Source organism: Sorghum bicolor, chromosome 1 (genome assembly GCF_000003195.3).
Source record: "Sorghum bicolor cultivar BTx623 chromosome 1, Sorghum_bicolor_NCBIv3, whole genome shotgun sequence".
In the NCBI taxonomy this organism is placed as follows: Eukaryota; Viridiplantae; Streptophyta; class Magnoliopsida; order Poales; family Poaceae; genus Sorghum; species Sorghum bicolor.
Window position 1 is genome coordinate 59399292 of NC_012870.2, and position 132855 is coordinate 59532146.

A 132855-nucleotide genomic window follows, 5' to 3' on the forward strand; every position below is an offset into this window, starting at 1 on the left:
CTAGGCTCTGCGTTCTCAGGCTGCTGTAACGACCCAGAAATTTTCGCAAATTACCAAAATTACCATCTGAAATTTTTTTTTCTAAAAATAACCCTTGTTTGGTGAATTCATACTAGAAAAATCCCTTGTAGATGCACAAGTAGAACCTATTTAATTTTTGAGCATATGCATATTTAATTCAACATGTGATTTGGCTTTTATCGATTTTATGTGGTGAGTAATAAAATCAATAACCTTTATTTAACTAGTGATTTCTCTTCAAAAGCTGACCCTTGGCTTGTGCTCAAGTTGGAAACTAAGTTAGGCAATTAGGGAATCAAGGGGTTGGAGAATAGACTTAGCAGAAATTAGAAAACGGTTGAAGCTAGGGCTGGAAAAATGAAAAGCAAATTTGGCCCGAGAGCAGCTCGCGGCCCAGCACGCGCACCCCACCCGCGCTCGCGTTCGCCGCGGCCCAGCATCGCGCGCGGCCCAGCACGCGCACCCTACCCGCGCATACCCAGCAGCCCAGGCGCCGTCGCGGCCCAGCGGGGCACTCTGCCGCGGCCCAGCGCCAGCCCGCACCGCGCGCGCGGCCCAGCACGCGCTCCACACCGCGCGCGGACGCCCAGCAACCACCCCGCGCGGATGACAGGTGGCCCCCGCCTGTCATCCCCCACCTTGCTCCCCCTCCTCTGCTTTTTCCTGCCCGATTCCTCTGCCATGGTGACGCCACCGGCTTCCCTTTTGACCGGGCGATTTTCGAACGGGAGATCACCCTCGCGCTCGCAACCACCCCGCACCCCCCAAACCCTAGCCTCGCGAACACAGGCGCCCTACACGTGTCCGGATAACACCCCGGCCGTCCACCGCAAGCCATGATCAGGGCGGCTATTTAAGCCGAATTCCGAGCCCTAGCGCGTCCCATCCACACCGCCGCCGCGCCGCGGCCCAGCCACCACTCTCCGAGCACTGCAAGCCGAGGAAGGAGCGAGGAGGCGGGGCGACCACGCCGCGGGAACCGTCCAGGGCACCGGAGCAGGGGAGATCGCCGCCGCCGTCCCTCCCCCATCCACGCGGCGGGCTTCACGGCACGGCACAGCGAACCATCTGCACGGCGTCAGCTCTCCACAGCGACACTAGCCACCAACCTCGCCACCCCCGGTATGCCCACGTTTCCGTCTTCGTGCACCACCAAGCCGAACGCTTGCGCCATGGCCGCCGCAACCGCACCCAAGGCGTTGCCTTTCTGCACCTCTCGCGTCCGTCGCACATCTGCACGCGCACGCGTACACGCAGCACACACCCGGGGCCGGAGAGCGAGTCCCGGCCATGCGGGGTCGCCGCGAGCCTAGAGCCGAGGTACCGCTCGCGACCGCCATGGGCGCGCCCTGCCGCACCGAGGTCACGGCACGAGCCCGCCTGGGAAGTACCCAAGGCGCCACCTTGAGCACCCTTCGCACCCGCCAAAGCGCCACGCCACCCACGCGCGCAGTCCGGCGCGTCGTGCGCACCCGAGTGAGCGCCCCCGCGGTCGCGGGCGCCACGGGCACGAAAGCCCCGACACGCGCGACGTCCGGCCGACACGCACCAGCAGTGAGCCCCGAACCGCTCCAAGCACCTTCGCCACGTCCGAGAACGCACCATGCGCTGTTTAAAGTAGAGGAGCAAGGGGAAGAGCACCGGAGCACCGCCGGAGCGCCGCCGGGACACTGGGCGGCTCTGGGCGCCGTCGGATAGGAAGAACAGGGGAGAGAAGAGGAGGAGAGCTACCTGGGTGCGCCCGGTGTGCCGTGGACCGAAGAGAAGGGAGAGGGGAGTGGGCCAGGTTCGCCAGCCCGCCGTGAGCCGCAGCCGGCCGCGCCCCGCGCCTCCACCCCGCACCCTGGCCGCTGGGCCGAGCCCAGCGCGAAGCCAAGGCCCAAGAGCACCAGCCCAGCAGCAGACCAGCAGCCGCGCCAGGCCGTTCTGGGCCGAGCCACCAAGCCGCCGCGGCCTTCCACCCCCTGGCCGCCGCCTGGGCTGGATTGAGGCCCAAACCGCAGATCTGTCTCCCTGCCCTTTTTCTTTTTTTTTCTCTTTTCTTTTTCCAAGTTTATATCTTGCATAAATCTTTTAAATCCCCAAATGGATTTCGAAAAATACAAACCAAGCATCTAAATTTTTATAAAAAGAAGCTCTACGTCTTAGGCTCATTTATGAGTGCATTTGGTTCTTTCGATTCTTCTATTGGATTTTTGTGATATCTATAGGAGTCGCTTATTGCGACCATATGTCTCGTTTGACAGACCCGGAGGAGCCGACGACTGAGGAGTACGACCCCGACTACACTGAGGAGCTCGAGGACGACTTGCCAGGTGCCACGTCCCACCCAACCTCGTAGAATCCTATTAGTCATGCCATGAATGTAGAAGCTAGCGCTTTACTTTTATGCAATAATCCGAGATAGGATGCATGGTAGAAATGCTTGTGAGCCGTTACCTTGTCGCAACCTACTACCCTTGCTTACCCGCAGTTAGGTTAGAAGCTTGCATCTTACTACTGGTACTCTACTCTGCATTATATCTGTGATGTGATGCTTGGTGGACAGTTGTTGGGTTGGTTAAGGCATGGAATGCCGATATCGGAATTTGGGGAGATCTTGGCGTGTGTTTTGGGTGTGTAGTGAGGGTTGAGTCGACCGAGCAGGAATGTACGACGAGTCTTGGGGCGAGTCATGCCGGGAGATGCTACCTGGGCGTTTCCCAAGAGAGATGCCTGTGGCGGGCACATGTGACAGGGTGAGGTCCCGGAGTGGAGTGTCTTCGTGGGACGAAGCGCCGGGATGGGAGGTGCTGTTTAGCACGGGGTGACCGGATGTCCCGTTGAGCGGGGCATCGGCCGACCCCACGTGAAGATGTCTTGCTTGGTCACTTAAGGACTGATATGTTCTGGGAACCGGTTCGTAGGAAGCCTTGCATTCCCACTCGCCTTAGCCATGGAACGGGACGGATGTACGACCAGCTAGGGCGGTGCCACTACTACTAGGTTGTTAGCGGAAAGTGTAGGGAGGTACGGGCATGGGACCCACACCCTCCTAAGACAGCGTAGTGACCTTGGGGGCCCGGTACTACGTCTCACAGTCTCAGCATGCCGGTGGTACTCCGGCATGGCCCCAGTCCTGAGTGGTAGGGTGGCATCGTGTTTAGTTGGAAGGCAGCCCGGTATCAGCCTAGACGATGTACAGCGTCGATGATGGTGATCTTGTGGGTAGTGCAAACCTCTGCAGAGTTTCTGGTTGATCGATCGATACATATGCCGTTTACGGCTATGGACCTTTCCTATGTTTCCGCTTCACTTGACTAGAGAGAGGAGTCCTTTCTACCTTCCCCTGGGTTTGTGTTGGATCCGGCGTTGGCCGCTGAGGCAAGGCACGAGCGGGAGTCGTCTTTGTCGCCTAGAGAGTGAGAGTGTGGTGAGATGTGTGTGCTGGGATGGGAGAATGTGTGTGAAAGGTGTTGGAATAAAAGTTGACTTATTATTATTATAAAACTTGACGTATTCGCATAGGAAACTACAGCCATATATTAGGTCTTTTGATTCAAACCCTTGCATTCCACCTACCACAAAGCTTCGCAAAAAGCATAGGGTCGGAGCCAGTGGCCAGTACAAATCGTACTAATACTTTGGCAGCAGGTTCTGAACCTGAGTACGACTACGCGGGCGACGATTGGGAGGAGTAGGCGTCTCATCCTACGCTCAAGTTTGGAGGATCCGGAGTTCGCGCCTTCGCTATCTACCCGATGCTGTTCCGTATGCTGTGTGTGTGAGTGTGATTCCGCCAAGTGGCGATGTAATAATGAGTAAACCCCTCTTGTACTCTCTTTTGTTCGTGTATGACTTGTATAACAGCTGAAATTCGGGTAATTCGAATTAACTCCTTCGCGCGTTAATTCGTTTTACAATTCGAATCTGGGGATTTCCCTTCGTGGAAATCTAGATCGTTTCAGTTGGTATCAGAGCCATACTTGACCCTAGGATGAGACCCTTAGGATTGGACGACAAAAATCAGGAATGAGACTTGTCTTTTCGGCCTATATTCGCCGACCTTGCATCTTTTGTGCATGGCTTAACCTTACATCTATTCTTTCACCACCTGAACCTCACTAAGTTCCCTTCTAACCTCATTCTTTGGTAAATGCAGAGCACCATGTTGGTCGTTGAGATGGCTGTGGACGCCCAGCAGTACGGTGGCTTTGTGCCCCTGCTGTACGACGTGCTGGCTGAGCTTGGAGTCCCTACCGAGCCGATCCGCTACGTCTGTCGTGGAGAGGCGGGACCGGACGGACAGCTTCAGGGTCACATTGTGATCAACCTCACCGTCCCCGCCAGCACTACGCTTCCTGGAGTGGCAGCTTTCCAGGAGCTGGCGATCGAGACTTCGGTCGCCAACTGCGTCCAGGCTGCGACTCGCCAGGCCCTCCGCCACGTCGTTCAGGACACGTGGGAGCACCTCCAGGGCGGTAGATTCCGTCTACTTCCTCGTGTCCTGGACCTCACCTACGTCGAGAGAGCCACCGTCCGAGTGTTGGCTGCAGACCAGCTCGCTCAGGAGGAGACAGACCCCTGTCTTCAGTTCTCGGGCCGCTACATGTTGGCCCAGGATCGCTACATCACGGCGGTCGAGACCGAGAACAAGCGCTACCGAGACTTGGTGTTCACAGCCGACCACGTCATCGAGATGGAGCAGGTGAAGAAGAGGATACTGAGGGACGCTATCCTGACAGAGCGCCACAGCCGTGACCGTCTGGAGGACTTCAGCCGAGCTCGCGAGGTCGCCTTCAGGCAGGAGATTCAGGAGTGGCAGAATAAGGCCAGGGACTACGAGCTCCGGGGCGACCACTTGGACGCCAAGGTGCTTGAGCTGGAGGACCGACTTGAGCGCCAGCGCGTGCTCTTGGGTGAGTTCCGTCAGAGGGAGAAGGAGAAGATCTTCAGCAAGCTGTGCCTGGAGACCCGCTACGAGCGTCTGTCACAGGAGAACGAGATGCTGAAGGTCGAGTCCACCCACAACACTCGTCACCTAGCTGAGCTCATCAAGACCACAGAGTACTTCAGGGACAAGGCCCAGAGGACCCGTCAGGCTTGGATCGCTTCTGACAACAAGCGTGTCCAGGAGATCGCCCGTGTCCAGGAGCCCCTTCCTCCCAAGATGCGCAAGGAGGCGCGCAAGCACTCTTTCCGTCCTGCACCCACCACCCTCAACCTCACAGCTTGCCCTTCTGAGCACTACCCTGAGGTACCGAGGACCATACAGCTCAAGGCCGCGGAGGAGTACGCCGGCCGACTTCACCGCACTGACGCCGAGCTCGAGGCTATGGACAGGGACTCTGAGGAGCAGCTCCCTAGCTCTCGCCCCACCACACCACCTTACGTCCCTACCCAGTAGAGTAGAGTAGTCGTCCTGATGATGTGCCCTGCGTGGCGAATAATGCGACATGTAACTCACTATCTGTAGTAGAGCAGAATGTCCTGTCTTTTTGGAGCCTACCTGCGTGTAGAGCGATTCCCGCGAGCCCTCTGGTGTAGTTGCCCAAGGCATCGCTGTGTAATGAACTCATGTAATGAATGTTTGGGTCTTAATGGATTTTATCGATGTTATTGCTTCTTTGTATGAGTGTTGGATAGAATGTTTTATGAATTAAATTGCCTAATTATCTAAACACTGTTTTAACACATTAAATCATGACCTAATCCATGCAGAGAGATGGCGTGCCGCCGTTCTGAACGCCTCAACGTTCGTTCCCCTTCACCCGAGGTGGAGTACCGCGGTCGTGGACGTGGGCGTGGTCGAGGAGCTGCCTCTCCTGCCCCCAGACTCGAGCGGGAGGTGGAGGAGCCCGCCCCAGGAGAGCCTGCCCTAGAGGAGCCCCACAGGAGAGCTAGGTCCCCTCAGCTCGGGGACAATGATGCACCACCACCGCCGCCGCCGTCTCTGTCTGAGGTGATGGATCGCCAGACCCGCCTTCTGGAGGCACTGGCGGATGGCATACTGCGTCGTCCTGGAGGAGGTCCGCCCAATGACTTCCAAAGGAAGCTAGAAGGCTTCCTCAAGCTGAGGCCTCCTACGTTTGACTGTGCTGATGATGATCCCATCGCCGCCGAGGACTGGCTGCGTGAGATCGAGAAGAAGCTGGACCTCACCACTTGCACTGATGAGGAGTGTGTGGGAGTCGCCGCTCACCAGCTCACTGGCGCTGCACGCGCGTGGTGGGACAGCTACAGTGACACCCATGAAAGGCCCGGGAGCATAACCTGGGCTGAGTTCACTGAGGCATTCCGTGAGCAGCATGTACCTGAGGGTGTCATGGACGCCAAGGTGGAGGAGTTCCGCAACATCTCCCAGGGCACTCAGAAGGTACAGGAGTATGCCACTCGTTTCACCCGCACCATGAGGTATGCTCCAGATGAGTCCAACACTGAGAAGAAGAAGATGTACTTCTTCAAGAAGGGTCTGAGTACGCGCCTCAAGGTGGCCCTCTCGGGTCACACCTGCTACACCCTCCGGGAGATGATCAACAAGGCCCTGGAGATGGAAAGGGACCGCCTGGAGGCCGATGCTCAGTACAAGGAGAAGAAGCGCCGGTCCGAGAGTTCTTCTCGTGGCCCGGCACCCCAGAGGCCACGTGCTCACGTGCCCCCTCCGTCGCGCCCCCGCTCTGCCCAGGGCGCTGCACCGGCTCCGAGTCGAGGAGGTGGTACCCACACCGCCAACTACCACCGCCCCACTCAGAGCCGCCCCGTGCAGAGTACCAGCACGTGGAAGGCCACTGCACCCACCTCCACTGGCAGTGTGCCTTTCGCTTGCTTCAACTGTGGTCAGCCAGGCCACAAGGTGGCCTACTGCCCTGCGAAGGCTGCTCCACCACCTACCCCGGCTGCGACCAGGCAGGCACCTGCTCAGGGTACACTCCGCAAGCCAGCTGTGGGAGCCACCCGCGGCCGTCTCACCCACCTGACAGCACAGGACGCTCAGGACGCCCCCGACGCGGTGTACGGTATGTTTTTGGTACAGGGAGTTATGGCATCAGTTCTATTTGACTCTGGTGCAACTTGCTCATATGTATCCTCTAGTTTTGCACGAGAGCACAACCTACCCGTGACACCACGGAAGGTACCTATAGACACCATATCTCCTTTAGGCAACCTCAGATGCACCCAGAAATGTCAGGGAGTGAACATCACCATCGAGGGTTACCCTTTTCTAGCCGATCTCACCTTACTTCCGTCAGATGGACTGGATGTCATCTTGGGAATGGATTGGCTGACCCGACACAAGGGAGTGATATCTTGTTCACCGAGGTATGTGGAGATAACGCACCCGAGTGGTCATGTGCTTCGATGTGAGCCTAACCATGAGAAGAAGGCACCCATGATATGCGCCTTAGAAGCCAAGTCAGTTGAGGAGGTGCCCGTAGTGAGTCAGTACCCTGACGTGTTTCCAGAGGAGTTGCCGGGTATGCCACCTGACAGAGATGTGGAGTTCGTGATTGACCTTCTGCCGGGTACGGGCCCCATTGCTAAGAGGCCCTACCGCATGTCAGTCGATGAGCTGGAAGAGCTCAAGAAGCAACTCAAGGAGTTGGCAGATAAGGGGTACATTAGACCCAGTGCTTCACCATGGGGTTCCCCTGTCTTGTTCGTAAAGAAGAAGGATGGTTCCATGAGGATGTGTATTGACTACCGGAACTTAAATGCCGTGACTGTCAAGAACAAGTACCCTCTTCCAAGGATCGATGACCTTTTAGACCAGTTGAAAGATGCCAAGTTCTTCTCAAAAATCGATCTCCGATCCGGGTACCATCAGATGAAGATCAGACCGGAGGATATACCTAAGACAGCCTTTGTCACGAGGTATGGGCAATATGAGTTCACTGTTGTGTCCTTCGGACTCACGAATGCCCCGGCTTACTTCATGAATATGATGAACAAGGTGTTCATGGAAGAGCTAGACAAGTTCGTTGTGGTGTTCATTGATGATATTCTTGTCTATTCAGCCTCTGCCGAAGAACATGAGCAACACTTGAGAGTAGTTCTAGAGAAGTTGAGGCAGAACCAACTCTATGCCAAGTTCAGTAAGTGCGAGTTCTGGCTTGAAGAAGTCGCCTTCCTTGGGCATGTTCTCACAGCTGAGGGAGTTGCAGTTGACCCAGCCAAAATAGAAGCCGTGAAGGAATGGGAGCAACCCCGTAATGCGACGGATATCCGCAGTTTTCTGGGTTTGGCCGGGTACTATCGTCGATTCATTGAGAATTTCTCTAAGATCGCCAAGCCAATGACTAACCTTCTCAAGAAGACCAACGAGTTTGAGTGGACACCTGAGTGTGAACAGAGCTTCCAGACCTTGAAACAGAAGCTTACCACCACTCCTGTGCTAGCCTTGCCCGACATTCAGAAAGATTTCGTAGTCTACTGTGATGCTTCGAGACAGGGACTCGGATGTGTTCTGATGCAAAGTGGGAAAGTCATAGCATATGCGTCGCGACAGTTGAAAGACCATGAGCAACGCTACCCCACGCATGACCTTGAGCTGGCAGCTGTTGTGCATGCCTTAAAGATCTGGAGGCACTACCTGATCGGCAACAAGTGTGACATTTACACTGATCATAAGAGCTTGAAGTACTTTTTCACTCAAGAAGATCTGAACATGAGACAACGTAGGTGGTTAGAACTCATAAAGGACTACAACCTGGAGATCCACTACCACCCGGGAAAGGCAAATGTAGTTGCTGACGCCTTGAGCCGCAAGAGCTATTGCCACAGTTTGTCCATGAAGACCGTACCATTGGAGTTGTGTCAGGAAATGGGAGATCTACAACTGGAGATCATACCAAAGGGCTTGCTCAGTGAATTGCGAATACGCTATGATCTAGAGGAACGGATTCGGGAGGCCCAAAAGAGTTGTCTAGTGATCCAAAAACTCCGTAGGATCATGGAAAGGGGTACGTCTCCTTGGTTTCACGAGGACGAACAAGGGACCTGCTGGTGCAAAAGCAGAATCTGCGTGCCTCACGATAAAATCTTGCGAGATGAAATCTTGACTGAGGCGCACGATTCCAAATATAGCATACACCCTGGCAGCACTAAGATGTACGCTGACCTGAGGAAGAACTTCTGGTGGAAGAACATGAAGAAAGACATCGCCGAGCATGTCGCCCGATGCGACACATGCAATAGAGTCAAAGCCGAGCATCAAAGGCCGGCTGGGTTGTTAAAGCCACTAGACGTACCAGAGTGGAAATGGGAAGGCATATCCATGGACTTTATCGTGGGCTTACCCCGATCCCCGAAAGGCCACGACTCAATCTGGGTGATAGTTGACCGACTGACCAAGGTAGCACATTTCATACCAGTCAAGACAGTCTATCGTACCGAGCAACTGGCAGATCTATATGTGGACCACATTCTTAGACTCCATGGCGCACCTACCAGCATCATATCAGACCGAGGGCCACAATGGGTATCCAGATTCTGGCAGAGTCTGCACAAGGCCATTGGCACCCGTCTAGATTACAGTACCGCATATCACCCGCAGACAGATGGGCAGACTGAGAGAGTGAATCAGATCCTTGAGGACATGCTCAGAGCTTGTGTACTGAAGTATGGGTCAGATTGGGAGAAGAGTTTGTCTCATGCAGAGTTCTCCTACAACAACAGTTATCAGGCCAGCATCCAGATGTCACCCTTCGAAGCCCTATACGGAAGGAAGTGTAGAACCCCGCTGATGTGGTCATAGGTGGGAGAGAGAGCGTTCTTTGGCCCTGATAAAATTAAAGAGGCCGAAGAAGGAGTCGCCCATGTGCGAGAGAACTTGAAGATCGCTCAGAGCCGACAGAAAAGTTACGCAGATAACCGTCGGAGGGATCTCGAGTTCAAAGTGGGGGACCATGTTTACCTCAAGGTCTCCCCGCTACGTGGGACTTTCAGATTTCATGTGAAAGGGAAGTTGGCACCACGGTTCGTGGGTCCATACCGAATCAGCAAGAGAATTGGGAAGTTGGCTTACAGGCTGGAACTACCCGAAGAAATGTCGGGAGTGCACCCGGTCTTCCATGTCTCCCAGTTGCGTAAGTGTCTAAAATTGCCCGAGGAAGAGGTACCTATCGAGACACTGGACTTACAGGAGACCCTAGAGTATCGGGAGTACCCAGTCAAGATTCTGGACAGAGCCACCAAGGAAACTAGGAGCTCTACCATTCCCATGTGCAAGGTTCTATGGAGCAACCACACAGAAAGAGAAGCCACATGGGAGAAAGAGTCTGAGGTGCAGTTACGATACCCCTACCTCTTCGAAAGGTACGTCACACCTTAAATCTCGGGACGAGATTCCAATGAGGGGGAAGGACTGTAACGACCCAGAAATTTTCGCAAATTACCAAAATTACCACCTGAAATTTTTTTTTCTAAAAATAACCCTTGTTTGGTGAATTCATACTAGAAAAATCCCTTGTAGATGCACAAGTAGAACCTATTTAATTTTTGAGCATATGCATATTTAATTCAACATGTGATTTGGCTTTTATCGATTTTATGTGGTGAGTAATAAAATCAATAACCTTTATTTAACTAGTGATTTCTCTTCAAAAGCTGACCCTTGGCTTGTGCTCAAGTTGGAAACTAAGTTAGGCAATTAGAGAATCAAGGGGTTGGAGAATAGACTTAGCAGAAATTAGAAAACGGTTGAAGCTAGGGCTGGAAAAATGAAAAGCAAATTTGGCCCGAGAGCAGCTCGCGGCCCAGCACGCGCACCCCACCCGCGCTCGCGTTCGCCGCGGCCCAGCATCGCGCGCGGCCCAGCACGCGCACCCTACCCGCGCATACCCAGCAGCCCAGGCGCCGTCGCGGCCCAGCGGGGCACTCTGCCGCGGCCCAGCGCCAGCCCGCACCGCGCGCGCGGCCCAGCACGCGCTCCACACCGCGCGCGGACGCCCAGCAACCACCCCGCGCGGATGACAGGTGGCCCCCGCCTGTCATCCCCCACCTTGCTCCCCCTCCTCTGCTTTTTCCTGCCCGATTCCTCTGCCATGGTGACGCCACCGGCTTCCCTTTTGACCGGGCGATTTTCGAACGGGAGATCACCCTCGCGCTCGCAACCACCCCGCACCCCCCAAACCCTAGCCTCGCGAACACAGGCGCCCTACACGTGTCCGGATAACACCCCGGCCGTCCACCGCAAGCCATGATCAGGGCGGCTATTTAAGCCGAATTCCGAGCCCTAGCGCGTCCCATCCACACCGCCGCCGCGCCGCGGCCCAGCCACCACTCTCCGAGCACTGCAAGCCGAGGAAGGAGCGAGGAGGCGGGGCGACCACGCCGCGGGAACCGTCCAGGGCACCGGAGCAGGGGAGATCGCCGCCGCCGTCCCTCCCCCATCCACGCGGCGGGCTTCACGGCACGGCACAGCGAACCATCTGCACGGCGTCAGCTCTCCACAGCGACACTAGCCACCAACCTCGCCACCCCCGGTATGCCCACGTTTCCGTCTTCGTGCACCACCAAGCCGAACGCTTGCGCCATGGCCGCCGCAACCGCACCCAAGGCGTTGCCTTTCTGCACCTCTCGCGTCCGTCGCACATCTGCACGCGCACGCGTACACGCAGCACACACCCGGGGCCGGAGAGCGAGTCCCGGCCATGCGGGGTCGCCGCGAGCCTAGAGCCGAGGTACCGCTCGCGACCGCCATGGGCGCGCCCTGCCGCACCGAGGTCACGGCACGAGCCCGCCTGGGAAGTACCCAAGGCGCCACCTTGAGCACCCTTCGCACCCGCCAAAGCGCCACGCCACCCACGCGCGCAGTCCGGCGCGTCGTGCGCACCCGAGTGAGCGCCCCCGCGGTCGCGGGCGCCACGGGCACGAAAGCCCCGACACGCGCGACGTCCGGCCGACACGCACCAGCAGTGAGCCCCGAACCGCTCCAAGCACCTTCGCCACGTCCGAGAACGCACCATGCGCTGTTTAAAGTAGAGGAGCAAGGGGAAGAGCACCGGAGCACCGCCGGAGCGCCGCCGGGACACTGGGCGGCTCTGGGCGCCGTCGGATAGGAAGAACAGGGGAGAGAAGAGGAGGAGAGCTACCTGGGTGCGCCCGGTGTGCCGTGGACCGAAGAGAAGGGAGAGGGGAGTGGGCCAGGTTCGCCAGCCCGCCGTGAGCCGCAGCCGGCCGCGCCCCGCGCCTCCACCCCGCACCCTGGCCGCTGGGCCGAGCCCAGCGCGAAGCCAAGGCCCAAGAGCACCAGCCCAGCAGCAGACCAGCAGCCGCGCCAGGCCGTTCTGGGCCGAGCCACCAAGCCGCCGCGGCCTTCCACCCCCTGGCCGCCGCCTGGGCTGGATTGAGGCCCAAACCGCAGATCTGTCTCCCTGCCCTTTTTCTTTTTTTTTTCTCTTTTCTTTTTCCAAGTTTATATCTTGCATAAATCTTTTAAATCCCCAAATGGATTTCGAAAAATACAAACCAAGCATCTAAATTTTTATAAAAAGAAGCTCTACGTCTTAGGCTCATTTATGAGTGCATTTGGTTCTTTCGATTCTTCTATTGGATTTTTGTGATATCTATAGGAGTCGCTTATTGCGACCATATGTCTCGTTTGACAGACCCGGAGGAGCCGACGACTGAGGAGTACGACCCCGACTACACTGAGGAGCTCGAGGACGACTTGCCAGGTGCCACGTCCCACCCAACCTCGTAGAATCCTATTAGTCATGCCATGAATGTAGAAGCTAGCGCTTTACTTTTATGCAATAATCCGAGATAGGATGCATGGTAGAAATGCTTGTGAGCCGTTACCTTGTCGCAACCTACTACCCTTGCTTACCCGCAGTTAGGTTAGAAGCTTGCATCTTACTACTGGTACTCTACTCTGCATTATATCTGTGATGTGATGCTTGGTGGACAGTTGTTGGGTTGGTTAAGGCATGGAATGCCGATATCGGAATTTGGGGAGATCTTGGCGTGTGTTTTGGGTGTGTAGTGAGGGTTGAGTCGACCGAGCAGGAATGTACGACGAGTCTTGGGGCGAGTCATGCCGGGAGATGCTACCTGGGCGTTTCCCAAGAGAGATGCCTGTGGCGGGCACATGTGACAGGGTGAGGTCCCGGAGTGGAGTGTCTTCGTGGGACGAAGCGCCGGGATGGGAGGTGCTGTTTAGCACGGGGTGACCGGATGTCCCGTTGAGCGGGGCATCGGCCGACCCCACGTGAAGATGTCTTGCTTGGTCACTTAAGGACTGATATGTTCTGGGAACCGGTTCGTAGGAAGCCTTGCATTCCCACTCGCCTTAGCCATGGAACGGGACGGATGTACGACCAGCTAGGGCGGTGCCACTACTACTAGGTTGTTAGCGGAAAGTGTAGGGAGGTACGGGCATGGGACCCACACCCTCCTAAGACAGCGTAGTGACCTTGGGGGCCCGGTACTACGTCTCACAGTGAGAGTGTGGTGAGATGTGTGTGCTGGGATGGGAGAATGTGTGTGAAAGGTGTTGGAATAAAAGTTGACTTATTATTATTATAAAACTTGACGTATTCGCATAGGAAACTACAGCCATATATTAGGTCTTTTGATTCAAACCCTTGCATTCCACCTACCACAAAGCTTCGCAAAAAGCATAGGGTCGGAGCCAGTGGCCAGTACAAATCGTACTAATACTTTGGCAGCAGGTTCTGAACCTGAGTACGACTACGCGGGCGACGATTGGGAGGAGTAGGCGTCTCATCCTACGCTCAAGTTTGGAGGATCCGGAGTTCGCGCCTTCGCTATCTACCCGATGCTGTTCCGTATGCTGTGTGTGTGAGTGTGATTCCGCCAAGTGGCGATGTAATAATGAGTAAACCCCTCTTGTACTCTCTTTTGTTCGTGTATGACTTGTATAACAGCTGAAATTCGGGTAATTCGAATTAACTCCTTCGCGCGTTAATTCGTTTTACAATTCGAATCTGGGGATTTCCCTTCGTGGAAATCTAGATCGTTTCAGCTGCGAATGCATGTGTTTGCACATTTGGCTTAGCGCGTAGCCCAGCCCCCCATAGCCAAAACAGCCCTTTCAATATGGCTCTAGAGATACGCTGGGGATGGATGTTGTTTTGGAGCCAGACTCCTTGCGGTGCACAGTGGGGACAAGTGGTGTGGGGGGGAGGGGGGCGAAATAGTTGTATTTGGTGGTTTAGTCCGGTCCTAACATAGTTCACAAACACAATCTCCTCTGAACCGGACCGTTTACATGCTGGAAGACAAACATGGACTGTTGCAGCACTTGGGGCTGGTCTAGCGTGGCCTGGGCCTAGCAAGCAAGCCAGGCTAACCACGGCCACCCTCACAAACACCCTCTTAAAGACTACTCCCTTCATCCACAAATAAATGCACATCTCGTCTCCCCAAAAGTCAAACCTTTTAAAATTTAATCAATACATACAAAAATATACTAATATTTATCATATGCAATATGTATTGTTAGATTGAGCATGAAATATACTTTCATAATATACTTATTCGTAGGTACAAATATTGATATTATTTAATATATTTTTAGTCAGACTTGAAAAAAAATTCTCGAAAAACGAGATGTGCATTTATTTATGGATGGAGGGAATAAACATAATTTGTTTTCCATGTGTAGATACTCTATATGACCAATTGCTTGAGTAGCCATGGTAGCTATCAACGCCTATGATAATTCTTGAGATGATCATGGCTTACAATGCATCAACCTGGGCAGAGAAGTGGTTTTCTTATCCAAAGGTAAATAAAAGAATAATTAGACCTCACTTCAGGATGGTCTTTAAACAAAGTCGCTTCATTTAGTCCCTGTTTGGTTGATGCCGGTAAAGTTTAATTCTCGTCACATTGAATGTTTAAACACATAAATGGAGTACTATATATAAACTATTTATGAAACAAAAAAACAACTAGAGAGTAATTTGCGAGACGAATCTTTTAAACCTAATTAGTCCATGATTGGACACTAATTGACAAATAAGACGAAAATGCTACAATACATGTTAAACTTTAACACCCCCAACCAGACACCCCTTTATTAGGCTACGTTCGATTTCAACCATTCCTACTAGGAAGACTCACGTGGAATACATGAATAAGCCCTAACCTAATGAGCCCTCAGGTGCTTATGATGGTAAGATTTTACTTGCCTCCACAAAAAAGTGAACTTGGATCTATATTGGGTTAGCAATGTTAACTTGCTCATGCAGACAAGGTGAGCCAAACCTAGGACAAAGAATACAGAAGTGAGTACAAGAGACAAAGAAAAATATAGTATCCTAAAATGTGTGAGTCCTATATATACGACAGGGAGTGAAAACTGATAAAAGTTAAATCTATGTTGGAAATATTGTCGGTGACTAGCAACCATGCACTACTATATATATCTAGCTAAGATTGAGGTAGAGGTGCACGCTAGGCGGAGATCACCTTTCAGGCTTTCACCTTTCTTAACTTTAAAATAGGGAAACACAATATCTAACTATTCAAGATAAGCCAATCTGCGGTCAATTTCCCATATGACATTACTATTTTATCGTGCACTTCATTTGTTGTGGGTCTTAAAATTCATTTGATTTAATTGAAATAAGGTTGGACTAATACAATTAATTCAAACAAAGATATCTAGCCCATTATAATTTGCATTGCATGGATCCAAGTGTCTACACATGTAGTAGTATATCTCGTTGCAGTCCACACACATATTTGCTAGTTTATACCTTAAGAGTATTTAAACAAGTTGAAGCGACCATGGTGATATCTACGAAAAGGGTGAATTAGGTAGCTTAAAAACTAATTACCTCTAAAACCTACTTATCAAAACCTAAGCAAGATATATATCTAGATGTGCATTATATTATTTGCTAAGTGTTTCTATGTCTAGCGCAAAAAAATTTGTGCATCCTAGATTCCAATCAAATCAACTAACCTAGCAAACTAGATTAGAAAAGGTAAAGCACACAGCTTATAAAAGCAAATAAATGTGAAGGCTTAAATGAGATAAGAGTAGAACCTCCCGTTGATGGTATTTTCCCTAAGGTGTCAGGAAACTTCTCTTTCCTTAGTCCTTGTTGAAGCCACTCACACGGATGCCATCGCATGGACCAAACTCAAAGTCAGGTAACTCCATGTATAGACTTTAAGGCTTCCCCATGCACAAGTAGGTACATCTTATCCATTTCAACCCTGAGATCATTGCTTTAGAACCATTTCAGTAGGGCTACTTAATATCCTGGTCTTTATTGAGAGTTAACCCATTTTGTATTTGAGCGCTCTTGCTCGAATTTCTTCGAGATGAACTCTTTGGACCTCTTAATAGTACAACTAAAGGAAAAACAAAACCCTAATACACATTACAACAGATGTTTCCAAGTCAAAACTGATATTCACTCTAATGCATCTTTAGTCTTCACAGATATTCTTTCCACCGCACACCAAATAGTGATGACTCATGTCTTCAGGCTAAGACCCTTGTGGCCATCCAACTTAAGACCGACTCTAATAATATGAATACCATTACAAAAACACATGTTAGTCATAGTACCTGTGCTAATTAATCACAACCTCAAATTATTAAACTAAACTAGATGTGTTCAAACTTATGAATATCTATGGTGTATTTTGAGTTATTTTTCCATATCTAGATGGTGGTATGTAATTTTCCTTCTATTATCTTTGTAATTTTATAAGTCTTGCGAGTGAACATAAAAGCTTCTTTTTGTTGATAAATATTGAGATATACCTAATAGACATATAGATATATTTAATAAAAGCCTTGGCGTAACCTCCCATCAAAGCTATTAGGACTGGGTAACAAGTCAACTCGACTCATTGTGGCTTAGTTTATTAGGATAACAAGTTGGCTCAACTTGGTTTTTAGGACAACAAGCTTGGCTCATTTAGTTCACAAGCCAACTACTTAGGCTCATGAGCCGGCTTATTAACAATTTCAACCAATTAATAAACCAATAGCTAGTAACTAGTGTATGCAACCATCTAGCTAAAAAAATAAATAAGCTTGGTTCTAGACTTCAATCTCTTGCGTACAACATAGCACAAAAAAGTTAATTATTACTGGTTTAAATTATTTGACATTGTTTTGTTTAACTCACGAGTTGTCTTTTGAGACAGCTCATTAATCTATATCTATATCAGTATACGTATATGTATCTATATATCCTAAATCTCAGTAGTCATTCTGCTCGATATGTAAACAGTTCACCTCAACAGTCCACTATCACATGCATTTAATTATTGTCATTAGTGTGTCACACCATCTACTACCATTAATTTGTAATTGTTTATTTCTTTATATAAGTAATTTAGTCTAATTTTATTCTAATTCATCCATAATTCTACAACAACGCACAAGGTATGTTTCTAGTTTAAAGAGATGCTAAAATACACCTTTCATTCTTAAAAAATGTCCCTAGGATACTATACAAGTCAAACTTTCTTAAATTTAAGTAGATTTATAGAAAAATATTAGCAACAATTGTATCTCGACATAATTTATCATGAAAATATATTCATTGATTAATCTCATCATACTTAGTCCCCCCATCCTAAAACGAATGCAACTATGAGATTTATTAGTCAAACTAGGCTTAAATGTGGTAAAAAATATAGTGATGTCTCTAACTAGATTTATTATGAAAATATTAATATTTATTTATCAAATATTAGTATTTTTTTATAACTTTGGTCAAATTTCAAACTATTTGACTCATTGAGAATTGTATCTTTTTATTAGGGACATAGGAGCATTATGCACCATAAACATATTAATAATTTCTTATAAATATGATTTCTGAGAAAGTGAAAATGACACTCTTTTATGGCCCGATGAGTGGGTGGTACAGATGCAAAGCAAGTTACCGTAAACCTGCAAATAGGCTAATTTTTTATGGGTTAGCCATAAATCAGTCCAAAAAAAAAAGCCTATTTATGGGTTTGCCACCTTGGATGCCTCGTCGGTGGGAGTGTACTCTTTTTTTTTTGGAAGAAGTCCACTTTAGGTCCCTCAACTTTCGCAAAAGTCTGTTTTTCATCCCTGAACTTTAAAACCGGGTAAAATACATCCCTCAATTTTTGAAACCATGCATATTACGTCCCTGACATGGTTATGAGCGGTTTTGAAGGCAGTTTTGTTTTTTTCATTTTTATTTATTTTGGCTGAATATTTGTAAAATTATAGTAAATCATATAAAATTTATAAAATAATAAATCTGATTTTGTTGGACTCCAGATAAGTAGATCTACATAGTGAATATATAATATAGTATGCTTTAGTACAAAATTTTTATTGTAGCTTTAGAACTGTTTTTTCTATAATTAATTAGAATAATTTATAGCTATAGTTTGTATGGTTCAATTGTGGTGAATTTTTTATGTTAGACTAATTATTATATGTTTAAACTATGGTAAAAAATTCATACTCATTAGATCATGTATAACTTAGTTATAGATTTATTATAATTTAACAAGCATAAACCTAAATAAATCTATAACTAAGTAATACATGATTCAATGAGTATAAAATTTTTACTATAACTCAAACATAGAATAATTAGCTCACCATATAAATTTCATCACAATTAGACCATAGAAAATGTAGCTATAATTAGTCTAATTAATTACAGAAAAACATAGATCTAAAGATGCATAAAAAAATTTGTACTAGAACATACTATATTATATATTCAGTGTGTAGATCTACTGATCTGAAGTCTAACAAAATTGAGTTTTCTATTTTATGATTTTTATGTGATTTACTGTGTTTTTTCAAAAAAATTTAGCCAACATAAATAAAAAGAAAAAGGTAAAACCGCTTTCAAAACCAGGTCAAGGATGTAATGTGCACGGTTTAAAAGTTGAGGGATGTATTTTATCCGGTTTTAGAGTTTAAGGATGAAAATCAGACTTTCGCGAAAGTTAAGGGACCTAAAGTAGACTTTTTCCCTTTTTTTTTAATGAAGGCCTTGTTTGGTTCCCAAAAAATTTTGCAAAATTTTTCAGATTCCCCGTCATATCGAATCTTTAGACACATGCATGGAGTATTAAATATAGATGAAAATAAAAACTAATTGCACAGTTTGGTCGAAATTGACGAGACGAATCTTTTAAGCCTAGTTAGTCCATGATTGGATAATTTTTGTCAAATACAAACGAAAGTGCTACAGTGTCGATTTTGCAAAAAATTTTGGAACTAAACAAGGCCTGAGTCGAGGGAGCCAAACCATCACGAGCTTTTTATCCAGGCCTACGAGCCACCCAAATTAAAGACTCCTTTGATAGTACCTCCACTACTCCCCAATTCCGGTATTTCAACTGCCTGCGCGGCTCCGCTCGCCTACGCAAGGCATCGAGAGCAGCAGGAAGGACTTGAAACCACATGACAGCAACAGTAGTGAAGACCCGCGGAGTCAATCAACATGACATCTCATGAAACATGATTATTACTTCCGTGGCGGTGCCTCTTTACATGTACAACGATGGTTAGTATGATCCTACCAAAATTTTGCTCCTCATCCAGCTGCCCTTTCATGGCAGGTGGGGAAGACAAGTAAAGAAAAGAATCAGTTTCAACTATATGGAGAATTATAAGACCTGTCTATATGAACAGGAAAAAGTGGTGCTTCCCCATCCTGACAATATCCTCCAGCTTCACCAATCTCCTTCGAAGAGGGAGATCAAGGAGGCGTAAAAAGAATCCGTATTCACAACAACGGTGCCTTTTTGTGCTCCAACTATTCTTCCATGTAAACATGTTGAACTGCTGCAATCAGAAAACAGAATGCAAGAGCACTGGCACCCAACGTGGTTCGGAAAAATCTTGAATTGTTAGCTTCAGTCATGGTCATTGTCCCAAGGGCTTCTGCTTGTAACCAGACTTCTGCCTTTCAAGTAATTTCACCTTGTTCTTGAGCTTTTTGTCTAGCTTTTTAATATATTTCTCCTCCCTTTCCCGGTCAGCAATGCCAGGCCAGAACACCTGACCAGTTAATGGCCACAGCCATTGATCATTTCCAGGATGCATGCCATCATCAGCTTCTTCTGCCAGATCCTCATCCATGCTCTTCAGAAGGGTGAAATCGAAGAACTTTACCCACATCCTATTTCTTTTATCAAGCAGATGCTGCTCTCTGGTATCCCCAGTGAAAGGGTTAAGGTACACCATCTTCCTTCCACTGTGATAAGCCCAGACATTTACAAGGACTTCAAGGATTCGACAATAGCAGTGCCTTCTCTGAGATAAAATAGGAGTATCAAGTTTAGTTGACATTTGCACCAAAATATATCAACAATTGTCAAAAGAAAAATGAAAAGATATGGTCACCTCAGGTTCTGATGCCCCAAGGAAGCAAGAGGTTGGCTCAGTACTATTCACATTCAAGCTATGAAGGGAATCGACAAATATTCTGCAAAATACAACCCAAACCAATGTTATGAATGAACACATAAGTGACTTGCCTCTTAGAAATAATAAGCAAAAAGTGAGAGATCAGAAGTACCTTGAGAACATGATGAATTTCAAAAATGATGGGGTGGGCATGACCCAGCTATGAAGAGTAGACCAATGATCGCCATCACTGGGCATTGGTGGAAGGGCCATGACATTCTCTGGCAATCCATACATAGTCCTAAATGCATCTTCAAAAAGAGATCTGTGACAAGAAAACACTGTTGAAGATAATGTTCCAAACAATTAAGATGGAATAGTGACCTCGTGCAGTGCACAATATGAGTTACACAAAGTACAGCAAGGAGTTATTGAAAAGGTCCAGACCATGTGTGTGACAGTGGTTGAGTTGTCCTAGTAGCCTGTTTACTAGAAACATAGTTTAAGGAAGAAAACAGAAAAATAAAAAGGAACATGCTGGGGCATTCGAAAAGCACCTGCAATTGCCAGCATTTAGAGAATCACACGTCAACCAAAAGTCAGAAGTTTGGTCCATATCCATTGGTGACCAGTAGTATACGACATCCTCGTTACTTTCTCCAGACGTAATTTCCTCTAAGGTTTTTTCAGCACTTTCAGACAAGGATACCTGATAAGAGGATATGAAGATGACACATATTCATATCATTCTCAACAAAAAACAACCTCATTATTTCAAGGCTCAGCAGATCCAATACACGGAGGAAAATGTAAACATGTTTTGGAAAAAGTCTACATAACCCCCCAAACTATCAAGGGTGGACTACTTCACCTCCCGAACTATAAAACCGGATATTCTACCCCCTGAACTTTCAAAACCGGTCAAATAACCCCCTAGAGTGGTTTTGGATGGTGGTTTTGTCTTTTTCTTTTTTATTTATTTCCGCTAAATCTTTGAAAAATTATAATAAATCATAGAAAAATCATAAAATGTAAATTTTAATTTTGTTAGACTTCTGATGAGTAGATCTACACAGTGAATATATAATATGGTATACTTTAGTATAAATTTTTTGTTGTAGCTTTAAATCTATATTTTTCTATAATTAAATCGAATAATTAATATATGCAGTCCCTATGATCCAATTATGGTGAAATTTTTATGGTGGGCTCATTATTGTATGCTTGAACTATGGTAAAAGTTTCATACCCAGTGAATCACGTATAACTTAGTTATCAATTTATTTAGCTTTATTCTTGTTAAATCTATGCTTTATTTATAACTAAGTTATACATGATCCAATGAGTATGAAATTTTTACCACAGTTCAGGCATACAATAATGAGCCCACCATAAAAATTTTACCACAATTGGACCACAGGAACTGCATATATGAATTATTCAAATTAATTACAGAAAAACATAGATTTAAAGCTACAACAAAAATTTTGTACTAAAGTATACCATATTATATATTCATTGTGTAGATAAACTCATCAGGAGTCCAACAAAATTAAAATTTTCATTTTATGATTTTTTATGATTTTTCAAAGATTTAACAAAAATAAATAAAAAAGAAAAAGACAAAACCACCATTCAAAACCACTCGAGGGGGTTATTTGACCAGTTTTGAAAGTTTAGGGGGTAGAATATCCGGTTTCATAGTTCGGGGAGTGAAGTAGTCCACCCTAGATAGTTTGGGGGGTTATGTAGACTTTCCGACATATATAAGCCAACAGTAGTATCCCATTTTGTATTCTCACTGTTACATCATGTGCTAGCCTAACAGGTCAACATAATTACAGATATATAAATCAATTTTTAGAATTGATAATCCACACCAAGATAAACGGAAATACTGAATGTTTTGAGATTTGAGATGTTCTCAGTTTAGAATGCAGCAATATGCTATAGCACAAAGTAAATTATTACCAAACACATGCAGCAAACAAGAATTATAGTTCAAATTCCGTTTCAAAAGATGTATATCCTAATCTAGTCTCATAAAAACAATTTTGAGCCTGATCATCCAAATTGCCCTTCACACATCAACCATTATATGGTGCAAATAACATCTTATTAGTTTTTAGGGTAGTTTTGCTATATGATCTGGTTTTGTATATATGATTCTGGAGTAGTTGATATGATCAGAAGATTTGCTGACAAGATTTGCTATATGATTCTGGAGTAACTTGGTTGCAGGACGAGTAGTTGATATGATCAGAAGAGCATAGCAGGACTCTAGATGGATTGGTTTGATCTAAACCTGACAAAGATCTAGGAACTGTCAAGAACAGACATCTGGTTTTAATTGTGACACATCTCTCTATTCTCGTCAAGTTCAAAGTCTCCAAAGCAAGGTTCATATAGATCATTTTCTACATCGACATTGTTCAAGAGTTGCACGCTTAGACGGCATCTTCTACTTTGGTTTTTGGATGTAATCCGTCTCTTTTATTTTTCAAGTCTAGTGCATAGTGCCAACTCTCCAAATGCAACGCCATTGCATTCACGTTGCATTTGAGAGGGGGTGTTAAGGTATAATAGTCAAGGGTATTAGTGTAATCTCCTAGTCTAGGGTTTCCCTCCTGTGTCCCTCATGTACTCTATACATAATCCCCATTGGGCCTCAATATTATAATCTAGTTGAGTTTGTAACAATATCAAGTAACGGCTTGGGAAGTCAGTGTGACAGGTTTGAAGTGGGTGACATGTACCATGTCCTTTTTCTCAAAAGAGAAAAACTTTAGTATAAGAAAGCTGGTATGACCAATATGGCCAAAAGTCCAAAACAGGCATAAAGTTCTATGAAAAAGGAAAAACTGGTACCTTTCTTCCAGCAGCCCGCCATGACTGGAAACCTATCCATGGTAACTTATGTACATTATCAACTCTGTTCGCAATGGCAAACATAGCACCAAATTCACAAAGAAGATCTCGATAGTATGGGTTGTCTAGAACTGAAAGCCTGGTAACGGCATCAACATCATCTGATCTCGGTCGCCTTCCAACTTTTGACTTGAGATAATATGCAAAAATAGGCATAAGCTTTGAATGAACATGTGCACCAACATACATTGACTCAGAACTTAACTGCTGCGGAGGATATTCCTATATGTATTAATAAACGGAAAAATGCTACTAACTATCGATCATTCAGTGTATCAGTTCAAACAAAACTCAGGCTGGATCATGGTGATGGCGACAATGAAATATCCATAGAGACACCAGTATATGCTCAACAATGCAGACAGACTGAACTGGGTCGATGCTTCCCCAGTACATAGTGTAATTATCTCAAATTTTATATATAGTGGTAAAGATGATGCAAACTAAGTAACATAATATTATTGAGCACCTCATGGAAAGTGGGAAATGATATGAGCTTCTGGGTAAGACATGCAGTGAAGTAAATTTACCAAGACTTACAAGTGTAACACCACGATACAAAGACCCATGGTGTAAAAATGGCCATGCCCCCTCTCCACTATAGATCTCATATATACACACAGGTTGCCCAGTCCTTTCTAGTTCACCTTCGTCACGTTCATTTCCTTCTGGCTTTAGCCTTTCTGATTTACGAGCGTTTTTGTACACTTCATCCCATGATAACAAAGGTCTTTCCACTCTTTCATCAATCTACATTGCAAAACAGCATACTTGATTTAGTTTGCCAATTTAGAAAACAATTAGTCTCATTGGACAAGATAGGATAGATCATGCCAAAAAAAAAGGGGGGGGGGGGGGGAGGGGGACTTGCCTCCTCCATTTCTCTCCTCTCAATGTCTTCAAAGATTTCAATTTCACTTAAGTCATACCAATCGGACAAACGAGGGTAATCATATGAAGTATCATTGGTATCAGCATAAGTTGTTTGGGTACTTTGAGGGAATTCTCTAAGAATATCAACAGCCTTTGTGCTGATATGGCTTTCATCTTCCAACAAATTATTTTCTAGTACAACTTTCATCTCAAAAGGATCCCACAGCCATGTTCGTTCTTGAACTTTAGAAACAGAAGATGGCAATTTTGCATATGAAGGAAAATGAATAACACTTTCAAGAAGCTTAACATGAGCTTTAATACAATCATGTGCTAACATGTTCTTGGAAAGTAGCTTCCCTTCCAGAGCAACAGAATAGGCAGTATCCAAAAGCTTTTTTTCTCCTAAAATTTGTATGAAAGCTGAAGAAATCGTGCTTGGGTCGGCAGAATCGAAAAGGAAGCCATGGACACCATCACTGACCTGGAACAACACATTGTCAAAAGCAGTGGTAAAGATTTACAGGTGAGTAGCATATTATGAACGATCGAGGGGCATACATATTTTGTTATAACAGTAAGATTTGGTGCAACAACTGGAGTTTCAGAGGACATGGACCGCAATAACAAAGGAGGGAAGCCAGGCTCTTGTCTTAAAGATCCATAGAGAACAACATCCACAAACATTAACAGGTTTCTAATATCATGAGTCATGGAAAATTGCTTTATGGAGACATCAGGTAAACCCATGTGCGAGGTAAGTTCCTGTACAACAGAAAATTAGGATGATATTAGCACGTGACCTTGTAAACAAACAATGAATTACTAAACAGACGTGCAAGTGCCCATTCTAAAATGTTTTTGAAGAAAAGAACAGTAGAGAGAGAGAGGGAGGGAGGACAAGAAAGGTGTTTATATGTGTGTTTACTCCTTGGTACAAGCTTTCTGCATCGTTTGAAGAAAAAAACCATATGAGGTTAGCGCAAAGTACCCAAGTAACTAACTAGAGGATGGATAGTCATTAGAGATAAATAGGTTAGCCAGCTAAAAAGCATGTCCAACTAAAAATACAAGCTTGAAGGCTTAAGAAATCCAAGATCTTGCTTTAGTGAAGTTCACAAATGCGATGCATATAGTTACTTTAAATGCCAAAAAATTGTGAAGTAGAAAAGCAAAAATAAGAAGGTCTGGTCAAGTTCTACCAGTTAATTTTGACTTTAAAAGGATGCTTCCATGGGCACAATATGGTAACAATATTGGCTCAGAAAACCAGCTTAAGCAGATGACAAAAAAACCATCACTGAGGAAGAAATGGTATTTCTTGGAAGTTTCAATAGCAAGGTATTTCTTCCAAAGGTCACTGTCTAATTTGTGGAATATTCATTACCTGGAAAGCAGAGTTGTAGGCATCAGAGCCATTTCCACAGAAAAAAATAAACTGCACTTTCAGTTTTTTAGTTTTTGCTATATCCAAAATTTGTGGAGCTGATGCACGCATGACTGTGACATAATCCCATGGTAAATCATCAAAGAACAAGTAGCTTCCAATGACCAAAATAACGACATCATCTTTTCCAATCCCATGTTGCTTTCTTATAGTTTCTTCAGAATGTGATGAGCCAAATCTTTTAGCAGCCCAGATATCAACTGGAGAACCAGAAATCACCAAAAAGTTTCCAGAATCAAGAGGCGAGTACAAGAACTGAAATCAGATAGCTAAAGGTCAGACACAAATTCAATTTCAGCAATTATTCAACAGTATTGAGTTGAGGATGGTACATACAGGAAGGTAGCTATCTGGAAAAACAACATAAGCGCATGCATTAAAATGAGCCCTCCAATCTTCAATGATATTTGGAATGGAATCATGTAACTCTGCATAATTTCTAAGACGCTGTCCAAGAGTGTCTTCATGTATAAGCCAAACCACTGGTAGAAGCCGGAACGGTTCCTGCATAAGACTGAAGACAATATGAATGTGCTAAGTGCCAAACAAAGAAATGCTACAGAAAAAGGGTAATTCCAAGAATTGAATATTACATGAACAAAATGACAAGTCATTTAATGGAATAAATAATTTCACAAAAACAACATGACTACATCAGCTGTTCCTTTTTTTCTGCCCAATAGGAATTCTAATAGTTTTAGCAAATTGTGTTTTATTACATGCCAACCCTGGAGCATAAGACATGTAGCAGCAGAATGCTCACATTGAAACAACCCTTTTCCCTTCGAGAGAGCTTAATAGCACAGCATTGTACCTGCGAAGTTAGGAACAGAGGATAGAAGTGTAATAGATAAATAAGACATGACATAATAATAGCAGTGAAAACATTCCAATCTTAAAGTATTAGCAACTCACTTTGACCAGTCGACAGATTTCAAAGTCCCAACGTTCACAATATTTACAGGGCAAATATTTTCCCAAATATCACGAGCTTTCCCATCTGTAAACGCTAAAACCTAATCCATAGCAACACCATGAGTGGCATGGGGTATGAAGTATTCTCAACATCGAAAAATCAAGAATGGCCACCAAAGGGCTACATGTTCCAAACAAGTTTCACAAACCCAAGGTCACGACCCAATGGCGTACCCACCAAACTAGAAGACACATTTTGCAATCTGTAGAAAATATTGTTGCATGGAAACTCACCTCAACTTCGTAGCCCAGACTCACAAGACTTTTGGCAACAGTTGCAAGCATCAGAGATTGTGCATCTATGTTCATATTTCCAACTGCCTGAAACAACCGGAGCCAAAGTCAACTCTCCATGAAATGCAGTTTAGCATTAAAAATGAAAAAAAAATGTGTTAGACCAAACTAATAAAGAAACAGAAAAACACGCAAACAATACAATACATGACATGCATATATCTAGGTAAGCATGTCTGTTCCTCCATCTAATCTAATACTACACTCTGACCAGTACAGCATTTCATTAGTAAATCCAAGGCGATCTCTATCAGACCATTAAAAAACTATAGACATCTTCCAATGGTACCGAAATTCACAGCCACTGCAGCGAAATGGTAGGAGGTAGGTGACGAGTGATTCTATCAGGGTTTGGGAAAATGCGCAGGTGTAAGTAGTGGAGCACTCACGAGCGCTACCCTGACGGGCGCGAGGATGGCCCACCGCCGCCGCTCGGATCTCGCGGCCTCGAGCCGGCTCTCGCCGTCGAACGCGCGCAGCACTAGGCTGGAGGACGAGAACCGCATCGCCCCGGCTTGGCCTCCCTCGAGGCGCGACAGCGGCGGCGCCTCCCCGTCCTCCCCCTCCCCCTCCGCCGCGCCGCCGTCGCCGATGGGGAGCAGCTGCCAGACCACTAGCAGGGAGGCGGTGAAGAGCGCCACGAGGAGCGCGAAGAAGAGGTGGCTCGGGCGGCACGGCAGCCCCGGGCGCCGCCGTCTCCGCGCCGCGGCGGCGGTGGCGGAGGAGGAGGAGGAGGACGCGCCCGGGCCCGCGGTGGGGAGATGGTGCGCGGCGTCGGCGTGCGCCCCGCGCCGCCACATTGGAATGCAACCCCACGGCGGCGGCGGCGGCGGCGATCGGGGCGGCGAAGGGTGAGTTGGTCGGGCCTGGCCAGTGAGGGTGAGGAGCTGCTCGTTGGTGCTGACTAGCTGCTGTTACATGGGAGAGTGGGACGCGTCCCGTCCCGATGCGAGCTGCGGGAGTCTCCGAGTCTGTCAGGTCAGGTGGCGCGGGCGAGGAGGGGAGAGGGAGATAGCAGATGGATCTGTTGCGAGGCGAGCCCGAGCAAGAATACCGGAGCTCAAACGATATTGGATACCCGTAGGATACGTAGGCCACGACGTATCTTTCTTTGTTCTATACGAAGACAGAGGGCGCCATGGCTACGGAGCTACTACGCACCTATGGTGTCTTTGCGCCCGAGACGGAAACGAGTAGTGGGGAGATGCCAAACTTGGCTACGCAGCAAAGCGAACTGCTCTTGTCTCCTAGGCTAGTTTCACTGGAAATGTCGCGGGAGATTTATAAGAAATTATTAAATAAAGTGATATATCAGCAAAAAATATAGTTTTATATGAGGATCAGCATTGTTTCCCACGTATTCGGAAACAAACGAAACCGCAACTTTCTTTTCGCCCCATACTCCCATCGACCTGTGACAACTCCACACACACGACACGCTCCTCAAGTAAAACTTTCACTTGAGAAAAACAAGTTCATCTCATAAAGCAAATACATCCGCAAATTTATACCTAAGTTAGATCTCATCATCATCTTCATCTCCCATAATACATCCAGCTATGTCATCATGGGTACTAGGATCTAAAACAATCAAAACAAATTATAGTAGACATGTTACGACACAAAAGTTATTCAACTATATTATAATAAACATGTTAGGACACAAAAGAATATGTAATCTACCTCGAAGCCAGTCTTGAAGACACACAAGTGCTTCTACAGTATCACTAGACAGTCTGCTTCTATACTCATTTATAATCTTTTCTCCACCAGAAAAGGCTGACTCTGATGCCACTGTAGATGCAGGAATGGCCAATATATCTCTTGCCATACGTGCAAGTATCGGATACGTGGCAGAGGACATTTTCCAGTACTGTAGAATGTCAAATTCTATATCTATAGGGACTGTTTCCTCTTCCAAATACTTGTCAAGTTCACTCACTCTTTTTCTCTGAATTAAGTTCTGATGTTGGCCCCAATCTGCCCATGGATTACTTTTGCCAAAATTTGGCTTATCTTCAGCTACTGGCTTTGCATACTCAGGGACCAAGTGACCCCATTGCAAGAAATATTCATCATACAGATTTTTGAATGCCTCTTGTACTTGGGGGAAGTAGGTGGATGATGAATAATCTTCAAAACCTTGCCTAAGACGGAACTTTAGGAAGCCTAACTTAAATCTAGGATCCAAAACAACTGGCAAACAGATTTGCAAAAATGAGAGATCCCAGTATTTTTGGAGTTTCTTCCTCATCTCATGTACCATAATGCGAACCATAACATCTTCGTTTGATAACTCTTCTTCCAGCAACAATTTTATCTCCCAAAGTTGATGGAAATAAATACTTGATGTTGGGTACTTGTAACCTGATAGTTTTTCAGTAGCATCAGAGAATTTCTCCAGAATTTTGCAGAGCTTTTTTGCCATACTCCATTCCTCAATTAGTGGCTGATGTGTATATTGAGTGTCCTCTTGGGTCAACGCTTCAAAAGCTCTCTTATACTCATCAGCACAATTAAGCATGTGGTACGTTGAGTTCCATCGAGTGACAACATCTAGAGGTGGCTTTTTCTTACTAGATATCCCTACCTCTGTAATTATCTTTTCAAATCTTTGTTTACGTGCTTGAGAGCTTTTCACATACTTGACACTATCTCTGATATTTTTTATAGCATCACTCATTTCTTTCAAACCCTCTTGTACTATCAGATTCAAGACATGGGCAGCACACCGGCAATGAAAAAAGTTTCCTTGACTTAGAAGCATACGCTTGGCTACTAGGTTTTCTTTCAAACACTTCACAAAGGAGTCATTATTTGAAGCATTGTCTAATGTGATTGAAAAGACTTTATGTTCTATATTCCACTCATTCAAAGTCTTTAGCATTGCTTTAAAAATGTTAATACCATCATGCGGTGTATCTATGAGGGCAAACTTGATGATTTTTTTGCGGATTATCCAACTATCAGTGATGAAATGGCAAGTGACACATAAATACCCTAATGTCTGCTTGGAGGTCCAGAGGTCTGCAGTTAAAGAAACTCTAGAAGATATTGTGTTCAAAAGACTCTGTAGCTTTTCCTTCCCATACTCATATGTGTTCACACAATTTTCCTTGATTGTGGTTCTAGAAACATGCTGAAACCATGGATTCAAACTAGACACAAAGGATCTAAACTTTGGATACTCAACAAGGCTAAAAGGTAATGAATGCACAACAATCAACTTCACCAATTCTTGTCGGGATATTTCTGGATCAAATTTCCAATCTTCAGGCAAAGGCAGGTTTCCAGAATTCATTTGATCCAACATCTGATTCATTCTAGTTTTACCCTCACAATTACGCATATGTCTAAGGCAAGCACTTGTACCAACATCACGGTTTACCTTGAATAACTTATGGCAGTGTAAGCACTGAGCTTGAGCCACATTTACACCATCATATATTGCCTCAAAATCTTCCCATATCTCTGATGTAAGTTTGCGCCTTTTAATCAGATGTGGAGATCCTAGTGGTCAGCATGAAAAACATATTATTAGATAACACTAACTATAGCAGATGCAACAGTAATAAAAACACTAGTTAGAAGCATAAAAAGCAATACCAAAAGAGTACATCGGCACTTACCATGATTAAGGTTGTTTCTTTTTTTATCCAAAGTAGATGTTGGGGGATGTATCCGGGAGTTTGCTAATGTCGTAGATGGAGACATCAGCCTTGGGGATACCCTTGGGGATGATAGCATCATCCTTATCCCTGTTGATCTTGCTGGAATGAGTGGCGACATTGTTGCTGCTGGTGATTTCAACCGTTTTGCCGGTTGTTCTTTTTGCTGCTTCACTCTAGATTCCTTCTGCTTAGTTGATGATGAGGAAACTTTCTGCATCACATAGAAAAAATATGAACTATAGAACACAAATAACTATTACAGGACTGAAAATCAGAGAACACAAATAGCTATTACATAACACAACAATACCTTTTTTCTCAATGTAGTGGTGTTAGTATTGCCACCAGTTGCTGGTTCTATTGCATCTGCAACTAGCTCGTCGACTTGTGATGAACTGGGAACAGTAGCAGCAAGAGGAGCCTCAAAGCCAAAGCTAAAAAATTTTCCAGAGTAAGGGCCTACAAGAAGAGACACTCATTAGCATTTTGCAAGAAGAGATGCTCATTAGCATTTTGTACTGTACTGTATGAAGATTGTCCAATTTAGAAAATTTTGACTTGTCTAAAATATATTTTTGTCCTTCCATACACTATGTAGAAAATTAATATTAAAAAAAATTGTGCTAATTAGCACTAATCCTAACCTACTGACAAACAAAAAATCTAACACCACAAAAATCTAGGTCCCTTGTCCTGAACAATCATATATCATAAACCGAACTCATCCTGAACTATGAAGAAAGAGAAAATTTCAAGTAGGAAATAAACTATGGAGAATCTTGCTATCGAAATCTCGCATCCATCCATGCCTAGATGTCACGATGACTGGGACAATACACAAGATTCTATGCAATTAACACGGATCCCTGCAGCGTGCAAGGTCCAGATCCTGCAACGCCGGGCAACCTGAGAGAGATCCACGACGCAGAACTTGGGTGCCAGCGTCGGGCGAGCACGCACGTCCGCAGCACGCGGCGTTGTCTGAGGGCAGGATGGAGAGGGGCTGGGCACCGCATACCTGGTGGCTGCTCATTGCCAGGGAAGGGCCCAACGATGCCGGGGTGCAGGGTGGCCGTAGCAGGGGCTGATGGCGGAGTCCTCCGTGGCGATGGCTGCGGCAGTTGAAGAGCCGTCCATGGAGGTTGCGACGGCGGCGGTTGTGTCGCCTGTGGCGGCGGCGGCGGCGGCGCTTGCGTCATCGCGACAGGGGACTCGCTCGCGACTCGCGAGTCTGACGGGTTGGAGCGGCGCCGTTGGGCTTAGTGTGTCCGCTACTGAAACCTGCTTCGCATAGGTGGGCTGCTGTGCGGGCTGATTTTTGCTCGCGGCACGATCTGGCCCAGCAGGCTGATGGCGCGGCCCGCGCCGTTTGCAATCGTAAGTGAAAGCGCCCATGTCCGATGATGACCTCCTCACTTGCGCCACCGCCGATGTCTTCCTTTCCCCTTCCGTGAAGCAGTCGTCAAATCTCAGTGGCCTCCCCTGCTTCCCTTCCCTCCGGCCATCTCTTCGGTCTCCGGATGGATATGGCTCCGGCAGTCCGGCCGCAGCGGAAAGAGTGCGAGGTGCAACAGCAAGTGCCTGCGCCACCACCGCAGAGTTCCTCCAGCGCACTGCCAGCTATGAGCTATGCCCGGTGTCGTGGTCATCGCAAGAGAGATTGATTTGATTCATCTAAACTTCGGTCGAGTCGTAGAGAGACCCTAACAGGACACCCTTTTCGCGGGACCTGATCCAGTCATCTTTCCTTGATTCTTTTGTATTTGTTTATTTTGTTTGGATAAGGATTGAGGATTGAAATTGTGATATTCTTAGTTCTTAGAAAAAAAAACAAGATAGCTATATAGTTCATATGGCACAACTGATCCTAACATTCTGTAAGAAATAAATGTTACAACTAGTCTATAAAATAGTCAAATAAAAATATGCATTGAGAAAGCTTGTTTCAATCACAACCACTAATACTATAGCACCTTAGAAACAGTGAGATGAAACCTTGCGCTGCGATTAGCCTTAGCGGTACATAGAGTGCATTCTTACATTGTAAACTTAACTAAATATATATAATAAAATATTTATAACATTTAATTCTTACAGACTGTTTCTCAGTGCAAGGCACAGGGAGTGAGAATACCCTCTCTGTACCACTAATTAGAAATATAATAAAATAATATTTGTAAATAAGCTTATTAGATGAATTATTTTGATATATTTTTATACTAAACTTATATAAAAATTATGACTTTAGAAATTTAGACTAAAGTAGAATATTATATTTTAGGAATCTAGCACTCCGTGAGCTTGACGTTAACAGGATTAAAAAAAAAGGACCCAAAACTCAACGCATGAGGCATGAACGCACCCCGCCGGAGCAAACGCACACAGCAGCCTAGCGAATCACGTGGTCGGCTGTGGCATGGCTCCAAAAGCGCTGAGGATTACGGATTACCTGCTTTTTCTTCCTGAATCCTGATGGTCCTACACTCTTACAGCTGATAGTGTCTACGGTGATGGCCAGGAAATTCGAGCTTCTTCGTCCCGGCTGCATCATACGGTGGTCCCCTCAGGCGCATGCCTCTCGCAAAGCTGGTTTTTCGGCTGCATCGCTGGTGGACGTAATCTCTAGGAGCCAGTGCTGGACTGTTATTGAATCATCCAGTGTCTAGCGGCATACAAATTATGGGAAAAAGTATAATTCAGACACAGTGTTTGGATGTAAAGAGAACAAGACCAAAGAACGAACGATTGAACTGTATTGATTCCATTGACTGATCGGGCGAACAGTGGCCTTGACGTCCCTTCGAGATGTCTGTTATTTACACGTATGAATAGTAACCGTAGGATTATATACATGGTTAATACTGAGCCTAGTCAGTAGTAGTCACTAATCCGCGCTAAGATGGATCCGTGGGATGTTATCACCACCTTGTGATTGGTTGATATGGTTCTCAACACACAGCACATTGCAGAAGCGCACCCAATAGTCAGTAGTAGAGTAGATATTGACAAGATGCATGAAGGATTCACAGCACTGCTCATCAATCTCAAGTAGCATATCCCTGACAGAAGGGGGTCAACGGTAAGATTATTGATTAAAATGTGGTTTTCTTACGACCAAAAAGTAAAGGCAGAGCCAGACAACACCTTTGATCCACAGACAGACGCCACCTTTGATCCAGACTTCAATTTATCAGCAGCTTGTTTTCCATGCATAGGTTGCTTGAAAGGAAGGAACTCAATTCCTCCCATGTATGGTTGCAGCACTTTGGGCACTTCAACACCACCCTCCTTTTGGTTGTTCTCCAGAATACAGCAGAGCGTCCTCTCGGTGGCAGTCAAAGTTGAATTCAACATATGAACAAATCTATTATTTGACTGCTCATCTTGCTACAGGCATCAGTGGTGAGAAATGGTAGTAACTGGTCAGACAATTTGATCTACACTGAGCAAAAGAAAAAAAAAAGGTAAGGAGTAATGAGATGAAATCACCTTCTGGCCATAGGTGATCCCAAGCCTTCTTGCTTGATAGTCTGTGCAATTTGAACAGGACACTAGTTCTCTGTAGGTGTTTGATGCCGGGAACCAAGCTTCTAAATCATACTTCTTAGAAGCAGCATCATTAAGAGCACCAGAGACTATAGAAACAACCTGGTATGGCAGCCCAATCTGCAAGACAGATATAAAAAGATGTCTTTAAAAGTCAGCAAAGATACTTCAAGTTGTCAATACCGATGCTGTTCACAAAGCAATTATGCCCACCTCCTTGTAGAAATCTTCTGAATTTTTAATCATCTCTTCAAGCATTTCCCAGGAATCATTGCCATTTGGGTTTGTAATACAGAATTGTTCAATCTTTTCAAACTGGTGCACTCTGAAGATGCCAGCTGTGTCCCTTCCATGTGAACCAGCTTCTTTTCGGAAGCAGGTGGAGTAACCAGCATATCTGAATGGGGAAAAACTATTTACTATCAATGTAAAAGTGGACATAAATTAAGGACATACTAACTGAAGGGGTCACCCACCTAATTGGCAATTCATCTGGATGGATCCGATCACCTAGATGATAAGCACACATCGGCTGTTCAGATGTGGCTATAAGATACTTTTCTTCCCCGTCACCTGTTACCTGGCAAATTCTTCCCATGGTCATTTACTTTGTAATAGCATATATTCTTTTTCTCACAGAAACACAACTAAAATATGAATCGCATTCACCAGATAGTCATGAGAAGTGTTCATATACTGATAGTTATCTATCTTTTTTTTTGGAACTACAGGCAACCAATAGACGTGATTCAAAGTAATGATGTTGCAAAATATTGGAACCCAAGCAATATCAAAATTAGATAAATTTTTCCAGCATAAATTTAGAATTTGAAGACTCTGTCAACAGCAAAAAAAGGTCCCATTCAACAGTGCTGGCTGGGCTTGTAGTTGCAGACACTGCTGCAGCCAAAGCACATCAGCAGCTGCAACCAAAAACACACGCGCGCGCGCACACACTCGAACAGGAACATGGCTTTTCCCACAGAAAGAGAAGTGAAAACACAAATCAGGAAACTAAACAGATGCAGCTGTAGCATGACACACATGCAAGTGAGGAATGGATCAGCAGCCTTACTTTGTATAGCTCCTCATCGAATTGGACTAATTGGGCACATTTCCTCATTGTTTCCTTTCTCATGAAAAAGGGAGTTTGCATTGGCTTAAAGCCACGTTTTCGCAGGAAAGTTAGGCCGAAATTTATCAATGCCAGGTTCAGGAGGACGCCTTCATCCTTCAAAAAGTAACCCCTTCCACCGGCCACATCAGCACCTGCAAAAGTTGGGAAGGTAACAGATTTGGCAATGTCAATTGAAACTAAACACAAAGGTTCGCTGTTGGCCTTTTGCTGGTAAAGAACATAGTATTAGAGCAGTGCAGTAATTGTTAGACACAAAGCATGAGCTGCGAGCAGGAGGAGGCATAAACATCATAATGATGCTTTCCACTTGGAGTTCGGCATCGGAACCTTGTTGCTGAGAAATTCTGTACACAGATATTCTAGCGAGACAACGTTGACTCCGGTGAATGGTCTGTGGATGATAAAGTCCTCCCCTGAATATGTTGTTTCTCATATGAGCGTCTGCGAAGCATGATTGCAGCAGACACTCAGGACCGCCAGGACTGCAACAGTGCACCCGAGATTGGGAAATCAAAGGTAATTGTTGTGAATGATATGAAAAAATATTGTAAGGCCCTGTTTAGTTCCCCACTTAAAAAAATTTCATCCATCCCATCGAATCTTTGGACACATGCATGAAACATTAAATGTAGATAAAAAATAAACTAATTACACAGTTTGGTTGAAAATCGCGAGACGAATCTTTTAAGCCTAATTAGTCCATGATTAGCCTTAAGTGCTACAGTAACCCACATGTGCTAATGACAGATTAATTATACTTAATAGATTCGTCTTGCAGTTTCCTGACGAGTTATGTAATTTATTTTTTTTATTAGTTTCTAAAAACCTCTCCCGACATCCTTCCAACATATCCGATGTGACAACCAAAAAATTTCATCTTCAATCTAAACAGTCCCTAACTTAATGTAAAAAGCACATCTACACCACCACAACCACACCAATGGATGCATCCCATCATGGCATCATATATAACAAGAATTAAAATTCAGTATAATGAATTCAATTTGGAGCAGGTTCGCGTCAGCATGGGTATTCATGCTACACATGGGCTCGTAGAGAAAAGCATCGATTGATGTGAAGTGGAGATAGATGTTCAGTATAATGAATTTAATTTGGAGCAGGTCCTGATCATAGATTTGCATCCAGTCCTACAGGATGAAGCGTTGATGTTGGTAGGAAGTCCCTGCATTAACATCGAACATATTTCAGTGCACACATAACAAGCAGTAACGACTAATGGGATAACAAAAGAAAAAGCTGACACTTTTCCAGGCAAGTTCTGTCAACATAAACTATAAAAATATTGTGTAGTTCTTGAAGGTCACAAGACAAATCTTTCAGTGTGCGAAAACATATTGTACAGTTAACAAGTTAGCTGAATTGTAACAAGCAAGGTATATAAGAGTCATGCATATATATCAGAAACTTGTCCTTGCAGGTTGAGCTTGAAATGGCAGTCTCATAATTTATAAATGGAAGAGGAAAAGGAGGCTCTAAATTAGATTCCAGTTTTCAGAAATGAATTATAGGCAAACTACATTGCTTGAGCAGTATATCAATATCCCATAAGTTATCATATCATGAGTGTAAATCTGATAGAGTGGAGCAATCATTCAACGATCTATGTAATATGAGGGCAAGTAGACAACGAGATTTATTTTTCAGAGTACCTCACAAGAACAGACAAAGGTCCTGCCTTGTCATGTAGTTAATTCGTTGGTGCTATTTCTTTCTTTTCTTATGCCAAATCCTTAGCCTCTTTGGCTGAGTTGAACTCCATTCCAACAGCAGGCAAGAAAACAGGTTCACCCTGTCGATTGATGTAGGACTTCATTGCCTGGGTAACAGGATGATGGTTCACAGAGTTTAATAATTAACAAAAATCACGCGTTCGGATCAAAAGTAGCAACGAGCCGACATGCTGATCGTCGTTGCACAAATGAACAAAAGCAGCAATTTCAACGCAGCGATCCACTTTCCAAAGAGACTTACAATAAAAACTCAAGAAAAGAGAGGAAAAAGTAAAAAAAAAAGAAAAAAATGTCTGTGAACGCAAAACGCTCGCACAAATGGGCGACGCCGACGACGGAGCGGCCCCCAGTGCGGCCGGGATCGTCCCTCATCAGTAGCAGGCGTCGTCGTCGTCCTTGGCCTCGACGTCGCACTGCGGTAGGGTGCAGTAGTACGGGCCGACGGCGTAGGTCTCCTTGGTTGGGGAGGCACGCGTGAGGCGAGACGGCACCTGCCCGGTCCTGCCGCGGTTGAAGTCGGTGAATACGGCGCAGGCCGCGTCCCCCGAGGAGGCGAGGCGGACGAGGCACCGTGACGCCTCCACGTTCGCCGTCTTGGGCACCTCGATGTTGAACACGCCCTGCACGTCCGTGTCGTCCGACCCGTGGTACACCACCCGGCTGTTCTTGTCACGGCACGTGATGCTCACCTTGCTGCCTGCACATACACGTCGTGTGGACATGGGTTAGTTTTTTTTTGTTTTAGCTTATCAGCTAAATCTATCAGTATAATAAATTAGCCAAAGGTATTTTCTGTCAGCCAAGAAGAAAGAGGAGAGAGCGAGGGAAGGGGGTGGAATCGGAAGGGTAGGAAACGAACGGGGGATGGGCCTGGCGTTGTAGGCGTAGGCGTTCCAGTTCTTGGTGCAGTCCTGGCACTGCACTTTGCCCGTCACCGTGAACGTCGGCGGGTGGTAGTAGTCCGGCCGCCACGCCTCGGCGCACGCGGCGGCCACCACCACCAGCAGCGCGAGCGCCGGCATGACCCTGATGCGCGCCATTGTACTACCGCTAGCGTACTAGTAGGTGCCAACAACGTACGCTCCGGAAGGCCACAAACAGAGAGACTGGTGGTTGGTGCTCGAGCGGCCGGGCAGGCAAATGCGGCGATGTGGCTTTTTATCGGGAGGGGTTTCTCACTCGCCGCGCGGGCGGGGGCGACGACGTGAGCTCAACCTCAACTCTACGATGGCTTTGGCCAACGACGACGTGCGCGCCAGTACGGACGGGATGTGTCGTGTCGGTAGATATGCTCAGGCGGCCCCCGTCGATCCGTCCGTCCGTCCGTCGTGGAGGCCACCCACGGTCGGCTCCGGGGTCCGGCCGCGCTCAGGCACGCCGCGCGTAGTAGTCGCCAGCACGCGACGCCGAACGGCTCCAACCGACGTGTGGACCGCCAAATTAAGGACGCAGACAGCCGGGGCCCTTAGGGCACTCCCAATGCAAGACTCTATCACAGAGTCCAAGACAATTAATTACATATTATTTATGATATTTTGCTGATGTGGCACCATATTTATTGAAGAAAGAGGTAGAAAAAATAAGACTCTAAGTCTTATTTAGACTCCAAGTCCACATTGTTCGAGATAATAAATAACTTTAGACTCTATGATAGAGTCTGCATTGTGAGTGCCCTTAGGGCACTCTCAATACAAGACTCTATCACAGAGTCCAAGACAATTAATTACATATTATTTATGGTATTTTGCTGATGTGGCAGTATATTTATTGAAGAAAGAGGTAGAAAAAATAATACTCCAAGTCTTATTTAGACTCCAAGTCCACATTGTTCGAGGTAATAAATAACTTTAGACTTCATAATAGAGTCTGCATTGTGAGTGCCCTTAAACCAAAAAGGTCAGAGGCAATCCAGGGGCCACTAGTCAGCTCCCAGCCTCGACAAGTCGAGGGGTCATCGAGGCCTTGTTTACTTCCAAAATTTTTTGTAAAATAGAAATAGTAGCACTTCTGTTTATATTTGATAAATATTGTCCAATTATATACTAATAACTAGGCTCAAAAGATTCGCCTCGTCAATTTCGATCAAACTATGCCATTAATTTTTATTTTCATCTATATTTAATATTCTATACATACGTCTAAAGATTCCATGTAACGAGAAATCTGAAAAAATTTTACAAAATTTTTCGAGTAAACTAAACAAGGCCCGAATACTACGTAACCTGAAGTCAAACCCACCAGCCATCACCACGATTCGGATTCAGAAGAAGCCTTTTTAGCTGCCGGCCGAATTTTTTTTTCTGTAGCATTTTTTGTTTTTATATAAGAATTATTGTCTAAATATAGACTAACTAGATTTAAAAGATTCGTCTTTTAAATTATAGGTAAACTGTATAATTAATTATTATTATTATTATTATTTATATTTAATACTCCATATATATATCGTAAGATTCGATGTAACGAAAAATTTTGAAAAAAATTTAGCTTTTGGAGGAACTAAACAAGGCCGTAGTAGAGAACAATTTATAAGTTATATTTTTTTCTGTAGTATTTTTTTCTTATAATAAATTATCAAATAATATTTTTAGCCAGACAAGTGGACAGGCTCTACTATAGTCGTGTAGTACTCAGTCCGTCCACGAAAGAATCAATTTCTATAATCTGTGTTAGTCAATTTTTTTTAAATTTAACTAACTTTATAAAAAAGAGTAACAACATCTTTAACATAAATGTGCATCATATAAAAATATATTCTATGATAAATCTAATGATACTAATTTAATGTCATAGATTTTAACATTTTTTTCTAAAAATTTGATTAAAGTTTAAAAAGTTTGACTAAAAATAATTCTAGAAATTAACACTTTTGTGGACGGAGGGATTACGGGTCTGTTTGGTTGGGTACCTAACTCCCAACCAGGCTCCAGCAAGTCACCTTCAAGTTGTTTGGTTCCCAGTTTGAAGTCTGAAGCCAGGCTATATGGAGCCACCAACCACCCTCTAGCCACGCTCTAGAAAAACGGAAGGGGTGGTCGTTTTTCTGGAGCCAGGCTTGGCTAAGCACCGGTTGGCGTTCTCCTCACCTCCCATCTGACACGCGGTCCTCATCCGAAGTCACCGACGACGAGTCTGTGTCTGCTCCAACTCCGACGGCCTTCCTCCTTGCGTCAGTCCAATCGTGGCTGAGCTTCCTCTCGCTTCCTCACTTCGACGGCCAGGAGGCCCCGTGTCGTGCAGGTCCCATGTCGTGCGGACCAGTGGAAGAAGGTGAGGGCGTTCTTGGCGACGAGCTCGGGGGGAGGTGTTGGGGTGCCTGGTGAGGGAGAGGAGAACGGCATCGACGTGGCCGTGGGACACCGCGCCCGCACGGAAGGCGGCGGAGAGCGCCTCCCATGTCGCCCGCGGCTGGTGCGCCAGGTAGTGGGAGATGTGTTGAGGACTCGCATGTGTGGCGGCCGTGGACAGCGCTGAAACGGGCGTGCGACCGAGCAGACCGTCGTCGCGCCGCGCGACCACGCGGCCATCGGCGTTCACGGCAGGGATGTGCCCGTAGCCATGGTTGGATCTGTCATGGATGCGAGATCCATCGAGGACGGCATGACGCGCGAGCGCTGCCGGCCACCATGGGAGCTCCACCGCGCCACCATGGAGGTCCACCGCACGAGCATCACCGGCCACCATGGCAGCCCACGTTCTCTAGACTCCCAACAGCCACCGCCATGGCAACAATGGAGGTGCCTGCTGTGCATAGAAGGTGTTTGAGGAGTTGCTTCTATACGGGTAAACTTACCTAAGTTTAGATATGGTGATTCTATCTTAGAAACACAACCAACCAAACAGAAACTCCTCAAAGCCCGTTTCATGTTTGCACACAACCAAACATACATTGGTTGGCTAGTTAGGACCAGGCCTAAGCTGCCCAGACTAAGTTTTCTGGCCAGGCTCCAAGAGACCAACGAACCAAACAGACCCTACGTACCCAACTCTGGGAGGAGGGCGGTCCACAGTCCTTTGGATCACACAACACGCGACATCACAGTCCTTGGATCACACAACACGCGGCATCACAAAGCCTGGCGCGATCCAAATCGGAAAGCAAACATGGCATGATCTGAAGCTCACAACAATGAAACAGCGCTAGTAGCCCACAACGACCACCCGTGCGGCCGTGCACGACACAACAGCCAGGCGAGCAGCCTAGTGCCTGCCTGGAGCCCATAGTTGGCCATGCAGCCCGTGGCCCGACATTTTGGCCCGGCCCGGGCATGGCATGGCCCGAGGCACCGCCACCCTGGCCCGTGGCACGGCTCAGGCACGACGGCCCGATGCTTAATGGCCCAATAAAAAATATAGCTTTTTGATTCTAAAAAAAGAGAAAATGTAGATCTGTTGGCCCATCCATCCATCCTGAGTGGCCTGTTAAAAAATATAGCCTACTAATTCTAAAAAAAGAAGAAAATATATTGTTAGTGGCCTGACACGACCTTAGCCCGGTAGCCCGCCGTGCCTTTGGGCCGACCCGATGGCCCGCGGGCCGTGCCTTGGGCCATACCTTCGGCACGAGGCACGGTGATGGCACGGCCTGACCGGCACGACGGCACGGCGCGGCCCGGGGCAGGCACAGCACGGCACGACACGCCGGCCCGGTACAGCCCGATGGCCATCTATACTGGAGCCTGTTGCAGGGCGCGTCCGCTGTATGCCACCATCGTTGCAAGAAACACAGCATGTAGTGAGGCGGTGTTTAGTGTCCGAAGAAAAAATTTTATGACACTGTAGCACTTTTGCTTATTTGTAGTAATTATTGTTTAACCATAGACTAATTAGGCTAAAAAAATTCTGTCTCGTAAATTCCGACCAAACTGTATAATTAGTTTTTATTTTCATTTATATTTAGCATGCGTCTAAAGATTCAGTGTGACGGAGAATCTTGAAAAATTTTAGATTTTACGGTGAAAGTAAACAAGGCCATAAATAACGAAAGATATATATGTACAGTATAATCCATCGCACCGCAAAGGTGCTAATCCTCTAGGAACCAGAACCAAAGCAAATGTCACATGTTCGATCACCAGCAGAACTTGCGGATTTCTCCCACGTATCCGTATGAGCATGTTAGCTAGTCTTATAAACTATACCTTCTGTGTCAGCCAATAATATTTTTCTCATAATAAATCAACAAACAATATTTTCAGCCATGACTTTTTAGGCTTAAATCTAAACACTCAGAATATTGTGCTGCTAAGATATCAACAAATACACAAAGTAAAAAAGTATTAAAAGCCAAATCCAATCATGTTCAAAAGGGTGGAATTTCACCTGCGGATTTCTCCCACGTATCCGTACACTGTTTCTAATAATGAAATAAAAATCCGGAAACTCAGAATATTACATGCTGCTAGATATCAACAAATACCCAGAGTAAAAAGTATTGAAAGCCAAATCCAATCATGTTCAAGAGAGTGGAATTTCGCCTGCGGATTTCTCCCACGCATCCGTACACTGTTTCTAATAATGCAATAAAAATCCGGAAACCAGAATATTGTGCTGCTAAGATATCAACAAATACCCAAAGTAAAAAAGTATTGAAAGCCAATTCCAATCATGTTCAAGAGAGTGGAAGCTGGGGTCTAGACAAAGAAGTATATGTAGAAAGAAAGCTACAAATGCAGTGCCGCATTTTCTGAAGTCATTCCAAAACATTTTTATTGTTCATTTCTGCCACTTCAACGGTCCTCTCACAAGCATTTGCTACAAAATTCCCGAACTAGATTCCAGGATCTCTTGACTTCCATTTCTAACTGGTATCTCAGCATCTGTTCGTGCAAGATCAATGTTTCTCTAGAGAAGTCAAATCTTCCTTTAACCACCCCTCAAATAATTTCACAATGTGAAATAAATCTGGCAGGTTATTTTGATACTATCTGCAAGGCCTGAGTGACATTCTTGTACACTTATATTAGTCCTGTACACATCTATTCCAAAAACAAAGCAAATTGCTTTGGTATAATAGCATCTAAAGTAATAAACATGACCTCATCTCATAAGTTCATGTGTGAAACTTCACAAGCATAGTGTATATTGTAGAATGCAGAATGCTGTCGGCCCAACTGCTGAACTGCCATTCCAAAATATAAATAGTTGTACTTGTTGATCCATATATCTATAAAAAGTGTTGTTCTTCAGTAGCAAAGTAAGGTGTCACTGATCGCCAACGCCAATTAAATCCTCCATCTCCACAGCATTAAAATTGATTTTAGACAGGTTTTCAAATCCAAAAGATGTTTCAAGTGAAACAGCCAAACAGGTCAATACCAGATTGGCCATTGGTCCCTAATTTTCTCAGGTGCCAGTCCTGTACAGTTTAAATTACTAACTAGGTTTACTTGTAATTCTTGATGTTACAATTTCAGCCTAACTTCCTTTTGGAAACCAAATAGGCAGTGAAGGAAATGAAATTGATGTCCTCTTTCGCAACAATATTGGTCATCCAAAGCAAACACCAAGACATTTCTGGGTTATGGATGACCAGATTGAAATAACACTTAATCAAAATGAAAGGGAAATTTTGGTTAACAGGTTATGGTGCATTCTCAAATTACAGTCAAAAGGCAAATGCTAATTATACTGGTGTAAGAGACCATTTTAGAAATATTGTCAAGTTCAAGTACAATGGGAATGCAATACCCTCATTTCAACGGTTCATGGTGATCTTTTATTTGAAAGCCATACAATTTGTATGATATGTGTTGGCACGTGTAGCAGTGTAAGGTCATTCTTGCTAGGTGAGACATAAAAGGTGGTGTAAAGTGATTTAGAAACCTGGCGTGTGAAATAATGTTTAAACTAATGCAATGTGGAAATATGGTTCCAACTTCCAATACCTAGTGTTTTGTGCAATTCACTCAACTAAAGACCTGTTTCATAATTTGGATTTTTGTCCAGTTTGATGAGGGTAACGAGTGATTGCACATTGCAGTCCATTGACTGAACTAGTATGCTTAACAAGAAAGATATTTTGACAAGTTTTTACAAAGTCTAGTTAGATGACTCAAGTACCATACACTAAAGCCTAGGGATATTTTCACTTCCGTCTGTGACATATTCACAACTCAAAATAAGGTTTCAGTATGCAAACTAGACATCTAGCATCTCAGGGCCTGCTTGGATGGGGGTATTGGCGGATTCCGGGTATTGGCCAAGATTTACATTTTGTTCAAGCACTAAAATGGCCTCAAGATATATCTGCATAGAGTTGGCTTTGCAACTTGAGAACAGTATCAGATTCAAGACAGCAACTAAACCTAAAGAGATCGAATGATACTGCTAGACAAAACGAGCCAACCACAGTCAATATGAACATATATGGAATAAACAAAACTAAACCACATGTCCATGAAGGCACAAACACCAGCATAATTGACTACATTTGGTTCTCACTTCCCACTACAAAATCCCAAGGGTAACACAAAACCATATTACTCAGTTGAAATAGTATCACTGATAATAATGCTTGAGAAACAATACATGGAGCCATGTTCAATCAGCCCTTGACAAAAAAATGCTTTCTCTCCTGGCCAAAAGTACTACAATCAGCTTAAACTGAATCATGTTATCCCCAGTTCTGGAGTGAAATCAAATTCAAATCCGCCTATAGCTCAGGCTTGTAAATCTATAATACCACTCAGTGGAAGGAGTACACTATATTTTACTTCAAAACGAGTATGTATACTGTGTTCAACCAACATTTGTCATTATTCCGCTAACAAAAATTGCCTGATCCCCAGCTCAACAATCACATCAGCTTAGAATCAAATTCAATCGCGCTGCAGATATCCCCCAGCGCCAGAGTGAAATCAAATGGAAATCTACCTATGCCGGATGCCTCATACTCAAGATCCAGCAACTCTCAAACCAGAAGGAGGGCAAAATCTTACGAGCTTGCCTTTGCTCCCTCCGTCGCCGCAGCCACAGTGGACCCTTGAGAGGCGGCCGCCGCCTCTGCCTCGGCCTCGAGGCGCTTCTTGTTTCGCTCGAGCGCCTCGCCGACCTCCTTGGGCATGTACTTCTCGTCGTGCTTGGCGAGCACCTCGGTGCCGCGCAAGAAGCACGCGCACTCCCGCGCCTTCTCGGTCACCTTCCTCCCGCCGTCGCCGCGGAGGTCGTCGGTGAAGGGCTTGAGGAGGCCCTCGACGACGACGGAGTGGCCCTCGCGGAAGAGGTCGGGCAGCGCGCCCTCGTAGCGGACGAGCACGTCGGTGATGAGGTCGGTGACGACGAACTCGATCTCGGGGGAGGACGGCGAGGGGTGCGCGACGGAGCCCTCGAGGACGAGGCCGCCGAGGCGGACGCGGGACTTGGAAGGGTCGGCGGTGAACTTGGCGAGCGCGTCGGTGGGCGTGACGTAGAAGACGAGCTGGTCCTGGAACGTGGCGAGCACGGTGACCACGAACCCGGCCGTGCAGGCGAAGGCGAGCCCGTAGGACCAGAGGCGGCGCGTCTGCAGCTGCCGCGCGCGGGCGCCGATGTCCGCGGCGCGGGGGCGGGAGGAGGAGGGCCCCGCCCGCCGCGTGGCCGAGGCGAAGCTGCGGAGGAAGGGGCCGAGCGGGGTGGGGCTGGCGGCGGCCGCCGCGGCGGTCGCGCGCGGGGTGGGGATGGGTCCCGGCGTGTGGAGGAGGGTGGTGGAGAGGAGGCGGCTGCGGGACGGGAGGAGCCGCGAGAAGGCCATGGGATCGGGTCCGGTCGGGGTCTGGTGGGATCTGGAGGCTACGGCCTGCGGAAGGGCCGGAAGGGAAAGGCGCGGGCGCGGCGGTCGGCTGCCGATCGGCTTGTTGCGCACGGCACGGCGCACGCCGGGCTGGGGTGGGGACTAGGGTCTCCGTCTCGCGACCGTGTGTGTGGTCAGCGGCTCGAGCAAGCGAGAGGCTCCAGTTGTCAGAGGGAAAACTCAACATTTTGGCGCATTTGACACTGCAGAGTACCTAAAGAAAAAAAAAAGCAGCTCATTTTCGACATTTTTGAACAACTTTAAGCATTTTTTTTAAAAAAAGTTTTCGCCGTTCCGGCGAACGACTTTAAGCAACTTTGGCAAATTTGAGCAATCTGTAATCGAGTTCGTCTTCTTTGGACCTTCATTATTGTAACATTTCTTTGGTGTAGCTGAATTTCTGAAGCCACGGGAGCCAACACTTCTGTGGTGTAATTGGATTTCTCAAGCGACGAGAGGATGACAGTAAATTCTGTGACTGGGGAAAGATGTGCAGGTGCTTGGTTCAGAAATAATACTGGATGATTTCAAAAAAAAAAGAACAGAAACTCATCCTGTCAGCCGAGCCGTGGCTGGCAATGATTAACGCTAGATTTGCCCTGGCTTAAGTGAACCGAACAAAAGTTAATGGTGTAAGATTACGCATGAACAGATAACACCTCAAAATTGCCGAACCAAACTCCAAACACTGCTTCAGTTTGATGCACAGATCTATAAGGCACATGCGGAATCAAAGAACAGTATCCACAATCCAGTGGATCTGAAGTGAATACACTGGGTAGTATTAGTTATGCATGTAGTTCCCACAAAAATGGAGTTGCCAACCCAATAATCTTGCGTGTGTTATCATTTTAATGAGTTTAGTGAGGTGAAGTAACCGACAACAGAAATGGAGGCCATGTCGATCGTCGTTGAATGCCTGGGAGATTAACTCATGTGCTTAACAGCACGTCCCTTTGCAAGGAGCGTCCGTGCAGCGGCAGACAGGCTGCCCCGAACCCTCCCATCCGTTAAACCCGAGCTCCAGTACCATGATGTTCTTTATCCCTGAATCCTCCTTGGTCTCCGATAGATAATCTGAGAACATCCGAGCACAAGTTGGACCTCGCACCTGGAGTGCAATGACACAAGAGTTAGCAAGGGGGAAATGCATCCTCTTTTTTTCCTTTTGCACATATCCCCTACACTAAAGATGAAAGGGAAAAAAACAGAGAGGTTTGTATAACATGGGAATGGGAACCAAAAATTAATAAAAAAGAAAGAAAATAGGATTTGGTGCATTGCTGTTCATGCCATCACATAATAGTGCTAGTGCATAGCTAGCACAATCTGGGATCATAACATCGCAAATGAGATATGGCAATCACTATTCAGTATTCACTACTAGAATAAATTTGTACAAGGTCTCTGTTCCACAACATTAGATCAAATGTGGAAGTAAAGCTAAAATATGAGATTGAGTTGAGCAGACTGTTAAATTGGTCATCTATTTCGTCAGGTAATGATTGATAAATGTTTAGCAAAGCCATGGATACAATAATCAGCAACTAAAAGGGCAAGTAAAACATCAGAGGCCTACTATTTTATATGAAAATTAAAGTAGCATCACAGCTTGTCTATCCTAACAAACAAACACAAGCTTATCTGCCATTTCACATCCATTTCTTAACAAGTAAAGATTTTTTTTATGCCAGGGCATCAGATAACCTCAGTCCATTTGCATTGCAAAACAAGACAGAGTTTTACGCATTTCAGGTCGCAAACTGAGTCCCTGCACTTCCTGCGGCAAATTGGCAGGCTTTTACAAGCCATGGAAGATCTAATGGTGGCTGGCTGCACCCAAAAACTCACCACCTACTGCTACTGAACCACAGAACACGACCCTGGAATGTCACATGTTAATAGCTACGAATATTAGCAGTTAATTATAACTTCCTGTGTGCCTTATCCCCCACATAAAAAAGGAAAAAACCTCCTTATGTGCTTCCCCCCTAGGGAAAAGATTTACTAGGGCATTTGGTACAACCAATTCCTGTATAAAAAGAAAAGGAACACCTCCAGCTATCAAAATTTTAAAAGATATATTTGTATATGCCTAAGACATCAAAGATTCTGGTCCTAATCCAATTCAATAACGAAAAACCCTTAGTAAAATGATCCTAATTCCTACCTGGGCATAACCTAAACCTTTTTTATCCCAAATTGAATCTGACACAAACATGAAAACCTGTTAACAGGAAAAGCAGTACATCTAGGTCTACTGTGCAGGCCAGTATGATCACACTAACAAAATTACAAGGGTAAAGAAGTTAATTTAGTCAGAGCATTAAATATATGGAGAAAAAGCATGAGAAATTGCCATAATGAAAGCTCTTGTTGGCTTGAGTATTCTGTAGTCTGGTGAATATCTCAACATAAGGTCAATTGGGGTATGGATATGCAAATTATCAGTTTTCCCAGAAGATCCACAACACCATTGTGGTTCATACAACCAAAAGTAGCTGAGACCAAAACCTTTTTATCCCATACTGAATCTGACTCAAGTGGAAAAAAGTGTACATCTGAAGGTCTACTATGCACGCCAGTATGTTCACACTAACAAAATTACAAGGGTAAATCAGTTCAATCAAAGGAAGATATATGAAGAACAATTCATGAGAACAAATTGCCCCCACGAAAGTTATTGTTGGTTTAGCTACTATTTAGTCCGGTGAACATGTCACATCTATTACTTGACGAATCCTGTACCATGTTATCTTGCACCCTATTAGGCCACGTGCCAACGGTACATTCTCCTCTCACTCTTCTTTTCGTGGATTTCGAGCTCAGCAAGACACATGGTTTGAGATTGGGGATTCTTTAAATTGCAAGGGAGCTTGCTGAATTTGTGCAAAATGGGTCGCTCGTCGCAAATAAACAAATCCCATTTCAAAGTTCAATTCATTAGCTGTTGAAGCCAATTTCTATTGGCAAATATGGGACGCACAATCCTTAATTGTTGTTCATGTACAGAGGTGTTTTGGTTCAATGATATGGACTAAATGCGCATATATTTAACTCCTAACTATCAAAATCCCAATGTGGGATGCACAATGCTTATTATTGTTGTTCATGTACAAATGTGTTTTCGTTCAATGATATGGACTAGATGCACGTATGTACAGAGGCGTCTTCACTTACAAATGCATTCAGAGACATTTGGTTGAAATGACTACTATAGATGCTGCCCCCCGCCCTATTGAAATATCTTCAGAAAGTCATTTGAAGCCTGCTTTAGCTGGATGGAGGTCTTACAAGTGCACTCTACCTCTCTATGGCATCCTATTAATTCAATGAAGGTATGGTGTGATGTTTCATTACATTGTTTTTGTTAAAACAAGAGATTCAATAAAAGCACGGGATAAGAGCTTTCCTATGTATAGTATCCCATTTTGAGATCTATGTTTATAAAAGAGATAATTTCCCTTCATGAATCAATATGGGTTACCCTAACTTTTACAAGAACAGATAGGTCAGTTTATGTTGGACATTGGTCAACTAGCCATATAAGCATGTTACACATTTATAGTTGAGGCTTGCATAAGATATATATCTATATGTCTTGGGACATACAGGTGGGCCCTGGCTTGCACAACGTAAGTTCCTTTATTGTAGAGAAGGCAGATATTGCACGAGGAATACTGCAGTAGTATATGAAATTTTCACCCTCCAAGATGTTGCATATTAAAAGTTTAAAACTTTTAAATAGCACAGACCTTCACAACTGGCCTAGGATTGCTAGGATAGAACCTTGAAGCTAATTTGTGGGAGCTTTGAATGAGCTCTGGAAAGAGTGTAGATGCTTGGATGGGTGTATGAAAAGATTAAGCAATTGAATCTTGAGCATTTTGGTCAACAGGCTGAACTTTTGTTATCCTATAGTAATAATAAAGAAAATTACATTACTTCATAACTGAAAAATGGAATGCCTATATAAGCCTACTAAATGGCATCTGAACCAGGATAGAGGCAACAATTAAAATCTATATAATAATTGTTGTCTACAGTGATTTAACATGCTGAGTGAGTGCTTGCTACAAGCCTTTGCCTCTCTGCAGCGGTTGCTCTCCCTTTGAAGAAGAAAGCATAGTGTGTGGTGTGATACTAATATATTTTAGAGAGAGAAAAGAGTAAAATTGGAAGAAAGCACAAGGACGCCGGTGCCACTAGAACCTATTAAGGGGTATTTAGTACTAACGTAATTTATTTTTTCATTTGCTATGTTCAAAGTTTCCCCTGTTGTAGGTATGTACTGTAGCATAAAATAAATCAAGGGCTGCAATAATATTTTGAGGTGTTCAGTTGCAATTATCTAATTAAAAGCAAACTAGCTCATTAGCTGCCTTATAAAAAACAGTAGTAACAAGTACTAAAAATTAGTAGTCACTATACTTTTCACCTTCCCCAACTTAAAGAGTTGTTTGCTTAATATGCAGTCCTATTAGCAAGAATGTAGATCCCAATATATATATTGATTTGATTACTATTATGACAACCCTTCTCAAATGTAATTAACCACATCCATCTAACAATTCTCTTCTATTATCCATTCCATAGCAGTAAATTGTATTGCTTACCCGATATGACCATAGAAGCTGCAAAAGAGGCTGTACGCCTGTACCCCAAACCCAAGGCAACAATTTTGGCCTTATTTTAGTACTTACTAAAGCTAGGCAAGTATTATCAAGGTAAGCCAAGCCAAGCATGCTACTCAGCTCATGTGTCTACTAATCTAATACCACCTTCATTTTAAAAAAAAGTTTGACCATAATACTACACTAAAATCAATAACACTATCTCATCGCACTTCTTGCTTTATTAGAGTGAACTAGCAAAATCAAAATCTACCGTGGCAGTACTGTGGAACCACTATTAACATTATGAACAGTACCACTCTTATTACAATCCTTTGACAAGCAAACACAAATTCTACACTGGCACACTGGCCTAATCCAGCATACCACAGTTTCTAGTAAGGTTTCGCACTTGTGCAAATTATTGGTTTTCCCAGAAGATCCACGGTATCACTGTGGTTCATCAATCATCATACATTACGCACAGGGCCGTGCCGAGGGGCGTGCAAACGGTGCGAGGGAACAGGGCCTCTAATTACCCGGGGCCTCAAATTCTGTTGGATTTACTAGTCACCAACCATCACTCCATCTTAAATTCATCATCACGCGTGTGCAAACTGCTAGTGGCTGCCAGCTATAGGCCTAGCTATAGGGGATAAATTCAAGCTCATGTCGTTTCCTTTCGTGATGGATTAGTCCTGGAACAGGCATGAGTCAGGACTGTTATAAAAGAAAGTTCTAGGTCATTTTAATCTTTTATTTCGATCTGAATTTACTATCCTTCGTATCATTATATGAGCTATTGTTTTGTCCTGGCAATCATTATGTGAGCTATAACTATCCTTCGTATGATTACAACTAGTGTTCTAAGGTTAATGCGCATATAAGATATATATGTATAGAATTGATAAGTATTGTAGTCCTATTTACAGTTTGGTACAGGGCCTCAAATTTTACCGGCACGGCCCTGATTACGCAGCTTTTGTCTAGGAATTCCTAAGTACAGCGAACGGGGCAGAGTAACTGAGAGAAGCGAGGGCGGCGGATCTGGGACCGACCTGGCTCAGCGCGCAGTGGAAAACGAGGGTGTCCTTTCCGCTGGCGGCCCGCGCGAGCTCCGGCATCCGCGCCTCGAAGCTGCCGCTGGCGAAGTGGTGCGAACCCGCGATGTGCGCCTGGTAGCTCCTCTCCTCATCCCTTCCGGTGGGAAACAAAAATCAGTCCCCAGTCTCCAAATCGGCGAGGCGTAGGACAGCACAGCCGAGGCGCGCGTACCTGACGTCGATGATGGCGAGGCGGGGATTGCCTCGCGCCATGGACACCAGCTTCGCCGCCGAAACGTACGACACGCTCCGCGCCATCCCGTCGTCCCCAAACCCTCACCGCTCGCCGCCGTTGGTCAGGGCGTCAGGCAAAGAATCAGAAGGTCGTGGTCCTCCTTTTTTCTTAGTGTTGAAATATGAATTCTACGATTTTAGATTTCTATTTCTACGATTTTTGTTCCTCTTTTTTTCTCTTAGTGTTGAAAAATGAATTCTACGATTTTAGTTTTTTTGACGGGTATTTTTAAAGAGATTCTACGATTTTAGTTTCTCATCTCAGATTATAAAGTATTTTTCGGGCAATTATTCCAGTATATCGGAGGATGCATTACAACTGGCCAAGAGACCAATTTGTCACAAGCAAACTGGGCCTAGATTTAATTTCACAAATGGCTGGACCCGACCCATAGAGCAGCAAGCGAACTGGGCCAAAATTTAATTTCACAAATTGGCAGGGGCCGCGCGAACGCGTACCCCCTCTACCACAAATTACGACGTCCACTCTCCCACTTGGGGAGATGGTAAGCCAACGCGCCCACCAAGTGCAATGTGGGCCATTGACCTAGGCCACGGGCCTTGATGATCGCCCGTCGACCCCGTCCAGGTAAGTATGTTGCAACGTGGGCAGGGGCGCTGGCTATGTAGCCTCCTCCCGCGTCCCACCCAGCTTCACGCGGCGAGGTGGGACTAATCGAAACGAGCGAGAGCTGGTTCTGCTGCCGTGCTGCGTGCGGGAGTGGCCGAGTGCGGAGTCGGTTCGTTATTTTGATGATGGGCTGGTTTCTCCACCGAAGCCCATGAAGAAAGCCCATAAATTTTTTCCGACTCGTGCGCGCCAACCTTTTCGTTTCGTTGCTCGCTCGCCGCTTCCGAAATTTTTTTTCCCCAATTCATTCATTCACTCTGCCGCTCTCCAATCCGGTCGCGGCGAAGCTCGGCCACCCAACCCGATGCCGTCGGGGTCGGGCTCCCGGGGCAGGCGGCCGCGGCCGCGGGCGGCCGCAGAGGTGGCTGCTCCCCGCGTTGTACAGGTGAGCTCGTCCGGCTCGGGTGAGGAAGGGAGCGATGAGGAGGAGGAAGAGGAGGAGGAGGAGGGGAGCGAGGGATCCGGTGAAGGTGCGAGGGGCCGGGGCGGCTCCGCCAACGAGGATAAGACGACGGAGAGGGAAGTCGAGGCGGAGGACCCGTGCCTTCCCAGCTGCCCCATCTGTATGGTCGCGTGGACCGCCGATGGTGCGCATCGCGTTAGGTGAGGAGGAATGGTATATTTCAGTGATTTGGTGGATTTGCAGACCAGCTCGTTGTCTCGCGTGGTTCACAACTTGTAATGATTCGCTGATCTAGTACCTGTGTGGTATGGGTTGGCTGAAACTACGAATTTCGGAATCAGCAGCTTACTATGGTTTCTAACCAGTCACTATTTATGTTTTAGATGGTGACCCCTTTCATTCATGAGCACTGCCATTGGGTGTAGACGTGTAGTACGAGTTCATCTCTAGTAGCGCACAATATATATGTGTTTAGAAGTCTCTGGATCTGAATATAATTGCATTAATTCGCTAGAGCTTACTTGAGCATGTCACTTTCATAAAACGCTAGAATTTGTGTGAAAAGAGAAATAGCATTAATTTTATGATCTTTACTTGTATTGTTATGCTAGTATAAAAGGGTTATCGTCTGACTATTATGCAAGAGAATGGTCCTGGTTCCATTAGTCCGCTAGCCTAGTGTTTTATAGTGGATAAGGGCATGAAGCATGTGAAGGGCCATGAATTTTATTATTATTTTCTTATCAACAGGGTTCGTCAGAATTTCGCTGATTTGTTGGCCTATACCTGCTTATATTCATATCATTCTGAGTGGAGGATCTTAAATTGCTAACTGTGTGATATTCCACGTATAGTTGCATCCCTTGTGGGCACGTCTATGGCAGACATTGCTTAGAGACGTGGTTAGTGCAGTACGGCAAGAAAAAGGCACCGGTATGCTGACTATTGAGCTCAGAATAATACTGTTGTTCTGGGATTCTTCTGATTAATCAGATTCATTGTTTATACTTATTCAGTGTCCTCAATGTGGCAAGAGATATACACAGAACAACATCATCAACCTCTATGTACCAGAGATTGCTGTTCCCAGTAATGATCTTGAAAAGGTTAGTTGTGCTTCTTTGCTTTCCTTGGAGGTATCTGTGAGTTGTGGCCATCTAGTGATGTTTGTTTGATTCATGCAGCAAGTATTGTACTTGAGAGAGAAAAATGAATCTCTTGAGAAGCAAGTAAGCTCTATAATCTATGTTTCTACTTTAAGCTGGCATTAGGGTCTTTCTGTCCCGGAGCAATTAATAGAAGTTGCATATCCCATTCCCAAAGGCCAAAGCTTATGCTTTCTTTATCTTTCCATGCAGCAAGCAAAATTACTTGAGGAGATAAAAGAGTATAAGGTACCTGCACAATGAAATATTGTCTCAGTAACTGAATTGACCAATTTTTCTAAGGGAACATGGATGACTCCTTCTGATGTATTTTGTTACAAATTAAATTGAGCAGTACTTTCTGTGCATAAACCCTACACGCTCAGTAGAGTTTCCTGTTCAATCATTTATGTTTCCTAATGTCACCTGCAGAGGATAATTATGTTGCAACAGAATATAATATATGAATCAAGCTCAAAGAGACAGGTAAGCACTAGTATCGCTCAAATTTAAACGATTAATCATTGTAATAGAAGCTTTAATGTTAACATTTTTACAATCAACTGTGAAGAAAATGACAGAGCGGTCATCAGATGGAATATCAGGGGCAGAGCCAATTGCCTCACTTACAAAGGACATTGACCACAGCAATCTGTCAAGTTTTGCTCTCCAGGTCTGTTTTCAGTGTTGTCTGATTCCCACTTTCTAGTTTCATTTGATTATGTGGCCTAGTGTAACTATAGCTGTTCAATGTTTACTATTACTTTTGAAGCATGTGCCTCTTACCATGCCAACTTCAATCGTACAGTCAGTGGAACAGCAGCATCACTATAGCAGTAGAGTTATGAAGGAACTTTGTCTTTCACCGACTCACAATTGCAGCATGTTTTGTAGAATGAGTTTTTGGTTGATGGAGCTCGGGTCATGGGTATAGATGCATCCAGTCAGATTATATTCACTTCGGGAAGGGCACATGGAGTTGGTACTGAATACATCCTTACAAAGGTACAAGTCTTAATATCAGCTTTTGCTTAATGACTTCAGGTGAGTAACAGTTTTTACTGTAAACTTTTGTTGATTATTCACCTTTCGCAAATCATTTCTTAATTTCAACAGATTAGCATGTTTCATAGACATGGAATGGAGAAGATCCACCTCCCTTCTGATACTAAAGCTATTAGGGATATCTGTGTACTTCCTAGGGGTGATGTTGTTTTTGCATCACTGGGCAGGAAGTTGTCTCTTTTCAGGTCTGTAAAGAAAGTGTGCAAGTTTTATCTTCACTGGTTTCTTGGCTACATTTACTGTGATATCTGACCTCTGTTCATATGATTTATATCTCAGCGTGACCACCAACAATGTTGTCCTTCAATATGATCTACCGGTATTTCTTCGACCTTGCAATTTCACAAAACTGGCAACTATTTTTATGCTTTTCTTTTTTTTTGTGAATTTTTTTAATGCTTTTCATGCTACCAAAAACATACATTGTCTTTTCTATTACTTAGAACTAGGTATGAACAAGTCTGTTTCATTTCTATTGTTCTCTTGTAGTAGCTCTAGCTCTTGGATATTGAAAAAAACGATCACTATACATTCACTGCATTTTATTTTAATTTTAAGAAGATCAACCAGTGCTTGGTAATCAGAGCACTTGTTCTTGACAGAGACATGTACACTTCTTCCTTAAATTGATTTTAAGGTACTGAAAATAGCTATGAGTTGCTTAAGTAGGAGTAAGTGAACTAGTAAAAAATGTGAAATTGTTTATGCTGACCTCCTAATCTTCTGTATTGTGATGTCTTGCAGGCTCCTGGTTGGTCCTGTTCAGTGGATTATACTACTTCAACTCATATTTATGCTGGATTACAGGTTTACTTTTTGGAATGCCTCGTGATTCTTCTAAAGCTTTTGGCGCTCTTTGGAGGGTTCAATAGAAATTATTTTACTGAATTTTTCAGAATGGCATGCTGTTGGTCTTTGATATTCGTCAAACTTCAGCACCTTTGCATTCTACCATGGGTCTATCAACACACCCAGTTCATACTATACACTGTGCTGTAGATGACAGTGGTTCCAGAAATGTTTTATCTGCTTCTTCTATAGGACCCTGCATTTGGGATGCCAGCGAAAACAGGTACATTGTAGTCTGAAAAGTTTGTACCTGATTCGCCAGTTCCTATTGATGTGCTTCTCATGTTCTTTGAAATTAGGATTTGTTTATTTGTAGTTCCATGAGTTTGGGCTCTTTTTTCAGGCCGAGTTTGGTAAGCGGGATGGAAAACCAAGGGGTCTGCATATCTCTTGCGTGCACCTCTCCATCAAGTGATCTCCTGGTAGCTTCATATCGCCCGAAAGTTGAGCTGCCAGATGATAGTGCCACTCAAGCGGCTACACAACAATCACCGGTACTCACTGGTTCAGGAAAGCTAGGATACCACACACTCCTCAGGAGGACCACCACCACATCCTTTGCCAAGGACCATATCTGCAGTGGTGTCGTAAGTGAGTTGCGAATGTCAAAGTCTGCAATCATTCCCTGCGGAGGCAATCAGCATCTGTTTGCCTATGGGGATGAGTCGCTGTATGGAGTCCGGACTTGGCAGCTGCCTTCGTTTCAGAGGTACACCGATCTCATGCCCCACAGGCAACCAGTCCTTGATCTAAGGTTTGCTGAAAGTTCCACTGGGAGATACCTTGGTTGCTTAAGCGCCGAAAAGCTACAGGTTTTCACAGTTAGGTAGCTTAACTAAGACAATCATTGACTTCATTCTTTAGCTTTGTTTCTGGTAGCTGTGCGTGCTAACAGTTGGTTCCTCACTAGCTTTGCTGTACAAGTACAGACCACTCTTGCTCCGTACAGTTTTTTTTTTTACTAAAGACAGCGTGTAAACCATGCTACACATTTCAGATAACCTGTCGTAAGAGGCTCCAATTTACAATACACCGGCAAGTGAAGGATTGCATGTGCTGTTAGAGTTGTACTGATGCCTCACCGCATTGTGTCATAAATCAAGGAAACAAATGGGTAGCAATCTGTCACACCTTTGATTCTTCCTGCTATGCTCACTCGCTGATATTTTGAGTTTGTAATCATCATTGTACTTCACTAAAAAACGTAACATCAGGCATTCACCACTTGTTCTTCCTTCCTGTACCTCGATATTCTTTCGACAGAATTATAATTCCATTTTTCATAACATGAACCTGACAATGATAATTCTACCAGATTGGATCGTTTTTCTTCTTCCAATTAAGTAATAATATTCAAATGTGGCGTTTGGGTTGCGAGTTGCTCGCAATCGCATAACGCTGGCCTCACGCACGGGTCGTCACTGTAGGTATATAGCAGTGTTGCAGCGTTTCAGCACTCGGGGTAGAGGGCGTGGTCCCTGGAGGCGTCGAGGCAGTAGTAATACACCATGGAGTTCCGCTGCGCCCACCGCATGGCGGCCTCCTGCTGCGCGCTGAGCGCCGCCGTCGTCCCCGACGCCGGCACAGGTTGGCAGTCCGCGGACGCGTCCGCGGCGCACCCGCCGATCTTGAGGCCGGCGAACCGCGACACGAACGGCTGGTACCTGTAGTCGGCGCGGTACCGTCCGCCGTCGGTGGCCCAGTCGGAGGCGTCCCAGATGGAGCCGTACGCCCACATCTCCCGGTCAGGGAACGTGGCCTCCGTCTTCCTCTCGTACCGCCTGATGGGCACGTCGTCCACCAGGAACCTGCACGCAGACGCGCGCAGCTCATGTCATTCATGCATACTATTCGTTTGGTTGATAAGTCATGACAGAAAGTATGGTTCGTGAATGAAGTGGCACACGGAGGGAGACGGCGGGGACTCACAGGATCTGGTCGGGGTTCCAGATGATGGCGTAGTGGTGGAAGTCGGCGGTGGGGTCGAACCAGAGGTGGAACCTCATCTCCCGGCCGACGATGGTGCCGTCGCCGCTGCCGCGCACGTACACGTTGGTCTGCAGCGTGTACGGCTCCCCCGGCACCGTCCCCAGCAGCTCCATGTCGATCTCGTCGTGGTGCCCCGGGTACTCCTCGCTGTTCGACAGCTGCAGCAGCAGCCATAGCCCATGCATTGCACCAGCATCAGAGCATCTGTTGTTGCATGCATTTCTTATAGAGATAACAATAACAATCACTGTCACTCACGTAGAAGGCGGTGTTGACGCCGGCGGTATACCCCGGCTGCACCCTGACCGACGCGCCGAAGTAGCCGTCCCGGTACGCGCGCGCCGACTTGAACCCGCTGCCTGAGCTGCTGTCCATCCAGAGCGTCAGGGACTTGCCATCCGGCGACACCGTCTGGTGCTGCGAGCCCCACAGCGTGCGGTACGCCTCGGAGAAGCCCAGCGGCCTGAACATGCCACTGGGGTAGTAGCCCGGCGACGGAGGCTGCTGCTGCTGGGCTCTGCACGGCCGCAGCTGCAGCGCGAGCAGAGCAAGCGTGCATGCCAGGAGAAGAGCAGCTGCCTGCTGTGCCTGAAGATCACAAGGCCTCGCCATCTGGAGATGACTTGGTGATCGTGGTCAAATGTGTCCAGTGAGTGATCTAGTGTGCTGCGTGTGATGAGCTGATAAATTTTCAGTTGCGCAAGAGGTTTTATAGGTGAGAAGGAATGAGATCAGGCCTGTTGTAAGGTGTTGGTCCTAGAGAGTAGGAATAGGTTGATGGGAATTGATTTTTAAGCAGAGAAGAGTAGGGACAAACATTGGAGGTTTATTTGGGGCCCAGGATGAACAAGTGAGGTGTACTAAGAGTGGACATGATTTTGGCCCCAAAAGTAAATGCAAAGAGATGTGGATACTGTCGACAGATACAGATGTGCGTCGTACACTGTTTAGTCCGTGTTGAAATCCAAGCAGCATGCAACAGCAAAATTTGCTGCCAAATCCAACATGTTTCTTGCTTATTCTTCCTACTAGGTTGGCCACACTTTCGGTTTACTACCCTCAAGCAGCAAAGAATAAACACAGTTGATTTTACCGCTCCTTCCTTATGATCCAAGTAAAAAATAGGTTCTTTCCTGCAATACCATACTCAGGCATAGCATTTCGGCACACCAATTCGACAAAAGTGAATTGCACATACACACTGCAGCTTAATCGATCTGCCCAGGGACTATTTCCCTAAAAACAAATTTGTGTCCCCGTATCAAAATTTGAGCCGTACATATGACTGCCCTTCACCATCGCAACCGACAGGCACTTCGTTCACAAACTGAAAATAATGCACCACTAATGTCAGCAATAAAAAAAATGCACCACTGATCACCTAGATTTGAATAGCTGAATAATCTTCCTTTTTGTGGTAGCTCGCATCTTGATCATTTTGCTAACCACCAATAATCTCAACAGTAGCACAGCGAAATTTCAGAGATGTGATTTGCACAAACTAAATCTTCGCTGGTGCATCAATTGGACTGATGCTGAGATAGATTGTGCCGAAAGCGGCTGAACTTAAAGGCGAGGACAAACTCGTTGAGGCTAAACTGTTGACGAAGCATGCATCTGCATGGTTGCTCCTTGGCACCTTCCTCATCGTCACAGGCAGCACAGGAGCATCAATCATTAGATTCAGAACTCCATCACAAGCGCCGGTTAGGATACTGTGACGCACTGAGCATAAACTGAAATCTGAACTACTATAAAGGTGATGATGAATGGTCAGCTTCAGTTTCTAACTGTTCAGCTCTATGAATGGCATGAAACCCCCAGATGCAATGCAACTGGTGCTTAGTTTGGCCTTCAAAGTTGATCAATTGCACTACAAATCACAATTTACTCTGCAAGCCGCATTGCTTGAGCAAAACACCAACTGACAAAGTAAACATTGTGCTTTTTGGTACTTTTTTGTAAGTTTATTTAGTACTATTTATTGTCAAACTTCGTATCTTATGAAGTTTTTCTCTCTGTTTTTTTTTGGTAAATGTGGTTAAACTGCACGTCTTGTGTACTGGATCAGTATGATAGGAGGGCTGCTAGATCTAGAGAATCTAGCTTCATGCAACAGTGGAAACGTAATCAAATGCTCCTTCGAAAAACCAAACCTCATAAATTTTTCTGGGCCCGTGCTTAAAATGTGTATCATAATTGTGTGTAGCAATTAGGTATATAAGCTATACGCATGGTATATACTCAATCCATCCCAAATTATAAGACATTTGATTTTTTTCACATTAAGTTTGACCACTCGTCTTACTCGAAAATTTATGCAAAATATCACTTTTTTTTATCATGATTTGGTTTATTAATAAAAATTCTTCAAGAATAAGGACTATGTTTACATAAATTTTTTAAATAAGACGAGTGGTCAACCTTAATATCAAAAAAGTCAAACATTTTATAATTTAGAATGGATAGAGTACTATATGTTTTTTCTACGTGGGGCCCTCCTTGACGCATACAACAGAACACTGGACTGGACCCTCTATATTTGTCTTCACTTGCCGACACTAATGAAGAAAATGTGGTGCATATAAAATACATAGCTCACCTGTATATGGTATTCAAATACAGAGCATGATCCTTCCTGTAAAGAATAGCAATTGCACAGTAATTTTTCCCTTTAGATTAGATTACCATTCACCATTGAATAGATTTATCATAGACATAGGCAAACATGTGGCCTCAAGAGCCCTTTGTCTAAGGTTGGGTATCTATAAATTCAGTGGTCAATTAGTCGTCAAACATTATATTATTTTCTTCTCTTTTTGTGTGTGTGTGAGAGAGAGGTGGTGCTCTCCGACTTGATTTTGGGTGCAACACCGTTAACTTCCGTGTCCGATATGGCAGGGGCATCTCCAGCTGCAATTCTGTCGGTGTGCACCAAGGCAGACAGATGTAGAACCAATTTTGAACGAAAAGCAACGTTAATACAAACATCAAAATAATAATCAAACAATTTATACACATTACCTCAAAAAAATCTTCTAATATTTCTAGACGCAGATAAAATGTCATTGTTGTTGACGGACCAAAATAAATCTCATCACACAATTTCTTCTCTAGGCATTAAATACTTCAAATGGTTATTTATAACAACTTCAATTGTGAAAAAAGGTTCTTTCAGCAAGCCACAACCATAGGCATAGAAAATAAGATACAAATCGATGAGCAATATAGAAATACTAGAATAGCAATCCTCTTCTTTGACAAACTAAAAAAAATGTATATAGCATGTATTTATTTTTCTAGCAAAGTAAAATATATAACACTCAACTCATAAAGTTCGACAAAATTTACTCAACAACAAATGAACCATCTAGATAGAGTTTCTGCAAATTTAGTCAATGGTCTTTCAGCTTAGTAGCATTCAGTGACATCAAGGATGTTGAGCTCATTAAAAACCAAATATATGTTTTTGAGATTTTAGTTTTTTAAATCTACTCCTTAATACACTGCTTGACATATCAACGGTAACAAAATTCAAAGCACTCAAATATTCTAGTATATATGTGGTAATTGCCATGACAATATTCTCATATTGTTTCATGGGAACCATCATTCCATATTTAGCACAAAAATATTTCTCGTTCACTTGGAAATTATCAAGAAAAGAATTATTTCTAGTTATGTAGAAAAGTGTAATATCATAAATTGTTCTATCATCAATTGAAAAGGGTTTATAGTTTTGATAAAATTTCCCACCTTAATAAATGTAAAAAAATTGTTCCATTTGCTTATTTACAATGCACCAATAAATACCATTTTTGTTTCTTTTATTTAAACCAATGTATCACTAGCCAAGTAGCCATTATCACATTTGGCAGTGTGCTACGATGGTAATAAACACAAAATCAAGAAGAATGGAAAATTAAAAATATATCATGTCAAAAAGGGAAAACATTTAAAAGAAATAAGATTTTGTAAGAGAAAAAAGAAAAAAGAAATAAAAATAAGAAAAGGAAAACTGCAAAAAAAAAACCCGCGAAAATCGGCCCAGGACAAGTCCCCTGCGGGTGCGCTCCCCCTGGGCCGAGCCCGAACCCCCGGACTGGGCCACCGCCTTCCGCCGCATGCCCGTCCCACATCCGTTCACCCTTCACCCCGTCCCCCTCCTGCTCTCTCTCTCTCTCTCTCTCTCTCTGCGACGGCTGGGGCTACCGACGCCGACGCCGACGACCTACGCCAGGTCCCGAGGCCTTCGTCTTCGTTAGTCTCTTCGCCGGCGACGAGCACGCATCAGGTATTCCTAGCCTTCTCTTCCCTTCCTGCTGCTGTGTGAAACGGAGCAACCAAACCCTAACTTAAATCTATTTGTCTATTCGATGCCTGCTAACTTCGAACTTTTTGCAAAAATTATCATGGTGTACTATGCCCCTTTAGGTTTCGTTTTGGGGGCAATAAAATCCACAGGTGAATCAATCCAGAGGGGGATTGGATGATCCCTCTCCCATCACTCAATCGCCTCCTTTGCCTGGTAGGACATAATCCATTTGTAAAACCCTAGCACAGAGGGAGGAGAGGGAGAGGGAAGATGTGGAAGGGAGGAGTGGATTGGACTTGGACTAGAACAAATCCAACCCACGTCGTTGCCAAATGCTCTTTTAGCCAAGACACAGTTTCCTCCCAGGCATGGGTTTCGCTCCCCGCATGATTTGGATCTGCCCCCGAACCATGTCGTTCCATAGGCTTCCGAACGAGGCCTTACAGGGTCCATCCTTGTGACCTGCCGTGGGAACTTGAGCATGCTCATAGTGAAGGTTGGTGGGTGGGACATAGCCACATAGGATTCAATTTTAGTCTGGTTTTGGTCTTTTGCTGTGGACAGAAAGAAGACTAGAGGTTTGTGGTGTTTGTTGGAGTATCGAAGGTGGTGATTTTGTAGCGTGGTGTTGCAGTTTGGTTGGAACTTGGAGTTTAGAGGGAAGATTTGGTGATGAGCAGCCGCAGCCCCCCGCCGAAGGATCGCAGGATGCGTACCGAACGCACCTCATACCGTGACGCACCATATCGGAGGGACAGCCGCCATGGTCCAAGCAGGTTTGAGCTAATCTAAGTCAAACAGGACGAGTGTTTGGCATTGTTCTTCCAAACATCACTGCTTCCTCTCGTTATCATGTATATATTTGGCTAAATGCTATGTGAATGGGGTCGTACACAAGGTTTAAGTTCGTGGGTGGTAGAATAACCATAATTGTTTATTTGATTTAGATGTATTTTTTTCCTATGTTTATCCCATTGTAATCACTTGTGCATGTATGCTGCATAAATAAGGGCACTTGATATTGGTTAATGATAGCACTAATTTATCTGAAAGTCTAGTAAAACAATGTACTAATATAGTATGGTAAAGTGATTTGGGATTGAATTTTTTTTTGGATGAATTCATGTTGTGGCATGGTTTTAGGAGAAAGCCTCTGTGTGGGATTGTAACTAGACATGGGTCATGACAAGAATGGTGAAACTACTAAACAATTTATGCGAATAGAACTGTAATATATTATTATTCAGACATTTGGAAGGTTATGTATCCTTTAGTTATTTCCCTTTCCATTTTGCAGGTTTCGTAATGATTTGTGCAACAATTGTAAGCGTCCTGGGCATTTTGCTAGAGACTGTCCTAGCGTGGCTGTCTGCCATACCTGCGGGCTTCCTGGGTAATAACTTTGTGTTATTCTGCTTGCACAGATTCATGCTCTTATATGTTATTAGTTTTATTTAATATTTTAATCATTCATTCAAGTGCACTTTGCTTTGAATGCCTACCATACTTTTAATCATTGTGGCACAACCATTCCAGCGATACCTTATGTAGAATTATAACCCCCTGCCCATGCTATATCAAAACTATCTCAATTGATGCTCTTTTGAATTTTTTCATGATTTGTGGTGAAGCTATGTTTAACCATTATTGGGCAGTTTATGCATCCTCAGTAGTGTGGACATGGGGTTCATGTCTCCCTAGGAGCACAACTCCATGTTCTAGCTTATGTTATGGTTATGGTTTTGATGTTCATGTCATCCTGAATGTCACTTGTAGCATCATTTGTTTAGTGAAGTTTAATCCATATATGCAAGCAATGCTTTATTGCATGGGACCTGATTAAGGATTTGATTTTTATGATATTTCTGTTGATTAATAATTACAAAGGCCTTGAAGCTTAAATGTAAGGCGTCATAGTTCCATGTGATTAGGAAGGCTGCACTATGGCTGTGTATCTCTTGAGCTGATATCGTTTTTTCATACTTAAATTCGTTTTAATGTTGCAGGCACATCGCAGCTGAATGTTCTTCCAAAGGTATTTGCTGGAACTGCAAGGAGCCTGGCCACATGGCTAACAGCTGCCCAAATGAAGGGATATGCCGTAACTGTGGCAAGTCTGGCCACATTGCAAGAGACTGCACTGCTCCACCAGTGCCGCCAGGAGAAGTGATCCTTTGCAGCAACTGCTACAAACCAGGGCACTTTCGTGAGGAATGCACCAATGAGAAGGCCTGCAACAATTGCCGGCAGAGCGGCCATATTGCCCGTAACTGCACCAATGATCCTGTTTGCAACCTGTGCAATGTTGCTGGCCATCTAGCCCGTGAGTGCCCCAAGTCTGATAAATTGGGTGAGAGGGGTGGGCCTCCTCCCTTCCGTGGTGTTGGCGCTCCCTTCCGTGGTGTTGGCGTTCCCTTCCGTGGTGGCTTCAGTGACGTGATCTGCCGGGCCTGCAACCAGATTGGCCATATGAGTCGTGACTGCATGGCTGGTGCCTTCATGATCTGTCACAACTGCGGGGGCCGTGGCCACATGGCTTATGAGTGCCCCTCTGTGAGTCTCATGGACCGGTTCCCCCCTCGCCGTTTCTGAAGGACGCGGAGGGGTGTTCAAATGACTGTTCTTTTCAGCCCAGTGTGTCAACAACATTTACTTTTGTTTGCTTTATGTATTTTCTAAACTGCAATGGATTCTAGATATTTCAGATTCATAATAACTCGCTAGCAGTATTTGTAATTCTGGATTTGCTACTTGACTCCTATGTTCTGTTGATGGTAATGTTTAAAGACGGGGATATTTGTCCTTATAAACTCAAATTCATCCCGTGAGTTTTTAATATTATTCGAATTGGAACATCAGAACATGTGCTGTTGGTTGCGCCCGGGGAGAACAGATTTTTGTCACTTTGCCTTTCGATGTGCTGGAGCTCCCTTTGCAAATTATGGGGGTTGCTATATTGTAGGTAAGGATGAGGATGGTGCTCTAAATGGATACCCGTGGTTCTTCTTTGGTCTAATTTAACGATTTAAATAGAAGAATTGTCTATTTAGTTTATTAAGTTATACTACAAAAGAACCGCGGGTATCTATTTGGAACACCATCTCTATCCTTAATTTTAGGTGCTTGATTGCAACAATTTTAAACTATCTGTAACTCCAACTCCAATGAATAAGCATCAGATTAAGCATATTCGAAAGACAACAACTCCAATGGATAGACATCAGATCAAGTCAATTTGAGTACATCTACTGATGCAAATGAAGGCACCTGTATGACCCCAATAAATTTTTATCTTTCTGCCACTCTAGATGTTTATTGCGTCATGTTAATGTTTTCTTATCATATTATATCTAACTGATGTCGGTTGCGAATTTATTGTTTCTTTGAGTTAATATCGCATTATCATTTCATATATCTTGCTGAGTTGGTTTGTTAATTTACTTTTGAAATTAGTGGATGATTATTCAAGAAACTATTATAGATATAGATAACTTAATAGAGGAGTTAAAACTGGTTCTGAGGAAAAGCATCTAAATATTAGTGTAGACACGTTGAATAGTGAACAAAGGTTTGATTTCAATGAAATATTGATAATTTCAATCCAGTTATAGTATGGTGACAATATTCTTGCATTGATGGTTTGCATTGTTACAAAAACAAACTAAAAATTGAATTTTGTTTTGATTCTTAAAAAATAGATATTTTTATGGACACATAGTATAATTAAAAGAGCAATATATAAGAGATAATTTATAGTTTTTTTTGTCAAACAATGACAAAATTAAGTGTCGCCTAAACAACAATCATGCAAATTATTGTCAAGCAAGGGAGTCTGTCTGTGTTTCACTGTGCCTAAACAACAATGCTAGAGTTGCGGAAACAACAATCAGGCAACATGGGAGAGTGGCCTAAACACAATCGGGCCAACAACGGGAGAGTTGTAGAACATATCCCGGAGCACCAGTGTAATTATAAATTTCAAATTTCAGAAAAGTTGAATACCTAGTTAAAAACTTGAAACAATAGAATGGCACACTACAAACTATACAGCAATTGATCCAATTTAATCAAAGCATGGAGCAAACCCGATGAACGGCTACTCTGAGAGTTGTGTTGTTATTCGTCAGCGTACAAGTTCCATGGAATTTCACAAACACTAGGAAAAAGAAGGCAGAACAGCTGAAAGCACTCAAGATGCAGCCCAGCTCGGTATATCTCCCATTTCAAAATGCCACAGTGAAGTGGATGGTCATAGAAACACTCAAGATGCACTGTATCTTGCAATCTAATCCAATTTCACATAGCTGAGTCCACTGCCATCTCCTTTCTCGCCATCATTTTGCCCCAGATCCTTCAGCTACATCGAGGGGAGGACAATAAAAAACAAAATCAGCTACTTGATCAACTCAATAACTAATATTGAGAACATCTGGGAACAACCTTGTTTGTAAGCTAGAATGGAAAAAATGTTTGAAAACACAGTCAACAGTAGAAAAATACCTTTGCTAGGTATGCTTTGTGGAATCTGTAACCCTGAAAGAACAAAGAACTCAAGATTAGAAACCTCATATTCCAACACTTCTTAATACCACCTTTCAAACTGGGTGAAGGAGAAACTTACTCTATCAGTCCCATATAAGTAATCACAGTAAGTGAAAACAGAAGCAAAATTGCTTTGGCTCTGGCCTCCTACATAATGATGATAGTCATGGTATTCTGCTCCTCCATAGAATGGAATATACTTTGTCGGGGTGAATGGGAAATCAAAGCTGCAAATTGACAAAACAAGTTATGGTTTTTTTCCCTTATAGAAGCTGCACAAAAACAAGTAGCTATCATGGACAGTTTCATTGATCACAGTGAAATATAACAAGCAGTACCTAGCACAAAACAGGACAAACAAAGGTAAGTCCTAGACGGGATGGTGAAATGTATAATATTAAACAAAGTATAACTGGATTGTATCAAAAGGTTGGGCAAACAAAAAGAACCAATGTGATATGCATGATATCAGTAGAATTTCAGTCCCCCAATGAGTAGTTCTGGTGACATGGTAGTTAATTTCAATCATATAGAAAGGTTGGGCAAACAAAAAAGACCAATGTGAGATGTATGGTATCGGGAGATCTCGGCCCTATCATAGCACAAGCCAATGGGACAACAGGTCATTCTGGTGACATGGTAGTTAACTTCAATCATATATAGTGAAACTAGGATTTTTTTTTATCATCTCCACCTAAAAATAGGGACAAGAAATGTACCAATACAACATGAAAATGTGAAGAGTAACTAGTGTGAACTTTTTATCAAAAAGAAAAACATGAATACTGTGTGTTGCAAGGTCATAGTACTCCAACTAAGCATAAGTTGAGACTTGAGACAATATTGACTCTGAGTAGAAACATCTAAGATAACAAACAAATAACTTCCTATCCACTCAGATATAAATCAAGAAGGATAATTGCTCCAATATAAATCAAGAAGGATAATTGCTCCAACATGACCCACTTAGACATTGAGTAATACAAGTGCAACTGCGGCAAAGTATTCAATCAGTAAATCCTAAAATTTTCAAGCTGTACGTAAGCATATTACACTTTTCTCTTCCTTCAGGAGTTAATTCCATTCATATTTCATAGCGCGCATAAACGTTGTTACTTAGATTTTGCAAAGCTTTGTAGTAGAATCATTTAAAACATGCATGTACGGATTGATAGGTTGTATACAATTTGTTAGTGAGCAAAACTGCAAGTAACAAAAGTTTAGTTCAAATCTGCCATGTCTAACCTTAGGCATCCACAGTTAGTAGGCAGTGTTTTATTCCTCCACAATTTAGGCTGCCTAACTTCTTAGCATCCACAATTTAGGCAGATTCTTGACTATGTTGGCTAACCTAGTCTTACCACTCTTTTCTGGTAAGAAAAATAATCACCTAAGCTTAGGCATAGTTAGCCAAAAAATCTGAGCAGTAGCCAATGCTAATCCATGCTGTATACTTTCTTCATTACCAGGGAATACCCCAAAGAAGTATCGACTAAAAATCCTTCAACTGTAAACAGCTGGCTAAGAACTCTGAGACAATTCTATCAGTTATGCAGACATCAACATCAGTTCAATTCAGCTTCCAATCAATGAAAAACTCCTGGCAATGAGAAACTCCATTCATTCAGGTCATTGTCAGTGATGTGCACACCACAGTAACCCAGGAACTCCACCCACAAACTACATACATCCATCACTAGCAACAAAGAGTAACCCACACAAAAGCAATACAATGTTGCACAATAATTACAATAATTACAGCTTGTTAAATCAATTCAATTGTTGTGCGTTTACGGTTCCATAGATGGGAAACATACAACAGAAAGTCCTTACCCACTATGTGTCTCGATAGCCTCCACCTGACGGAGTATAATCCAGAGCCAGAATGTGATCATGTGGCCTGGAGCAATGGCCGGCCCGACGAAGGAGGGGATGCCGAGTATGAGCACCTCAGCCCAGTGTGCATATGGAGCTGCGAATCCGATTGGCGCGGTGAACTCATGGTGGACGCGGTGGATCTTCTGGTACCCCCACTCCCCGTGGAGAAGCCTGTGGATCCAGTAATTGAGGTAGTCCTCAACAAGGAAGTACACCAGCAGCTGTGCAGCAATCTCCCCCAGGGACGGCAAAGGCAACCTCGTGTGGATTCCCACCAACTGATTGGATAAAAGAATAAAATCAATATAACCCTTTTGTGTATGAGAATACAATTTTAGCACGATGAAAGAAATGCAGGGTGCATGGAAGGAAATTTCTTCTGCTTTCCAAGAGTAGGCGAACTCAGGGGAATCTTCTTCAAGATAGGACGCATCTAGGAAGGAGAGGGTTCTTGGAGCAGAACCCAGATCAGAGAGGATAGGAAAACATGCAGAGAAACGTAATTGGAATTGTTTATTGTATCTAAGAAGAGATCGATCAAGGGGGGCACAAGAACAGCATCGAAACGCGATCTCTTGTACTGAATCCGCCCCCTAGGCCGTAATCTCATGAACTAACCAGGCGCATTGCGCGGAATCACCGAGCAAAGAAGGACGGGAAGGGAACCGACCGACCTTGACCATGGGGAAGGAGACGAGCTGGAGCGGGCCGATGACGAGGAAGAAGATGCGGAGGACGTCCTTGTAGCAGCGGACGAACTCGGCCCTGGAGAGGCGCACCCGCGGCTGCAGCTTGTACGGTGAGACCGCGGCGGGGGCCCGGAGCTCGAGGAGCGCGACGGGGAGCGGGGCCACCGTGAAGACGACGAAGAGGAAGAGGATGTTGCAGCAGTAGAGGTGGTAGTCGGACACCCCCGCGGTGTAGCGGAACCACAGCGCCTCGGCGGGCGTCATGGCCCGGCCCAGCGCCGCCTCCGCCTCCCCCGCCGTCGCGTAGGGCAGCATCTCCGGCGATCCGAGGGGGCACGCCCAGCCGTTCCACGCCGCCCCCGGGGACCCTATCCGCGATTCCCAAGAAATCAGACCTGGGGTCCTATTCCTATCGCCGCTCGCCGGCGCGTTCTCTGGGGGACCTGGAAGTGGAGACGAGGGAGAGTGGTGAGTGGGCCGGCGGAGGCGGAGAGGACGAGCTCCCAGCTCCCCACAGTTTGTGCGTGCCAGCTTCAGTCTCTGCGGTGTGGGTCCGGGTGAGGCCCGTCCGCGGTGCGGGCTTTGGCGTGGCGTGGCGTGGTGTGGTGTGACACGAACTCGTTGCATGGATCTCGCGCCTCACGTGGGGCGCGCGTGCGTGCCTGCCTGGCAGCGGGTCCGTTGGGCCCCGGGGCGTTTGGAAGTTGGAACGCTTGTTCTGGGCGTCTCTGTCCTGTGAGGTGAGACTTGAGGCACGTGTCTAGAGATTGAAGCGTGCTGAATGTGTAATCTGGATGTCCACACGGGGACATGCGTGTTGCTATTTTGTACAGCTTCTGCTCGATTTTAGGCTAGTCTCAATATACGTTTATGAGAGTGTCATATATATTAGATAAAGAAGTTTCATTAGATGAGAGAGGAGTTTCATCATTCATAAAACTTATATGGCTCAGTTATCTAGTTTACAGTCTTGATAACTGTGCTATAAAACTATGCATTGAGACTGACCTTACATGGTTGTTTTCACTTTTCAGCTTCTCCTACCAAACGAGTTTGGATGAAATAGTTTATCCCTAATAAACTGTTTTCAGCTCCTTCTACATGAACATCTCTCTATGTGAAACTGGATAAAGCTAAAAATATTAGCTTTTCCAAGTTTTTTTTTCTTCTATGGCATCTTTCCTGAAAAACAAATGTTTATGAAAATAAGTTAGCTTCACCTCGGTGAAGCTACTTTATGAAATCAAAGCCAAAAAAAATAATATTTTACTAGTGAAGCTAAATTGTACTACCGACATACCCTTAGTTACCTACTGCACCGCTGCGATGCATCAGATTCAAACAGAAGACAAGGCTAACCACTTCCTACTTCCTAGTACTAGCGTGGAGTGTGCAACAGATGGTGCTGCGGTGATCGCAAAAAAAAAAAAAAAAAAAAAAAAGAAGATGGTGCTGCGGAGGTGAAAATTTGAGGGCCGGTTTAGTTCCCTATTTGGAAAAAAAGGGGATTCGGTCCACCGTAAACATCATCCAAATTTTTTGATAAAAATGGTTGCCATTTTAGATTTTGGCCTCACGAGCCTACAAAACCCAAAAAAGCTGCTTCATGTATTTTGGACCCCAAAAGTTTGATATTTTGGATGAAACTAAACATACTCATAAAAAAATTAGTTTTAAAGTATTTGGTATTTTGTATTTTGCGTTTCATGGAAAACTAAACGAATGGGTATGGAGTATGGACGCGCCATGTGAATTCAAGATAGCATCAACACTCTTAGCTTAAGAAGAATAGTTAAAAGCTATTGTATAAATTTAGAAAAAGACTACAATGTTACTACTTCTAGAGACATTGATGCCTTGTTTAGTTTGTAAAATTTTTTAATTTTAGATACTGTAGCATTTTGTTTGTATTTGATAATTATTGTCTAATCATGTACTAACTAGATTTAAAAGATTTGTCTCGTAAATTATAGATAAACTATATAATTAGTTGTTGTTTTCGCTATATGAGTCTATATATATACATCAAAAGATTCCATACGACTGATGAAAAGCACTTGGTGTTCAGGTATTGGGCAATGGGCCTCGCAGGAGCTGTCGCCCAGAACAACAAACATCCGCATCTCAAGCTCCGAATGGACTTAGCCTTGTAGTTTGTGTATAAGTGGAGAACAGCTCTGAAAGGAGATAAGCAATTGTAAAATTTGAACCGATTAAACAATCATAGTTCTAGATTATATCTTTGTCTTCCCCTGCTCTCCGTTCCTTTCTCCTTCCTCAAGTCTCCCTTTATCGAGAGCTAACATCTAACCTCTCAGCGAGTTAGATACTTGCACATATAGACACGTGTCATATATCCGGGACAAATCCTCACACATGGACGTCTAGCTTAAGTAATTTCATGAAACCACCAACTAAACATGCCCGATGTTTCTATGGGCTACGTCCAACCTAACCACGTAGGTGAACAGGTTTGACACAACTCCAAACGTTTTTTTAAAAAAAGTATAAGCTTAACAATATGTTTAACACATTAGATTTGACAAAAAATAAACATTGGTCTAAGAGAACAAACAGCAGCCCTACAAAATTACAGCGCAGGCTCCCTTTTGTTTAAAACTAATGAATAGTGGGATATTACCATTCTGTTTGGTAAACGAAAATGTAGAGGCTTGGCGGCTGTTGCTAGTGCATCCTTTTTCTAAGGAATGGTGGATTTATTTTGACTTTCGCGATTATAGAAATGGATCAATAATAAGAAGAGGAGAAATCAAATTAACTTCGTGCACATAGATTAGGGAAATTTATTTAACAAGAAACCTTTGTGATCAAAATAAGATGTTATCACGATCCTTTTTTTAAAAAAAAACAGCTTGTTCTAAGTGCATGATGTCTGTTTATTTGATGAAGTTCCGTCTCCCGGTCCCCACAGCGCAGGTGCCATGCAGCGTGCAATCTCCTTTTGGTGGCCACTGGCCATTCATCAATTTTCTCTTCTTCTCTGGAACGGAAAGGGATGGTGGTGTCGTTTTCGTACTCCTGTGTTTCTCCTGGTCCTAGCAGCTTCATGGAGAAACATGTTCTTCAATTTTCATGACGGTGCGCTAGCATGTTGCATGTTGGATACCTTTTAGTGTGCAGGGATTTTGGTAGCAGGGGCAGTGCCCCCCCCCCCTCCAAGCCCACTCATTTCTTTAAATACCTATATAAATATTAATATTTATAGTATAAGAAATATTAATTTCATCTATTTTTTATTCAAATACGATGATTTTGGTAAGAAATAGTGTAATGTTTTTTTAAAAAAAAATTCAAATATATAATTATGTATATTTTATCACACTAAAAATACAGTTATATTTGTTCACCTCGCTTAATCAAACTCGCTGGTTTCGCCACTAAATAAGGTCAGAAAAATACTCCATGTATACAACATATAGTAAGTACACCATCGTTTAACTACATGTCTACATCACATTTTTAATATTAAGTACTCTTTTCAATTAAAGTGAGTGAATACTCAAGTGATTTGAACCATTTGATCTAGCTCCAAAATGCAAGTTGTAAAAGAGTTTTACCATTTTTTCGCGAGGGGTAGAAGAGCTGCACATATGGTTAAGTTATATACAGAATGTAGAGTCCACACGAGATATACTCCTTCTGCCCCGAATAAAAGTTCATTCTTGTGTTTGTAGGATTCATTCAATCAATGTCTGGTTTCACAAAATATATGCAAAAGGTACTTAATGTTATTTCTGTCGGGTAATAAGTATCATTAGACAAATAATGAAATATATTTTTATAATAAATCTATTTGGAGATACATAGTTATTTTTTAAAAAATAATTAAGTTTGAACCTAGGATGATATTTTTTTATAGGAAGCAGTAGCTGATATGATGTTGATTCATACCTGCATGTGGGCTAGAGCTATATACTATTTCATTCGTCTCAAAATAATTGTACATCTTGCTTTTATGGATTCTTTTTTTTAAGTTTGACTAAATTTATAAAAAATAATATCAACATTTTTTATCTCCTAATATTTTCATTATGAAAATATATTGCACTATTAATCTAATAACATTTATCACACATCATAAATATTAGTATATTTTTTACTTATCATAAAACAAGATGTGCAATTTTATTTTGGAACGGGGTGTATCCATATTATAAGAGCAACTTCAACAGACTTTTTATATGCTTCCTAGTTTATAGGAATAGAGATTTTGATGAAAAAAATTACAGTCTTTTCAATCGGATCTCGAAATATAGACATATTTTATTTTGGATTTCTCGGTAGCCAAAGATGAAAAACAAGGATGCCTTTATAAAGTGCGCATAAGAAATTAGAGCATCTCCAACAACTTGGTAAAATTCACTTGTCAAATCTTGAGTTATAGCAAGTTGCTAATTTATTTAGCAAAAGAAAAAATGATGTGTCTCTAATAAGTTGCTATTCTCACTTGGTAAAAATAGAGGATGACATATGAGACCCGCTCACTTGGTAAAAGAATATGTGTCTCCAACAAGTTGCGCTCGGGATAGCAACTTGGGATAGCAACTTGACAAATCTCGGCAGTAGAAACCTCTGGATAGCAACTTGGGAAATTTAGCAAGTTGAGATAAGGAGTTGTTGGAGGAGGATTTTTATGCTTTTAACAAATTTGGTAGGATAGCATATTGAAATACCAAGTTGTTGGATATGCTCTAAAACAATTGTCGAAGAGTGCATGGATATAGAAAGGATTGTTACTCAAATAACTCTCACAATGATAATTCAGAGAGTAATTTTTGGAAAGACTTTTTGAGATTATCTAATTATGAATGTTCTCTAAGTATGAATGGAACATGAGACCACTCCAACGGAGAAACCAAACTACTGCGGTGCCGCTGTTTCTGTTGGCACATAGTTTCCGCGTGAATACAGAGAACAAAACATTCCGGATCTCCAGAAGACGAACCTCTGATAGTCTGATGCTCTCACAAGCCCTGATCTTGGTTAGCCTTCTGCATGCATATAAAACTAATCTCCCGGATGAGCCCTAATTCATGCTCCCTTTCATTGGCCCTATATGTATATATTTGTGGAATAGTTTAGGATGACAAGTTGCATGGCTAAGGTCTTGTTTGGATGTTGTCGTATTCACTTCAATCCATGTGTGTTGGTGTGTATTGGGGTGTAATTTAGTTCAAGTTCCACTCCAATCCACCTCAACACATGTGGATTGATGTGAATACGACTACATCCAAACAAAACCTAATTATTCTTGTCCTTGTTGTTCGTTAAACAAGGCCTAATTATTCTTGTCCTTGTTGTTCGTTCGTGTCCAGTATCCACTGGTTGGTATGGTCCAGACACGTGAGTCCAACGAATAACATCCACAGCCACAGGGCACCCGACCTACTACCTTGTCCCTGACTCCCTCGGCCCTCGCTGATCTGTCCAGGACGAAGAGCAGAAGATGGGAGTAGTAAAAAATACAAAGAGGTGCGCTGTGTTGTCGTACTCGAACAGGAGAGACAATCAGACTAGAGAGGTAGGCAAATAACACATGAGCATCTTGCATCTATGTACCAAGACCAAGTGGACGTACATTCTAACTGCACAACAAATAACATACTACCTCCTTTAAGGAAAAAAAAAGATACAATTCTAGCTCTGGTTAGTCAAGGCTGTCTGAAGTTTATTAACTAACTTTACAGAAAAACGTACACATTTAACAAATAGATACTATAGAATTATATTTTATAATAAATGTAATGCTACTTATTCGTTGAACCTTATTCGTTTGAGCTTATCAGCTGAATTTATCTGTCATTCAATAGTATTTTTCTCTCATAAACAGTACTTTCTATCGTGGCTTTCCAGCCAACTTATAAAGAACTCAATAGTATATTAAGTTGGCCTGCTCGGCTGCCCTTCTTCTACAGTCACCTGCAGCAGCTTGTTTCCTTCATGGGAAAACAGTTAATGCAGTCTCCAGCAATCACTTTTGAGCAGGCCAACAATAAAGTAGTCGGAAAAGGGAAGAAAAAATGGATTTTAGGACCATCATCAAGAAATATTCCGAAATATTCAGCTCAGCTTTGCAAACGCATCATATCTCAGTGGTCGTTGCATATTCTATGTATGACAAACAGAAAGTAGGATCTCAGATTCTGGAGGTGTTAGCTTCTACCAGATTGAGGAGGATCCACATTTATAACAGAAGAAAAGTGAAACTGATGGTTCTTCTAAGCTCTATCTCGAAAAGTTTTCCCATGCACAGCTTTCTGCAGCAATTTGAGTCAGAGTTAGATGTATCTATCAGAATGCAACAAAATGGTGACAAACTATGCGGCTTCATGATCATTATTCATTACCTGGTAGTTCTATACGTAGCAAAAAGAGTTACTGGTCTCCCTTAACAAACCAGAATCCTAACGCTTGGACTTGGTGATGTCATGAAACCATTTCATGGTTTATCCAGTGCTTGAATTTTCATCATGGGCCTTGTCATTCTGCTTTAATTTTTACTTCAGATTCTTCTTATTTGGAATCCTTTCCTGTCTACAAGCATAAGGGAGGACTTGACTCAGAACAGGAAAAACAGAATAATTACTATGACGTTAGTTGCAAATCAGAACTAACCAGCATCTCATGGTCGCCCATTATTTCCTCGATCACCTCGCCGAGAACCTTCTCTGCACTGTTAGGAACAAGCGCAGCAAAAGCAGGAGATTCCAATCCTGAAAAGAAGTAAATAAAAAACTGTCAATTTTATGAGACCTTATCTTAAAGCGTTTTGGTTCAGTTTGTTTATTTGATTACAGAGTTTCACCTTGTACATTTCACCATTTCATAATTTAAGGCAGAACTTTTGACTTACCAGTTTCTGGGAAGGCATTGATGAACATCATCATCTCCTCACCAGTCAGACCAGAAAATATGCATATCCTTGGCAGTGATCCTGCAATCTGTGAATTGGACAAGTATATCCAGAAAATATGCATAGCCTTAGCTAGAGATTTAGATTCAGATTTAAGACTGATAAGAAATGAAAGAACTAAATATCCGTAAACTAAATTCTTAGCTCAAGTATATGCAGTAGCATACTAAAAGCTAAAAAATAAGTCCACAATGTCTTTGGTGCAAACCTTGACAGCTTCCAAATCAGGCTGCTCAGTGTGCATGGCATCCCATAAGGTTTGCTTCGTCATCTCCTCTGTACAATGAATCACCTGAGTCAAGTTAAAAGTATTGTGAGAACAAAAATCAAACAAACATGGATGAACTTTCAGGGTTGCATCTAGCAACTAAAAACTGCAATCGCACTAAGGACAACAACAAGAGAAAGGCATTATAAACTGAATTATATTGCTAATAAGTGTACTATTCTTGACATTTTTTTACAACACAGCACAAATAAAGTAAATCTTATCGCAAAAAAAAACACAAATAAAGTAAATCTTTGACACTTCAAATCAAATTTATTTCACTTCTTTTTTTGCTGGAGAGTATGTATATTTGTTCAGTTCATGTACCATCTGCAATAATGTATAGCAAAGCTATTCTCTATCATGACAGCTATCCTAGGCAGAATAATTCCATATTAATGGCAAAACTTAAAAGGTTACTCTAGTTTGCTGATAGTATATGGAATAAACAAGTGACTTCATCACTCTAATCACTATATATGTATACAGATAGAGCATTCTTGCATATATCAGTGAGAGCTGATGCACAACTTGCCTTGAGGAATTCACCTTCAAGCTCTTTCAAGAAGGCCTGAATCTGCACAAATTGTGGAACTCACATAAGCTGGAACTGGCAGCACAACACAAAGTACTACTACCTATAACAATAATGCAAGACATATATGATTTATTTTCTACCGCTTTTTTTTTAAACATGAATGTTCAGGTTTCTGAGCAGATGCCTACATGGCGACATGAAATTTTTGCAAGAAAACTACACCTGGGGCACGTAGAGTATCTAGAACTCAGGTATACAAAATACAGGGAGCCAGGGAGGCCATCTGCTTGGTGGAATCTGACAAAGCACAGCCTTACGTGTGATCGTTTTTAACTTTACTACCAAATATTACTCACTCTATCCTGAAAAGACTGCAATTCTAGCTTTCTATCAAGTTTACACAAAACATCTACAGTTTGATCAAGTCTGTACAAAAGGTATCAATATTATGATACCAAATTAGTATTATTAGATCCATCGTGAATATACCTATTTGGTTTCATATATACCTGTTATCTTTTTGATAAATTTTGTCAAACTTTTCAAGGTGGAGGTAGTATTTTTTTTCCATAAAAAAAACTACTGAGCAGCGAGCACCATCATTGAAACGCTTTGGTTCTTTCAAATGTAATAATTGTACAAAAATGGAGAAAGATACTAATGCTCTGCAAATTGACATCGCTGATTACCGTGACAGTTTCGCCTTTCTCGAATCCAATGAGCAGTAGCGCCTGAAATTCACATATAGGAGTATGACATACTGTATAATTTTGAGCGTTTCCATGTACTCGCATGACAGGCATGCAACGATGTAGAACAACTGCGAGGCGCAACTCACCGGTGGGCCGTACATGGGATCCTCCGCTTTCAACGGCACAAACTTGGAATCCTCTTCCATCAGCTCGGCCGGAGCTCCTGAGATGCACCTCCTCGGAGTATATATCACATAAAATGAAATGAACCGAAACCGAGCACTGCCAAACTAGCTGAAGCGGCGCAGCTTCCGCCGCCACACCACGCATCTTACCTTCGGGGGGCAGCGATCGGAGCGGGCCGCGCCACTGGCACCATCGTCTCCTCAGCGGCGGCACCGAGATGGAGGAGGGACCGCGCGGCACCCGCGCACGATGGGGGTAAGTGGAAGCACCGGAGCGTGCGATGAGCGGGCGCGCGAGCAGACCGGCGGCGGCGGGTGTTGCAGCCGGCGGCGAGAACGGCGAAGATATCATCATCTTCGCTTCGCTTTGTGGATGGTGTGGACTTGTGGTCTCTCTTCCGCTAGCGCTTTGCCCGCGCGGCTGCTCGGTGCGTTGACGCTGCACGCGATTTCAGCCGTCCGATCAGCATCCTAGGGCTTCCGCTTCACGAGCGGTTAGCCCTGGGCCGGCCCCCACTCGTCTACCACAGATTGGGGAGCGCGGGGGAGGAGGACCACGGCAACCCCGCCGTCCCGTCCGAACCTATTCACCCCCGTGGACCGTGCCGTGACGCGGCACGCCGCCGCCGCCGCCGCCGCCGCCGCAACACCATGGGGAAGCGATCCGGCGGCAAGAAGCTGCCGTTCTTCACCAGATCCTCCTCCTCGTCGTCCTCCGCCAAGCGGAATCGGTCCGGTCGCCGCCTCCCTTCCCCCTCCAAGCAGGACAACGCGACGAGGGCTCTTCTCGCCTCCCCCTCCGCCGCCTCGCCGTCCGCGACCCCGGGCTCTGCAGCGGCGGGGCAGACCGCCCAGCCGCCGCCTCCCCTCTCGGCCACCGCGGGCGCCGGGGGTGCCGTGCCGGGGAAGGTCACCAAGAAGAAGGCCGGCGCTCGCCTGTGGATGCGGCTGGACCGCTGGGGTACCTCTGAGGTCGTTGAGCTCGACAAGGCCTCCATAATCCGCCGCGCCGGCCTGCCCCCGCGCGATCTACGCATCCTCGGCCCCGTTTTCTCTCGCTCCTCCAGCATCCTCGGTGAGCATACCCGGCCACCCCTCTCTCCCTGCCCTTTTTAATATTCGATCAATTCTTGTCAAAAAAAAGTATTCGATCATTTTGTTTTTTGTGGTGATAAAAGCAAGAAAACGCAAACTTTGGTATCATCCTAGTAATGCACAATGATTTATTCTGCAGCTAGGGAGAAGGCGATGGTGATCAACCTCGAATTCATCAGGGTGATAGTTACTGCCGAGGAGGTGCTCCTGTTGGACCCTCTCGTGCATGAAGTGCTCCCTTTCGTTGACCAATTGAGGCAGCACCTGCCTCTGAGGAGCCTGGTGGGTGGGAATGGTGAATGTGCCCCTGATGGCAATGGGGAAAAGCAGAAGGGCTCGCCTGGAGGCCAAGTGCCCCGTCTTAATGAGGCGACTGGTGCGGAGCACGAGCTGCCATTCGAGTTCCATGTGCTGGAGGTTGCTCTTGAGGTTGTGTGCTCATCGTTGGACCTTAGCGTGGCAGACCTTGAGAGGCATGCTACTCCAGTGCTTGACGAGTTGACCAAGAATGTCAGCACGAGGAACCTTGAGCGAGTGCGGAGCCTTAAGAGTCATCTTACCCGTTTGCTTGCCCGTGTGCAAAAGGTATCAATAAAGAAAGACTATGTGTGCTTAATTCCTCGGTCTACCTGAACTTGAATAGTTTATAACCATGGTTGTTTCTTATTGTTGCATGTCATTTTTGTAGATCAAAAGACCATTGAATTATATTACTAAGATAATCCTAATTAATTGGTTTCCAACAGTCTATTCTATTTGCAACAATGGAGATATGATTGAGTTCTTCAAACAGCCCTTTATACCATTTTCTGTTTATGACTGTGCAGCCTAGATTGCCTCATGTTGTAAATTGTTATAGTTTCAGTTGCTCTGTGCATAGTCACAAACCAATCCAGCTTGACTGTTTGCTTTGGTCTTCTTATGTGGCCTGATGCTCATGCAGAAAGAATTGCTTGATGTACTTACAGTTGTGTATCCACTATGGATTGGTAAAATAGGCATGTCAAAATTTTAGCTGCAGGAAGACAAATAGAAATAAGCCATTGAATTTTCGTTTTTTAGGTTTCTCTTTCGTTCTGTCTTAAGCCTATTGTTTACATCGTACTGTGGTGAGCTGCTGAGTGTTTCTGTTGTGCTTGTGAGAATCTTGGTGATATCTCATATGCTGCTGTACTGGGATCTGTTATGTATTTATTTATTGTATCTTATCAGGTCAGGGATGAAATAGAACACCTTCTAGATGATAATGAAGACATGGAACATCTGTATCTAACAAGGAAGCAAGTACAAAACCAACAGGTTGAGGCTTTAATGTCATCTGCTGCTTCCAACAGCATTGTTCTTGCCGGAACAGGTGTGCCCAGGCTGAACTCTAGCTTTCGGCGTAGCATGAGCATTGCTACCAGCATGCATTTGGATAATGATGTGGAAGACCTAGAAATGTTACTTGAGGCCTACTTCATGCAGCTGGATGGAATCCGCAACAGAATTTTGTCGGTTAGTCTCCTTATCCACCACTGAAATACCATGTATTGCCCTGTATTGTGGGTTATGTAATTATATGTTGCTGTCTTATGATATATAATCTGCTTATGCTAGAGAGAATACACTTGCTAATATATATTCCTTTTGTTTTCTATCAAACACAAAGATCAGTTTATACAAGTTAAAGTAGTACTCCCTCCATTCCAAATTGTGAGTCATTCTGGCTTTTATAGATACATAGCTTTGTTATGTATCTGGATTATCAGGTGTATCCAGATGTGTAGCAAAAACTATGTACCTAGGAAAACCAGAACGACTTACAATTTGGAATGAACAGACTACAAGATTTTGATTATTTCTGATATGATTCTCCTTGAAAATAAAACAGGTTCGGGAGTATATTGATGACACAGAAGACTACGTCAACATTCAACTTGACAACCAGCGTAATGAACTCATTCAACTCCAGCTTACACTGACCATTGTATCCTTTGGCATAGCTGCCAACACTTACATTGCTGGAGCTTTTGCAATGAACATCCCGACCTCTCTGTACAACACTGATGGCAGCCTCTTCTGGCCATTTGTCGGGGGCACCTCATCCGCCTGCTTTGTAATCACCGTCCTCTTATTTTGGTATGCCTGGTGGAAGAAGCTGCTGGGTCCTTGAGCACGAAGCGAAGACAAGATGGCAGAGAGCCTTGTCATGTTTGCAGAAAGGAAGCAAGCGTTCTAAGGATATTAGAGAACTGTGGGGATAGCATGAAAACCGTATATAACATCTCACGAGTGGTCCATAAGATGAGTACATGTAATTTGTCATTAGCATAAATGAGATGATGCGATGGCCAATATACTTCTGTTAACATCATTAGATATAGCTGTTGCTGGCAATGGACAAATGCTGCCATGAAATTATATTATCCAGCAAGGGCCGATTTCTTGTACAGATTGCTTTTCTTTCTGTTTTGGAGCTATCATCTTCTGTGCTTCAGTTTTTGGGCAATCGGCAGGTGATGGTTGTTTAGCCGACTATAGCCACATCTTGTGCCCAGTCTACCGATAGTTCTCTCCCACCTGATGAATTGTGACTCCCATGATGAGTGGATCATTTGTTAAGTATCAGTTTTTTGAATATTTGGGTGAGCGCGTTGGTTGCTCAGTTGAGCCCTAGCTTTGTTGTCGGCAGATGCTTGGGTGTGTGCATGTTCTTCCTTAACATGTTTCAGTTTGTTGTTCAGCTGGTCTTTTCTTCAGCAATGATGCTTGCATAAAGCTTTTAATGAGATAGGGTATTTAAGATTTAGATGATCAAGTTGATTTTGTTCGGCTGCTTGTGAAAAAAAAATTGCTGCATCTTTTCTTCACCTGCTCATTCACCACTTGGTTACACTGGCTGGTAGTATAAACGCCGATACCGAAGCTTGAAGCCGATTTCTCGTACGAACGAAAAACATCTCGCTCATGAAAACAGTTTTGGGCCATGAATAGTTTTTGGGCCGAAGCACTTGGTCACGTGAATAGCCCATCATGCAAGTCTGCTGGGCAATACGCAAAGTACGTATTTTGGTAACCACGTGGCAAGCACGGAGAGCACCTCTAAAAAAAAGTACGTATTTTGGCCGTAGCTCCATCAGGATTCATGTGTGGCAATTATCAAATAGAGCACTTTCATGTGCGGTGTATGTGCTTAGTTGGCTCTAAGCTCTAGTCAGTCTGTTCGCTTAAGCTTACCACTGTCAACCATTCAGAGCCATGGCAGAACAAGGCTAAGGTCAACATCTTTGTCGATTCGGTGGAGAATGATGCGTTCTACGTTCTGTTGGTCTTCCCTCATTGGAATGTTGCCGAGCTGTTCTGGGATGGAGCTTGAATGTGCCTGCGAGGTCATGGAGCGGTGTGGCCTTGCTGTTGAAGGCGTAAAGAAGAAAAGGCAGGAAGAAAGTGAGAACAGGCTGACAGATGCCGACATATCCACAAGTCCATAACAAACGGGGGTGGATGGGATAAGGACTGAAAATACCCGGTTTGCTGTTTCAATAGTTTGAGGATCAAAGTTGTCTTGTTAAAGGTCCAAAATCAGACTGAGAATAGTTTCAGGAATAAAATGCACACAAAAAAGGGGGGGCGGGGGCTGCACGCTTAATTATTGAAAAGGAACAGTAAATCTGCTAAAGCATTTGCCTCACCATGTCCACAGTGTCGAGAGGCTTCTCCCAGCAAACCAGGCAACAATGCCCTTGTGCGTGGAGACTGAGCATGCACCTAGAGAGCAACCTGCTCGACAACCAGATCAATCTTGGAATGGCATGTCGGAACAGCACTTTATGGCGAAAGAAGGGGGCGATGAACTATTATCACAAGTTGATCCGGAGAATGTACAACCACCTGATATCCCATGAGTGAATCTAAAGGGTAAGGAAAAGAAAAAGAGGGCCAAAAAAGCTAAGAATAATCTAATCTTATACCTTGCTATCAGTTGCGCTAGTCACCATGTTGAGAATCTAAAAAAGGTTTTACATGAACACAAATGGTGAAATAAACTACAGCTGATCACAACTGCTGCTCTTCTTTCTTCTTCTTTTTTACCTTTTTCTTTTTGTTTTTTTTTTATCCTCTTGCCTGGCCCTTCACATCCAGTGTGGTTTCAGTAAGAGTTGTTTAGCTCTGTGGGAACTGAGAATGGAGCAAGGGTGTTTGAAGGGATTGGAACGCCACCCCCTCGGAGAGAGACCGAGGGTCTGCTCCAGGCAGCAGCTGTCATGGCATTTGAATCGAAAAACACCACAATGACAGTTATATCATCGTGGAAGTGCCGCCTCACCCCCCGATCAATTTTCTTGAGGTCTGAATACCGCATCTCCCTCTTCTTTGCTGCTTCCTGCATTGCAGACTTTACTAACTTTCGAGCAATTCCCTGGCACATAAAAGTTAAGAGTGGCATCAAGAAAACGGCAAGTGGTGCCATTGTGTAAAGAGTAATAAAACAACAAAAATAATGCAATAGGGGGGTCACGATTTTAATTTGAGAAAGATTGTAGAACTGTCATTGTACTTGCTCAAAATACTCATCTCTATCATTACTTGTTTATATGCCATCGACGCAGTATCCAATATAAACCTTTACTGTTATTATCATAATAATATAGTAGCAAAAAGTTCTTTTAAGAAAACTGCAATTGAATGAGATTTATAAAATGAGACTCCCTCGAGATACAGATACATGTCTTCTAAAATACATGAAGTCAACTTCTGAAACTTTGACGATAAACATCATTTTAATACCAAATCATTTGCAATTGATCTCAAAAGGTATTTTCATGTTATTACAACTTTTGTTTGGTTTTATAAACATACTACAATAGAAATATATGGTCAGGGTTGCATTTTGGATACTGTATCACTGTCCAGAACAGCATGAACCGTGACAGGAGGAAGTTCTAACAACTAAATTGTACCGGCAACAACCCAAAGTATCATTTAAACCTTCAACTCAAGTAACAACAATTCAAGTGAAACGAAAATGGTCCACACAATGAAGATAGAGCATCCCAGATTATCCTGGAGATGGTCTAATTCAATAATCAGCCAAAAGTACAAACTTGCAGCGGCGTGAGCCACAGTGCAGTGTGGTTTCTTCAGTTACATTTTGAGACAGTCAATATCATACAACAATAGTGGGTCCGTATAAACTTGAGTGCTTAATGGCCAACAACTGAGGAAATGCTTAAATAAACTGTGCATTTTTAGAACAGGCTTCCATTAATGGCCTACAGCTGAGGAAATGCTTAATGCATAGCATCTTGAATGAACTTAGAACAGGCTTCTAAAAATGCACAAATATTGTTCTCAAATTCCTTAGATAAAAGTTCATCCATTACCTAAACAGAAATGAAATTCAAAATATGATTAAACTACTATATTTGCATGCAGTATTGATCAGGCAAGTAATAACATGAATTAGCACCGAGTCTCGAAAAGACCAAGTTACAGAAACTAAACATAAGATAAGAATACATACATTACGTGGGCTACTTTGGACCATGTCAACCGCTTCCTGATTGCTAAGATGCTCCCAGAGTCCATCAGATGCAAAAATGATGAACTTATCAGTTGGCTGTATTTGGTGTACAGTAATTGCTGGATCAGCACTAAGAAGTGGTCTCCTGAAAGTTTCCTGAAGACGAAACTTGCTGTGCAACGGTTCTCTATTGAACTCGGGTTTCTTCAGATACGCATCTCCAATTGACCTTGTTATCTGCATCAAATGATCATACCATGTGAGATGCAACCTGGAAAGAAAGCAATAAAACTGGCAAGATTGATGGCAGAATCTCATACACATATATGCACTAGGCAGCAGAAGTAATTGGAATGGCGTTTACAAGAAAAACAAAGCTGATTTCATAGTTGCTATTACTACCAGATCAAGATCACTTACAAAATGATTACCCTAGAATATACACCTGTTCCTATCTTGTGTGATCATGCACTAACTTCCATTAAAGGTGCAGCATGAATAAGAAGTTCACTTTAAAAAAAAAACACTTGGCGAGAATGAAATAAGAAAACTAAACTCAACACATTTCTCATAATAACATTGTCAGATTACTGCACCAACATAGGTATTTTAAAAGGTTGGTTCATGACTATGGTAATATACTCATGATTGCTGGATACACATAAATATACTTAAGTGATAACATAACATCAAGATAAAAAGAAAATGCAACCACAGAGGATAAAGCTGGCTACCCACATAATGCAAATCTCAGCTATGATGAGAACAAAAGGTCTCATCAGTTTTTTTTTTTCTGCACTGTTAAAAATATTTGGATCAATGGGTCAGAATGAATAGACAAAGACTGCCAACTTCATCTTATGCAAAGTTAATGTACCTGGATAATACCCTTTACACGCCAAACGTTGTGTTTTAGGACCACAATATGGGGATCATCAGGATGTGATGCCTGCAGCTCTCGTCTAACCTCCTCATAGGATGCATTGTGTTCTGCTGAGAGTTGCATTGCCAAAACCTCTCCAGTTCCCTTGACAAGTCTCCCAAGAACAGCACGGGAGTCCCCAAGGTTTGCAACATATAAAGTTCCGCTGCAAACCACGCCAACTAGACAGCAAGAGCCTACAGCTGCTAACTGAGGTCTCACTGACCATTGGTCACTAACTACAGAAATAAAACCCTCCTCAGTCGCTCGGAATGCCTTCCGAATCACATCTGCTGACATGCCCTTGTGCTCAGATGCGAATCCTGGAAAAAGTTTGTCATGCAAAAGCATAAATGAAAAAAGGTAAGCAGTTAAAACAAATTGTGATGTAACTAGAACATGTGACAGAAGAAGTTATCCTTTTGCAATGATCAATAATTTCTAGCAGTTTTATCTAAACATAACTGCATTCAAATTTCCGCGTGCTTTTCCATGTTAATATACATAGAAGAATGTTCTATTCAATGCATACATAAAATCAAGTCACTGAAATGGCAAACATCTTTACTGAAGAGCAATCAACGTCAACTCATACACTGACACACTTGCGTATCAAAATATTATTAGATGTATTGATCGTAAATCCAATAGCATAGCTTGATTGTTATTTGATCTAAAGCATGAACTTCAGCAGTGGTAGAGGCCTTACTCCTCAGGTGGTTGAAGAGATGATCATTGATGTACCGCGCCGTCTCCGGGCCACCATGCCCATCATAGACCCCGACGAAGGTGCCTTGCAGTCCAGGCTCCGATGTGCTCAGCGGCCCGGATTCAACCTGGCTATGGTCCTCCAGCAGGTTATTGGCCTGGACCACGGCCATGGAGAACTCACCATCTACGACCTGCCCGCCGTCCTTGTACCACAGGAGCCCGTCTTGGCGCCCGGTGGCATCCGATCCTCTGCGGGGGCGCCCGGCCGGTGATGCCGGCCCCCAGCAAGATTTCAAGTAATCCATCACAGGCGATTACCACTGGCGGAGCCAAGGCCCGGCCACCCTGGGCAGCTGGCCGGGCTCCCACGGGAACAGCAGCGGCGGGAGGGGAAAGGGAGGTGCGTACGCAGGGTCGTCGGCCGGTGCGCGGAGGACGCAGGCGAGGACGCGAGGCGACTGGTGAGAGAAGGTGGAGGGAGCCGCCGACGCCGCCGCCGAGCCTGGGACTGCCCCTCCGTCGCTGGACGCCGCCGACGCGCGGAAGATCCGATCCTTGGGACCGAGCCTGAGCGCGAGTGGGGGAAGGAGCAGAAGATCTGCGCTGAGGGAGAGGGACCGAGCCTAGAGATGGCAACGGGTATGTAGCTGATGGGCAGTGGCCAACCGTATCCGCACCCGCGAAGTCTAAATTTTACCCGTCGGGTTATCCGTATTCGCACATAGGTAGAAAATTAATTTCATACCCATATCCGCAGGTAATTTCTACCCGACGGGTAACTCGCACCCGATAGTATACCCGAGAATTACATATAAATATCATACATTTACACACACAAAAATTATACTAAGCCTCCAACAAGTTACAAACTAATATTCGTATGATAACGTTAAATTCATATATATATTAGGAGAGTTTAGTTGGATTTAGACTAAATTTATGTGCTATATAAGCTTAAATGACAAAGGTGGCTAGTTATTTTGACGGGTATTTTTTACATGTGGGTAGGCGGGTATGGGTAGTAAACACCCGTACCCGTCATACCCGATGGGTATAAGATTTTGTCCAATAACATACCCACTGGTGGAAAATTCATTCCATACCCACCGCTTTATCGGTAAAAACCGTCGGGTACTCGGGTTTCGAGTACCCCATTGCCATCTTGAACCGAGCCTGAGCGGCGCTACGAACGAGATGAGGGTCGGCGCTGCGCTAAAAGAAGTCGGCGGTGCATGGGTTTGATGGGCCACTAAATAAAAGTCCATACAATTTTTTTCTCTTTTCTTATTTTTTGAGCAACTTCTATTTTTTTCTAAACAAATTAGCACCTATATAATTAATATATATATATTTAAAATAATATATATTAGGGATTCCGAGGGTCCAATCACATAACATTGTGACATAATGATTTCTCTAAAAATATTTTTTAAAATACAAACCCTATTAGGGAAAATTATGAAAATTTTCCCTCACACATTTCCTACAAAAAGGAAAAAGGGGAGATAGACAAAAACTTATGTATTCATTTGCTCTTCTCAATTGCTCTCCACTTTCTTCTTTATTTATTCAATTTAAGATCAAAATTGTAATGTCTACTAAACTCTTAAGGGATTAGGAACGCTTGAGCATGCTTAAACTTAGTCTGCGAGTCACTACTCTCTTAGCACTTAACCCCTCTTATAATCTTTCATCATGTTTTTCTTGTTAGTATTACTATGACATTACGCCCAGGCTTTATAAAACTTTTCGCTCCGCCACTAGGCGATAGCATCCCTCATCTCTGTCGCCTCCCCATCGCCCACTTAGTGGCGAAGACCATTCCTTTACCCTTTCCTTGTCCACTAACTTGTTCTCGCTCCGTCTCCGCAACAAAATCTGCAATCGGGACCAAACAGGACGCACAAGAAGATCAACCACCGCGAATCCAGCACCCAACTTGCATGATCGAAGGAAGGAAGACCAACAAGCCCACCATACTTCCCTTGCATTGGATGGGAGGGGAAGCAAAAAAGAAAAAAAAAAGAGAAATTACCTTTTCTCGGATATTTTTCCTCTAGTAGCTGCACGCTCGGATTGCTGCGCCTGCGACCTCACAGCCAGAGGAAGGAGCCTTAGATCTAGAAACCTATCGATCTCGGGCGCGGGGAAGGGCAGCAAAGATTATGTTTTGTAGAAACGGTGGGCTCCTCCGCGGGATCCAAAAGAAGCTACCAGAAAACCGAACCGAAAAGACTAAAAAAGATGGGCTCTTTCGCTTTGCTTCCCCCTCCTCCTCCCAAATCTCTGAGACTCGATCAAAGAACAGACAGGTAGATCAGAGCATCTTCTTCGGTCCACAGGATATATGCAGCGCACAAGCAAGCAACGAGAGAGAGACCAAAATCTACCAAACCAGACCAGGGAAGAGGGATGAGAGAGAGGAGGGAGCTGAGGTAGGGCTAGCATGGCAGCGCTGAGATGGGCTCTACCGGTCCTAATTTCTTGAGTGGGGAATGAACTTGGGAGTGGTGGCGACTGCTTCCTTTGCTGCTGCCGCTGCACCGTTGTGTTGTTCCGTTCCATTAATCCATTTTCCCCCTCCGCACTGAGCCATTCTTCCCTAGTAAGAAAAGGCAGCATTTATAGTGCCCAATCTAGCTATTTTTCGCCTCACTCGCTCGCCTCCTCGTTTTGACCTGTCTTTTGCATCACTGGATTTTCACGCGTGGGTGAAAAATGTTACAGCTACTAAGTGTTATGACTAGAAATGGGTTGGTAGAATTTTTTTTTCTAAAATGCAAGTCAGAGATAAAGGTATTTATATCTCTTACAATCCAAAATATAAGTCTATACTATAACAGTATTTGAAATGATTATCATAGTTGTAAATAGCTCGTTATTTTTAATATAAGTATTTTAAGTAAGTATCTAGCCAAGTACTAGATCATTTTATTGATGGGAGCACTTGATTTTTTTTCATTATTATTCTTCTTCTTCGCCCTTGGCGCCACCGTGGAACTCCGATGAAACCCTACTACCCTAGTGTGGCCACAGTGGCCTCCTTCTTCTCCCCTCCCCCGTCATTCTTACACGACGAGCTCCCGCCATGGGTGCCCTCGCTCCGATCTAGCCCTGATCGCCTCTGTTGCCGCTAAGACCCGAACATCGCTCTCCCCCCATCTCCACTGCCTGGCTAGCTTGCCTCCCGTGATTTCCCCTTCTAAGGCTGCCGAACTTGGAGAAGAAGAGAGGGAGAGAAAAGAGAGAGGGCATGCAGGCGAGAAGAAATGAAGTGCCCAACACTTGTTGGATATCATTCTCCGTTTTAACCAGCAGGACTTGCAACACTAGATTTTTCTTTTAAAAAAATAACTACATAAAAAAATAATATATCTTTTGTGGAAGTATTACTAGTAATCCAAATATTATGCCGCCAATCAATATAGTAGAAATTTAGACATTTATATCAATGATTGAAATGATTGACTGAGGATAGACCTTGAAAACAAAACAAGTTTAACGACGAAATTAAGTAAAACTCATATGCTGATGTTAGGAATAGCTCAAGTAAAAATGATTTCGTGGACCATTGTGCGTGCGCACATAGTATATCGTTCGAGCAATGGAAAAATGACCCCCTCTCTTTTAAAACTATGGAAAAATTGGCTTTTCTTTTTTGACAAGTTGAAAAAATTGGCCTCGCTTCCTTGGAAAACTAAAACAGAGAAGAGACCCCAAAATCATTTCTTACCGGCTTCAGCTTCAACGTTGCTTAACGGCTTAAGCTTTTGGCGCTCAATTCTCGGATAACCGCAGTCCAATAATTCAACGCGGGCCCTAATTCTTACATTAAAACACTCCTATTTCCTGCTTTTTTTTCCTCCCAAAATCACACACACCTCACCAAACACTCAAAACCTGACATATACAGACACCAATTACAGCCGCGTATGACAATACCATTTTCTTCGTGCAAATGATTTATAATGAAACGGCCGTACTTAGCGCGGCCACTTTGTCAGTTTTTTTTTAATTACTTGCCCGACCAAACCCATGGATGCACGGATGGCCCTCCAGTCCAGAGCGCCGCATCACGATCGCGGCAGAGAGTGACCTTCCCGGAAAATTCCCCAGACCTCCCTGCAGCCGAAACCGAAACGCGCCGCGGCCCGCCAATTGGCGCGCGCCTGTGGCGGTGGTGAGCGTGCGCGCGTGGGTGTGGCGGCCATGGACGCCGCCGCCGCCACGGCTGGGCGCCGGCAGCCGCTGGCACGCCACGACGCGGCCGCCACGTCGCTATCCAGTAGTACGTACGTACGTACGTACGTAGCAGCTAGTACGAAAGCGACTCTTGTTGCGTCGTTGGCTTGGTACAGTCCCGAGCGAGCGACTGGAAAAGAAAAAAGAGTCTTGGGCGCTGATGCTGGCTCCTGTGAGCGTGGTGATGCGGTGTTTGGGACTGGCTGGCTGCTGCTGCTGTGGTCAATGCGGTGCGCAGTCAGCAGTGAGGGCCGCCAAGATCCGCTGGTGCATTCAGATTGTGAAACCAACAGGCAACAATGCCCAGGCAGGCAGGGCAAATCAGCAGCGAAATCCGCCGATTTTTCTCAGCGGGCCGGCGAGGGCGACGCGGGCCGCGGTCGCCGGGATGGGGAAGCTGGGGGCGGGGCCCCTCGTGCTCGTGCGTCGTGCAGTCGGCTGGCCATCGCGTCTGCCTGCGTGAGCGCCTGGCACCCGCCACCACCCGCATCCGTGCGCGCGCGCCTGGGGCTCCGCGCACTGATGCTTCCGGCTTAGCTGTGGCCTCGCTGGTCTCCACGACGCTCCGAGGCCGTCCGATGGAGATCCGGATCCGTATGCAGGGCATGTATGAGTATGATGGATGTAATAACCGTCGGGTTCTCCGGTTTTGACTTTCACCCGTTTGGAGTGCCACGTCACGCATGTGGATGTGGCTGGCATTTGGCAGGATACCCGATGCTGCCTGCCTGACAGCGCCTGGCCCTGGTCAAACCACTCGAGGTCACACGCTAGCGCGGGCCATGCATAGTTTCTCCTCGTCTTCACGTGTAGTATAGCGTACGGTTATGGTATTGCCGTACCGTGTGGGTGTGGGATGACGATTCAGGGCATGGGATCCTGGCTCGTACTACCGCAGTTGACAAAACAACACGCATTTTTCCATGAGATCTCTTTTTCCATTGGTCGAGTCAGTGAACAAAACTGAGGCTAACCTCTCGTCACGAAGAAATGAACGGTTTTTATGCACAGGCTTACGTAACTTTTTACTACGTAATGATTTCTTCTTTTTTGAAAAAAAAAAAGAAACGTGACCACCCGTACCTACCAACTCAAGTGATACAGACATATTCGATGCAGGCGCTGAGGCTGACAACAGAACTAGCAACAATGACACAGGTTTTGTTTATTTCGCGAAAAGAAAAATAAAACTTGAATATTATAACATATTTATAATTATAATAATTATAAACTAATTAGGCTTACAAGATTGGTCTAGTAAAATATATGTAAATTATATAATTAGTTATTTTTAATTTATATTTAATATTTTGTATATATGTCTAAATATTTAATGTGATTGCGGAAAAAAATTGAGCGAGAACTAAACAAAGGCCAGATATATATACACTCCCAGCGCCGCCGGTGGCTAAAATCTAGTACACCCAAGAGAGTAGTAGATAGGTTCCATGCGTAAGAAACTCAATCTATTGAGGTAAGTTTATTGAATATTAGTAGATCTTACTAGGAGAGGGTGGTTACTCCCTAATCCATGCCGCCCGATGGCGAAGCCCTGACGTGTTAAGGACACTCATAATACAGATTCTATCGCAGAGTCTAAAGTTATTTATTACCTCGAACAATATGGATTTAGAGTCTATATTTAAGACTTGAAGTTTTATTTTTTCTACCTTTTTCTTCAAAAATTTGCTGCCACATCAGCAAAAATACCATAAATAATATGTAATTGATTGTCTTGGACTCTATGATAGAGTCTTGCATTGTGAGTGCCCTAAGAGATACAAACATGGATTTAAAAACGCCCCAGATATAAATGTATTTATTGGACGTAGTCATATGGAGTTTTTTTTGGCAAAAAAGTGAAAATGAACGTTCATGTATTTGCATGTCATATATATTTATTTTCGAGCTATGTGTAGTCACGGAGGAGAAAGAAGAAAATAAAGCCACCAAGCCTAGATGATAATGCATTTCCATGTAGAGATAGGCTTATACCATTTTATTATTAGTACCGTCACTCACTCGAATAAAAAAAATACTAATTACTCTTTCTGTTTATAAAAGAATGCAATATTCTTATTTTTCGAAGAGTCAAACAATTTAAACTTTGACTAAATTTATATAAAAAGATATTAACAGTCATGATATAAAATAAGTACCATTAATTTAGCTATTATAGAATATATTTTTATAATAAATTTATTTAAAGATATAAAAACTAATACTATTTACTATAAATTATGTCAAACTAATTATCTTTTTTAAAGAAGCGCTAAAATAAAAAATGATAGTAAACTTAATTACTTGCTAAAGAAACTTACTGACAAGGCCATGGCCATCTTTGGCCCCAACTAAGCTTCGCCCCTGCATGAGCCTGCTGACCTTGTCCCTCTTCATTATCTTTTCCCCTCTCCCCTCTCTCCACTCGGCTCTTGTGGTGCTCACATCATCGCCTTTGCTAAATTGAAGCTTGCTTCTACAATGCCTCTTGCTAACTCCAACTAATATGCACAAACACCTCCGCTGCCGCTATTGTCACTAACACTAGTCTCCTCCTTATTGTCCTCTAGTTGTTTCTCCCACCACCTGCATCATCCAACCAACCTCCCCTACAACCCCAGTGGGCGGCGCCTCTACGGTTGAGCCGTCTCGATTGCCATCATAGCCAATCTGGCGACCTCTGCGGGAGCCTCCTTCTAAGCCCACAACCATGATATCCCACTAACCTCCTGAAGCCTCAAACCCTAACGCCAATGAGGTCTTTATCTCTGGCTAATGTGAGTTTTTATTGGTCCTTTAGTGCGTGTGTGGTGATGCATTTCCGCACCCCATTTACATAAATATTTTTGATGAAGTGGAATGGCCATAGATGAAAACAAGAGTGCTAGGGATTTTTCACATTTAAGAAAAAAATGAGGCAAAGTCGTTTGTTTGCAAGTCCAACAATTGAATGCTAATAGACTTATGTAATTTAGTTCCAAGTCCGGAGTCAACTTTTTTATTTAAAAAATTGCCCACCAATATCTAAAGGAATATATAGATTAACAAATTAAGGTTGACACTATTTTTTCTCGAATACGCATGACCATTGCTTATAATTGTACTTAAAAAGAAAGAGTTTTTTATTTAAGACTAACACTATATTATAATTATTGTGAAATATATTTTCATAACATATTACTATTTTAATTTAAAATAATAGATATTATGTCTTATAGGATACCACATCGCTAATCACAATGGACTCAGATCCATCTAAGACGACAACACAACAGAAGTGACTCAAGCTCTGCATTCTAACTATGGGGTGCTAAGTTTTTTTCTTTAAATACACAAGAGATTTATGTATCTTTGTAATTAAGACATAATGTTGTAATTATAGTATTGAGGAGCGAACCCCCCTTGCTTAGGGGGCGAAAGAAGAAAGACAATAACACATAGGCCGCTCAAAGAAACAAAGTGTCTATTTAGATTTCCTCACCTAAATTTTAAAGCTTTAAAAACTTTATAACACTTTAGCTCACTTTTGAGGTCTAATCTTTTAATGTGCTGAGGTGGGCTAAAGTTTAGAGCTAACATTAGACTATTTGTTTGGAGACTGTAAACTTTAGAGCTCTAATATTTAGAGGAGGGGATCAAAATAGGTCCAAATTTACATGGGGTGCTAAGGTCGTTGCAGTTCGAGGAACATGGAAGTTACGGTGCACTGCGACACCATAGATACACACGCGCTAGAAAAGTGAAATGTTTCTATGTACGTCTTCCAAACTGTGGGTACGGTCTCATTGGCCTGGGATTAATTCATGATCCTTGAATCACTGGGGCCACATACTTTTCCATGGCATGGCATATAGTTAAGGAAAAGAGAGCAAAAGATAAAATTGGTATCTTCGTGGAGACATGGCTTGGGTTTGAGACTAGGAGACCAAGTACCAGCATTGCACAACAATTAACCTGACTCGAGGCTAATAAGAAAACACTAAAATGCTATGCGTTGAGTGAGTCATATTATGTATCATACTTACTCAACGCATATATATACTCTTTAACTTGCTTAACAACTTTTGAAAGAAGTGTAACATGAAACAATATATTGGGGCGCAGCAGCTTTATTATTGGACACTTAAATCAAGATTCCAACTGTGTGAGCTAAAAAAAAACAATATAACGTATGAAAGTTCAATAGAATCATTCGATTTTTGGGTCATCTTTTAGCTTGGAGATACCAGTACTTTTAGTTGATGGGGATATTGGGGGTTGACTAAAAACTTTCCAACTTCCACATTGAAATCAACTCCTGATCCCAAAAGATGCAAAACTTCAGCGTGTGGACCTCAAATTTATTTACTCAAATTATAAATGCCTTTCAAATAAAGAGGATACGTCGTTTGGTCGTTATTCCTTCAAGACATAGAAAACAAGTTCATGTAATCCAAAGATGTCACTTGCTTGTAAGTTAGTTATTATAGACAATTGAATCCGCAATCTTTGTGCCCTCTCTTGGCCATGTATACGCAAGAGGAAAAACAAACCCTGTTGATAAGTAGAACTATCTCAGGATGGCTGTGGAGAAAAAAAGGAAAAAAAAAAAGCAAACTGCTCATAAGGGAAAGGGTTACAACTTTGGGTTTCATATGAAAAAAAAAAGAAATTCTCATACTGATGTGTGTACGGTGTTAAGCTGTTAAGCGGCATTTCCAAAAGTTTCATATAATCGATATGAACCACACACATTTATTTGATATATAAAGTCAAACTTTCTATCTTTGATTATAAATATCTAAATTCTATACAGATTGACAACACGCAACAAAGATTCTTTATAAAAAAATACTTTCATAATAATAGTCAATGCAAAGTGTTAAATTAGAGACCATGTTGATTGAGGTCCGAATGTCCGAGGAAGTAAGCTAGCTTAAATGGCTTTTATAAATAGTCAATGCAAAGTGTTAGGTTTTTTATTATATAAATATCTAACATTCTATATATATAGCTTGACAACACGCAACAATGGTGTTATTAAATTCTTTATAAAAAAATACTTTCGCTATCTAGGAGTAAGCTATATCTCTTTGCAAGCCATTAATGTTTTCTATATAGATATTTAATAGTCAATGCAAAGTGTTAACTAGAGACCGTGTCGAAATTCCCCAACTTTTTACTTTTGGCTTTTTTTTGAAAAAAAATATACATTTGGCTCCATGTAGAACTTAAACTCATGTTTAGACCCAGTGGGTCGGCGCCAGGACTCGTGGCTCCGAGGTTACACGTCTCGACGCCACAGATCTTGGCTCCAAGGTGTTCACTCGCGTACAGGTTGGCATCATATGTGGCGATGACGTGGCTGGTACCTCGGAGCCACAGATTTTGACGCTGAGCTCGGAGCCACGGATCTTGGCACCGAGCTAAAAACAGCTAAAAACAGGTGAAAAGACATATGGTAGCAGAGAACGAGCCTAGAGGGTGACCAAGGCAGCAGCCGTAGGTGTAGGCCCTCTCCTAGCTCACTGCGTCCTCCTCCTGGGTCACTAGGCTCACTAGGCTCCTGCCTGTGGGTAGAATTAGGCAAGCTACTAGGGCTTTGTTAGTTACAAATGTTTTTACAAAATCAATATCGTAATATTTTGTTCATATTTGATAAATATTATCTAACTATAAATTAACTAGGTTTAAAAGATTATTCTCGTAATTACAGATAAACTATGTAATTAGTTATTTTATTTATTTATATTTAGTATTCCATATATGTACCGCAAGATTTGACGTGACGGAGAATTTTAAAATTTTTTGTAACTAGCTGATGTTGCACTGAGGCCTTGTTTACTTCCCCAAATATAGACCTCGGAGCCATAGACCTCGGAACATTAAATATAGATAAAAAAATAACTAATTATATAAAAAATAACTAATTACAGTCAAATTGTACAGTTAGTTATTATTTTTATTTATATTCAATGTTCTATTACATGTGCCGCAAGATTTAATATAACAGAAAATCTTTAAAAAAAATGGATTTTATGATGAAGTAAACAAGAACTAATTACTAGGAGACGAGCGTGACGGTGTATTTGATAAATATTGTTCAAAATAGGAATATTAGCACTTTCGTTTGTATTTGATAAATATTGTTCAATTATGGACTAATTAGGCTCAAAAGATTCGTCTCGTCAATTCCGACCAAACTGTGTAATTAGTTTATATTTTCATCTACATTTAATACTCCATGCATACGTATAAAGATTTGATGTGACGGGGAATCTGAAAAATTTTGCAAAATTTTTGGAGAACTAAACAAGGCCTAAACCCTAAACCATCAAAACCAGCTATAGCTATTGTAGGCATGCATGCTACTCTAGCAGTACTAGCTATCACATATAGTAGCTTTCCTACTCCTAGTCAGAGCCAGCCACAGAGAGAGGGCGCCACGGTGAGCCAGCGAGAGGACAGGCCCACGCCTTGCCTCGGTCATCCTCCACGCACCACGCACGCTCGTCCTCTGTCTCTGCACGGCCACTATTACAAGACATGTCTTTTCACTTAGGCCTTGTTTAGTTCCGAAAAGTGAAAATTTTTCGGAACCGAAAGATTCGATATGACGGGGAATCTTGAAAACTTTTTGGTTTTCAGGGTGAACTAAACAAGGCCTTGTTTTTACTCGGCGTTAAGATCTGTGGCTCCGAGCTCAGCGCCAAGATCTGTGGCTCCGATGTACCAGCCACGTCATCGCCACATGTGATGCCAACCTGTACGCGAGTGAACACATTGGAGCCAAGATCTGTGGCGCCGAGACGTGTAACCTCGGAGCCACGAGTCCTGGCGTCAACCCACTGGGTCTAAACATGAGTTTTAGTTCTAGATGGGGCCAAATGTATATTTTTTTTAAAAAAAGACCAAAAAGTAAAAAGTTGGGTCGAAATTCGAGTGTCCGACGAAATAAGCTAGGAGTAACTTAAGGCTCTATTTGTTTTCACCGTTTCCCGGTCTATCCATGCTAGGAATGCTTCTAGCCCTATAGAAAATAATGAAAAAACGACAAGCCCAGAAATCTAGAAGGCCTAAATGGCTTCTAGGTCCCAACCGCCAACATTCCTATGGCCCTATGGGTATATATACATATACGATGGATTTTAACAATTGCCGTGAAGTAATGCATCAACTCATGGTACAATAATATAAATAATATTGAAATGCGCATTACAAAAGGCACAGAGACATTTACTAATTCCTAGCTAGCTAGGTCCATTCATGCATGCATTCGCTACACGAAAACAAATCGTGTGGAGGGCGTCTTGCACGTACCGCATCGATAGATCTAGAAAGCCATCAGGATGGTCAAACGGGCGATTTGGTTTTTTAGCTTGGAGTGCAAACTACGATTAGATTAATGTTAAAAAGCCGGGAGAGCATATAGGAATACTCGGTGACGGATTTGGAATGGAGCGGGGGGGGGGGGGGGGGGGGGGGGGCTAGCGGCGCCGCGATTTTCTTTTCTATATAGTACGTACGGCGGCGCACGATGGATCATCGCATACGCGTGAGGGTAGCAGCGTACGTGAAGGATCATTGGTGGTCGTGTCCCTGTTCTAAGCAGTAGCAAGGAAGCCACTAAGCACGCGATAATAATTAATAAAAAAAAACAAAACAAAACGATCGCCCTGACGCCCTGCCAACTTTGACATGCGTATCCATATGCATGCATCATGCATGATGATCCAGAACGAAAAAACGGCCTTGTTTAGTTTTAAAAAATTTTATAAAATTTTTTAGATTCTCCGTCACATCGAATCTTACGGTATATGTATGAACCATTAAATATAGATAAAAGAAATAATTGATTACACAGTTTACCTGTAATTTGCGATATGAATCTTTTGAGTCTAGTTAGATCGGACAATATTTGTCAAATACAAATGAAAATACTATAATATTTATTTTGTAAAATTTTTTAGAACTGAAGGACAAGCTATTCTAGCGTATATGCATGATGATCCTATATTATTTTCTAGCATATGGTACGGGCATTATACGCATGCAGGCCGGCTGAAGAAATCGATGTCCGCGGGGCCTGTGTTTTCTGGAATGATTGAATGAAGCAACGTCGTAGCGACGACGACTTTACAGTTTCATCTGTCAAAATCTGTACTCCTGTGTGAAAGATTGTCCCTCTCGTCACTGAAAATCTATCTTATTATAGAGCTGGGAAAAAGGATGATGCGCTACAAGCAGAGTTCTGAAGCTGCTAACCGCCGGAGTCGATCTTACATGCATGGCATGTGTCAACCGTGAAATACAATTCTTTTATGGTTTTATTATTTGGCATACACGTGTGTAGATCGACCTAGGATCACTACTGTTATCAATCATTCATTCATTATCTGTTCACAATACAGTACATGGGAATAATATGTATATAGTGAATAAAATGGTAAAATAATGGTTTTGATGGCTAGCCGCCAGCAATATCTATTTAATACAATCCCATCACCTAGAGCTCTTTAAGGCCGCCTTGTTTAGTTGTTGGGGTGAAAACAAATTTTAGATACTATAGCATTTTCGTTTGTATCTAACAATTATTGTTCAATTATGGATAAACTATTTTTAAAAGATATACAATTAGTTATTGTTTTTATCTATATTTAATGCTCCATGTATGTGCCACAAGATAGAATTTTTTTAAAAAAATGGTTTTTGGGTGAAACTAAATTAAACAAGACCTTAGTTGACCTGCTGGCGTACATGCATATGCATGCATGCATGTTCCTTCTCAAACATGAAGTCCGAGAGAGCAAGGGTTAATTAGGAGGCCGAGTGAGAGCACCATCAGCTAGCTGCTCGATCATGCCTTTTATGTTCTCCACGCGGATGCCATCCGTGTCTACCCCGCGCGTTCCCACTAGGAATCAAGCTCAGCACCAACCAACTTTACCTTCGTCCAAAAGATAGTAACATTTTGTTTTTTCTTATAAAAGTAGTAACATTTATATGGTATAAAAAAGTTTCTACTTTTATAGTATACTACTATTTGAAGAAGTCATTAATGTTGGCAATATTTCCTACCTATAAATCTAATTAAATTTAACTCGACCTAATTTAGAAGGAAAAACGAGTTTATAGGGCCGCCGAGAGGTACGCACGTGATGGATGCGAGAGATGCATGTAAAGCGTGGCCGGATGGGACGATGGAGCTACAGTGAGATGTAGCGTAGCGTTGAGCCGTTCACACGTTTCACGGGGGGCCGTCGATCGTCTTGCCCGTCCGATCCGTACACATGCGATGCGAGCGCGTTGAGTGAGACGACGTCCGCCCGTGCGCGGTCAACGCGGGAAGGAAGGCCGGCGGCGGCGGGCGCACGCAGCCGCGGACGGGAACGTACGAGTACGACGGCCCATCATGCACCCATGCGCGCGGCCACATGCACGTGGAATGAGTTTCTTTTTTTTTTTTCTTACCATAAAGATGAGGCGCGGCAAGTACAGCGCAGGGCGGCGCTGATGAGTGTACTAGTGTTGTTGCAATGCAGGTCAGTCAGGTCGTCGATCCATCCCCACATGCCTCGCTGTTGATTTAGGCCCTGTTAACTAAAGTTCCAAACACATTGACTAAAAGAAGCTAAAATAGTTTAGTTCCATTAGTCACCCAAGAGTAGCTAAAATAATTTTAGCTAGCTAAAATTTAGTTGGTGGAACCAAACAAGGCCTTAATATAGGATAGAATCAATATATAATGTCAAACGAAACAAACAAGTCTGTTTTTTCTTTTCAGCTGTATTTTTTCTAGTAGCCGGTGGTGTTTTTTGGAACAATAAATCAACTAACAACCAGCGAACAGGCACAAACGATCGGTTGGGACGCACTACAGCTAGCTCCCAAATCCACATGCCGGGGCTCGCAGTCGCAGCTGCTTCGGTTACTTGGCGCCTGGCCTAGCTGCACCGGCTCCGGCTCCCGACCGGCGGCCGCGCCGACCCAATGGACAAGTCAAACCCGCACGGACAGGTCAAAGTCAAGTAGGATATGGCTAGCGACAACAACGACGTTGTTGTTGCGGTTTCGGTCCGCGTCGCTTTCTGCTGATTTGATTTTACTTAGGCCTTGTTTAGTTCACCCTAAAAAATAGTTTTTTTTTTCAAAATTTTCCGTCACATCGAATCTTGCGGTACATGCATGGAGCACTAAATATAGATGAAAACAAAAACTAATTGTACAGTTTACCTGTAAATCGTGAAACGAATCTTTTAAACCTAGTCACTCCATAATCAGACAATGTTTATAAAATAAAAATAAAAATGATACAGTGTGAAAATCGTGAAAATTTTTAGAACTAAACAAGGCCTTACCGGGGCGGAGATCGACCTTGCCCTGCTGACCTGCCTGTCCCAGTGCTGTGCGGGCAAAATGTGTGCAGTGCAGCCTCTCCATCTACTCATGGGCTCATGGCTCAGAGCAACTCCAGCAGGGCCCCTACTCAAGTCCCAATAGCTAAATATGGGTGCCAAGTCTAAAAACATTACTCCAGCAGGGCCCCTACTCCAGACCCCATATTTAGCTGGGCACCCATATTTCTCCCCCAGACCCCATTCCTGTTGGCCCAACAGGGCAGCCCCCATCCTCTATCGCGTGTCCTAGCTCCAGCGCATGCTCCCTCTCTCTCTACCCTTACATGTGCATGACACCCTACGGTAACCGGCTCAATGCTCTAATTGTGTCCATGTCCAAAGGAAGAAGAAAGAGGAAGAATAAAAAGACACTGACGAGTGGGTCCCTTCTGTCATTCTCTCTGGAATAGGTTTGGGGGTCCAAATTTGGGTGCTAGTGTTGGAGTTGAAGTAAAAAAGTTGAGCCCCGAAAAGTAGGAGGAGCACCCAAATTAAAAATAAAGGCCTAGTTTTGGGAGCTACTGCTGGAGTTGCTCTCACTGGGTCAGGATTGCATTCCAGGCGGCGTACCCTGCGTCTGCGTGCCTGGACCTAACGAAACCCTCGCGCATTCTCTCTGTCGTGGCAGTAGCGTGCCAATTGATTGACCGCAACTCCAACCCACCTCCTAAACAAGTCCCTATTCTAAATCTAGGGACTTGATTCAAAAAAATCAACTTCAACTCACCTTCTACTTGGGTTCCCATTTTTCATACCATCCTAAATTATAGTTTCACCCCCTCACATCTAGAACCCCCTATCCTACTTGTTTAGGAGGTGAGTTGGAGTTAGGTCCTAATTTGAGCCTCTACTTTTTTTTATCATAGCATGTAAATAAAAATTTAAGGGCTTAATTTAGGGACTTAGGCTGGAGTTGCTCAAACCGCGTTTGTTTAGGGCCCTTTGCGATTTTTTTTTGCTATTATAGCACTTTTCGTCTATATGTGGTAGTTATTATTTAATTATAAACTAATTAGATTTAAAAAATTCATCTTGGAAATCGTAGATAAACTATATAATTAGTTATAATTATTTATTTTATCTATATTTAATATTTTATAAATGTGCTGCAAGATTTAATGTGATTGAAAATCTTAAAAAGTTTTTTTAAAATTTTTTTGGAGTGAACTAATCAAGGCCTTACCTCTGGTCAGTACTACTGCTATATCCGCTACCCACAGCGACCGAACAACGTACGGGTACGGGCATCACAACCCAAGGTTTAAATGCAATGTTGTAAAAAAAATAGGTTTAAATGCGATGCTTATATCGAATTAATTAATTAATTGATAGGAGTATTAAGGTGCGAGCAAGCAAGCAATAAGACAGGCGATCTGAGGAACTAACCGATGATGACGTGTACCGGTGTAATGTACTATAGCTTATCTCTTCTCTGCTGCTGACTCCATGCCTCATTTTTATACATCTCTATTGATTTTTATTATTGTTATATTATAGTATATGCAGAGCGTGGGCTGCAGTACATTTTTGCTCTTTGCTGTGTTGATGTACGCAACTGACGCACGGTATCTATCTTGAAAATCCGGAGCTAGATTTCCTGCGCCCTCGACATAAAAGTCGTCCTAGCTAAGCTAGCAGTAGCAGTAGCAGGCCCATGAAAACAACACCGCGCGATAAGGTCAAATGCAGATAGCGCGATAGCCTGCACATTATTATTTATCCAACTAAAGGACGACATACATCATCATGTACTACTGTATTCTGCACGTTTTTTTAGTCATCTAATGTGTGGTTATCTTGTCTGATCCATGTTGTCACTATATGTCGAGTCGTAGTAGATATATATCCGGGGCATGCCGACAAGGTCAATGCCCACCTTGAAGTTTTACAAATAATGAGCGGTCCACATGTTCAATGCACCACCATGCATGTGTCTCTATTGTCCGGTCTTGGACAGCAATCAGCATGTAAATGTATGTATCAGGTCAGGTTGTTGGGACGTAGGAGAGACGATGTACATGTGTGTTTTCATATATTTCTCCCCTTATACAAATAAAAACCATCAAGAGTGCACCACTTGCACTCCAAGGATTCATGCATGTATCTACCCGCTATTTGCTTGGCTGATAAGCATAACTGTTGCTGATTTATTGTGAGAAAAAAAACACTGCTGAATGACCGGCAGATTTAACAGATAAGCTCCAATGAACAGTTATATCTCGCTTTGAGTTTTTTTTTAAGTTTCAACTCAATATTCGTCACCAAAATAAAAACAATCGGTTCAAGAACTTGAACCACTCAACCACGGTCCACGGTTGGAGATGGAAGTTCAATGCTTTCATTCTCGAATCTCGATCGATCTAACACTGACCTGAATGGTCGACCCTGGTCCGTATGCAGTTCCAGTTTCAGTTCCTGACCATTCAGTCAGAATTCAGACGACGACAACAACGACGACGACGACAGGGGAAATAGAGGTGATCAGTAGTATCGTCAAAGTTCCGACGATGAGCGTACCGTGGTAGACTAATATAATCGTCTGAAACTTGGCACGCCTGGGCCGGCCAAGGAAGCAGACTTTGACGTCCCTTTCGATTAGTTAGAAAAACATACGTACTGGAGTCACCACTCATCACACCTATTGATCTGTTCGGACGGCCGTCCCATTCATACCAAGGACAGTGCATTACTCTCGTCAAAAAAAAAAAGGACAGTGCATTACTTAGCATGTACTAATACTGTAGAAACAGGACAGCAGTCTTAGGCCTTGTTTAGTTCCTAAAAATTTTTGTAGATTTCCCGTCACATCGAATCTTTAAACGCATGCATGGAGTATTAAATATAGACGAAAATAAAAACTAATTGCACAGTTTGGTCGAAATTGACGAAATAAATCTTTTGACCCTAGTTAGTTCATAATTGGACAATATTTATCAAATACAAACGAAAGTGTCACTATTCATATTTCGTAAAAAAATTTAGAAGTAAACAAGGCCTTAATAGAAAAAATGATCCGGTTATGTGCCCTGCTGCCCTTCCTTTTTTTGTTAGGCCTTGTTTAGTTCATGATTTTTTTTAGCTACCGTAACATTTTCATTTGTATTTGACAATTATTGTCTAACCATAAACTAATTTGTCTCAAAAAATTCGTCTCATAAATTACATATAAACTACGTAATTATTAATTATTTATATTTAATGATATATACATATGCCGTAAGATTCTACTCTTTGCCAAAATGTGAGAATCTCTCTCTTTCTCAGCCCTGCCGGCGGCCAGCAAAGGCTCCAAAAGAATGTGCACGGATTCGTGTCCCTTTTCTTTCCCTTGCACATTTGTTTGCCGGTCACTCGCTCCAATCTCCGTCGTCAACGCCACGACGAACTGCTGCTGCTGCCCTAGAATCTGGAGATGGACAGAGCTCCAATGGCACCTGGGCTATAAATTGGGCCCATCGAGTGTTCGGGCCCCTTTTAGAAGAGCAATCTGAACGGCCTGCGCATTTCCTCGCGGCCCACTTTAAGAACGGCCCGATTGACTCCTCTGGATATATCAGAGGCCCATTTTTGTAGCTTCAAGGCTTCTTCTGCGAGCCCACCAACTTGTTCCGGTTTTCAATTATTGTTTTTTAGTTTTTTTATTTATAACACTAAACTTGTTTCCGGGAAACTAAAATAGAATATTTTATACATGAATTCAATATCAAAAGTTTATGAAACACAGTGAATAACCAACATCATGAAAAATGTTCCAACCACACGAAAAAATGTTATACCTAGATTTTCTCAAGGAGTACCTTTTAGTTTAGTGAGAAAAAAGTTTTAGCTTATAATATATTATGTGCTTCGACTTCTTGAGAAAATTGTCAAACTTAAAACGATAGATGTTCCAGCTTCATGCATCTGCAAACAAAGATGTTTCAGCTTCACAAGAAAATATTTTGAATTATATATAAAAAAGCCATCCTAGTCTTTACAAATACTGTTCTAGCTAGAAATAAAATATGCCTCAACTTGACGAGAAAAGTGTGTTCTAGTTAACAAATAAAATGACTCAACTCAATTAGAACACATTTCCCGTCATGGATTGGCCACAGGCCTCACGCCGCTTCATCGGAGCTGCCGACTCCTCTCTAGCACCCGCCTCACGGCCCTCTCCTTGTTCCTGGTCTTCGCTATCGGGATTGGGCTCATGCTCTGTGGCTTCGGCGGTGTGGCTGCCGAGACATACGACGCTAGGGATGGATGTGTTGGGATGGTGTGCGTGGTGGTCAAGGCGGTGGAGGGAGAGGTAGGAAGCAGTGGGGGCCTGGGGGGAGGGGACTGTGCGCGGGGGAGATGTAAAGGGAGGGAGTTTTGCGCTAGTTGAGAGCGGGAGAGGGAAAGGGAGAAAAGAGGGTGGTGGCGCACTTAAAATTCAGCGGCAGCGGTGCCTCTAAGTACGAGTCCTACTTGCATCCACGACTGTGACTCCCACCCATCCATGATTGCGACTCTCTGCCCGTCCGCTATCTCCAACCTTCCCCGTTTCAACTCTATTCTTTTGGTTCCCTCTTCTTCCTCTGCTCCTCTTTGCTTTATGGCTCTGCTCTCTCCCTCCCTTTTCTCCACGACTCTGCTCTTCCTCCCCTTCTTTCATTTGCTATGATCCTCCTCGACTCTTGCTCCTACCGCTTACGTGTGCTCATTGTAGTTGTTTAGTTGGGTGAGGTAAGGGGTTGCCATCAGTGTGGCAAGTGCCATTGACATAGAGGAGACGAGAGAGTGGGAGGCGATGTTTGGGGTTCCACCACAACAGGAGGTGCTGGTGCTTAGGATTTAGGAATAAGGTTGGAGCAGGGGGGTCTTTTTGTTGCCCTTCCACGCTGGACATGTGAGTTGGCTTGTCACACATAATGTCTCAAAACGTAAAGTTTATGGTCACAAAAATGTAGGAATGCAAGTAAAACTGGTATTTGAGTTCTTGCCATTTGTAAGGCCACGATTTTTTACACGAATATGAATTGATGAGGAACTAAAAAACCGAATAAAAATTTTGTGATAATCTACCGTAACCAAATAACTCTGATTTGCCCCTAATAAAGATTAACATTGCAATGTTCACTCACGTGTATTGTGATGGCCGAGCCAACAAATCAATCTGTGAGATCCACTATATTGCTAATGTGTTACATCTAGAAAACATCTTCGTTGATCTCGCTCACAATTTCAACATTTCTGTTGATGTCGCTTACAATTTCATGGGATATTTAAAAAAAATTGTCACATAAAGTGTGATTGGTTCTCGTTTCACAACAGCATGTCCCGTACTGTATCCCAGAACTAGGCCAGCGTCTGTGTATCCAGAGTCCAACGACGGATCCCGCCACCACCCGCATCCGTGCGCATGCCTATTGCCTAGGCTCCGTGCGCTGATGCTTCCATTGAGCTGTGGCCTCGCTGGTCTCCACGACGGCATGTACCGTGCCGCAACGACTCCTCCTGTTTTGACTTTCATCGCACATGTGGATGTGGCTGGCATTTCGCAGGATAGCGATACTGTCAGTCCTGGCCCTGCTTAAACTACTCGAAGGGCGCATAAATCCTCAAACTATTTAGGTCGACTACTTTATCCTATAAATTATTAAATCAGATTACCTACTTTATAAATTTTTTAAAATCGATCAAATAACTCCTCCAAAATAGTTTTAAACGATATTTTAATTTTTTTATTTTTATTTATTTTTACTGAATCTTTGAAAAATTATAAAAAATAAAATTAAATCATAAAATTAAAAGTCTAATTTTATTGGACTCAATATGAATAGATCTACATAGTGAACATATAATATTTATTTTCGCTGAATCTTTAAAAAATTATAAAAAATAAAATTAAATCATAAAATTAAAAGTCTAATTTTATCGGACTCAATATGAATAGATCTATATAGTGAATATATAATATGATACGTTTTAACACACAATTTTTTATGTAGCTTTAGATCTATACTTTTCTGTAATTAATTGACAAGAAAAGTATGTTCTAGTTACACAAATAAAATGACTCAACTCAAATATTCAACATCCCACTGAGGTATAACATTTCCACTAGCTCTTGGGTTCAGTAGCGTTCCGCCATGTGTCCACTAGTTTATAACATTGTTCACAACTTCACATATACACCGGACGCTTAGAATCAAATAGAAAACAGAAGTTTTGAGTATTTTTGTTTATGTGAACAATGGTCCGTTGTGTGTCCACTAGTTCAAATATATGTGAACACTCTGATGTTGCTTTCAATATCAATAGGAAAGATGGTGGATGGGGTTTTGTCATCCGAGATGACCAAGGAACGGAAATAAAATTTCTTATTAGAGCAGAGTTTAGTTCCTGTAACATTAGCGTGTGCAAACGTGAGAGATTGAGGGTGTGGTAACCAGCGATTTGGCTGGTGTGGACGAGTAATAAAACACCAGTTTCTTTTTTAGTGGGCACATATTTCTGTTTTGGATGCTATAGTATTTGGGCTTTCTTACTCGTATTTTGGCTTTCTTACTTTTGAGTTTCACTTAATTTCTAACTATATTTGGCCTTGGTTGGCTTCACGAGTGAAAGAGCATCTAGGCCCCTAGTGATTTTGGTGATTAATGACATTATTGATTACTATGACTAATTTTTGTTTTGCAGAGGCAAAGTCATAGGTAAGGTCATGGTAAATAGGTACTCGATGAACAGGGACGTACATGCCAACTTAATAGTGGAAATCGTTTCGGTTTTCAAAGGACGGATGGACATCGTCAAGACTAGACTAGGTCTAAGTGCCATATGGTGAAGAAGGACACTTAGAGTAGTTTAGGACTTTGTTTTCCTTTGACCGTACTATTAAGAGGGGCTTTGATCTAGTAGCTTGACTTAGGCAAGGCTTTAGGTTTAGGTGTGGTGCACACTTGGTAAACCTAGCACTACGCAGCTCAGAGATAGTCCTTAGATCGAGAGGAACCAACTTCGTTTTGGAGCGATCGTGTTTCGACGAAGTTTGGGTGCCCAATGGGGCACCGGACGCTCTATGAGTGCGTCCGGTGAGGTCCTTAGCCGTTGGGACAGTGCCGTGCTTAGGGTTAAGCACCGGACGCTAGCACCGGACTCACCGAGCAGCGTCCGGTCCCTTACCCAGGGAGGTTGCAAGCCTTCCCTGAGCACCGGACGCTAGCACTGGACGCGCCGGGTAGCGTCCGGTCCCATGCGCAGGGAGCTTGTAAATTTCCCCCGAGCACCGGACGGTACACCGGACGCTGGGAGTTAGCGTCCGGTGACCTGTCAGAGAGAAGTACAGGTAGCCGTTATGAAGCACCAGACGCTCGGAGCAGTGCGTCCGGTGCAACATAATGTGCGTCCGGTGACCCCGTTTTCAGTAGAAAACGGTTGGCCGACCTTTGGACTTCGTGGATAATATTTATACTCCACCTCGTCCATGAGAGCTCTCTTGACCATTTGAACATCAGAGAAACTTGTTGTGGAGCAAGAGAGTAGCAAGAGCCTAGAGAGGATTGAGTTTTGAGTGATTTCTTGAGAGAATCCTCCTCTAGTGAGTTCCAAGAGTCAAGTGTGCATCCACCACTCTCTAGAGCCTTGTTTGGGTCAAGTGAGAGTTCTTTGCTTGTTACTCTTGGTGATCGCCATCACCTAGACGGTTCGGTGGTGATTGGAGGCACGAAGACCGCCCGGAGTTCTTGTGGGTGGCTCGTGTCAAGCTTGTGAGCGGTTTTGGGCGATTCACCGCGACGGAGTGTCGAAGAATCAGCCCGTAGAGAGCACTTGGTCCTTGCGCGGACCAAGGGGGAGCAAGACCCTTGCGCAGGTGCTCCATCGAGGACTAGTGGAGAGTGGCGACTCTCCGATACCTCGGCAAAACATCGCCGAGCACTTTCTTCCACTACTCCTTTACTTTCTAGCATTTACTTTGTGCTTTTACATTCTTAGAATTGCCATGCTAGAATAGGATTGGAACTAGGTTGCAAAACTTTTATCCGGTAGCTCTCTAGGTCACACTAGGCACAAGGGGTTGAATTGGAGCTTGTAGGTTGCTTGAATTTTTAGAGAAGCCCAATTCACCCCCCCCTCTTGGGCATCTTGATCCTTTCAATTGGTATCGGAGCCTAGTGCTCACTATTTAGGCTTCACCGCCTAGAGAAAAGATGTCTAACGGGGATGGACCGCCACCCATGTTCGATGGGGATGACTTTCCGTATTGGAAAATACGGATGGAGTCATACCTTGAGGCATGCGATGTAAAGTGCCTAAAAGCCGCGACCGAAGGGTTTGCCCCTCTGGAAAGAGCCACCGCTCTTACTCCACAAGAGCAGGAAAACGAGAAGTGGAATGCGAAGGCCAAAAACTACATCTTTAGAGGCCTTTGCAAAGAGGTGTTCAATCGCGTTCGGAGCCACAAAACCGCCAATGAACTTTGGAAGGAACTTTGTGCGCTCCATGAGGGATCAAAGAGTGAACGCGAGGAACGCTATCACTTAGTGATGAACAAGCTTAATACATTTGAAATGCTTCCTAAAGAAAATGCTAATGAAATGTATTCTCGCTTGAATGTCATTGTAGAGGAGCTTAATGGACTTGGGCTCACTCAAATGAGTGCGGCGGATGTAACAAGGAAGATACTATGTGTTCTTCCCATTGAGAAATATGGGCATATAGTGACGGTGCTTCATCAAGGAGATCTTTCCACCGCTACACCAACCACCATATTGGGGAAGATCAACGCTCATGAGATGTACATGCACATGAACCCCCAAGATGGCTCCTCGTCGGCCAAGAAAGAAAAGAAGGACTTGGCTCTCAAAGCTTCTCACAAGGGCAAAGCCAAGAAGATTGAAGTTGAGTCATCAACTTCAAGTGATGATGATGCATCTATTGCCCTCTTGGTGAGAAGAACCACAAAGATGTTGAAGAAGCTCAACAAGAATGGAGTCAACTTTGACTCCAAGAAGAAGAAGTTCTTCACAAGTAGCAAGAGGAAGCCCATCTCCGAGATGGATTGCTACAATTGTGGTGAGCTTGGTCATCTTGCTCATCAATGTCCAAAGTCCAAGAAGGACAAGTACAAGAAGAAAAACAAAGAGCAAGATGACTCAAGTGATGATGAGAAGAATGACAAGAAGCAATACAAGAAGAAAGGTGGCAAGAAGAAGGAGCACTACAAGAAGAAGAATGGCAAGGCTTACATTGTTGGTGATTGGCTCACCGACATTGAGAGCTCAAGTGGTGAATCCTCCGGCAATGAAAGTGATGATGAGAAGGTTGCCGCCATTGCCACCGATGCTCCATCACCATCATCTTCACCACCATCTACATCCTCTACACACCTATGTCTCATGGCTAAGGGTGACCGGAAGGTACAAAGTGAGGATGAGAGTAGTGAAAGTGATAGTAAATATGAATCACCTTCTTATGATGAACTTGTAAAATTGCTTAACAAATACACAAAAGTCATAAGAAAAACTAGAAGTGAAAATGAAAAGCTTGAACTTGAAAATGACACACTTCTAGCAAAGCTTAAGTCTAGTGATGAGCTTAGAGACCAAAATGAGATCATGACCACTAAGCTCAAGGAGCTCAAACTCTCTCTAAAAGAGCTCAAAGAAAAACATGATAAACTTGATAGTGTTCATGATGAGCTTATCACTAGATATAGAGCAATGAAAGAAGAGCTAACAACTCTAAAAGCAAAATATGACAACCTTGAGATTGCTTATGAACTTGCAATTGAAACACATGTTGCTACTAACAATGTTGCTAAGCTTGATGTAGCCACATCTTGTGATGACTTACTTGTGGAGAGCACAAGCAAATGTGTTGATTGCAAGGGCAAGAAAGTGGTAGTGGCCGAGAGTTATGAGGACACTATCAAGCTCAAGGATGAAATTGTCATGCTCAAGAAAGAGTTGCAAGACCAAGCCAAGCACAAGACCATTGTGATTGAGTCACTTGATCAAGACAAGAAACTTGCATATGAGAACAAGTTACTCAAAGAAAAAAATCAATATCTCAAGCTTGGTTTGATGTATGACAAGCAAGAAGAAGATGAGACATTCATCTTGGATGAGTTAGCAAGCGACAATGACCCAATCATCAAGAAGCTAACTCAAGAGAACAACAAGCTCAAGAAAGAGAAGGAACACCTAACCATGGGGTTAGCAAAGTTCACAAAGGGAAAGGACCTTCAAAGTGAGCTTTTTATGAACACCGTCATGAAGATGGGCAAGAGTGGGATTGGCTACAAGGCTCATCAAACAAATCTCATCAAGTCACTAGCCTCTCATGATCAACCAAGCAAGCTAATGCCAAAGAGATGCTTTGAGTGTGGTCAAGAAGGACACTTTGCTCATGAGTGTAAGGCACCACTACCACCACCCTTGCCCAAGCATGCAAGACCATTTGCCTTCAATGCTCACTACATTGTAAGGAAAGACAAGTGTGGCAAGGTCAAGGTTAGCTTCATGGGGCCGCCCAACAAGCAAAGGCCAAAGAAGATTTGGGTGCCAAAGCAACTAGTAGAGAAGGTCAAGGGCCCTAAGCAAATGTGGGTCCCTAAATCTCAAGCTTGATCTCTTGTGTGTAGGTGAACTACAAGACCGGTGGATCACATTGGGTAATTGATAGTGGTTGCACTCAACATATGACCGGAGATCCCCGGATGTTCACCTCTCTTGATGAAGATGTTGACAACCAAGAGAAGATCACATTTGGTGACAATTCAAAAGGGAAGGTCAAGGGGCTAGGAAAGGTTGCTATATCAAATGACAACTCAATCACCAATGTGCTCTATGTGTAATCTTTGAGTTTCAACTTGCTCTCGGTTGGACAACTTTGTGATCTTGGATTTGAATGCGTGTGACCAAGGAAGATGACAATGAAGTGATATTCAAAGGCTTCTGGCACAACAACTTATATGTAGTTGATTTCTCATCCGATGAAGTTGATGTCAAGACTTGCTTATTCACCAAGACTTCACTTGGGTGGTTGTGGCATAGAAGGTTAGCACATGTTGGAATGGGTACACTTAAGAAGTTGATGAAGAAAGAATTGATTAGAGGCTTGAAGGATGTGACATTTGAAAAGGACAAGCTTTGTAGTGCATGTCAAGCGGGCAAACAAGTTGCAAACACTCATCCAACCAAAGCCTATCTCTCTACTTCAAGAGTGCTTGAGCTACTTCACATGGATCTATTTGGACCAACCACATATGCTAGTCTTGGAGGCAACAAATATTGCTTGGTCATAGTTGATGATTTCTCCCGGTACACTTGGACATTCTTCTTGCAAGACAAAGCCGAAGTTGCATCAATATTCAAGAAGTTTGCAAAGAATGCCCAAAATCAATTTGATGTGAAGATCAAGAAAATTAGAAGTGACAATGGCAAAGAGTTTGACAACACCAACATTGAAGAGTATTGTGATGAAGTGGGAATCAAGCATGAGTTCTCCTCAACATACACACCACAACAAAATGGGGTTGTAGAAAGAAAGAACCGGACATTGATCACCTTGGCAAGAACAATGCTAGATGAATATAACACTTCGGAGAAGATGTGGGCCGAGGCAATCAACACGGCATGCTATGCTTCAAACCGGCTCTTTCCTCACAAGTTCCTAGAGAAGACACCATATGAGTTGCTCAATGGGAAGAAGCTCGATGTCTCATTCTTTAGAGTGTTTGGGTGCAAGTGCTACATCTACAAGAAGCACCAACACTTGGGAAAGTTCCAAAGAAGATGTGACATTGGCTACTTGGTTGGCTATTCATCAAAGTCCAAGGCATATAGAGTCTTTAACCATGCCACAAATATGGTTGAAGAAACTTTTGATGTTGAATTTGATGAAACTAATGGCTCCCAAGGAGCAAGTGATAATCTTGATGATGTAGGTGGTGAACCATTGAGGGATGCCATGAAGAACATGCCGGTGGGAGACATCAAGCCTAAAAAAGATGATGATGATGTACAAGTCATTGAGCCACCATCCACCTCACAAGGTCCACAAGATGAAGACAAGGATGTGAGAGATGCTCATGAAGACACCCAAGTCACTCATGAGCAAGCGGTGGCACAAGCACAAGATGTTGATGCTCTCCAACCACCCCCTCAAGTGGCACCAAGAAGAACATCACATCTCCTCCAAGATCACTCTCAAGATCTCATCATCAGGAGTCCATCACGTGGTGTAACTACTCGTTCTAGACATGCTTTATTTATTGAACATCACGCTTTTGTGTCTCTTGAAGATGAACCAAAGACTATAGAGGAAGCTCTTCGGGATGCGGATTGGATCATGGCCATGCAAGAGGAGTTGAACAACTTCTCTCGCAACCAAGTGTGGACACTTGAAGAGCGACCCAAAGATGCAAGAGTGATTGGAACAAAGTGGGTCTTCCAGAACAAGAAGGATGATCAAGGCAAAGTAGTGCGTAACAAGGCAAGACTTTTGGCAAAAGGCTTTTCACAAGTGGAAGGTCTTGACTTCGGTGAAACCTTTGCACCGGTGGCAAGACTTGAAGCAATCCGTATCCTACTTGCATATGCATCTAGTCATGATATCAAGCTATTTCAAATGGATGTGAAAAGTGCCTTTTTAAATGGTTATATTAATGAGCTTGTCTATGTTGAGCAACCCCCCGGTTTTGAAGACCCTAGGTACCCCAAGCATGTCTATCGGTTGTCCAAGGCTCTCTATGGTCTCAAGCAATCACCTAGAGCTTGGTATGAGAGGCTTAGGGACTTCCTCATTGAGAAGGGATTCAATATTGGGAAAGTTGACACAACACTCTTCACCAAGAAAATGAATGGGGAAATCTTCATTTGCCAAGTTTATGTTGATGATATTATTTTTGGCTCTAGTAATGAAGATTTTTGCAAGGAATTTGGTGATTCGATGTCCAAGGAGTTTGAGAGGTCCATGATTGGTGAGCTATCCTTCTTCCTAGGATTTCAAGTCAAGCAAATGAAGGAAGGAGTTTTCATCTCTCAAGAGAAGTACACTCAAGATCTTCTCAAGAGGTTCAAGATGATGGATTGCAAGCCAATCAAGACTCCCATGGCATCAAATGGGCATCTCGACTTGGATGAGGGAGGTAACCCAATTGACAAGACTCTCTATCGCTCTATGATAGGAAGTCTACTCTACCTCACCTCATCTAGGCCCGATATAATGTTTAGTGTGTGTATGTGTGCAAGATATCAAGCAATGCCTATGGAATCTCACTTGATTGCGGTCAATAGAATTCTTAGGTACCTAAAATACACACCTTGCCTAGGATTGTGGTATCCCAAAGGTGCAAGATTCCAACTTGTAGGCTATTCCGATTCGGATTATGCCGGGTGCCGGATTGATAGAAAAAGCACATCCGAAGGGTGCCACTTCCTAGGTAGATCACTTGTCTCTTGGATGTCAAAGAAACAAAATAGTGTTGCCTTGTCAACGGCCGAGGCGGAATACATTGCCGCCGGTGCTTGTTGTGCACAAATTCTCTATATGAAACAAACTTTGCTAGACTATGAAGTAGTACTAGACAAAGTACCTTTGTTGTGTGACAACGAAAGTGCCGTAAAACTTGCAAACAACCCGGTTCAACACACCCGCACAAAACATATTGACATCCGCCACCACTTCCTTAGGGATCACGTTGCTAAAGGTGACATATCTCTAGAGAATGTGGGAACGGAAAATCAATTGGCGGATATCTTCACAAAACCTCTAGATGAAGCAAGGTTTTGTATGTTGAGAAATGAACTAAATGTGCTTGATCTCTCTAACTTCACTAAAAGATAAAAGTTGTGTGTTGAATCTTGTAAATAACTTTTGCTTTGCATATCATGCATACTAAATCTAAAATACAACTTGCATGTAGGGCTTGTCTAACATGGTTAAGATAACCCCCTTGTGTGTGTGAAGAAGCTTAACCTTGGATCAAACTTGACAAGCATTAGTTTACTCTCAAGTATTGCATTACAACTCATATCATGTGCATGCTTGTTAGTTGATCGTTCTAGCTTTATGGCCATATGATGCTCCTTGGCGATTTCTCGAATTATTTTCATAAAAATCTACTAAGCCTATGGCTAAATATTTATGAAAATTTGAGGGTTTGAGAGAAGTCACTCATACCAGTTCCATTTGGTGTTTACTTGTGTGTTATTGAAAATGGAACTTGGTTGGGTCAAAGTCGGACGTGGTGCTTAGTTGAAAAGTGCTCAGAGGAGCACCGGACGATGCACCGGACGCTGCCTCTGTGCGTCCGGTGCGGTGAGTGTGCCAGACTGCACTCACCGGACGCAGGAACAGTGTCCCTGCAGCGTCCGGTGTGGTGCGTCCGGTGCTCACATGGCGTGACCTGAAGCACCGGACGCTAAAGCCAGCGTCTGGTGCCCATCGTCCGGTGCAATACAATTTTGCATATCTCTCTGCGCATGAGTTCGGTGGTCACCGGACGCGTCCGGTGCCACATTAAGAGCGTCCGGTGACCCCGCGGCGGGCGCATAAAGCCCACGCCCAGGGGCTTCGCGCGGTAGTTTTTCTTTCTTCCGTCGACTTCGCCCAAGCCTCCCGTGCCCTAGTCCGTCGATCTCCGCCGCCGCCTTCGAGCTCATTGAATCCACGACGCTCTCGGTTTCTTCCCCGCGCCAGATCCGCTGCAGAGGATCGCCTCTCCCTCCTTCTTTCACGTGGATCCAAAATCTCGCAGAGAATCTAGGGTTTGGCACTTTGAGAAATTGATTCGTGGTCTCCGGTGGTTGTCGATTGAGAGATTTCATCCGAAACGTGTCTCGTCCGTGGATCGTAAGCCGTTCGCGTCCATATCTTATCTATTCTTGCGATCTATAGGACTGTCTCATCTCTAGTCGATATGATTGCTTATGTATATATCCTATCTTGTCTATTCTCTGCAGCGCATTAATCTCCGTTGTCAGTTGGTTTTTTTGTCAGATTTTTGATCAGTCGTTAGTCCTTGCAATGGCACGTTGCAAGAATGTCAGCGGTCCGGCAGCCGGCACTAGAGGTTCCTCAGGTGGTGATGGTGGAGGTGATCCTCCCCGTCGCCTTTCAGCGGCAGAAAAAGGCAAGGGCAAGAAGCTGGCCACCAAGAAGCGCAAGGCCAGTGACAGAGATGCAGAGGTGGCAGAGGCAGTTGCAGCAGCGGCCGAGGCAGCTGAGAGAGGTGGACGTTCTGGTGCTTTGAGGATTGGGGATGACCTCATGCCACGGCAGCGGCGTGCAGTTCTTGAGAGAGAGGCATTCCATGGATCCCCTCCAGGCACTGTGACGGTTGGAGGACAGAGGATTAGGCTCGTGGTTACGGATCCGGCTCAGGAGGATCCAGACACTGAGACAGAGACCCAGGCAGAGGGTCCAGCACAAGAGCAGGTGCAGGAGCAGCCCCTCCGGAGGTCGACTCGCGCTCGTACCCAGGCCACTCCTCGGACTGGTACGCAGGGTCAGTCCACCTCCACTGCTTGTGCTACACCAGCTAGAGGCACTCCAGCTTCTCGACCGAGGCCAGTTAGGATCCACAGGGATCTCACTCTTGTGTCAGCTAGAGAGATCCAGCAGCTGAGGTTCGTTCCATTTCCCACCTGGTTTCCTGCTGCTAGGGATCCCAGAGCCGGTGCCAGGTTCTACACAGTAGTCCAGGAGGACATCCACGAGGCACTGGTTCGCTCTCAGGCTCAGTTCAGGGAGCACAGAGTGATAGACCTAGAGATACTGGGGAACGTGGTTGGAGCAGATATTCGTCAGTATTTCACCTACCTCCACGGACTTCTAGAGTTACTAGCACTCCCCGGCACTTACTGTGAGCAGTGGGTCAGAGAGTTCTATGCGTCAGTGTGGGTTTCTCCAGATCACAGTTACATCCACTATGCACTGGCGGGGACAGACTACAGAGTGACAGCTCAGAGGGCTAGAGAGGTGCTTGGACTGCGAGCCACTCCCACCAGGATTCACCAGCTGTGCTACGGGAACGTGGATCCCCCTCGTCATCCTCACGGTGGTGAGATACCACCGGTTGACTTCGTGGCTCCCTGTTTCTGTCCACCTTTTGGGGAGGGCTCCAGCAGGACAGTGGGAGATTTGACACGCCCAGCTAGGATCCTCGACTTTGTGTGGAGGAAGACTCTTCTCCCCAGGACAGGCTACAGAGACGGATTCACTCGTATTCAGCAGTGGCTCGTTGCTCACCTCATCACTCAGACCTAGTTTGACCTATGGGATCTGATTGTCTCAGAGATAGAGGACACCATCTCAGAGAGCTTCAGGGGCCGGCGTCAGTTGCCCTACGCAGATTGGATCACCTTGCTTATACTTCGTGCTAGGCCACTGCCCCTGCCAGCTCACTTGCAGAGGGAGTTGACAGAGTCAGACACCGTCTTCCCCCACTACGACCCCAGGCAGATGTTGAGAGCGCACCGCGACCTTCGCGGTGCACCTCCTCCTCGTGCTCCACGTGGGCCGGTGCCCCCACCTTATCCTAGGGGCACCCGCAGTACAGCAGCAGTTGCAGAGTCAGAGGAGCAGCATGATATAGCGATTGGAGTTTTCGCCGATGCAGAGGCTGAGGGAGAGTTTGATTTTGCGTCAGACAGCTCAGATGATGACTATCAGCCGCCAGTGACAGATCTCCCTCCCAGAGCACACGACCACGAGGCAGGCGGTTCTTCGAGTGCTTTAGACCCTGCCCTGCTTGCTATCTTAGAGGGGATGAGAGCAAATCAGCGCCGTGCAGCTGAGGAGCAGGCGAGGCGAGACAGGGATCTGGCTGCCATCAATGCAGCCGTGCAGGCTAGGCAGGATGAGCTCCAGCGTCAGTTTCTCACCTTTCAGGAGCAGCAGCTTGCTTTCCAGGCCCAGCAGACAGCGATGATGGCCGCTCTCATGGCCGCCTCAGGGATTCAGCTACCGCAGATTCAGCTCCCAGGCACGTCGACTGTCAGGCCACCTACTCCAGCACCTCAGATTCAAAGTCAGTCACAGCAGCCTCTTCAGCTACCAGCTCAGAGTCAGCCGTTCTCGACGCCACAGCACCAGGTCTCCCAGGGTGCTATTTCTTCAGGCTTTGAGCAGGTACCTCAGTTCACTCCTCTCCGCTCCGGCTTCACTCCTCAGTCAGCGTCAGCGTCACAGCTTGTGTGGGACTCGCAGACAGATCCGCACCTCAGCTTCACCTACAGTGCTCTGACTGGTGACCCTACGCCTCCTCCTCTACAGGCTCCTGCAGTCTTTACGGCGCCAGTTACCACTACAGAGCTTCTGTCGTCGTCTGTAGCGTCGTCCGAGCAGCTTGCACCGTCTTCTACCGTGCCAGAGACGACAACTACCACGACTGAGCCCGTGCCTGCTTCGTCAGCCGGACCCGAGCAGCCCGCACAGCCTGTGACAGCTCCAGAGCAGACCCGGACCGCTTCACCAGCTCCTGCAGCTTCAGAGGGTCACTCCACCTCCTCTGCCTCGACGGCCGACAGTTCAGATGATGCAGCTCGCTTCGTGGCCGTGCCGAGCGACTCCTCTGCTCCGCCTCCTCCACCGACTTCTTAGGTTTTTGGCGCTTGATGCCAAAGGGGGAGAGAGTGCGTATGAGAGTTAGGAGTTAGGGGGAGCTAGAGAGGGTCGTATGAGAGTTAGGAGTTAGGGGGAGCAAGAGAGGGTGTTTAGGAGTTTATTCTTTTGAGATACCTTTTTATGTGTGCTACTTTATCATGCATCATGTTTACTTTCATGCATTGCACTTGTGTGAGATACTACGGTTGTGAGACATGACTTCTGTTTATTGTGATATCTTAATGTCATGTGTTTTGGCTCATATTACCTTTGCTTCCGCGTTGTACTCCGATGTACTTTTGAGCCGTATGTTTTTATCCTGTCATATACCACTCACATATTTGGATGCAGGATATTGGACTTGGTTGATATAAGCATGACTAATCCTTTTTGCTCTCATTGTAACATGCTTATTGAAACCAAGTCATTGTGAAAACCTCAACTCTTTTCATACTGGAGGTTGTCATCAATCACCAAAAAGGGGGAGATTGAAAGAGCATCTAGGCCCCTAGTGATTTCGGTGATTAATGACATTATTGATTACTATGACTAACGTTTGTTTTGCAGAGGCAAAGTCATAGGTAAGGTCATGGTAAATAGGTACTCGATGAACAGGGACGTACATGCCAACTTAATAGTGGAAATCGTTTCGGTTTTCAAAGGACGGATGGACATCGTCAAGACTAGACTAGGTCTAAGTGCCATATGGTGAAGAAGGGCACTTAGAGTAGTTTAGGACTTTGTTTTCCTTTGACCGTACTATTAAGAGGGGCTTTGATCTAGTAGCTTGACTTAGGCAAGGCTTTAGGTTTAGGTGTGGTGCACACTTGGTAAACCTAGCACTAGGCAACTCAGAGATAGTCCTTAGATCGAGAGGAACCAACTTCGTTTTGGGGCGATCGTGTTTCGACGAAGTTTGGGTGCCCAATGGGGCACCGGACGCTCTATGAGTGCGTCCGGTGAGGTCCTTAGCCGTTGGGACAGTGCCGTGCTTAGGGTTAAGCACCGGACGCTGGCACCGAACTCACCGGGCAGCGTCCGGTCCCTTACCCAGGGAGGTTGCAAGCCTTCCCTGAGCACCGGACGCTAACACCGGACGCGCCGGGTAGCGTCCGGTCCCATGCGCAGGGAGCTTGTAAATTTCCCCCGAGCACCGGACAGTACACCGGACGCTGGGAGTTAGCGTCCGGTGACCTGTCAGAGAGAAGTACAGGTAGCCGTTATGAAGCACCGGACGTTCGGTGCAGTGCGTTCGGTGCAACATAATGTGCGTCCGGTGAACCCGTTTTCAGTAGAAAACGGTTAGCCGACCTTTGGACTTCGTGGATAGTATTTATACTCCTCCACCTCGTCCATGAGAGCTCTCTTGCCCATTTGAACATCAAAGAAACTTGTTGTGGAGCAAGAGTGTAGCAAGAGCCTAGAGAGGATTGAGTTTTGAGTGATTTCTTGAGAGAATCCTCCTCTAGTGAGTTCCAAGAGTCAAGTGTGCATCCACCACTCTCTAGAGCCTTGTTTGGGTCAAGTGAGAGTTCTTTGCTTGTTACTCTTGGTGATCGCCATCACCTAGACGGTTCGGTGGTGATTGGAGGCACGAAGACCGCCCGGAGTTCTTGTGGGTGGCTCGTGTCAAGCTTGTGAGCGGTTTTGGGCGATTCACCGCGACGGAGTGTCGAAGAATCAGCCCGTAGAGAGCACTTGGTCCTTGCGCGGACCAAGGGGGAGCAAGACCCTTGCGCGGGTGCTCCAACGAGGACTAGTGGAGAGTGGCGACTCTCCGATACCTCGGCAAAACATCGCCGAGCACTTTCTTCCACTACTCCTTTACTTTCTAGCATTTACTTTGTGCTTTTACATTCTTAGAATTGCCATGCTAGAATAGGATTGGAACTAGGTTGCAAAACTTTTATCCGGTAGCTCTCTAGGTCACACTAGGCACAAGGGGTTGAATTGGAGCTTGTAGGTTGCTTGAATTTTTAGAGAAGCCCAATTCACCCCCCCCCTCTTGGGCATCTTGATCATTTCAACGAGAACGTTTCAAAAACAGCTAGTGGAGCAAATGCTCACATGACAGACATGTTTCAAAGTTTCGCAAACTTAAGACCGTAGTTTCTAAAATCGTGCTTCCAAATTTTAGTTCCAACTACCTTTACAATAAAACCGCAACTTGAATATATTTGGATAAAAGTTTCTCGAATAACAATTTTTCTAGAAAAACTGGAACATTGAACTTTTTTTAATAAGTGAAACAATGATCTAGGTATATGAGAAGATGTTTCAGATTTAGGAGAGTTTTTCCTAGTTAAAAGAGAAAATTGTTCCAAAAAAATAATGTGGCTTCTCAATGACATTGTTTTAGGTCAAGAGAAAGATGTTCTTCCTTTACAACAAAATTAGTACAAGACAAAAATGTTCTAACTTCACGAGAAAACATTCTAGCTTTATAAAAAAATGTCCCAGATTGTGGAGAGAATTATTTTCAGCTTCATGAGAAAAAAAAATAAAAACCAAGCGGTCTAATACTCTAACCCAACCAAACGCACTCTTGGGCTGAATGTGTTTGCTATATGGGCCGAATTAGTCCAAAGTAACTCGACCAGCTCGCTCGCCGGCAAAGAGAAAACAAGCGTCGCGACCTGTTTGTAGGCATTCTTGTTGTCGTTTCAGTACAGGGCCTGCCTGAACATGGCAACTGCAAGCTCAACGCAAATCGCAAAGCAAATGTTGTTTCTAAACTTGGAACCTGCAGATTTGATCCGTAATCTCAGGTCTAAGCATGTGATCGTTAGTCGTGCCGTTTTCTCGCTCATTTTTCTTTTTTTTTGTACATACATATAATCTTTTTTTCCATTCTTAAATTCTTTTAGGGGGGCTGCTTTCTTTTCAATTTTCATTAACAGAGCACACCATTTCCCTTACGGGCATCAGGTGCCGACCTACAAACCCTAGTCCACTAACCGAGGCCACCGTCTCGTCCAAAGCAACACTAACACACCCGATCTTCGACGGCGGCTGGCAGATCGAGCGAGACGACCGCCGGCGGTCAATTCAGATATCTTGCCGGCACAGCCGGAAGGCAGGAGGCCTGGAGCCGTGCCTGACCATCGGCCGGCGATCAGTTCAGATGTCTCGCCGGCACAGCGGGCAGGATCCGTGCCTGACGAGCCAGCAGTCGATGCAGGGCACGTGGAAGAGGTGGCGGCACCCCGGCAGCCTCCGCGCGGGCTCGCCCACCCGGAAGTCCTGCAGGCACACCGAGCAGCACAGCGCCTGGCCCGCCGCGTCCACGGCGGTGTCCGCCGCGATCACCGTCTCCGGCAGCCGGCGCACCGCGTCCTCGGGGAGGCCCCTGACGCTGCCGGTCTCGAACAGGTCGCTCGTCTCCTCGAACGGCGAGCTGATGGCGCTGATCTGGCGTCCACGTACGTCCACACACAGATGAAAACAAGTTAGTTAGTACTCCAGCAGGCAGCTGACGCTGTGACGCTGACCATGAGCTCTTGCGTCGCTGGCAGTGAATTTTTCATTGATGCAGATGCCTGGTCTGAAGAAGAGCAGTTGGGCAATTAACTGAGACACGTCATCTCATTTGTCATTTGTTTGATGCCAAACTGTCTTCTTTTTTTACTTGAATGGCAGGTTGATGGCCTAGCTCACTGAAAGTGATCTAGATGGCAGGCACCAGCACCACCCTTTTTTAAGGTAACAAACAACTCCCATTCTCTTCTCTAACTAACTGACAAAGGTACGTATTAATTAAAGATCTATAAATGGGCGTACGTGTGCCTGCCTTTGAATTGATGTTACTCCATCTCGGAAGAAATAGATCGACCGCATTAGCTTCCGGGACAATGCATGGACATGGACATGGACATGGACTAACTACCACTCAAATTATGCGCACAAGCATTCCTTTGTTGTTCATTATATGCTGCTACCTAAACTTGTTGTTGATCGATAGAATCAATGGACCAACCGGTCCCAAACTTTGGATTTTGCAGTGCAATGAACATAAGCAACCAGCATAACAATCTTGGTGTGTTTTTAAGTTTCAGAGGACGCTGAGTGACTCTATACCTGACTCTGCACGGCGCTCTGAACCGCCGGCCCCACCTTCTCCCGGACCAGCCTGCCGCTCAGGAGACCCGAGATGATGTCCACCTGTGTGTACACAAACACAAACACTTGGGTCAGTCAGAGACAAACAGTCGGCACCACCGAGCAAACCGGAGGTACGACCGACGAGGCGACGAGTAGAACGATGCAGCAGTGCGTTTGGTTTAGTTTGCAAAATTTTTGGTTTTTAGCTACTGTAGCACTTTTGTTTTTATTTAACAAACACTATTCAATCACGGAGTAGGGGTCGAGCAGGAAACCGAACTCGAACTCTCACCGGTGCAGGTGAATGAAAAACATGGATGGGTATGGGTCCATGATATTCACATGCATTTGAAAATTTGAATTTTGAATAGTATAGGCCATGCGAATAAATAAAAAAAGTTTTCCTAAATAAATAAAAAAAAGAATTGAGGCCATACTGTAGGTCGCATCGCCCCCACGGAATCCATGGGGCATACCTAATCGTGTTGGTCAACATCAAGCCCCATTAGGCCGCGAAAACGAGAGGGGCGTGTGCTTGTGATCAGTTTTTGCAATTCGCAACGAAAACCTGATTACAAAACCTGATCGATATATATATATATATATATATATATATAGTTACAAACCGAGAATTTTGAAGCAAAGTGCCAGCGGACGGATTTGACAGCGTAGGATCGATCGAGGCTAGCATAGTAGCAGCAGATCAAAATCAAATGCGTGTGGTCAGTGCAGTGGCGTACCATGTAGAGGAGGGACCAGACGCCGGAGTCGGCCGAGTGCCAGAGGTCGCGTGACGACTCGGCGACCTCGATGGAGAAGACGGCGCCGGAGATGGCGCCGATGCCGGCGCCGCGCAGCATCCCGCTCTCCGTCGCCAGCCCCACCATGGACCCCGTCACCGCCCCGACCAGCGACCCCACTGCGAAAAGCAAGCAGCTCATGCCCATCAGACAACACGACTCTCTTGTGGCTGCTGGTCGAGCCAGACGCGCGCGGACGATCGATCGAGCACAGCACGCACGCACGCACCGGCGGCGAAGACGCAGGTGGCGACGGCGCACAACACCCTGCCGGCCAGGCCGCACGCCGCGGCGCCGGACCACTGGCACGGCACCGGCACGGAGGACGGCGACGGCGAGCTGGGAGACAGGTCCATCGGAGACGGATTGGGGAACGTGGACTGGAGATGGCAGATTGGGCAAATTGATGGTACGCGCGCTGCTGACGCAGAAGCGCTGAGAGTGAGAGGGAGAGATCAGAGATGGCAGGTGATGAGTGTCCGGAGCTAGCGAGGCGAGGCGAGGCGAGGCGAGGCGAGCGCGTGTTGTATAAATAGTGGCGGGGAATATAAAAACTGTGGTCTGGCCTGGTGCTGGCGGTGTGGAGGAGCCGCTGGTTTTGTCCCTCTGCCTTGTCCGCTAGCCCCTTTTGCCCGGCCCGGCCCCGTCGCGTCGCGTGGCCCGGCTCCGCTCCTCTCCTCTCCTCTCCTCTCCTCTGCCGCCCCCGAAAATTTTGGCGAGCGCGCCCGTGGTGCTCCTGCCGTGGCGTGGCGACCGCGTGCCACAACTGTACATCACAAGTGGACACTTTGACAGACTCCCTACAAATTCTTCTTGTTTGGGTTGAGGGCTTGGGGAGGCAAGTAGGCACCACGGTGGCGACGGGTTCGGCGATAGGCGCGCCGGCTGAGCGGGCAAGGCCGGACAGATGGCCAAGTCGGGGCGGTTGTGAACTTCGGTGTTTCTCTTGTATCCAGGCCTTGTTCACTTGCAAAAATTTTTACAAAATATAAATAGTAACAATTTCGTTCGTGCTCCCTCTATCCCAAATTATAAGTCATTCCAAGAATCTTAGAGAGTCAAAGTATTTTCACGTTTGACCAAAATTATAGAGAGAAATACTAAGATTCGTAACGTAAAGTGAGTATACTATGAAAATATAATTAAGGAAGAATCTAATTATATTTAGTTGGTATCATAATAATAATTATTTTATCATTTAAATTTAGTCAAAAATAGAAAAGTTTGACTCTCCAAGATTCTTAGAATGACTTACAATTTGGGATGGAGGGAGTATTTGACAAATATTGTCCAATCATAGGCTCAAAAGATCCGTCTCGTAAATTACATGCAAACTGTGTAATTAATTACTTTTTTACCTATATTTAATGCTTCATACATGTGCTGTCATATTTGATGTGACGAGGAATTTGGAACATTTTACAAAATATTTGAGGAAGTAAACAAGGCCCTAGACCTTATTTACTTTTAAAAAATAATTGCAAAATGGATATTGTAGTACTTTCATTTTTATTTGACAAATATTATCTAATCATAAACTAACTAGGGCTCAAAAGATTTTATTTTGCAAATTACAGATAAATTATACAATTAGTTATTCCTTTTATCTATATTTAATGCTCCTTCCATGTGCCGCAAGATTTGATATGACGGGAAATTTGAAAAGTTTTGCAAAACTTTTTGGGAACTAAACAATACCTTAGAGAATTATCTCGAGTCCAGTATGGAGGAGAAATCCAATAGCTCTAAGGAGGTACTCCGGAGATTTAGCAACAGTTTAATCGTAACTCCTTCAACTCCGAGTATTGCACTAGTGGATTCAAATCAGAAATTCCTTCGCTCTATTTCTCATCCTACTTCCGGATGGTTTCAATTCAATGCTGCTGATCCTGAACTACTTACTTAAGTTAGTTTCTTTTCCCCAGGGAGTGCGCGATGCGGGGGAGGGTGGCAGAGCCGGCAGCCCTGGCTGGAGGAGGCGGGCGGGGTCCCCCACGAATGGGCACATAGGTGAGTTGGAATAAGACAATCTAAGGAACAATTCGTTTGGCTGGTAAGCTATAGCAAAAAGTACTGTTGGCTAATTTCTTGTGAGAGAAAAACACTATTGAATGGTTAGCAGATTCGACTGATAAGCATAAATGAACAGGCCGTCATGAGTAGGCACATGTTAGATGAGGTATTAGATCAAGATCCAATGGCTGAGATCGATCGCCTAAAAAACACCTCAATTATAGTAGATCCCATGTTTTGATCCAAGAACATTTAGAGTGGATCTTTGTTTCATAATTTTTCCCCATATGAAAACAATGAGACTCACTCGAGTGTTTCGATTTTCAAACTATAATTGACATTTACAAATGTTATGATTTTTATCGCCTACAAGGGAATTTAGGCATTAGCTCTATTGCTTCGTTGTCAGCCCTTCCCTGCTCCCTCGTCATGCACGCGGCCACAAGGATGATGGGCACGTGCCTTAAATGCTTTGTTTTCTTCATATTTTCTCTTATCCTCCCTCTTGTATGGAGGCTTATGGTATTTACAGGCTAATACTAGAGCAATGTTTTCTGACAATAGTAGACCTATGATGTTATCATAAAGTATTATTGTCCAATTTTTTCTATACAATTCAATAAAACCATTTACCAATTTGGTAAATATTTGTAAAATTTGCAACATAATTTGGTATGCATGCACTAAATGACATGTTAAGTCTTAAATTCAATAAATTACATTATAAACACTTTAAATGCAGTACTGATAGTTTGAAATATTGGTATAAAAGAGATTTACAATACTACCTATCTAACTTTTTTAGCCGTCGCTTTCTAAAGAACATGAATGTCTTGATAATATTATCTTCATCCATTTGAAAGAAAATATCCCACTTAATTAATATGACTAGACAATCATCCAAAAGACTATCGACCATCTTAGTCCTTAACTTTGTTTTCACTAAAACCATTGCAGACACTACCTTTTCAACACTTGTTGTTGCCACTAGTTGAAGCAATACCAATTTGGGAACCAAGTAAATCATATCATATAGTTTATGCATTTGTGTTTCAACAAGCTTGACTAGAGAGTTCAACAATATTGTCTAGATCTTTGAAGCTATCATCTTATCTCTTGTCATCAATATAATTATCAAGTTGCATTTTAAGTTTTAGAAAATCTTGTTCAAGAACTCGTGAGGATAAAACTCAGGTAATTTGTTTATCTTCTATGTATCAAAAGAAGCAAATGAGTTGTAAGGATTGAATGCTGACATATAAGAGAGCAGCTCTGTAGTAATCTCATCAAACCAATTGTCAAGCTCTTAACTAATTTGATTAATGACACCAATATATATTTCTCTTTTGAAGTAGTCATCATTTGTTTGGTTTTCGACACAAGCATACCTTGCTGATTTTCCATAAGGCGCATAATCACCATACATTGTAGGAACTTTAGCACCATGTTGAATACAAAATGAAGTGGCCATCTCAAGGAATTGATCCGAACGGCCAGACCTCAATTGTGGCATTATGTTCTTTGCCACATTAACAAGTGAGGTTGCATTAAAAACATCTTGCTCCCTTCTTTGCAATCACTCGGATAAATCATTTGTTATCCAAGAATAACATACAATAAGTGCCTAAAGAAAACAAACTCAAAGATCTCAAGTGCTCGAAGAATAAAATGTATCTTTGTCCAATTATCCTTATGTGAAGCACTTCCCTTTGTTTCAAATTATAAGTCTCTTTGACTTTTTCGGTACATCAAATTTGCTATGTATCTAGACTATGCTATGTCTAAATACCTAGCAAATTCAATATATAAAATAGTCAAAATGGCTTATAATTTAGAATGGAGGAAGTATATGTGGAAAATAATTGGAACAACTTCATTTGCCCTTAATTCGTCGTCTATATTCATCATATAGTCTGACTGATACATGTCCTAATAGGACTAGGAACATGTCTGAGTAGGATTCTAAATATACTTGGACTATAATACTATTCCTAAACCTAATATATCTAAAATTCTATATTTATTTCAAATCATTGTATTTCTAACTTATCATCACCGAGCACATCATGCATTGTGAAATACATAGTAATGTTATTGCATATAGTTTCGTAATAAGAGACCCAACAAGTCTCACCAGGCTAGGCAAACTTATATCTTGATTTGATCGAATCCATCTAAGTTCACCACACTCAAGTGCTTTCTTGATATCCTCAAGCCTATCATTTCGAAGCATACCATGATACATGCAAGAAACTCCAATTATATTCAACAAGAGAGATAATTGATAAAAAAACTCTTACAGTCAGTATTGCCCTGAGCAACCGAAACAAGAACAACTTGTAGCTAATGGGCAAAACAATAATGGATATAATAAGAATAATATGATTCTTGCATGATCAATATTTTCAGCCCTTTAATCCCTCTTTCATGTTGCTAGCCCCATCATAACCTTGACCACCAATTTGAGATATAGTCAAGTGATGACTAACAAGTAAATCTTCAATATCATCATTAAGTGATAAAGAGGTAGTGTCATGTATATGAACAACTCCAATGAAGTGCTCACATGGTCTCCCCACATTATCAACATAACCCAAGCAAAAAGATAGTTGTTTTTTATGTGATATGTCACTAGACTCATCAGTTAAAATTGCATAGGGCTCATCACCAAGATATTTAATTAGTGAATGATTTTTTGAATCTTTGGGCTAGTTAAGGTGCAATTCCTAGAGCATTGTTCAAGTACCTGTTCACTTCTCCATTATTTACTGCAAGAAACTTCAAATGTTCAATGAAGTTCCCTCCGTCGCTAGACTCTTCACTTTCACCATGTCCATAAAATGCCAATCCTTGATGCAAAAGAAACTTGAGTCAATGCTTTCTTAAAAAGTCAAAGATCTTCATCAATCCACTTCTCAATGTAATAATCAGTTGCCATCTTAGGATTCTTAAAGCCAATTGTATCTGTCTAGAGATGCACTATGTTCCTTGTAACCGATATGAATGAGAAGTGCTTTATCTTCTATATTCTAATTTCTCTAACCACCAACAATAAATTTATATGATCTAGTACCCTTCTTGAATAAGTACCATATAATGAAAAACACGCATTCTTTTCTTGATATTATATTGAAGCCAATCATGCATACATAATTGATTTGATGATCTCCATCTCCAATCTTTATTTTTCATAAAATTATGTGCATAAGGTTTGAATGGAACTTTAACACTATATGTTTTCTGAACTACATCTTGATCACGTGAACATATTAACTTTGAACAAGTTATCTTTCACCTTGATCATGAGGAAGGTGATTGATGCCATAAACTGGTGGCGGTGGCGCTAGCAGGGTCGAGGACTAGGCATTGGATTCATAGTTTCTTTAATCACTCTCTCTTGCTCCTAAGTCTGCTCTTCCGCAACAGTTTCAACTGAAGATGGGCAGGATTTGATGTAGCAACTGCTCCCTTAGCTACGTGTTTTTGAAAAAAGAGATGCAATGTCTCCACTTCTCTTTTGAATAATTCTGAAAGAAAGAGCAATGTGCATATATAGAATGCTCAATTTGGAATCCGGACAAGAAAATTGCACCTCTAGAAAAGATCTACGCCCATGAAAACCCATTAGTTTTTTACAGCCTAAAATCGAGTGAGAATTCTATTTTTGCACGAATTTCATAAGAGTTTTGATTCTCTATGGGGTAAGTCCATCCTACCCTATAAATATGAAGGTCATGGCTCATCCAATCACACCAAAAAAGATCTATTACTCATTTTACTCTAATTCTTTTCCAGCCTCGATATGTTAGCATGATAAGCTATCTTTGGTTGAATCACTCCACTGGCAGAACTAGGGGGCTACTAGGGGCAATGCCCTCCCCGCCTAAGCACAACGATTTACTTAAAGTACCTATATAAATATTAATATTTATAGTATAAAAAATATCAAATTCACCTATTTTTTGTTAAAATATGATGATTTTGGTAAGAAATAGTGTAATATTTTTTAAAAAGTTCTTTAACTATATTATTATATATATTTTATCATACTAAAATACAATCATATTTGTTTGATCTTTCTTAATCAAAATCGCTGGTTCCGCCATTGGATCACTCGTAAGTCTAGTCGATCGTATTAGTTATCCAGTCTTGGCAAAACAGAGGAAAACCATCCAAACCTTCAATCTATTCGAACTAGCAAGGCCACTTTCTGACCGTTTGCGACCTGATCGTTCTAGCTCATTGCGGTCCGAGGCAAGATTTGTTTCAATAGGAACAAAGGGCACAGGGGAGACAGTGGTGGGTGGCATTGTTACAATGTAGCTGTGAGCTTTTGGAGATGGCGGTGGCGCAACCACAGTGCAGTGGTGGGAACTCAGATCTAGTCTCCATTCTCCTTCAGCCATCAAAATAGAGTAGAGTATCGGTCACTCGAGATCCCGATATACAAGGCCTTTCTTTACAACAACAACAAAAAAAAAAACACTAGCCGGTGTTGGTTTTGTCCCAATAATTCTCGGCAGATGTGGGTATTAGTGGGTTCCTTATCGAAGGACGGCCATGATGAGATGATAACAATAAAAATGGCAGCCTACTGGGTTATCAATGGGCATGGGTGTGCATTCCTGCGTTCCGTTCGGACAGCTAGGTACGTGCAGGAGTGCCCGGCCGCGCGCGGTCGGTGTCATCGTCATCCATGCGACCATGCCTCTAGCAGGTTTTGTGTTTTGTCCATTATTACAAAGCACGGTGGTGTACAAAGCATATGAATATATTATGTACGTAGGCTTTTAGGCTGCTGAATGCCAGCAGCACACCCGAGCGTCCCTGTCAGGAATTCAGAGTTTAGTTAGAAGCTGAAAACGACGCCCCTTTTGTAATTTGCACTGGCGTTTGAGTCATCAACTACTCGCATATTAACAATGCTGCAGGCTGTCCCTGTTTTCCTCTCCCTTTTGTTAGCCGTCTCAAATATCTGTTTGGACTGACATGATCATGTAGCTAGGGGGAAATAAAATGATACTCCTTTTGTCAAGGAAAGAATACAATTCTCGTTTTTGGAGAAGTCAAACAGTTTAAATTTATATAAAACACTATTATCATTCACGATATAAAATTAGTACCATCAGATTAGTTATATAATATATTTTTACAATAAATTTTGTTTTAAGAAACAAATACTAATATTATTTACTATAAATTCGATCAAACTTGAGTTACTTTGACTCACACGGATCTAAATAAAAGTAGTACCCCTGCCTGCCAAGACCAGGTAGCAGAAGTCCAAAGCCTCAAGCAGTTTGATTTGCGCTTTACTTTTTCATCATCAAACAGAAGAATAATGTTACCTCCATTATCCATCCATGATATGGTAATAATAAAAAAAAGAGAAGAAGAAGAAGAAGCAGCAGCAGCATGTATGACTATGGGCACAACATTTGATAAGTATTGTATTCGCTATGCAGCCGAATGCCTCCGTGACGCAAGTGAAATCAAACTGTATATTTTGTTCCATCCGTCCGACAATGTAGGGCGTGGCGTAATTAATTGTTTTGAAGCACGCATTTCAATTATGGATGAACGAACCTGGCCATCATCCACGCGCCGCATTTGGACCAGGTAGACGCAGACGCAGGGCAATGGTAGCCCAGCCGCACATCGGTCCAAAGCGCTAGCAAGCACATCTGCAGTTCTGCTTCTGCACTACACGTCCTGGCTGAAATCCGCCAATACCGCCGTTGGCGAAGCCCACACACAGCCCACAGCGTAGAGCCGACGCCGTAGAGAGCGCAGAGCCAGCGAGCCGACATGGCGGCGGTATCTATCCTGCCTTGGGCTCTGATCGTTTGATCTTGTCTCTTCAATCTATCAGCCATTTAATAATATTTTTGTCTCACAATAAATCAGCGAACAACAGCCACGTCTTAGTGAACAGAGCCCTGGCGCCGTGGCGTGCTTCCGCGCTGCGCCGACGCAATTACTGGCGGCGCCAGCAGCAGAGACGTGCCCACTATGCTATTGCCGTGGTCGCCGGTGGATCCGTCGCCAAATAGCAAATATCTCGCGAAAACAACAGGGCCGGCTCCCGCGGCCCCGCCACTTGAATTGAATCCTAGCATGGCCATGATGGTCTCGGCCACACGAAGCAAGAAGGGTCGCTGTTGGTCCAGGGACAAGGGAGGATCCATGGATTCGACCGACGCATCCGTCGAGTGAGTTTTACGATGTGGGCATGGGAGACAAGAGCGGATGGACGCGTCGATCTGTCATCTGTGACGGCCGGAAGTGGCGAAGCCACAACTGCAGGCAATTAAGCGCGTCGTCGCCGATCGACGACGACAGCGGCGTCAGCGAGAGACCTGCTCGGATTAATGGCCGGAGCCCGATGTGTGGTGTTGGCATCATTGGCCTGACAGCGACATCCCTGCACCGAGCTAGCTCTCTTTGCTCTTCGGATACGATTTGCCGATGGATAGCACACCGTTTTGCTTGAATTAATTCTCAGTCCAGTATGGAAGAGAGGATTTCTCACGATTAATTACTATATCTCCTCCTCCTGCTAGCCATTGTTTTTCAACTCTTAGATTAGAAGAATGGCGTTAGTATAATAAACCACAATTTGCAAGGGAAGAATAGCGGCTCATGGACAACTGGAACTGGTAGAGGCAGACGAGACGAGTTGCAGGTCCAAATCCAACTGCAAGCAAGTGTGCAGGCAAGCAGAGTGCTGCATACAGGGGATAGAAAAGGGAGATCATCTCCCATGACCCATGAGTTATCGCCTGCCGCAATGGCTGGAACAGTTGTTTATTGGGAGTAAGAAAAGGGGCTTAGACAAAGAGGCCGGTGTGGCGTACGGCACGGGCCGGTTAGCTGCATATTACACTACTTTCTTGGATCAAATGCAATGCAATATGGTCCATGATCGTAAATAAATGCGAAACCTACCGCCTAGTCGGCTGGTGATACGTCAGGCGATGAGTTCATAGCTAGATAGATAGACGATGCACATTTGGAGCAGCACCAGCAGGCCCAGCGGCCAGCGCCGACTGCGCCGTCGCCCTCGCGACGGCGACCGCCGGCTTTGGGCGTGCATGCTCCATCCAGCCTCCAACGCCGGCGATAACTAATCAATCGATCAATCAATTAATTAGTTAATTACTGAACAGTGCGGCGAGCGACCGTGACGCGTACGCTCTCGCAGGCGCCGGCCGGCCGGCGGCAGGACAGGAACAGGGAAACAGCCGAACAGTGGCATCGATCAACAGGGGAAACCAACGTTCGGCATTATGGGAGGGATTAGAGATTGATGTCGAGGTCGAGGCCGACGTGTGTTACGCGACACGGATGGCGTAATGGCGGTCCGCCGGAGACACAGTTTGCAATCAAAATGGCGTTGCGAACTGCTCCTACTGTCTCTACTCACACTAGTCTAGTAGTACGACGTCACTGTTGTCTGATCACACGGATGATTATCGGTTCTTGAATTTATCTACTAAATCTGTCATGTTTTATTCTCTTATGATAAATCAGTAAATATTCCCTCCATCCTTGAAAACTGCAATTTCTGGCTAGAGTTGTCCTAAGTCAAATTTTTGAAACTTTGACCAAATTTATAAAAAAAACACTAAGATTTATAGTACTAAATTAATACCATTAGATTTATCATTGAATACATTTTCATAAGATACTCATT

General features: G+C 44.0%; 14 protein-coding genes across 15 annotated transcripts; 3 read left to right on the plus strand and 11 right to left on the minus strand.

Annotated features, from left to right (window-relative positions):
• Positions 19434 to 28016, minus strand: LOC8062845. Its single transcript, XM_002467506.2, has 14 exons — positions 27257 to 28016; positions 26808 to 26894; positions 26514 to 26614; positions 26362 to 26412; positions 25935 to 26112; positions 25539 to 25853; positions 24713 to 24916; positions 24150 to 24635; positions 23819 to 24028; positions 23219 to 23407; positions 20908 to 21059; positions 20523 to 20675; positions 20348 to 20429; positions 19434 to 20257 (listed from the first exon to the last, which is right to left on the minus strand). Exons 1-14 carry the CDS (start codon positions 27665 to 27667, stop codon positions 19868 to 19870), a joined length of 3009 nt encoding a protein of 1002 aa, XP_002467551.2. The 5' UTR covers positions 27668 to 28016; the 3' UTR covers positions 19434 to 19867.
• On the minus strand, positions 28267 to 31765 carry LOC110431990 (zinc finger BED domain-containing protein RICESLEEPER 2-like). Its single transcript, XM_021451895.1, has 5 exons — positions 31557 to 31765; positions 30849 to 30997; positions 30497 to 30749; positions 28551 to 30377; positions 28267 to 28448 (listed from the first exon to the last, which is right to left on the minus strand). Exons 1-5 carry the CDS (start codon positions 31735 to 31737, stop codon positions 28384 to 28386), a joined length of 2475 nt encoding a protein of 824 aa, XP_021307570.1. The 5' UTR covers positions 31738 to 31765; the 3' UTR covers positions 28267 to 28383.
• Positions 33279 to 35865, minus strand: LOC8058780 (serine--tRNA ligase, cytoplasmic). The gene is made up of 6 exons (XM_002467508.2): positions 35160 to 35865; positions 34561 to 34664; positions 34298 to 34481; positions 34028 to 34204; positions 33683 to 33925; positions 33279 to 33597 (listed from the first exon to the last, which is right to left on the minus strand). Exons 1-6 carry the CDS (start codon positions 35238 to 35240, stop codon positions 33583 to 33585), a joined length of 804 nt encoding a protein of 267 aa, XP_002467553.2. The 5' UTR covers positions 35241 to 35865; the 3' UTR covers positions 33279 to 33582.
• LOC8058781 lies at positions 37034 to 38102 on the minus strand. Its single transcript, XM_002467509.2, has 2 exons — positions 37833 to 38102; positions 37034 to 37670 (listed from the first exon to the last, which is right to left on the minus strand). Exons 1-2 carry the CDS (start codon positions 38011 to 38013, stop codon positions 37345 to 37347), a joined length of 507 nt encoding a protein of 168 aa, XP_002467554.1. The 5' UTR covers positions 38014 to 38102; the 3' UTR covers positions 37034 to 37344.
• LOC8058783 (cytochrome c-type biogenesis protein CcmE) lies at positions 44440 to 45821 on the minus strand. The gene has a single exon (XM_002467511.2). The coding sequence runs from the start codon at positions 45702 to 45704 to the stop codon at positions 44910 to 44912; it is 795 nt and encodes a 264-aa protein (XP_002467556.2). The 5' UTR covers positions 45705 to 45821; the 3' UTR covers positions 44440 to 44909.
• Positions 46389 to 51919, minus strand: LOC8058784 (arsenate reductase 2.1). The gene is made up of 3 exons (XM_002467512.2): positions 51632 to 51919; positions 51415 to 51553; positions 46389 to 46854 (listed from the first exon to the last, which is right to left on the minus strand). Exons 1-3 carry the CDS (start codon positions 51715 to 51717, stop codon positions 46684 to 46686), a joined length of 396 nt encoding a protein of 131 aa, XP_002467557.1. The 5' UTR covers positions 51718 to 51919; the 3' UTR covers positions 46389 to 46683.
• On the plus strand, positions 52554 to 57007 carry LOC8058785 (E3 ubiquitin-protein ligase RFWD3). Of its 2 annotated transcripts, XM_021456657.1 has the most exons (14): positions 52554 to 52927; positions 53582 to 53660; positions 53744 to 53833; positions 53912 to 53956; positions 54086 to 54121; positions 54305 to 54358; positions 54444 to 54545; positions 54767 to 54877; positions 54989 to 55122; positions 55217 to 55256; positions 55682 to 55744; positions 55834 to 56009; positions 56130 to 56495; positions 56784 to 57007. In XM_021456657.1, exons 1-14 carry the CDS (start codon positions 52629 to 52631, stop codon positions 56785 to 56787), a joined length of 1599 nt encoding a protein of 532 aa, XP_021312332.1. In that variant the 5' UTR covers positions 52554 to 52628; the 3' UTR covers positions 56788 to 57007. The 2 variants fall into 2 exon arrangements, with proteins under 2 accessions (XP_021312332.1, XP_002464996.1); XM_002464951.2 differs by having other exon boundaries at positions 52555 to 52927; positions 56130 to 57007.
• LOC8062846 (xyloglucan endotransglucosylase/hydrolase protein 31) lies at positions 57045 to 58737 on the minus strand. The gene is made up of 3 exons (XM_002467513.2): positions 58034 to 58737; positions 57716 to 57933; positions 57045 to 57594 (listed from the first exon to the last, which is right to left on the minus strand). Exons 1-3 carry the CDS (start codon positions 58385 to 58387, stop codon positions 57237 to 57239), a joined length of 930 nt encoding a protein of 309 aa, XP_002467558.1. The 5' UTR covers positions 58388 to 58737; the 3' UTR covers positions 57045 to 57236.
• LOC8058786 (zinc finger protein GIS2) lies at positions 61912 to 64948 on the plus strand. Its single transcript, XM_002464952.2, has 4 exons — positions 61912 to 62069; positions 62725 to 62866; positions 63388 to 63483; positions 64097 to 64948. The coding sequence occupies exons 2-4, from the start codon at positions 62763 to 62765 to the stop codon at positions 64680 to 64682; spliced, it is 786 nt and encodes a 261-aa protein (XP_002464997.1). The 5' UTR covers positions 61912 to 62069; positions 62725 to 62762; the 3' UTR covers positions 64683 to 64948.
• On the minus strand, positions 66000 to 69751 carry LOC8062847 (methylsterol monooxygenase 1-1). The gene is made up of 5 exons (XM_002467514.2): positions 69185 to 69751; positions 68466 to 68788; positions 66712 to 66859; positions 66591 to 66623; positions 66000 to 66447 (listed from the first exon to the last, which is right to left on the minus strand). The coding sequence occupies exons 1-5, from the start codon at positions 69512 to 69514 to the stop codon at positions 66376 to 66378; spliced, it is 906 nt and encodes a 301-aa protein (XP_002467559.1). The 5' UTR covers positions 69515 to 69751; the 3' UTR covers positions 66000 to 66375.
• On the minus strand, positions 75227 to 78256 carry LOC8058787. The gene is made up of 9 exons (XM_002467515.2): positions 77967 to 78256; positions 77778 to 77854; positions 77629 to 77670; positions 76937 to 76978; positions 76342 to 76425; positions 76074 to 76161; positions 75836 to 75933; positions 75568 to 75754; positions 75227 to 75477 (listed from the first exon to the last, which is right to left on the minus strand). Exons 1-8 carry the CDS (start codon positions 78169 to 78171, stop codon positions 75734 to 75736), a joined length of 657 nt encoding a protein of 218 aa, XP_002467560.1. The 5' UTR covers positions 78172 to 78256; the 3' UTR covers positions 75227 to 75477; positions 75568 to 75733.
• LOC8058788 (putative magnesium transporter MRS2-G) lies at positions 78342 to 81515 on the plus strand. Its single transcript, XM_002464953.2, has 4 exons — positions 78342 to 78891; positions 79051 to 79496; positions 80124 to 80408; positions 80785 to 81515. The coding sequence occupies exons 1-4, from the start codon at positions 78468 to 78470 to the stop codon at positions 81064 to 81066; spliced, it is 1437 nt and encodes a 478-aa protein (XP_002464998.1). The 5' UTR covers positions 78342 to 78467; the 3' UTR covers positions 81067 to 81515.
• LOC8062848 (probable protein phosphatase 2C 72) lies at positions 82702 to 86674 on the minus strand. The gene is made up of 4 exons (XM_002467516.2): positions 86049 to 86674; positions 85295 to 85662; positions 84418 to 84654; positions 82702 to 83313 (listed from the first exon to the last, which is right to left on the minus strand). Exons 1-4 carry the CDS (start codon positions 86353 to 86355, stop codon positions 83044 to 83046), a joined length of 1182 nt encoding a protein of 393 aa, XP_002467561.1. The 5' UTR covers positions 86356 to 86674; the 3' UTR covers positions 82702 to 83043.
• Positions 120580 to 123658, minus strand: LOC8058789 (NEP1-interacting protein 2). Its single transcript, XM_002467517.2, has 4 exons — positions 123376 to 123658; positions 123087 to 123265; positions 122323 to 122406; positions 120580 to 121656 (listed from the first exon to the last, which is right to left on the minus strand). Exons 1-4 carry the CDS (start codon positions 123500 to 123502, stop codon positions 121366 to 121368), a joined length of 681 nt encoding a protein of 226 aa, XP_002467562.1. The 5' UTR covers positions 123503 to 123658; the 3' UTR covers positions 120580 to 121365.

Excerpts from the sequence above, each read along its gene's own strand:
- LOC8062845 (XM_002467506.2), bottom strand. The coding sequence starts at position 27,667 with ATGTGGCGGCGCGGGGCGCACGCCGACGCCGCGCACCATCTCCCCACC. Across the intron at positions 23,408-23,818 it reads TGTATCGTGGTGTTACACTT|TCAAAAGTTGGAAGGCGACC; the intron begins GTAAGTCTTGGT and ends TATTATCTCAAG. Across the intron at positions 21,060-23,218 it reads GGCGGGCTGCTGGAAGAAAG|GTATCCTTGTCTGAAAGTGC; the intron begins GTACCAGTTTTT and ends TCCTCTTATCAG.
- LOC110431990 (XM_021451895.1), bottom strand. The coding sequence starts at position 31,737 with ATGACGCAAGCGCCGCCGCCGCCGCCGCCACAGGCGACACAACCGCCG. Across the intron at positions 30,750-30,848 it reads CCACTACATTGAGAAAAAAG|AAAGTTTCCTCATCATCAAC; the intron begins GTATTGTTGTGT and ends TATGTGATGCAG. Across the intron at positions 30,378-30,496 it reads AAGAAACAACCTTAATCATG|GATCTCCACATCTGATTAAA; the intron begins GTAAGTGCCGAT and ends GCTGACCACTAG.
- LOC8058780 (XM_002467508.2), bottom strand. The coding sequence starts at position 35,240 with ATGCAAACTCCCTTTTTCATGAGAAAGGAAACAATGAGGAAATGTGCC. Across the intron at positions 34,665-35,159 it reads TCGATGAGGAGCTATACAAA|GTAACAGGTGACGGGGAAGA; the intron begins GTAAGGCTGCTG and ends AGAATTTGCCAG. Across the intron at positions 33,926-34,027 it reads GGATCACCTATGGCCAGAAG|CAAGATGAGCAGTCAAATAA; the intron begins GTGATTTCATCT and ends TGATGCCTGTAG.
- LOC8058781 (XM_002467509.2), bottom strand. The coding sequence starts at position 38,013 with ATGGCGCGCATCAGGGTCATGCCGGCGCTCGCGCTGCTGGTGGTGGTG. Across the intron at positions 37,671-37,832 it reads CAACGCCAGGCCCATCCCCC|GCAGCAAGGTGAGCATCACG; the intron begins GTTCGTTTCCTA and ends GTGTATGTGCAG.
- LOC8058783 (XM_002467511.2), bottom strand. The coding sequence starts at position 45,704 with ATGGCCTTCTCGCGGCTCCTCCCGTCCCGCAGCCGCCTCCTCTCCACC.
- LOC8058784 (XM_002467512.2), bottom strand. The coding sequence starts at position 51,717 with ATGGCGCGGAGCGTGTCGTACGTTTCGGCGGCGAAGCTGGTGTCCATG. Across the intron at positions 51,554-51,631 it reads CTCGCCATCATCGACGTCAG|GGATGAGGAGAGGAGCTACC; the intron begins GTACGCGCGCCT and ends TCCCACCGGAAG. Across the intron at positions 46,855-51,414 it reads TCCACTGCGCGCTGAGCCAG|GTGCGAGGTCCAACTTGTGC; the intron begins GTCGGTCCCAGA and ends ATTGCACTCCAG.
- LOC8058785 (XM_002464951.2), top strand. The coding sequence starts at position 52,629 with ATGCCGTCGGGGTCGGGCTCCCGGGGCAGGCGGCCGCGGCCGCGGGCG. Across the intron at positions 54,122-54,304 it reads AGGAGATAAAAGAGTATAAG|AGGATAATTATGTTGCAACA; the intron begins GTACCTGCACAA and ends TGTCACCTGCAG. Across the intron at positions 54,359-54,443 it reads AATCAAGCTCAAAGAGACAG|AAAATGACAGAGCGGTCATC; the intron begins GTAAGCACTAGT and ends TCAACTGTGAAG.
- LOC8062846 (XM_002467513.2), bottom strand. The coding sequence starts at position 58,387 with ATGGCGAGGCCTTGTGATCTTCAGGCACAGCAGGCAGCTGCTCTTCTC. Across the intron at positions 57,934-58,033 it reads GCGTCAACACCGCCTTCTAC|CTGTCGAACAGCGAGGAGTA; the intron begins GTGAGTGACAGT and ends CTGCTGCTGCAG. Across the intron at positions 57,595-57,715 it reads TGGAACCCCGACCAGATCCT|GTTCCTGGTGGACGACGTGC; the intron begins GTGAGTCCCCGC and ends GTCTGCGTGCAG.
- LOC8058786 (XM_002464952.2), top strand. The coding sequence starts at position 62,763 with ATGAGCAGCCGCAGCCCCCCGCCGAAGGATCGCAGGATGCGTACCGAA. Across the intron at positions 62,867-63,387 it reads AGCCGCCATGGTCCAAGCAG|GTTTCGTAATGATTTGTGCA; the intron begins GTTTGAGCTAAT and ends TCCATTTTGCAG. Across the intron at positions 63,484-64,096 it reads CATACCTGCGGGCTTCCTGG|GCACATCGCAGCTGAATGTT; the intron begins GTAATAACTTTG and ends TTAATGTTGCAG.
- LOC8062847 (XM_002467514.2), bottom strand. The coding sequence starts at position 69,514 with ATGCTGCCCTACGCGACGGCGGGGGAGGCGGAGGCGGCGCTGGGCCGG. Across the intron at positions 66,624-66,711 it reads ACTTATATGGGACTGATAGA|GGTTACAGATTCCACAAAGC; the intron begins GTAAGTTTCTCC and ends TTGTTCTTTCAG. Across the intron at positions 66,448-66,590 it reads ACAAAGCATACCTAGCAAAG|CTGAAGGATCTGGGGCAAAA; the intron begins GTATTTTTCTAC and ends CCCTCGATGTAG.
- LOC8058787 (XM_002467515.2), bottom strand. The coding sequence starts at position 78,171 with ATGATGATATCTTCGCCGTTCTCGCCGCCGGCTGCAACACCCGCCGCC. Across the intron at positions 76,162-76,341 it reads CTGATTTGGAAGCTGTCAAG|ATTGCAGGATCACTGCCAAG; the intron begins GTTTGCACCAAA and ends TCCAATTCACAG. Across the intron at positions 75,934-76,073 it reads CAATGCCTTCCCAGAAACTG|GATTGGAATCTCCTGCTTTT; the intron begins GTAAGTCAAAAG and ends ACTTCTTTTCAG.
- LOC8058788 (XM_002464953.2), top strand. The coding sequence starts at position 78,468 with ATGGGGAAGCGATCCGGCGGCAAGAAGCTGCCGTTCTTCACCAGATCC. Across the intron at positions 79,497-80,123 it reads TGCTTGCCCGTGTGCAAAAG|GTCAGGGATGAAATAGAACA; the intron begins GTATCAATAAAG and ends GTATCTTATCAG. Across the intron at positions 80,409-80,784 it reads TCCGCAACAGAATTTTGTCG|GTTCGGGAGTATATTGATGA; the intron begins GTTAGTCTCCTT and ends AAAATAAAACAG.
- LOC8062848 (XM_002467516.2), bottom strand. The coding sequence starts at position 86,355 with ATGGATTACTTGAAATCTTGCTGGGGGCCGGCATCACCGGCCGGGCGC. Across the intron at positions 85,663-86,048 it reads TCTCTTCAACCACCTGAGGA|GATTCGCATCTGAGCACAAG; the intron begins GTAAGGCCTCTA and ends AACTTTTTCCAG. Across the intron at positions 84,655-85,294 it reads GTGTAAAGGGTATTATCCAG|ATAACAAGGTCAATTGGAGA; the intron begins GTACATTAACTT and ends CATTTGATGCAG.
- LOC8058789 (XM_002467517.2), bottom strand. The coding sequence starts at position 123,502 with ATGGACCTGTCTCCCAGCTCGCCGTCGCCGTCCTCCGTGCCGGTGCCG. Across the intron at positions 122,407-123,086 it reads TCTGGTCCCTCCTCTACATG|GTGGACATCATCTCGGGTCT; the intron begins GTACGCCACTGC and ends GTGTACACACAG. Across the intron at positions 121,657-122,322 it reads AGAGCGCCGTGCAGAGTCAG|ATCAGCGCCATCAGCTCGCC; the intron begins GTATAGAGTCAC and ends CGTGGACGCCAG.